General features: G+C 26.5%; 13 protein-coding genes and 2 long non-coding RNA genes across 35 annotated transcripts in view; 9 read left to right on the top strand and 6 right to left on the bottom strand.

Moving 5' to 3' along the window:
- Positions 1 to 6,457: 6,457 nt before the first annotated feature.
- On the bottom strand, positions 6,458 to 7,806 carry LOC123268870. Its single transcript, XM_044734294.1, has 2 exons — positions 7,594 to 7,806; positions 6,458 to 6,991 (listed from the first exon to the last, which is right to left on the bottom strand). Exons 1-2 carry the CDS (start codon positions 7,594 to 7,596, stop codon positions 6,473 to 6,475), a joined length of 522 nt encoding a protein of 173 aa, XP_044590229.1. The 5' UTR covers positions 7,597 to 7,806; the 3' UTR covers positions 6,458 to 6,472.
- Positions 7,807 to 9,032: 1,226 nt separating this feature from the next.
- On the top strand, positions 9,033 to 9,659 carry LOC123269582. Its single transcript, XR_006510456.1, has 3 exons — positions 9,033 to 9,082; positions 9,326 to 9,330; positions 9,584 to 9,659. It is a non-coding gene; the product is annotated as an uncharacterized LOC123269582 (long non-coding RNA).
- A 19,304-nt stretch (positions 9,660 to 28,963) lies between these two features.
- LOC123268461 (facilitated trehalose transporter Tret1-like) lies at positions 28,964 to 43,904 on the top strand. Of its 4 annotated transcripts, none has more exons than XM_044733524.1 (7): positions 28,964 to 29,068; positions 30,616 to 30,919; positions 36,008 to 36,137; positions 36,353 to 36,488; positions 39,220 to 39,929; positions 40,005 to 40,404; positions 43,450 to 43,904. In XM_044733524.1, exons 2-7 carry the CDS (start codon positions 30,900 to 30,902, stop codon positions 43,698 to 43,700), a joined length of 1,647 nt encoding a protein of 548 aa, XP_044589459.1. In that variant the 5' UTR covers positions 28,964 to 29,068; positions 30,616 to 30,899; the 3' UTR covers positions 43,701 to 43,904. The 4 variants fall into 4 exon arrangements, with proteins under 4 accessions (XP_044589459.1, XP_044589462.1, XP_044589461.1 ...); XM_044733527.1 differs by lacking the exon at positions 28,964 to 29,068 and adding an exon at positions 29,201 to 29,307; XM_044733526.1 differs by lacking the exon at positions 28,964 to 29,068 and adding an exon at positions 29,417 to 29,546.
- A 4,786-nt stretch (positions 43,905 to 48,690) lies between these two features.
- LOC123268372 (CLIP-associating protein 1-A) lies at positions 48,691 to 67,723 on the bottom strand. 6 transcript variants are annotated; one of them, XM_044733373.1, is made up of 21 exons: positions 67,579 to 67,723; positions 67,164 to 67,288; positions 66,628 to 67,065; positions 65,185 to 65,290; positions 64,898 to 65,069; positions 64,532 to 64,708; positions 64,386 to 64,462; positions 55,582 to 55,613; positions 55,390 to 55,474; positions 55,060 to 55,247; positions 54,576 to 54,812; positions 54,239 to 54,492; positions 53,967 to 54,151; positions 53,303 to 53,428; positions 52,902 to 53,012; positions 52,712 to 52,810; positions 52,225 to 52,625; positions 51,806 to 51,871; positions 51,313 to 51,644; positions 49,786 to 51,145; positions 48,691 to 49,632 (listed from the first exon to the last, which is right to left on the bottom strand). In XM_044733373.1, the coding sequence occupies exons 3-21, from the start codon at positions 66,814 to 66,816 to the stop codon at positions 49,426 to 49,428; spliced, it is 4,404 nt and encodes a 1,467-aa protein (XP_044589308.1). In that variant the 5' UTR covers positions 66,817 to 67,065; positions 67,164 to 67,288; positions 67,579 to 67,723; the 3' UTR covers positions 48,691 to 49,425. The 6 variants fall into 6 exon arrangements, with proteins under 6 accessions (XP_044589308.1, XP_044589310.1, XP_044589311.1 ...); XM_044733375.1 differs by having other exon boundaries at positions 67,175 to 67,288; XM_044733376.1 differs by having other exon boundaries at positions 55,060 to 55,217; positions 66,628 to 67,288.
- Positions 67,724 to 69,634: 1,911 nt separating this feature from the next.
- LOC123268373 (SET and MYND domain-containing protein 4-like) lies at positions 69,635 to 72,368 on the bottom strand. 2 transcript variants are annotated; one of them, XM_044733379.1, is made up of 5 exons: positions 71,023 to 72,368; positions 70,650 to 70,927; positions 70,285 to 70,446; positions 70,072 to 70,218; positions 69,635 to 69,992 (listed from the first exon to the last, which is right to left on the bottom strand). In XM_044733379.1, exons 1-5 carry the CDS (start codon positions 72,107 to 72,109, stop codon positions 69,732 to 69,734), a joined length of 1,935 nt encoding a protein of 644 aa, XP_044589314.1. In that variant the 5' UTR covers positions 72,110 to 72,368; the 3' UTR covers positions 69,635 to 69,731. The 2 variants fall into 2 exon arrangements, with proteins under 2 accessions (XP_044589314.1, XP_044589315.1); XM_044733380.1 differs by having other exon boundaries at positions 69,948 to 69,985.
- A 1,328-nt stretch (positions 72,369 to 73,696) lies between these two features.
- LOC123268621 lies at positions 73,697 to 76,512 on the top strand. Of its 6 annotated transcripts, none has more exons than XM_044733851.1 (6): positions 73,697 to 74,030; positions 75,189 to 75,366; positions 75,445 to 75,576; positions 75,655 to 75,836; positions 75,901 to 76,175; positions 76,271 to 76,512. In XM_044733851.1, the coding sequence occupies exons 2-6, from the start codon at positions 75,345 to 75,347 to the stop codon at positions 76,443 to 76,445; spliced, it is 786 nt and encodes a 261-aa protein (XP_044589786.1). In that variant the 5' UTR covers positions 73,697 to 74,030; positions 75,189 to 75,344; the 3' UTR covers positions 76,446 to 76,512. The 6 variants fall into 6 exon arrangements, with proteins under 6 accessions (XP_044589786.1, XP_044589787.1, XP_044589792.1 ...); XM_044733852.1 differs by having other exon boundaries at positions 73,973 to 74,030; positions 75,177 to 75,366; XM_044733857.1 differs by lacking the exon at positions 73,697 to 74,030 and having other exon boundaries at positions 75,076 to 75,366; positions 76,321 to 76,416.
- A 2,448-nt stretch (positions 76,513 to 78,960) lies between these two features.
- LOC123268876 (SH3 domain-binding protein 5-like) lies at positions 78,961 to 83,944 on the bottom strand. 2 transcript variants are annotated; one of them, XM_044734303.1, is made up of 11 exons: positions 83,711 to 83,944; positions 83,517 to 83,579; positions 82,905 to 83,033; positions 82,553 to 82,687; positions 82,314 to 82,471; positions 81,975 to 82,040; positions 81,554 to 81,704; positions 81,237 to 81,416; positions 80,451 to 81,162; positions 80,103 to 80,382; positions 78,961 to 80,009 (listed from the first exon to the last, which is right to left on the bottom strand). In XM_044734303.1, exons 1-11 carry the CDS (start codon positions 83,783 to 83,785, stop codon positions 79,880 to 79,882), a joined length of 2,079 nt encoding a protein of 692 aa, XP_044590238.1. In that variant the 5' UTR covers positions 83,786 to 83,944; the 3' UTR covers positions 78,961 to 79,879. The 2 variants fall into 2 exon arrangements, with proteins under 2 accessions (XP_044590238.1, XP_044590239.1); XM_044734304.1 differs by lacking the exon at positions 81,975 to 82,040.
- Positions 83,945 to 84,690: 746 nt separating this feature from the next.
- LOC123268877 lies at positions 84,691 to 86,655 on the top strand. Of its 2 annotated transcripts, XR_006510324.1 has the most exons (4): positions 84,691 to 84,868; positions 85,080 to 85,190; positions 85,257 to 85,931; positions 86,017 to 86,655. It is a non-coding gene; the product is annotated as an uncharacterized LOC123268877 (long non-coding RNA). The 2 variants fall into 2 exon arrangements; XR_006510323.1 differs by having other exon boundaries at positions 84,698 to 84,868; positions 85,257 to 86,655.
- Positions 86,656 to 87,049: 394 nt separating this feature from the next.
- LOC123269108 (nibrin) lies at positions 87,050 to 89,755 on the top strand. The gene has a single exon (XM_044734636.1). The coding sequence runs from the start codon at positions 87,565 to 87,567 to the stop codon at positions 89,644 to 89,646; it is 2,082 nt and encodes a 693-aa protein (XP_044590571.1). The 5' UTR covers positions 87,050 to 87,564; the 3' UTR covers positions 89,647 to 89,755.
- Positions 89,756 to 92,517: 2,762 nt separating this feature from the next.
- On the top strand, positions 92,518 to 104,243 carry LOC123268905 (PTB domain-containing engulfment adapter protein 1-like). Of its 2 annotated transcripts, none has more exons than XM_044734352.1 (8): positions 92,518 to 92,541; positions 100,967 to 101,057; positions 101,137 to 101,204; positions 101,750 to 101,932; positions 102,046 to 102,372; positions 102,948 to 103,365; positions 103,457 to 103,686; positions 103,775 to 104,243. In XM_044734352.1, the coding sequence occupies exons 2-8, from the start codon at positions 100,988 to 100,990 to the stop codon at positions 103,847 to 103,849; spliced, it is 1,371 nt and encodes a 456-aa protein (XP_044590287.1). In that variant the 5' UTR covers positions 92,518 to 92,541; positions 100,967 to 100,987; the 3' UTR covers positions 103,850 to 104,243. The 2 variants fall into 2 exon arrangements, with proteins under 2 accessions (XP_044590287.1, XP_044590285.1); XM_044734350.1 differs by lacking the exon at positions 92,518 to 92,541 and adding an exon at positions 95,910 to 96,185.
- A 1,131-nt stretch (positions 104,244 to 105,374) lies between these two features.
- Positions 105,375 to 113,478, bottom strand: LOC123269092. Of its 3 annotated transcripts, none has more exons than XM_044734618.1 (3): positions 113,403 to 113,478; positions 108,541 to 108,750; positions 105,375 to 106,160 (listed from the first exon to the last, which is right to left on the bottom strand). In XM_044734618.1, exons 1-3 carry the CDS (start codon positions 113,455 to 113,457, stop codon positions 105,991 to 105,993), a joined length of 435 nt encoding a protein of 144 aa, XP_044590553.1. In that variant the 5' UTR covers positions 113,458 to 113,478; the 3' UTR covers positions 105,375 to 105,990. The 3 variants fall into 3 exon arrangements, with proteins under 3 accessions (XP_044590553.1, XP_044590554.1, XP_044590555.1); XM_044734619.1 differs by lacking the exon at positions 113,403 to 113,478 and adding an exon at positions 109,142 to 109,175; XM_044734620.1 differs by lacking the exon at positions 113,403 to 113,478 and adding an exon at positions 109,010 to 109,037.
- Positions 113,479 to 119,543: 6,065 nt separating this feature from the next.
- LOC123268614 lies at positions 119,544 to 122,140 on the top strand. The gene is made up of 4 exons (XM_044733843.1): positions 119,544 to 119,644; positions 119,724 to 119,862; positions 120,096 to 121,225; positions 121,310 to 122,140. Exons 3-4 carry the CDS (start codon positions 120,511 to 120,513, stop codon positions 121,441 to 121,443), a joined length of 849 nt encoding a protein of 282 aa, XP_044589778.1. The 5' UTR covers positions 119,544 to 119,644; positions 119,724 to 119,862; positions 120,096 to 120,510; the 3' UTR covers positions 121,444 to 122,140.
- Positions 122,141 to 133,670: 11,530 nt separating this feature from the next.
- Positions 133,671 to 136,728, top strand: LOC123268569 (calcium channel flower). Of its 2 annotated transcripts, XM_044733778.1 has the most exons (6): positions 133,671 to 133,834; positions 133,958 to 134,078; positions 134,170 to 134,377; positions 135,068 to 135,175; positions 135,541 to 135,700; positions 136,334 to 136,467. In XM_044733778.1, exons 1-5 carry the CDS (start codon positions 133,832 to 133,834, stop codon positions 135,665 to 135,667), a joined length of 567 nt encoding a protein of 188 aa, XP_044589713.1. In that variant the 5' UTR covers positions 133,671 to 133,831; the 3' UTR covers positions 135,668 to 135,700; positions 136,334 to 136,467. The 2 variants fall into 2 exon arrangements, with proteins under 2 accessions (XP_044589713.1, XP_044589714.1); XM_044733779.1 differs by lacking the exon at positions 135,541 to 135,700 and having other exon boundaries at positions 136,334 to 136,728.
- A 3,734-nt stretch (positions 136,729 to 140,462) lies between these two features.
- LOC123268570 (succinate dehydrogenase cytochrome b560 subunit, mitochondrial-like) lies at positions 140,463 to 143,312 on the top strand. The gene is made up of 6 exons (XM_044733781.1): positions 140,463 to 140,597; positions 140,722 to 140,764; positions 140,853 to 140,909; positions 140,982 to 141,181; positions 142,846 to 142,988; positions 143,069 to 143,312. The coding sequence occupies exons 2-6, from the start codon at positions 140,745 to 140,747 to the stop codon at positions 143,174 to 143,176; spliced, it is 528 nt and encodes a 175-aa protein (XP_044589716.1). The 5' UTR covers positions 140,463 to 140,597; positions 140,722 to 140,744; the 3' UTR covers positions 143,177 to 143,312.
- A 26-nt stretch (positions 143,313 to 143,338) lies between these two features.
- LOC123268568 (replication factor C subunit 3) overlaps positions 143,339 to 144,179 on the bottom strand; it is a 4,011-nt gene continuing 3,170 nt past the window's right edge. The window contains exon 5 of the mRNA XM_044733777.1: positions 143,339 to 143,724. Within this exon, the coding sequence (XP_044589712.1) occupies positions 143,367 to 143,724 (358 nt within the window). The 3' untranslated portion in view covers positions 143,339 to 143,366. The remainder of the gene's footprint in view (positions 143,725 to 144,179) is intronic.

Below are 144,179 nucleotides of genomic sequence, written 5' to 3'. Positions count from 1 at the left end.
CATATTCCAACATTGCATGGCGAAACTGGACTAGTTTATAACGACTGTGATAAAGCAAATGCCTTAGCTAATGTATTTGAAAAGGTGCATAAATTAACTTTAGATCTCAGTGACGATCTCACCGAAAGAATTGTAAAGCATCATTACCGAGAAATAAGTGAATCATCGATAAATACCGCTGAGCTGACTCATATATCATCTACTGAAATATATAAGGCTATAAATAAAACAAAAAATAAAAAAGCCCCTGGTTTTGATGGCTTGCAAAACTTAATTTTGAAAAATCTTCCGAAAAAAGCTATTGTTCAATTAATTCATATATACAATGCATCAATAAATCAATCATATTTTCCAGACTCATGGAAGGAGGCCAAAATCCTAGCATTCCATAAACCTGGAAAAGACAAACAGTTTCCGCAGAACTATCGGCCAATTAGTTTCATAGCTACGCTGGGAAAAGTCTTCGAAATAATTATTAATAATCGTATTAAATCATACTTAACTAAAAACGACATCTTAATACCAGAACAATTCGGCTTTAGACCTAAACATTTTACTACACAACAATTAGTCAGACTAACTGACCATATCAGTACTGAATTTAATAAAAATAGAAGCACCGCTTTACTTTTGTTAGACATTGAAAAAGCTTTTGACACCGTCTGGAGAAAAGCACTAATCTATAAACTAAACATATTAAACGTACCTCTGTACATAATCAAATGGATAGATAGCTATCTAAAAAATCGAAGATTTTCTGTAGTAGTTGGAGATGGCCGTAGTTCTACGAGAAATATAGCCGCAGGAGTTCCTCAGGGCTCGATCTTAGGACCTATCCTATTTCTCATATGCATCAACGATATCCCTAAATATCAAAAATCAAATTTAGCTCTATTCGCGGATGATACCGCAATCTATACATCATCATTTAGTAAAGATATGACTCTTAAATATCTGCAAAATCACATATATCTACTTGAGAGTTATTATGCTAAATGGAAAATCAAAATCAACATAGATAAAACTCAAATCATCATATTCTCCCACAAACAAAAAGCTCGCAAGGTCAACTCAGCGGTATCATTGCTGTATCCACTTATTTGCCGAAACAATGCTCTAAGTCAACATAATAAATTAATTATATATAAAATGTGCATATTACCTATTATCTTATACGCATGTCCAGTCTGGAGTAACACATGCTATTCAAATTATCACAGACTGCAAATTATACAAAATAAAATACTGCGTATGATTACCACTTGCCAATTGAAATAGAACTAGAAAGGAAAGAGAGGCAAATAGATGGGAAGAACGAGGAAACAACGGAAAGTGGTGATCTAGAGAAGATAGCAGAGGAGGGTATGAGGTGGAGAAAAGAGAAAGCACAAGAATATATGGAAGTAGTATATGAGGAATGGAGGGAGATAAAAGAAAATAGGGAAGAGATAGAATGGAATGATATAAAAAGAATAATAAAGAATGCGGCAAAGAAAACGAGGATGAATATAAAAATTAAAAATGGAAAAAAAAAGGAAACACAAAAGAAAGAATGGTTCAATGAAAAATGCAAGGAGTTAAGAAATGAAGTATGGAAGAACCTAAAAATACTAATAAAAAAGGGTAATATAAGTGAAGAGAAAAGAAATTATAATATGGCAAAAAAAAAGCTGAGGGAAGAAATAAAAAAGGTAAGGGAAGAGTGGTGGGAAGAGAGAAAGAAGGAAATGGACAAAGCGAAAGACATGAGCAAGTGGTGGGAAATGATAAATAAATTTAGGAAAAAGAAAAAAAAGAAGTGCAAAGGAGAAAGAATAACAGGAAAAAAATGGATTGAGCATTTCAGTAGCCTACTAAATGGTAAAAAAAGAAGAGCTAACAAAGAAAGTACTGAGAGTGAAGAAAGAGAAGAAAGAAGCGAAGACAGTAGACTAGATGAAGAGTTCGGAAGATTGGAGTTCAGAAATGCAATCAGAAAACTAGGAAGAAATAAGGCACCAGGGGAGGATGGTATAACGGCAGAATTTGTAAAGAACTTACCTAGAGAAATACTGGAAGATACAAGAGAGGTGGTAAACAGGATGTGGACAGAAGGAAGGATACAAGAAGGATGGGAAACAGCAAGGATAGTACCAATACATAAAGCAGGAGATGAGGAGGAGGTGGGCAATTATAGAGGAATATCGCTGTTGGATATTGGGTACAAGATACTGACAGCAATGATGGCGGAGCGGATAATGAGTTGGGCGGACAAAGAGGAAAAAATAAAGGAAAGCCAAGCTGGATTCAGGAGGAAAAGAGGAGCAAGGGACCATATATTTGTGCTAAATGCCTTGATAAATAAGAAGATAAAAGAAAAGAAGAAATTATACGTATGCTTCATAGATCTAGAAAAGGCATTTGATACTGTGGATAGGGATATCCTACTGAGGAAATTATGGAAAATAGGGATAAGGGGGAGGATGTACAGGATGATAGAGGTAATATATGAAAACACGATAAACGAGGTACTGATAAACGGAGCAAAATCGAAAGGATTTGGAGCAGATCAAGGAGTGAGGCAAGGGTGCGCACTAAGTGCGGTACTTTTTAATATATTTATAGACGATATGGAGGATGAAATAGTAAAGAAAAAAATAGGAGGGACGGTAATCGGGAAAGAAAAAATATATATGGCAAAGTATGCAGACGATGGAGCAGCGGTATCGGATACACCGGAAGGATTAAGGGAAATGATAAAAGAGTTGGAAAAATATGCGGACAAAAATAAACTGAAAATAAATGCAAAGAAGACAAAGATAGTGATTTTCAAGAACGGAGGGAGGAATGAAAAAGAAAAATGGGAGTATAAAGGAGAAAAATTAGAAGTGGTAAAAAGCTTCAAGTATCTGGGGTATACATTCACAACCAGAAATAGCCAGGAAATGCATTTGAATAATATGAAGGATAAAGCGAATAGAATGGTAAATGCAACGTGGGGGCTAATAAGAAGAACGAAAAGAAACAATATAAAGGACAGGATGTATTTATACAACACGCTGGTGAGATCAGGGTGCATGTACGGAGTAGAGGTATGGGGAAGTGGAGAGGTAAAGAAGATAGAAGTGTTGCAAAATAAAATCAACAGAATGGCGCTAGGAGTGGCAAGGAACACACCAGGAGGCATAGTGAGAAGAGAAGCAGGAAGTGAAGTGATAGAAGTAATAACAAAGGAAAGGGTATGGAGATACATTATAGAAATAGCAGGAATGGAGGATACAAGGTGGCCAAAAATATGCCTAAGGGAAGAGATCAGAGGGATATTAAATGGGAACCCAACAAAATGGGGAAAAAAGATAGAAGAAAGTGCAAAGAAGATGAATTGTGAGAGTGTACTAGAAAAAATATACAAAGGAAAAGAAATAGAAGAAATAAGCGAAGAAATAAGAGCAGGAATAGAATGCTTAGCGAGAAAAATGTCAGACAAGGAAGAGGAAAGGATTAGAGCATCAAATTATAGCGAAATATACAAGAGAACGGTAGAAGAAAGAGCCGATGTAAAATACTGGGAAAATAAAAAAATAGGAAGAGAAAATAAGGAAATATGGGCAAGAGTAAGGTGTGGAAACCTGACTAAAGCTGGAAAGAAAGGGGAAAGAAATTGGATGTGTAGAAAATGCAAGGAAAAAGAAGAAACGCTAGTGCATGTACTAACATGTGCAAAAATAAGAGAAAAGATAAGTGAAGAATGTAAAGTGGAAATGGAGAGGTGGTGGGATGAAACTGAGAAGGAGGAACAGATATGGGAAAGAATTGTAGGGATATTCAAGGGAAAAATAGAGGCAAGGATATGTAAGGTAGTGAGGGAAATAGAAAATGTTTTAAAAGAAAGTGAAAGAGAGATGGGATAATGTAATAGAAAAAGGATAAGAAGGAGTGGAAAGAAATGAATGGAAATGAAAGAATGAGTGAGGAAGTATGGAAAGTATGAAATAAAGGAATGCACTGTACAATAAAGGTATCAGCGAAAATAGAGAATGTAAAAATTCTAAATGCAGAGAGTGCAATAAATAGTAGCTAGTACTTTTTTATTATATAGTAGGATATGGAGAAAACAACATTGTATAAGAAAATTCCTTGTAAAACACAGATTGTAACAGTGATACAAGTAAAAATAAATCTATCTACTGCGTATGATTAGTAATGCTCATTACGATAAGCGTATTAAAGACCTACACAATAATCTAAACTATTCTTTCTGACAAAAAAATTCTTCGCACTTGAAGCTAGACAGACTTCAACTTTACTTATGAGACTTGCAATGACATTAACTAAAACTTTCAATACTCATTTGGAATCTGTGCAAGTCAAAATAATACTCTAATTAAATTTCAAGTCTAGATCTAAAAATGCAATTCTATAAAGCGCCCAGCGAAGCGGGCGGGTAACAGCTAGTATATATATATATATATATATATATATATATATACTATATATATATATATATATATATTCACTTGAAATAATTTACTTCTTATTAGAAATCTTACGAATTAGAAACGAAAAAAATATCAAAACAGTTTGAAGAACGGGTTCTTCACAACCCAAGAGAATGATAACTAAAAAAAATTCCGTTTATTTGTAATTTATGGAAATGAATTAATATACTGACCTAGATAAATGAGATTTCTAATAAGTAAATTATATCAATTGAGAATATATCCTATAATTTAATTTTCAATACTCAATTGAAAAAATTTAACATTCTTAATTATTGTATAATAGTTCTTATTATGAGAATACTAGAGTCAACTACATTGAGTGGTAAATGTAATCATCTAGATGGTAAATTGTAAGAATTACCATTATTTAAATTATAAAAAGTACAATACAAAGATCGTTGACAATACCATAAAATTCTCTCTGTGTGTCTTTTGTTGTAATAAGAGATTGTTAAATGATCTTTTATTTTTTTAAATAGCTCTATACATACTTTGAAAAAATAAATTTGTTGTCATAACAAAAGTCATAACAGTTGTCATAATAAATGTCATTCCTAATAGTAATGTGAATATGTTGCTAAAAAAAATCATATTACTTGAAAAGAAATTTAATATCTGTTTAATCCCGCAGATCAATCTTTAAAATATCTGGTCACTCTTTTACTTTCTGGAAATAAAATTTTTATAACTAAAAAAAAAGTACAGTTTTCTTTTAATAAATTTATTGATTATTGAAATTATTGTTCATTCTCAAAATTTTTTAACGTGGCATTAGGTATGAGAAATAAGCTGAAATAAAAAAAAAGTTTTATCCAATTTCGAAAATTAAAAATAATTCAAATAATTTTTTTTCAAATTTTATGCGTAAGATACGAGTCAAGTATTACAACGTGAGACAACTCAAGGTAACATTGATAACTTTGTTTATAAATTTCTTGTTGATGAGAAGTTGTTAAATTCTTCACCAAGTCTACTCGAAAAAGTGTTTTATTTTTTTATTGTGACTGATAAATATTAATCGGTAGATAAAAACGTTTTTCGTTTTTTTTTTTTACTCAGAAAAACTCAAGTCTGTAAATATTTTGAAATAATATGGATGGTAAATATTTGAATAGCTTTTCATATCAAAAAGAAATTAATTATGCTTTTTTTTTAGGTATCATATGATGGATCCTACCAGTGCATAAAAAATCTTTTTTTCTCTAATTATCTTGAAAATTTTTGTCACATATAAAAAATCAATTGAAAAAATAATAAATAAAATAATTTTACTAATAGATAAAAAAAAATGATTCTAGAAAAGTTTTTATGTTCAATATTTTCTTAAAATTGACTCCAATAATTGATCAATTGATTAAAAAGAGCTGTGCACTCTTTTGATAGTGAAAACTTCATTTTCTGAAAGCAAAAGGGTGACAAGATATTTTAAAGGTTGATCAAGTAACATTATTATTTTTTGTAATAAATTTAAATTACATTTCGTTACATTTACAATATCATTTTAATCATTTTGTTGCCATAATAAATAGCAGCGTATTTCTGAATTTTGTTATACTAAAATTTTTTTTTAGTGTATATGTTTAAAATACATAAAAAATTGTTTATTTGTAATTTTTTTAATTTCATGTTAATCTATTTCTGTATTTTATTTTTAGTAAATATCAGGCAGTGAAATAATTAAAATATATTAAGCGACTGTTCCCTTTCAAAACATGTTAATTGACAATTCTCAGATTTTTCTAATTTTTTCGATAAGAAAAAAAATTAATACTCTAGGTTTATAAAAAAATTTGATTTGCCAATAGAAAATAAATCAACTAACAAATTTTAAATAAAAAAATACCTAATTCAGTTTTCAGAGTAAAAAATAATCCAACAAAACCGTAAAAAATGAAGTTTTAAAATTTTGCAGTTATTTTGTTTTCAAGTGAGACAACCTTAAGAGCTTGTTAATTTAAATTTCATATAAATTAATCTCAAAATATTTGATATTACTTATTATTTTTAATCTGAGGCATAGAAATTTTTGTAAAGACAAGTTCCAATTGTTCAGTAATAAACTTGACATATTTTTCTATTTTGGGCTTAGCCACTTGCAATAAAGGTATTATTGCCCATTTTATAACATGAAAGATAAGGATAGAAATAATTGATAATACAGGTGATGTTATTTTACTTAATAAGAATAATAATCCTCGTGAAGTTAAAATATCACAAATCAAATGAGCGAGGCTGATTACCAACTCAGTAAACAACGAAACGAATTGCTTCGTAGTTGGATTATTAACCACTACAAAAGCTAACTTCTCTGCTGATGTTAATATTACTTCCCATATTTTCAAAGGAAGTTGATGGAGCTCCAGTTTTTTTAACGACATTTCCAGTTCTTCCGATAATTGAAAATATTCGGGTTGGAAACCCGTCTCTGTATGCAAATACTGCATAAAATCGCGAAAATAATCTAATTCGGTGAGATCGCCATGTTCAACCATAGTAAATGAATTGTTGTCCTATAAAACAGAAATTAATCGCTATATTTATAGTACATCTGAATTTCGGATATTTTTGAAATTTTACATTGCATTTTAGGAGGCATCAAGTATGTAATTTTTGTAAAAAAGTCTGATTTCTTTATCGGTTAGTTTTTCAAATTTTTTAATTTGATTTTACGGAATCGGTAACATGATGTTAGGAAACAATTAATATTAATAACTAAATTTGTATTTGTTGTGGTTGGCTCCAAACTGTATATCAGCCACACCCATGAAAAATTTTAAATCAGATAATTAATTTTTTTCAAGAGTACTTAATGGTTCAATAACAAAATGATTATCAAATTGATAAATAATGAGAAAAAATTTCGTGTAAAATTTTGTAAAAACACTTTTTTTTTCTTTGGAAAAAATGAATATACAGTCATCACGTCATCACCATTATTATAGTAGTATATATACTACACAAAAATTGAATGATCCTTTATGTAAATTAAAATAAAATACAAATGCCAACAATGCATTTCAAGATGGTAAAATTCTATATTAAAATATAAGATTTGATTGAAATTAAGGTTTTTATCATTTTTATGCATTTAGGTATTATCTATTAAGCTTACCATAATCTCCAAATTTGTGTTTTCTTCTCTTTGGATAAATATATTTTACGATAAATTATTAGTGAAACTAATTGCGAAAAAATTTCTCTTCTATATTAACCTGCGCAGTTCCGTAGGTTTAGCGAGACTGCAATAATTCCGAACGGATCTCTATTCTCGCTGCCACTACCTGCGTTCAATAAGTATCCACTTTTTACAAAATACTATATGCTCTCGCCATATTATCCGGGGAAGTCCAGAACTACATTATAAATGTACATATATACATACTATTTATACGTATTATATATACGTATTAAGTTTGATTTTCTGAAGCACTATTGGTATGCTTGGGAGATTCGTGGTTTAATTTCTGGCCACCTGCTGTCCTAAAAATAGACTTCTCACTGTTAAATAATTTAAATAACTCATTTTTATCATTAGGTAATAGAACGGTCAGGATGGAGAAATTAATTTTTTCTATCATCATATCCAGAGTGTTTTTGTAATAATTAATCATAAAATATTTTTACTTGACCACATGCTTTTTTTTAACAACTGCTTCCGCGTTCTACCCAAATAAAAGTTGATGTAGTGGTAAAAGGCAGATAATGTCGACGACAAAAAGAAAAAATTAATTGTTTTAACAACTATAAAAGCATCTACTTAGTTATCAAAAAGCTTTACGATGAAATTGCTGAAATATTTATTGATGTTTATGGAATTTTTAAAAGACAACAAAGATTTTCAAAGTTGTTTATCCGCGATGATTTCCTTATGATTACTCCAAAACTGTCCTGATGTTTAAAAATTTTAATAAAAATTGGTTAGATGAAAAAAGTAAAAAAAAATTTTCATAATTATAACGGTCTTATTAGTTCACATAACTAAAAATAAGGCCATTCGGCATCCGCCAAGATGGAAAGTGGATTTCATATAATCCATAATTATGGCTTTAGTTATTGATACAATGTTGAAAATTATAAATAATAGATCATTTTAACTTTCCGTTTTTCAGAGACTTTTGACTTGAGAGAAAAATTATTTGAGTTATCGTGTCCACAAGCCACGTTATATAACGTGTTTGTTTGAAACTGATTTAGATAACATTCAACTTCTTAAATTTTTCTTATAATTATTGAAAAGTAAATTTATTATAGGTTAAATGAAAGAGAATTTCATAAGCTTTGAAATGAAATGCAGAAAGACGACCTATCATTTCTCAATGAAAGGTATTCCCTAGTAAAGTCACCAAACAGGTAATTTTTTACATTTTCGAAAATTTTAAATGACTGCCATATCTAAACTATTTGATGGATTTAGCTCATTTTTGAACTCATTCAAGCGAATTATCTGTAGAATAAGTCTACCAAGTTTTATGAAGATTCATTAAGAATTGTGGGAGTTATCGTGTCCACAAGCCGCGCATTATATTACATACACATATATAATCAATTAATCATATATAAACTTCCAAACCAATGTCATTTTTAAGCCTTACTCGACTATAGTATATTACACATCTAGGGCAGTAAAATAAGAAATGTCTCAGATTACATGTAATTGTTGTCTGAGGCGAAGCCGAGGTCAATAAACATATGATCTGAGGCTTTCTTATTTACTGCCTGTGGTGTGTATACTATTTTTCTCCTCGACGGAGGTAGAAAGCGGCATTTTCGTTTAGCGCAGCGGGAGGAAAATTGACGCTTTCCGCCTGGAGGTGAGAAAAATAATTAATATACACTGATAAAAGGATTTGTTTATAGTTAAAAATATTTGTTAATATTTAACAAATCATTTATTAGAGACCACTTTTTAGTCCTTAACAAATATTTCTTAGTATTTAAAAAGATTTATTAATATTTAATAAATGAATATCAGATTTATTAAATACAAACAAATCATTTTAAATACTAAGAAATATTTGTTTGATACTAAAAAATGGTCTCTAATAAATGATTTGTTAATTATTAACAAATATTTTTTTAATACAAATAAATCCTTCTATCAGTGTAGTAACGAAATTCTATGTGAATTTTGACACAAGGGCCAATGCAATAAATAGATTTTATGAAATCTACTTAAAAAGAGCGAAAAAATTTTTTAGAAGCTATTGGAGCTTTCAAGAACTTTAATAAAATATTTGGTATTTATTTTAATATAGTTTAAAATTTTAAACTTATTTATATAAAGAAATTCGGATGAAAAAAAAAGTCAAAATGTTAGTAAATCTTCTATATTAAAGGTATACATTGAAAAAAACATACAAATATTAATTAATTTTATATAATTTTCACAGTAATTCCTTTTAAATATGTGATATAAAATGATACTTATAAGTATTATAAGTTATAACTGTATTATATTTTTTTAGAACATGATTCTAAATTATTGTGATAATAAAAAAATACATATTCTCGTTATTCAAAAATAACACTAAAATAATGTTGTATGTATTACCAAATAACAGTTAATTTTCAATTCGAGGTTTTAAAAATTCACTTAATTGATTAAGGACAAATCTTGCGTATTCTTCAACTTTTGGCTTAATGTAATTCAAGAGCGGTACCATCGCCCAAGTGACAAAATGATAAATACATACAATAATCGTTGATATGACTGGTGATGCCACTTTACTTAGCAAAAATAATGCTGCTCGCAGAAAAAAGTTCTTCAAAAGATATTGAACCAGATAAATAACTACAGTAACAATAAGTGAAATCAGTTGATCAAGATCTTCCACACGTTGGAATTCAGCGACTATCTTCATAGCTGCATTTAATATTGCCATCCAAAGTTGTCGAGGAATTTTGAAAAACTCCATTTTTTCTAATGTTCTTCGTAATTCCTCGGGTGCACGAAAATGATCACCGCGAAATCCCGTTGTCTTTTTTAAATATATGAAAAAATCTATTAAATAATCAATGACGCGGGGTCCTTCACGAGAAACAAGATCTGATGATTGTTCCTATTAAAATAAATCATATTTTAGTTATCTAGGGTCTATTATAATACACTTCAGAAAATCTACTTATTTTGTCATTCAACTCTCTTTTAACATATAATTTTTAATGCAAAATATAAAGGATCAATTGTAATAATTTATTCACTAAAATTAATTAGAGTTCTAATAATTTTTCAAGTCGTTGACACCATATTATAATTTACATATTTAGAAATTAGAATTATATAAGATTGTTACAACTAATATACTATTTCGAACATCAATTATCAATAATAAATGAAACCGAAAAAAGCAGATATCTGACTATTATTTGATTATATTCGACACTGAAAAATAAATTTGCTGTCATAACAAAAGTCAGAAATATGCAGCGATTTATCATGACAACAAAATGATATTGTTAATGCAGCGAAATGTCAATTGTTACGGTAAGTAATGTGAATTTCTTACGCAACAAATGATGTTAATTGGTAAGAAATTTAATATCTGCTTGATCCCGAAGATCAGCCCTTAAAATATCGTATCTCCCTTTTGTTTTCAAAACATAAAATTTTTACATCCAAAAGAACGTATGGTTTTTTTTTTTTTTTTTTTTTTTTTATTATTAATTGTTCGATTATTGAAGTTGAATATAGTGAAATATTAAAGACGAAAGGCTTTTTTGAATTCTGATTTTTTCCTCCCATCTTGTGAAACAAAATTTCAAGTAATTTCATTCATTATTTTTCAAATTCACTTAGCTTAAACACATTCAAGACTAGTGCTTTTGAATTCTTTATGAAAGCGTGAACGAGACAATGAATCTTAATTTTAAACTATTGATATTCATTTACTCAATTTTGTTACATGAGTTTAACATCTTAAATTGCCTTGGCGTTGAAATTAAATAATAAATAAAATTTTTTCAGCAGATTTTTGTACGTGACTGATTTTTAAATTAATTGGAAAAATCAGATTTATTTTCACCTCGTTAGGATTCGTCAGAGGATACCTTAATAATACCTTAACGTAGGTAATTTCTTTTTAATATGAAATGCTATCCAAAACTGTTAGCCAAAAAAATGTACCTATATTATTTCAAAATATTTAGTCCTGAGTTTTCCTGCGCAAAAAAAGAAAAGCATGGAAGTTATAAATTTATCAAAGTCACCTTAAGTTATTTAACAGTGTAATAATTGACTCATGACTCGTTTATAACATTTCAAAACTAATAAAAAATTTACTTTGAATATTTTTAATCTTAAAAAATCTGAAGTTTGAACTTTTTCTACTTTCAGCAAAAGGGTGACAGGTAACAGACTGTTTTAAAAGTTGATCTGTGGGATCAAAGAAATATTAAATTTTCTAACATTATTTGGTATTGTAACAAATTTTTATTATTTACCATACTTGGTGCCATATCGATGCGTTAACCAATATCATTTTGTTGTGATAAGAAATTTTTATGTATTCCTGATTTTTATTATGACAGCAAAATTATTTTTTCAGTAAATAGATAAATTACTTGGGTAAAAAAGAATTATAGACACCTAATCTATACTAATATTATAAAGAGGAAAGATTTGATTGTTTGTTTGTTTGTTTGTTTGTTTGTTTGTTTGTTTGCATTGAATAGGCTCCGAAACTACTGAACTGATTTGAAAAATTCTTTCACTGTAGGAAAGCTACACTATTCCCGGGTGACATAGGCTATCTTATATTATGAATAATTTGAAAATTTTTGTTAAATACCCGTGCGAAGCCGGGGCGAACTGCTAGTTATAAATAATATTATATATAAATCAACTAATTTCCTTTGACAGAAAATTATTAGTACTTTAGATCTCTTAAATTTTTTTTTTCAAGTTCAAGAAGGAGTTTGAATTAATTTTTAATCATCTAAACATTTAGAAAATAAAAATTTTTTTTTTTCATTTTTTTTTTAAATATTTTTTTTTTGAGAATTTTAGAGTTTAAAATGGTATTTACATCTATCCTTATATTTTTGAACTTTTAAAAAAAAAATAAATATTTTCACTCAATTTTTGGGGTACCCCATTTTATCTCTTCTACCCTGTTTTCCTCCTCCCCTAATTATATATGCGGTTATATATATATAAGAATAAGCGAATGGAAATTTAGTATAGAGCGGATAGCTCAAATAGTAGAGTAGCCGACATGTCTTCGGAAGGTTCTGGGTTCGAATCCCAGTCCGAGCTATCTAATAATTTTTTCTCGCATATTCTATAAACTCACATTAAGATTATCCTCTCCACATTCTTTTCTCAATCCTTTCCTACCAATATCCTGTTACGTGAATGTGGAACGCTTCACGTAATAATTACCGTAACTCCTATTCTTTCCCGCTTCACAGCATTATTTATATTTGTAATAAATATATATACATATATGTATATATATACATATAGTCCAAGATCCCAGAGCGTTCTGACATAACTTATTTTCACATGGATGAAACCTTCACGAATTAGTAACGTCTAGTATACTTTAAATACCTGCCTACTTGTGGAGCTTGCCCTGTGACACCTGGGCAGGTACCAGGTGAGAAAGGTAACTAAAAATATGAGTTATCTAACTTAAATTTGTATGGCTGAATTTTATATATATTTTGTAGAATATTATTCTAAACTAGAATTATAAAGTGTCAAGAAGAAGACTTGGCAGAATTAATTGAGAAAGTGCAAGATGTAACGGATTCAACAATATACTATCATAAAAAATGTCAAATGGAATATTCCTATAAAATATCGTCAAAGAAAAATAAAACTCAAACATCTTGGCATGATCTTCGTAAACACCATCAAGCAGTTTTTGATGAAGTTTGTAATTTTATACAACAAAATGTAGTAGAAAAAGGTCGATGTTACTTTCTGACATTTCTCCACAGGAACTACATAGAGCTATTTAACGAAGAAGTAGAAAACTCTAAAGAAGTTATGGGGAATTTCACTCCTCATAACTTAGAAGATAAAATAAGCAAAGTATTTACAAAGGAGATTAAGTTCTTAATATGTCATAATAAGAAGGTACTTGCTCCGAAACATGTTTCTGTTATTGATGAAGAGTTAGTAGACAATTTGAGGGATCAGGACATTCTTAATAAAGCTGCTTTGATATTGAGGAAATCAGTACTACAAATTGAGAAAAAAAAATTGCCAAATAATTTATCTGTTCAGGATCTTAAAAACGGCGAAGTTTCAGTGCCAGAAGACTTATCCCAATTTTATTGTACTCTTATTGCAGGAAGTAACAGCAAAAGGAGAAACAATTTTAAGTGTGTTCGACTAGTTAAATCCTTGAGCCAGGATGCTGTCTATGCTATCTTGAATGGTAAATGTAAAACGTCAAAGCATATTAAGCTCGGAATGGCTTTAAAAAGCTTAACAAGCAGTCGTAATATAATCGACATCATCCACAGATATGGATTTAAATTTATTGTATTTATAATTTTATGTTTTTTAATTCTTTAAACTGTTTTTTGCAGAAGACGCTGCCAGCAACGACAACATCACTGATGACGACGAGGATGACTTGAATGGACAATATCATGATTGGATGAACGATGAAAATTCCAATGACTGTGTCGATAATTGCGATGATTAAAAGATAAACAAATATTTGCTGTAATTAATCATAGTTATATATTTTTTGGTAAAATAATTTTTTCTTAAAATTTTTCTAACTGGTATCTTTTTTACAATAAAATAAAGATAATTCCTTATAAAACAAAATGGCTCCTCATATATGCACTATCCCAAATACATGCAATAAATAAATTCACTTTAATAATAAGAGATCTTACTGAAATAAGGATGCAAAAATCTTGGATTGAAATTAATAAGTATTTTCAATACATTTCAATTTTTTACTCTGAGACGCATGCGCATAGTGCTCTCGCGCTCGCACTCCCGGCTGAATAACTTTGTGTTTAGGGGATGTTTGGTCACTCGAATTTGTCTGACTGATGAAATATAACTTTGTAGTAGTTACTTGAATAATATATTTAAAAGTCAGACATGAAAAAATAAGTAAAGTTCATTAATTTTTTGTCGAGCTTTAAAGCGTCTGACAAAAGCTCTGGTCCATGAAAAGTGTCTGACACTTTATAATTCTAGTTTAGAATAATATTCTACAAAATATATATAAAATTCAGCCATACAAATTTAAGTTAGATAACTCATATTTTTAGTTACCTTTCTCACCTGGTACCTGCCCAGGTGTCACAGGGCAAGCTCCACAAGTAGGCAGGTATTTAAAGTATACTAGACGTTACTAATTCGTGAAGGTTTCATCCATGTGAAAATAAGTTATGTCAGAACGCTCTGGGATCTTACTCTAATATATGTATATATATATATATATATATATATATATATATATATATATATATAACTATATATATATATATATATACATATATGTATATACAATTATATATAATTTTTTATCCGGGTAGTACTAAAAAAAATTGTGTACATAGTTTTTTACAAGTTCTACATGGGAAAGACTTTTTTCTAAATTCTTTGAGAATATCTTAAAAATGATCAAATATCTGCCAATTTCAACATCACAATAATTATGAGCCTTTATATAAATGTACATGACTGTTAATTGTCAATATAAATATTAAAAAAATTTACTTAGTAAATAGATTATCACCCATACTTAACAAGCAATTACTTAAAAGTTAAAATAAACTCTTACTAAAATTAGAATTATTGTAAATATAAGACACTAGCATAAAAGTAAAAGTTCTATTATAGTTACCATTGTTGTCAAATTGTTACTTTTTTTCGAAATGAGAAATAACTCCGATTAAATGATAATCAAACTTATATCAGCGTGCATAAAAGAATAAAGTGGAACTTCTTTGTATTTACTTCAACTTGAGTATATTCAATAATACTCCATGTCATCTACCCAGCAACATACTGAAATCTAAAACCGGAATATAGTATGAACTATGGAGACTTTACACTTCATACGGTGAACGTTTTATTTCTTTTAATAATTCAATATTTATAATAATTTGCCTTAATCCGGGGAAGTCCATTGAAATATAATCGATATAATAAACATTTAGGTTAACATCATCTGATAAAAACATGATACAGAAATCATTCGAAATTTGAGAGAATTATTGAATTTTTTTTTTACAAAACGATTATAAAAAAAATATTTTAAATAAATTTGCACTTTTAATTTTTTTTAAATTTCTTGATGTGAAATTTTTCTATTAAAATTTTTTCATAATAATTTAGCAATAAAAATCTAAAAAATTGACAAATTTCTGTTAATTTCAGTATCATGATAAAAACTACTTGTTTATACTAGCCTGTGAATTTGTAACATTTTGTCATCTTGTTTGATCAATAAATGTAATATTAATAAATGGAAGTAATGAATTTGATTTTTCAAACGTTATCTGACAAAACTTTCAATATATTTATCGATGCCAGCGAACTTCCCTAGTAAGAACTATTATGTTGTAAACATATATTAGCATATTATTGCGTATTATTTTGTTTTTTTATTTTTTTGTCTTTCGAGGAATAAAATTCTATAAATAAAATCACAAGGGTTAAAATAATAATCTTACGATATGTGGGAAAAAAACTTACTTTTTTTTTATTTAAAATAAAAACTTTTTATAGGGAATTGAAAAAATTCCTATTATTTGCAATTTTAATGTAGAGAGAAGTTTTGTACACTAGTATACTCAACTAAAAAAGTAATAAAGACAATCTGGTAAAAAATATTATGCGAATATTCTGTAAGATGTCTCACTTTATAAGAAAAATAAAAATTTTTTATGTAATTACAAAAAACAGCAAATTATTATACACATCAGAGAAAAGTTTTGTATAATCTGTTTTTTAAAATTAGGAAAAAATAAAGATCGAATAAGTTAGTTTGTGTAAAATATCATATACTTTTTTTCCTAAATTATCTGATTTGCAAAATTGCGCAAAATTATTTTGCGAACCAACTGATGGTAACTAGATATTGAATTGACGCTATTGCGCGATCAGTCTTTTGATAATCATAATTGTATATGTAACAATAAAATGTGTTTGGTAACAAAACGTTACCACTAAACTACTATTCTATTTTTTAAGATAGTATTAAGTTATTTTTACAAAATAACTTAAGTCAAATGATTTTTATGTCTATCAACTCACCCAAGAATTGGTCTTATTGATATTTTCAATTAATTCTCATAAAGCTTAAATGTTGTTTATATAGCGGTCATACATTTACCCACTACTGGACGTGCAGTGTCTTTTACATCGTTATATTTATACAATTTAAATTAAATATCGAGTCTGAGTAAAAAATTAATAATTTATGCATAAAAATTCATTTATTAAGTTTACTAATTTTTGTATGCATTTACTTCGTTAGCTTATTATTTATAACATTTATATACATTTATAACAATATAATGGTAAAATTGCAAGACGAAAAGACTAAAAAAAATACTAGATTTTATAAAAAAAAAAAAAAATTAAACTTTCTTAGTTTAAACTTACAATATTAACGATAAAATTATAAAATTTTATTGTAATTTTAAAAAAATTTTTCTAATATTAATTCACATTTGCGACAATTAAGTAAATAAATTAAGATTTTTAGTTACAACCGTCTTTTGTATATTTTTTTTTTTTATTAGTTTTAGTACTCTTCTGTATTTTACATAGCCGAGTTTATAAAATTACATGTCGTCCACTTATCATAATTACCAATTACAATTTATAAAAATAGAAAAATGTTTTAATACATTTTTTACCAGACATAGTATTAAAAAAGTACAATTATCGCCACGGAAAATTGCTTCCAAAACATTTTGGAAAATAACTGTTATTTTTTAACAATGTATCTTTCAAATTAAAATGATTTGGTTATTTTTTCTGGCTCTTGTGTCGTTATGTCTATTTTAAAATTATGTACTCATTTATAACTCATGTTTATATACTTGTATCGCCTTCGTTAATCATAGTAATTGTCCTTAGCGGAAAACTATGTATAATCTCATCTCTAAGACCGAGTTATTGGCTATATGGTTGTTGGGTTGTTTGTTAAGAAAATAAATAAATAAATTAATCATGGATTTATTTGTCTTCATCCAACCAATTTCCGATTTTTCTAGTGCACACTCTTCAAGTAAACTTTCATTGATATCAAGTGGAAGACATATGTAAGAAAACACAACAGATGAAGAGAGTGTTTATCCACTTGAAGAGAAAAAAATTCTACCTACAAAAAAAGCATTAACTTGATATTATTCTTATATTATATTATGTAACTAATATAATTGATTGAGAAGATGTAGTCACTCGTGGGATCGAACCGAATCCCTTGAATAATTAAGCTAGACTTTTTCTTCGTTTTTAATAGCATACATATTTTTTAATTAATTAATTTATTTTTTAATATAAATATATGTATCCTATAGAGACAACAAAAATCTTTTAAATTTATTTTAATAGTGCGAATTCATTAACAAATTATATCTAAAAATTAAAACTTTAAATGGTTTTATGTGAAAACTAGCCGTCTTTTTATTACATTCCTATAAGATTTGTTATTTATATTTAAATTTTTTGTATTTAGTTGGCAGTTGATTAAAATATTTGATCGAAATGTAGTAAAGGTTCTTGCAGTATTTTAACTTATTAATTTTGAGCATTTTTATTTTTTTATGTTTTCATATTTTTCTATTTATCTACTTTCATAGTTTCTAAATAAAATATTTATTTATTTCCATTGTAAAACCCAACAACTAAAATCTATTAACAGGGTCACATATACAGTAAATAATATAATTAACAAGATAGCATAAGGTGATACAAGTAATATTGCAATTCATAATAAAAATATTAGTGGGAATTTACCCTATTAAATGTAATTATCATGACGTAATAAGATAAGTATGGACGCAATAGAACTAGCGTTTATCAAGTGAATATATTTTTTACATTAATTGAATTATTGTTGATTTAAATTTGACATCTAATCATATATATGAAAAAAAAAAAAAAAAAAAACGAATAACATCTAGCGTAAAATTATAATCTATTTAGATCTAATCCGAGAGCTTGACACAATAAATGAACTATCATAGTTAATTCAGGTCAAAGCCTTTCCGATGACACAAAATTAAACTATAAAAATTTTATCATTTATCTGTAATAAAAGTTTCTTTATCCTCTTCATCATGCAGATAGTCGATTTAAGTAACAGGAAAACTTAGCAAAAAAATTTGTGTTTGAAAAATTAAGTTAGACTGATGCTAATCACTGTATTAAGTTGTTTAAACTTATCCATGGACATTATTCCTACTTACATTTTAACCAGGGCAGAAAAAAATGATTATTTATGTTATGTTGACTCTATTCATCTATAAACGAATCAAAAGATTAACTATTAAACACTTATCTATTGGTATTTTCTTTTAGTGTTCGTTTATTAGTATTAGGCAATTATTTTATATCAAATTGAAAATAATTTTTCAATAAGAAATTTAGTACTTTTTACGAATTGCAAATCGCAACTTTATACCTATTTCTAGTCATACAAAATCGAATAATTAACGTGATTAAATTTTTCAGAAATATAATAATAATTTAAACAAAAAAATTTTTTTTTAATTTTGATAACTCGATTGTAAAGTAGAATTATGAAAAATTACACAAAAGTCATCAAGAATGGGTAGTGCCATCATCCGTAATAATTAACAAAATTTTGTTTGATACTAATGAAAAAATGTCGAATCACTTCGACAACTTTATTGGTTTCTGAAAATTAATCTCACTTCATTTTATGTTTCTTATTTGGCTTGAATTAAAGAATTTTATTGTTAGCCCAACTAAGGTATTAGCTTTCTTAAAAAAATCTATTCGAAACGACGAAGAAAAAAGACTATTCGGCAGCTGAAATGAAAATAGATTTTCAGAATGATGATATTAAAATTTCAAAGAACCGTTAGAACTGTAGAAATAATTTTCAATTTGACAATCTGAATCGAAAGATAGTAAAACTTTTCAAAAATTCCGATATAAGAACAAATGCAATGGTAAGATTTCTATTCAATCGACTAAAAACAATAATATACGAAACTTTAATCCTCGACAAAAAAGCAATCGACAAAAAGAAAATCACTTCAAAAAAATTTAACAAAAAACTTTTATCAACTAATTTATGAATGATGCATTTTTTTCCGTAAAAAATTGTTTTGAAAGTTGTTCTTTAATAAAAACTGAAGTAACACAAACATTTACAAGAAATTTATTGCAATTGCAGTAAAAAAGTTTTGTGAAGTATGAAATTGCAAAATTGGGTCATCGCTATCGTTGACGAGTATTTAAAAAAGAAAAACAGTTTTTTTTTTTTTTTTTTTTTTTTTAATATTTTACAACATATAGATTTAATTAATTTGAAAGCTTAGCAATTATTTAACTCCATAATAAAATTGGATTTATCCACATTAGTTTTACAGCAGAGATATTTTGATACTCTTATTTAAAACGGAAAAGCTATACATTGGTAGATCTGTAATTTTAAAATTAAAATTTTTAGTTATTTGAGGTATCATCACTTCTATTACTTTGTACTTTATTAATTAAATTAAAAAAAAGTAATCCCTGATAAAAAAAAGTATTGAGACAAAGAAAAAAGTATTGAAGAGAATTGGTTTTCTAGTCAATCCAATACTTTTCAATACTTTTTTCTTTGTGTCAATACTTTTTTTTATTCAGGGATGTTTGTTTATCAATGAAGGACAATCTTTAACAAATATTACTGTTTTATTCATTCTTATTGTAGCTTTTTTTCTCTGCAGTTAAAAAAAAAAAAGTTAATGGAATCTATTTTATCTTTTAATTTTTATGAGTAGTGCATAATTTTTTTCTGTCATATAGTGTAGGTATAACATGTGTATATATATATATATATATATATATATGCGTATGTATATATATACGCCATAACTGGATCGGTATTTAATCATTATCTTCTGATCATATATAACTGTTATCACATACGATTACTTTCACTTCTATTTAACGAGATTATTTATAAGTATGATAGTAAATTAGAGGAGATGAAAAACTTTAAAAATTGACACCTCTGAAAAAATAATACATAGAAATTAATGTTGAGATTACTGAAAATACATTTTTTGACGAAGTTTCAGATACTGAAAAAAGTTTAATAAAAATTTATATATACATTCTCCAGACAAAAAAACGTTACACAATGAAGTTCTTCCTACCTTGATGATTGTAAAAGACGCTTGAAATTTTGGCATAAATTTAAAAGCTCGAGAATATACGAAAAGATTTTTGAAAATTAATAGAATATTATAATGTCAAAAAGTTTCTATTTTTAATCATTTTTCAATACCTAGAAAGATATTTTTATATAACTTAAGTAATTATCATTAATTAAATTACGTAAATAAAGAAACCGTGGTCAAGTAAAGATTACTTTTCATTTTCATAGAAAGAACTCAGGACTTATAGACTTATCTATTATTCATTATAAAACTTTTATATTACCGTCTTTCATAAGAAAATACTCGCTAATAACAACAAATAAGATAAGTGAATTCGACTAATCTCATTTACCGATAAAATAAAATGTAGTGAGGGACAAAAGAAGGGTACGTATATAAGCTAATAAGACTACATCAACGCTAAAAGAACACTATCAAACTTTTCTTATTTTCAAACATAAAAGACTTTTGCAACAATGTGAGCATCCTGACTTATTTGATTAAAATAATACGAGGATTAAAAATGTCAAAGATATTACTAATAAAAAGTAGTCTCTTTCTAACTCAAGACACTGATATAAAATCTATTCGATTCAAAAGAAATAATCTTTTCAAAAAACTTATTTTAAAGATAATTGGTTTCGTCTAGCTTTAAAATTTTTATCATCTTGAATCTCGTCTTATTGCATGACTGAGGGGCTATTTTCTTTGGTTGATACAATTATATAAATTCTTAATCTGAAAACAATTCTAAAAAGATAATTTCGTTTTCTCCTTATAAGAACTTTATAATTTTGGTTCAAAAAATATTATTTTTTCATTGAAGAAATTATTTTCTTGATTGAAGTAGTTTTTTTCAAGAGACGGTCTCAGACATTACTGGTTCATGAATTTCTCCTAAACAAAGAAAAATTTGTGAAAAAATGCTCTACTACTCGATAGATTATTTAATCTATTTTCTAGCAGAGCGTTTTTCGAAATTTTCATTCGTTTAAGAGAAAATATTTGCTGTTGCGAGTGCGACAAAAATAGTATAGTTTCTCTTGAAAAGTGGAAAGAGAGAAGATGAGACCGCTTTTTATTGCATGCATGTTAAAAAAATAGATAAATATTGACAAATCATAGTTTTTGGCATTGAAAATTGCAATAAACAGTATCTACGAGATGAAAATAGTAAAAATAATGTTAATAGATAAATACAAAGTTTATTAAGACAAATGTAAAAATCATAAGATAACTAAACAAATCTATTTGTCCTGTCTATTTGAAACATTATTATTTATAAGTTGCAAAATATCACGTGAATTTGACTTTCTGTTTACTGCGCGACCGTGACTCTGTGAGTCCCTACTCCGACACTCCTCTCAAACATATTTATCTCACAAGCGCGACTACTATGCCATGGAAGTGGGACACTAAGAATGATGCATTTAATTAGAAGATAAATTAGATTAAAGTGCTCGCGAACAATTCCATGCTTCCAAAGACATAAGCAACCTAAGAAGACAATTAAAGTCAAACTATGTGAGAAAAAATTTTTCATAATAAAATGGTTTTCTAGTAAAATGCGAATAGACGGCGATTTTTCCGTTTATTTGCAATTTTTCCAACTTTAAATATCCGGCAAAGTTGGTACTTGTTGTAATACAAAAATTTAAAAAATAATGATCACCACGTGATTAAATTTCAGCTTAGAAAAAAAGAAAAAAAACAGCGACGTTCTACGAACATTACATGGAATAAAATGATTTTTGAATTATGACTTACGACCTATTTCTATTGGCAACTATACGACGTCTGCAGCCACATCGAAATAATCGAAAACGCGATAGATGGTTTTAGCCTGGGTAATATATTTTACTAGTTTGTGTGTTCTGAAAATAATTTCCATTTCTTTGACATCTAAAAAAATTTTTTTTTGATTAATAATTGACAGTATTTATTGTAATACATAGATATCGGTAATAAAAATTTTTAATTACAGTAAGATAATCGTGAAAATATAGAATACTGAATTTTTTATTATGTAAATAAACATCGAAAATACTAAATAAAAATTAGGATGACGGTTGACCCTAAAGGCCATCCCTGCAACTTCCCGCTCATTTTGTTCTTAAGCGCTCAAAACTATACATTACATTTTTGAGCTCTTCGAGCACAAAAATATTATTTTTGTGTCAATTTGAGCTCAAAACTCTAATAGCAGTTTAATAAAACACAATTTTTTGAATTTTCAAACGGTAATAGCTTTTGAATGAAAAAACCGATTTTCACGCGGTTGGCGGCATTCGACGCAGTTTTTGAAGCTCCATGAAAAATTTTCAAGTTTAAATCGATCGAGCCAGGAATTTTGAAGTAATTCTGAAAAAACACTTTTTTCGGTTTTCTTTCGACAACGATTACTCACGAACGAATCAACTGATTTTGACCGGACTTGCGGTGATCGACGTGATTTTTTTTATCTTAAGAGCTGATTAGATTTTGGAATTGATCGATGAAGCCATTTAAAAGTAATTCCAAAAAAACCTCATTTCAAAAAAATTTTTTTTATAGTTTTTTTGAGATTTCTCAAAATCTACTGGTTCGAATCGGTCCAAATAGTATTCAAAATCTAAGTTTGGTCAAGCCCTTTCAAATGGCACCAACCGCGACTAAATCGGTCAAGCCATTCAAAAGTTATAAGAGGGTCACATACATACACAATAAAAAAATTTTCGTAAAATTTAACATAAAATTTTGTGTAGATGATTTTTTTACATAAAATTTATGTTAATTCTACACAAACTGTTTGTGTTGATCAATCCATCCATTTTTTAACACACTCAAGTGTTAATTCAAAGTAAAACTACACTTTTTTAATGTTACTGGCCAACCAACACAAAATTTATGTTAAAAAATACTCCCATTCGGTTGGTAGTATAAATAACACTTTTTAAATGTCAATTCAATATAAAGGCTGTGTTGATGTTTTCTATAGTAACACAAATAATATGTTGAATTTACACAAAGATATGTTAAATTATGACGCCGCTCCGCTTTATTTTGCGCGGGATCTCGGGAGTACGAGCATAGTCACGTATGCCACACAAGATATTTAGACATGTGAATGTGATAGTCTCAACGTCATTTTAATTTGGTGGATTTTGATTTGTGTCATTACGTGAAATACTTAAATACAAAGTGAAAAAAAAATTATTTTCCATTAATATATAATTAACGAGTTTATTAATAATTAATAATTAGAAATTAATACATCATTAATCCTATAATCATCTATTGCCACTGACTTGTAGTAAAAAAGCAATTATTGATTAAAATTAATTAATCACTATTTAAAAATTTTGAATTCTTTATTGAGTTCTTTAACTTTGTATTTGTGGGAAACAATTTATTTTTTATTCAGAAATTAAAATCTATTTAAATATATATTTAAATTATTAATAAAACTCACAAATTTGACAGCTGATCTGAGTAACACAAAGAAAATCAACACTTTATTTGTGTTATGGATAACATTTAAGTGTGTAGAAATCCGAGAATCAGCCGATGAAAGTCTTAACATATTTTTGTGTTACTTTTAACACAGAATTATGTTGATTTTATCAATACAAACAGTATGTGTAGAATTAACATAAATTTTGTGTAAAAAAATCATCTACACAAAATTTTATGTTAAATTTTACGAAAATTTTTTTACTGTGTACACACACACACACACACACACACACACACACATACCGACATCATCGCGAAAACAATCAGGGAAGCTTCCTAAGACCTCAAAACGTCAAGATCTGATGAGAACTCGATTTTCGAAAAACGGGGTAAAACCAATAACTTCCCAATTTTTGAAAATTTTCAATTTTCTTAGTGGGAAGTTAATAATATTTGACAGAGTGTCATGTAAAGTCTTCATGTTATAGGGTCTTATGAACAATATTTAAATAATTTTTGTTTACTGAGAATCAATATCCAGATTATATTAGAAGATATTATATTCTTATATTCGGCTATTATAATATATTTTTGTTTACTATCTCAATAGAATAGACAAGAACTTTCGAACTCGTGTTATACGTATCAGAAGAATTATATATATCTGACCATAAAATTAAGACTCCATTTTTAACTATTTTCATCATAAATACACCGTGAAAATGAATATTTTGAAAATAAAATATCTGAAAATTTTTGTTTCAATTTTTATCTGATCAAAAAAAGGTTGATCCCCGTTTTTTAACAATTATTTTCTATTTGAATGTTAAATTGATTTAATTCATAAGTATGTGGGTTCGAAAAATGTAAGGTATAAATTATAAGATTGATATAATATAATAATTTATAAGACAGAAATTACAGAAAAAAAAAAAATAATATCTTCAAGAAAATATAATTGAATTATTTTCATAAAGCATAATAGATAAAACAAATTAGCTGTTTATTTTCCGTTTATATTATTACGGCTTACTTAAAGGAAGAAAATCATTGAGAGAATAAAATTGTTTTGAATCAATTAAAAATTTTCTTATTTCAAGATAATTTCTGACTTTCTAAATATTTTTTTATTTAAAATATTGATTCTATAGATAAAAATTTCTTATTTTTATAAACACAATGATTATTTACAATTTTAAATCAGGTAAATAATATCAAGTACGTTTAAACCAATCATTAAAAATCTCATACAGAAAAAATCCAATTAAAGAATAACGATTAATACAAATAAAAAAAAGCAATTATTTAAAATACAATTGTTTTTTCTGTAATTAATTTATCTGCGATAGTAAAACTGTACTATTTTAATGATCAACTGTTGTGTTTTTATGGCAATGCAGTAAAAATATAATGCAAAGTTTCATCACTCATAACTCATACATACTCATACTATACTAACTATAGCTCGTCTGTCAAACTGCACGAAATTAGCATATAACCTTGGTGAGGTGAACTTGAAGCGTAAATTTTGCATTAGAAATTAGCTATTGGCTTTAAGCGACAATAGAATAGGTATATAAAAATATATTTTTATTTGGTTTAATTTGATTTTTTATTTAAATAAATAGAAGTAGGTGTGTACGATAATGAGGTGACTAGATTACTAATGAAATTAAAAACATCTGCTTTACTCTTGATATAATAGTAAAAATACAAACAAGGATCAATCAAGCAATTGAACTCGATAAATTTAAATCCTTTTTTTTTTGTACCCTCATGTGATGTTGTGTATTCTTTTTATATTATTACATAAGTTGTATTGTTATATGTTTTGTTTAATATTTTAATTACTTCAATAAAGTCTATTTAAAATAAAGTTCTTTTCCACGATATAAATCTTTATTATGAGATTGGATAGCTAAATTCTAAAATAAAAAAAAAATTACAAAATAATCTTTAAATCCACCAAATAATTTCAGTGACTTTTTTCTAAATTGAATTATAATTAATATGAACATAAAAAAAGCTTAGCTGATGCAAAAGAAAAATTCTTTAACCGTTTCATTTTAAAGTTTTATCGTCTTAAATCAAGCTAAAGAATTTTTGAACTAAGAAATTTTTTTTCAGTAAATTTTACTTTCAAAAATTATCATTTTGATTCAAAACATCTCATCTTCAAAAAAATCTCTTTTTTGAATAGGGTTAAAATATAGACATATGAATTATAAACCATTTATAGTAATTTATAATCATACGTATAAAATCATGTAAGAGTGATAAATCAACATATACTTATGAAGAAAAAAAAAAAAAAACGTAATTTTGACCAGTTTAAAGTTGCATACCCACACTGAAAAAATATATATGCTGGAAAAAATACATATATGTCGCACATATAAAATATATACGCCACATACTTTTTATTTGTCCCCGTATATGCGGCATATATTTTTTTTCAGTACGGGTATAAGATCATATACAGTAATTAATAGATTTAAATTGGCCATGTGATCAGTGATCACGCATGATCTTGTTTTATTATGCGTAATTATATACGTATTTTTTTTCTCGGGAGACTATTTTATTTTTTATAAAAAAAAAAAATTGTATAACGTCTTTAATCAGCATGAAAACACGTGATCTTACTTTCCTAGTAAACTTTTTTTTCTTCAACATTTAACTCACACGTTATTGTTTTCTTTACATGCATACTCACACATAGATACATTAATAGATAAGTAACATGTAACGTTAACGTAACAGCTTGGTGTTATATGTACATGAAAATACAATAGTCTACGATCATTTTACTATCGTGCAGTTATAATGCTTTACATATACATACACATGCTCATATATGTGAATAGTTCGTTATTGTATTTTCACGACAATCTTTTCAATGAGAATAACGTTACTAAACGTTCCTGGAATGATGCCGACCGGCTTCCTTCCGATCAATACACTCATGGACTATCACGCTACTATTTTAATTTACGTCAACTTAATTTAAAAACTTTTTCATTATTAACATGAACTTGGTATTATTTTTCGTTTATCAGTTTATCATATTAGATACTCTTACAATTTATTTTTAGCAAGACGAGGGTTTAAATAATTATATTTTTGTGGCTATATAAAAAGAAGTTTTTGTTTGCTGAAATAAACTTTATTCTGCAATATAAATAAAAATTAAAGAAACACCTGGAAATTGTGAAATGAAATTTGAGAATTAACAATTGTAAATATTTTCATTAAGGGTAGGGGTAAAGTATTGTTTTTTTTTTTTTTTTTTTTTTTCAAAATTTATCAGATAAATGAACAATATAAAGATTATTGTGTTAAAATTTGGAGTAAATCATAAAAATTTAACAGAGATAGAGTGTTTTTAGTCTTTGTCCCTCCCATACGGTTTGTAGCGCATGTGCGGCAGGAAATTGGTGGACACTTTCACTTGAAATCTACTGCACCGATATTTTTAAAACTCTGCTCAGTCTTTCTACTTTTTTTTTTTTATTTTAAGTAATTTTTCTAATAGCTGAATTGTTGACTTGTTAGTTAAAAATTGGTGTTTTGAATTCTGTGCTACTTAAAATCTAAAAATAAAAAAAAAATAAAAACTCGACAGTGTTATCTTGAATAACTTAACTAAAAACTAATAAATTTTTTTTTGATTTTTTCATTCCAAATGATCTATTAATGAGTTTTGTCCACCGCAAAGCACCTTTTTTCTGAGGCGCTTACTAAGTATTGCTTTGACCAGCTCATTTGTTCATATTTAAAAATGAATATTTCACATAATGCTCTTAACGCATGACTTTATTATGTCCTCTTTCAATAAATAAATAAATAAATATTGAGCATATTCTCTAAAAAAATTCATAAAAATATGTTGTTTTTGATCGAATAATCTTTTCCTCTCCTCTTTAATCTCTTTAATGAATTATCAATTCAATAAAAACCAATGAATGTTATTGCCAAGAAAACAATCTAACTTAATAGATTAATCGGCTTTTATTATTTGCTACAAGACTATAGTAACGGTAAATTGATATTCAATTTTATTAATATATCAATAATTTGCCAGTAAACAAAAAGACTCGTGATTAAATATCGACTGAGGGATGTTTCCTAACATCCAAAAAAAAATTGATTTTCATTTATGATAAACTTTGTAACAATTAATAACAATTAGAAGCGTAAAGAAACAACAATGATTTAAAAAAAAAAAACTTTTTAAATTAAAATAGCTTAAAAATGATGAAAAAAATTTTTTTTTTGCAGTTTTTTTAATTTTTATGTGTGTGAAATTAACAGCTAACTTTTGCAAATTTTAAAGTTGTATGAAACATCTAAAAAATTGGACTAAGAAAGTTCTTAAAAATTTCCAAGCGGATTTTTTTGTATTATTATTTTTACGAGTAAATTAATTATAAATTTTAAAAAAAAAATTGTTGTAAGGCTGCCATTTAACAACACTCCTCAATTTTGAAACAATAACATTAGATAATAGACATCGACTGTCACTTGATACTTTTATTAACTTAAAAAAATTTTCATTTTTATTTTTGATATTGATATTAATGATTATAATTTATATTTTTTACAGCTTTGTAGTTACTTAGTGATTAGTCATCCTGTTAACTTTAATAACGGTTAATATTTAAAGGCTATTTAATCGTTTAAATTGTATTGCACACGGTCTTCTACTTGACTTTTGCTGATGTAATTACTGCACAGTCTATATAATACAGAAATATAGTACAGAAGTAGTTTGCGTATATTACACTAGTTGAAGAGTGTATATCGAGTAAGACCATTCGGTGAGTGAGCTTCGAGCTATTTCTACACTTATTTATACTATGTATACATATAAACATGCACCTTTGCTTTTGCCTACAAATACTTGTTCGTGATTGATATATCTATGCTTCGTTATATTATTATTATAACGTTCTATGTTCAGAAAGTCAACGTCTATTGTCCGTTTCGTTTAGTTTTCTATCTATAATAATCTATCACATCGTACGCTCTTACACTGTTATTTTTTACATGTAATGATGTAAGTGACATGATACAAGTGGAGTTTAGTTGTGGAGTTATGCATCTGTCAGAGTGCGTATGTGTGAATAAAGTAATGTCATATGGTTTTTGATACGCTAGTTTGGTTCCTGTGGTGTGTGGTGGGTTGTGCTCAGTTTTCTTGGTCTGGGTCTTTACCAGTCCTCAGTCTTTACGTTTAGTTCTGAAGGCTTTGGCTTTGGCTTTAGATTCAATCGCATTTAGTCGTGAGTCAGTGAGGTTTGTTGTATGTTATATGTATCTTGTGATCTCGTTTGGAGCGACCTATTACTTTCTTTTTATTTTATGAATTCGTTTATGTACATATTTATATTTACTTTTTTTTTGCTTCAATTTACGTGTAAGAGCGGTTGAAATGTAGGTTAATTTTCATAGATTAGTTAACTATTCTTTAAAATGCCCATGTCGTGTTGTAGTTTTTATTATTCTAATTATTGAGGATATTTTCTTTAATAATCAAATTTGCAACTAGTGAAATGTTTTTTGTGAATTTTTTTTATTTATAAAAAATTTTGTTAGTGATAATTTGTAATTTTTACTTATTTTACATAGTTTAAATTATTTTAAATAATTTTTTTAATTCAACAATTTATGAAATGTCATCTGTGAATTTTTTTAGATTTATTATTTTTAATGTATTATTGATTATTATATAATTTTACTTATTTTATACAATTAAAATTTTTTTAATAATTTTACTTATTTTATACAATTAAAATTTTTTTAATAATTTTACTTATTTTATACAATTAAAATTTTTTTAATAATTTTCTTAATTTACAATTTGTGAAATGTTATTTGCAAATTTTTTTTTATTCATAATCTTTGATCTATTGTTAAATTTAATCAATATATAAATTCAACTATTATTTTATATCATTTAAAAAATTATATTCAACTTATTTTTTTTTAATTGAAAAAAATAAAATTTTTATTCGACTCCGAAATAAGCTGACATTTTACCATTTTTATAGATTTTTTTTCAATAATATGTTATTTGAGATAAAAAAAAATTTTTTTTTTAAAATGTCAGCTACAATTTAGAGCAGTATTTTAAGTATATTCCAATATTATTATTAAATTTTTTATAAACTATGTTAAATTTGTAATCGTTGATTTATTACCGATAATAATATACATGCATCTAAATTTTTTAATTATAATCTATCTACCTTCACTGAAATTATTTACTGTTTAATAAATCACATTACTTTGCACATACTCACTTTTTTTTTTATGCAGTGTTACGAAAACACCCAATAATTAATTTTTTTCTTTTTGCTTACAGAAATACTTAATAATTATGATAGCTACTGATTGGTTCCGTCGAAGAAATGACGTCAAACTAGTGCCTTAAAACATAAATATAAAAAATAATAAATAGGAAGTAATTAACTATAAAACCAGTGGATTGAATACATTTATTATAATTTATAATTTACAATTTCGAAGAATAATATTTTTTTTTCGAGTGATCTTGAGACGCTTCACACTGTACTGATCTTCCTTTAATTTAATTTTTTTTCAATATCAGTATTTTTGACTTGGCTGTGAAAATCTTTTGTTCCAACAATGGATCCATACTCATTAAGGTAAGATTAATGTTGAGAAAAATAACAATAATTATTGAGAACTTTTAGTGTTAAATTTGTATTTTAATAAGGCGTTTATTGCATAAGATTTTATACTAAGTAGTTATTATGTCATTCACGTGCCTATGTAGATAACATTGTATGCAATTCAAAATAAGGAATACCATTGATAAATTAAAAAAAAAAAAAACATATATGTAATTATATCAAAATATTTTTTTACTATTTTTCTATTTGGAGGTTATTTTTGCTTTATTTATATGGTACTGAAATTACTAGACACTTGACTATTTTGAGAATTGTTCTTAAAAAAACAAAATTTTATCAAAAATGTTTTTTTTTTTATTTCACAGTTAGAATTAAAAAAAAAATATTAATGCAATTTTTTGTTAATAATATTAATTTGTTTAAAAAATTAATAAATACTCCGAAATTTGCGGATTTCAGTACGATACTTAATTTTATTTTCAAAAACATTTATTGCGTACATAAGTTTGTACTTTTTAAAAATCTGAAAAAAAATCACAAGGTTATGTAAATTTAGAGTAACGCGAAAAATTGTATTTTTTCACGAGTTCCCTATGAAAGTATGCTAGTTTATCATATTTTGAGAGCCATTCCTATAAATCCTTGATTAAAAGAAATTTCTATGGATCGCTCAAGATTTTCAATGATAATAAAATTAAGTCATTTAATAATTAAAACAAATTTTTTAACAAATAAATTTTGAGAAGATAATTAATAAAAAAAATCAACCTGCATAATTTATAAAAAATTTTAATATACTTTTTCAAACATAATAAGGTAAAAGATCCAGTTATTGACACTGGCCTAGTTGTTTGACACTTGCAATTTTATTATAATTGAAAAAATGAAATGTTCTCAAAAAACCAATTATCTTAAAATTTATACTTCAAAAATTATATTTATTAATTTATTAGAGCTGATTTGTTTTTTTTTTAATTAAAATAAAATTGCAAGTGTCAATAACTAGGCCAGTGTCAATAACTTGATCTTTTACCTTATCCAAAAACTAATTAACTTGTTAAACAAAATCTAAAAACAAGCATATCTGCTGATTTCAGTGTTGTGATTTTATAATATTTCCAGAACCGTAAATAATCAAATTTTTGTTAATTTGTAATTACATTATTTTTTCTTGCAATTATATTATTTTTTACATTGTAAATTATACTTATTCTGAAAATTTTAAGTTTATGTTTTAGAAATGGCTCTAAATTTGTTTAAATGTCAAAGTAGTAAACTTAAAGTATTTTCAAGTGGCCTAAATTTAGAATAGCTTCTCAATTGAATAAAATAACTGGTAAAAATTCTAAAATAATCCAAAAATAAGAAATTATCATTGTCCTTTTCTGTCTTTTATTTGTTTCATGCTTTTTTTCTAATCTTTATAATATATGTCAACCTGAAAGAAAGAAATTGAGCATTATTCTTTGATATTCATGCTTACAGGTCACACAAGAATATCTAAGGTACCCTACTATGATGTTTAAAAAATCTATACATAATTATTAAGATATAAAATATTTGAATAAAAGAAAAATTTTGAACAAAAAAAAATTTAATCTTTAACGATTTTGAAAATTTCTAACTCCAAAAAATTTTTCAACTAAGCAAAAAAATAAAGTTGGTTTTTATTGCGCAATTCTAGTATAAATGTATCTTATATAGTATGGTGATAATTTATTACAAAAAATATGTAATTGATAACTTATTCAATTTATTTTACTCATATTTATTTATTAAACGCTTTGTGTAATTGGTATAAATTTATCCATATTAAATATCAGTGTAAGTCGATTCACTTGTTGTAATTTAATCTTACCTGATATTTAAACAATTTAAGAACTTAATGTAAATTTAATTACAGTTTAAGTATAATTATATTGTATTTACTGTTCAAATAATACATTTTAAAGAAATTGCCAAAAAATTAATCTAATTTTAGTACTTGCTGAATATTTTTGAAACCACTTTGAGTAAAAGATCAATTGATTTGAATTTAATTTAAGGAAAGTAACAAGACAATTGATGAATAAACATAAGATAAAGTTATTAATACTTCTTGATTGGATAGCATAAATAATTTTGTTTGTGTACGCTTTTGATTAAGAAAAAATTTACAAATGAAAATGAAATAAAATAGGTGACTCATCAGATCAGCGATAATATGATAAGAATTTAATTATATATTTTCGTAATATGTGTAATATAAGGAATTCATCATTACTTTTTTTTGTTGACACAATAATGCACAATTTTATTGTCATTCTATTGTATGTCATTTGACTCACATATAATTTTTTAAATCGTGAATCGATGATAAGTCACGATCTACATAAATAAAAATGTGAATGTAAATATCTATTACCATAAAGATAGAAAAACATATATATACATGTACTATCTATCTGTGTATTATTATCTGCAAATATAATGTGTTCACAAACATATTAGTATTGAAGTTCGAGGTTACATTGTTAACTATTATTTTGCCGAGGTCATTGTTGACCGTTATCGCTAAAAAATAACAGTATAAAAACTACTAGATAAAGATAAAATATTTTTATAAACATTTTTTTTTAAATAATTAGATATTTAATTCTAATACTGTTTATAGCGATTAACAATAATAAAAATTAAGTCTTATCGATTAATCAATTACCGAGTGAAAAATTGTAAAAAGTGTAATTAAAGAATTGAAGTTACTATAATTCATTATTTTTACTTGATTATAGAAAAAATTTTTCTTATCCAAATAAAAAAATAAATATGTAACACGATAAAAATTTTTTCACTTCTGCGAAATGTTATTCTTGATTTGACAGCTTGTTTAAGGATTAAATGGAGATGATGATACGCTGAGGACGTTTGTTGCAAAACGATTACGGTTATTTAATCTGACACATGATATGTTATAATTTATGCATGTATATACGTCTATATCCGCATATACAGATGCCTATAAAATACAATACTCCGGCGCATCTATTCTACACGTGAATTTTATTGTAAAATTTTTTTTGTCATCATGCAGCTCAAGCTAATACTTTTATTGTCATATTTTATTGAGTTTATTAATTTATTATAGTTATAACTAAGGTTACGCGGGAATTTATTAAACAAACTAATGTTAAATAAAATTTACTATTGATAGATGAATTAATTTTTTTATAAACGCTCTAAATATAAATTTGATATGAAAGCAGAAATATTTTTCGTTTATTATTAGTACAAGAATTTTTATTTATTAATTGGCCAAAATTGTTTAGTAATTAATAATCTAAAAATAGAGTATATAAAATATTTTTCTTACACTGTCAGTGAATTGATGACTCATCGAAACGACTCCGTCCCCATAGAGAACAGTGAGTTCACATCAGATTAGGCCAAAAAATGGACTGTATATTTATTTATCTATTTTTTTATTATTTGTTTTTATAGCACATTTTTGATAAAAATCATTAAAATAAATTTTTAAGTTCGTTTTAATGCTTGTAATGATAAAAAATTAAATTCTTACTGAAAATGGTTTATAAAATTTATCTAAATAAGTGTAGCGACTTTAAACAATATTTTTGTATTCTAAATGTGAATAGACGATTTGAAAAGAAAAAAAAATGTTCTTTTCATGTCAATTTTTAAAATTCTTAGAATTTTTACAGGATTTTCTTTGAGAGCATCACTGTGTGACTGTCCAAAAAGAAGTTAAAAAACAAAAATTTGAGCTCTAAATATATCAATATTAACAGTTCAATAATTACAATTTGAGTTTCGGCTGTGTAATATACAAAAAAAAAAAATACTTTTTGAAAAATGTATTTTTCTTCAATTCTAAAAACGAAATTTTCAGCCAAGCCGAAAGGAGACACTTGAAAAATAATTAATTAGGCATAAAATGTCTCATTTTTAGTAGCAATTAAATGATCTATAAGAAAATCTTTTTATCATTTTTCAACAAATTTACTTTAACATTAACTCAACTTCAACCTTTCACATAACATTTGAGATAATAATTATATGAAACTTGTTTTAAGAAAAATTTAATTTTCTTTAAAAATGTATATGAATTCTTTTCTAAATATTGATTAAAAAGTAAAATCATTGGAAATAAATCAATATTCAACTTATGATATGGTGGAAACAACTGAACTTGTGTAAATTTGTAATCAGATTTTTTTGTTGAAAATTAAATTTTTCTTTAACGATAAATGAGTTTTTTCACTTTACAAATTTGAAAGCTTTAACGAAATATCTCTAAAAATAAAAATAAAATGATAATTTTTTATCTATTCAATTGTTTTTTTTTTTTTATTATATTAAAATTTAATTTACTTTTTGAATAAAGATTTAGTTTTTTACGTTCACATAAAATTTAAGAAAAAAAAAAAACATTTTTTTAATTTAGTTTGAAGAGTTAAAAACTTTATGAAATATCAATTGATTCCAATTAAGCCCATAAGTATCTAAAATTAAAAATATTTTATTGTTTAAAAATATGTTTGATTAAAATTTTATTATTAATCAATATTTACCGAACGCAGTAATAAAATTATAAAGATTTTATGAAATAAAAAATGATTTATGTTTTTCTCTTCAATTTTAATTGAGAAGGTCGCACACATTGTTAAGATTAAAATCTATCTATTGATGTAAAGTTTTATTGATGAAAATATTTATTAGCAGTAATAATAATAATAATAAATTTTTACACAATTGGTATTAAATGACAAATGCATATTTTTTATTATTTTATTTGTATGTTGAGGACGCTTGAACATTTGTACTTTGGACCTAACTCAATGTATGGCAAGCTAATCACTCGCCATCAATATAGTAATAGTAATATATAACACATTAACATATGATTGTTAATAAAAATAATGAATGTCTATTGTAATTTATTTTGAAATAAATATTTAAATTAACAATACCAATGAGTGTTTTTTATATTCATTTAATATTTTCTGCAACAAATGTAATAAATTTGTTCAGCCTGTCATATGTCATAAATGATTAATTTAATTTGTAGAGAAATTTAATAGTTGTCATCTTTTTTTATCGCAGTGTTGAACGTGAGGCCTCGAAAAATATCGAAGAGAATGAAAGAGAGTGCTTCAAGGATGCTATTGTATCCTCTAGAAGTCTTAACAAAGGCTATGTCGAACGGACGCAACTCAAGAATGCAGTACCTGAGGTAAAAATTTTGTTTTTCAAATCAAAGATATCTTACTTTTTTTTTATAATTGTATCTAAGAAATCATTCAATGATCGGATAAGATAAATCTACTTCTGAGTATTTCTAATAAGGAAATCATTTTTATTCAGAGGAACAGATAAATCGATAAATAATATTGCATATTTCCATGTTTGTCGATTCTCTTTTAAATAAAAACAATCTCTTTTCCACAGATTGTTGCTTGTATTTTGACGACATCTTTTCACATTGTCGTGGGGCTTAGCATGGCTTATTCGGCTATTTTGATCCCTCATTTGGAAACCGGCGATTCTGGTCTTAAAGCTACCACAGTAGAAACATCATGGACAGGTAATTCAAATTAAAAAAAAAAAAATAAAGTCCACTTTATTTTTGACCATAAAAAATCCAAAAATAAATTTATTGAAGTAGTTTTGATGTTTAATTTTTCTTTGCACTTTACAAGAGAATATTTTCAGTCTGGAGATTGTAAATTCTGGGAATTTTACGAAGTAAAAAAAAATTTTTTTACTAGATATTGATTGAAATTCTCAGAATACACAAAAAATTTAGAAAAAGAAATTAAAAGTTTTTATTTAAAAAAAATTGAAAAAAAACTTTTAAAAAATATTATTTTCTTTTTATTGAACTTGAAAAAATACCCAAAATTACTAACTTTAAACTAGAATACTCCCACAGTAACTAAAAATTTTGACAATCGATGATCCCGTAGGCCAGATCCAGAACTTTCCACCGTTCTCAAGCTCCATATGACCCTTTGATCTTAAATGTGAATCATATTTGACGGCCGACAAGATTAAGACCTCTTGATTGATGCAAATATGAGTTAAATCGGTCAAGTCGCTAAAATATGATAAACTATTTACATACAACCATGCATACTTTTAAATCATCAGAATAACTTTCGAGAGTCTCAAAACGTCAATATTAAATTTAGATATGATATCTGCAAATGAATTTAAATAAAATAACGGCTCCCTTTTTGTAATTTTCCACTTTTTTATGAAAACATAATAAATCCTACCAAATTTACAGAATAATCATATATACATATTTATACTTGTAATATGTTTATATATTTTAGAATGTATCAAAAAGCCAAAAAATTTTATTTTTTCAAATGATGATAAAAAAAAAATTGTCCATTGATGTGAAATGAACTTGAATTTTAACTTCAGTCAAATCACGAGCAAATGCTCGCCAATTTGACGTCATTTTTTTTTATCAGTCAATGACATGAGCATTTTTTTTATGACAAAAATGCGTCTGAAATTTAAAAAGAAAATAATTAAATAAAAAAGCCACTTTCAGTGTATTTAAATTTATTGTACTAATCATAAATGGACGTGTCTATTTATATGCAAAAAAGTTCTGATAAATCTAGGCTGCGTGAATGTAAGGGCCTTTATATTCACGTAGTTTGAATTTATCAGGGTTTTTTTTACTTGTGAATAGTCACTTTTATCACAAATTTATAACTTTTCCTAGTTTTTATGATACTTTAAATAAAATTTTCTTAAAAATCGAAAAATTCAAAATCAAATCTAACTTGTACAACAAATTAAATGCGAAATAACTGTCAAAAATTCTTCGATTATTTTTTTGGTCAATTTTGAAAAATTTGTTTCAAAAAATGACTGTTGATAATTTTTTTGAGTTGATAAATTGCCATCTAATGACGAGCATATTTTTTGTCTCACATCACGACTTATACTTGATGATAATTAATAACTTATAATGAGTCATTGGTATTCACACATTGAACACTGAATAAAATTCATCACACAGAGTCATACATATCAAGGGTGAAATATACGTGTCCGTACTGATTTAAGTATAGATTAATTCTCTATTTCTTAGTTTTGTTTTTTTTTCTTATAGCTTTGAAAACTAGATTCATCATTTTTTTCTACAATAATTTTTCCAAAAAAGTAATTTCCTGATAGACAAATGTTTCAAAAAATTGCTCTTAGTTTACAAAAGCTGAATGAAGGATAAGAATTCACTCTGTAAATTTTATTTTTACCGGCGTAACCTTTGTAATCTTGTTTTAAAAACAAAAATCTAGACTTCTAGTAAAATATAATTTATATAAATAGATTTCTTAGAAAAACTCTTGGTTAAATATTAAGTTTTTAGTGTATAAATTCGAAACTTAAGTCTTCAAAACAACAGATGCTATTTAAACAGTCTTGCAGAATCATCATAAATTTAAATGATTAAGCAACACTGTGAATATTCGATCAGTTTTATAACCGAAGGTTTTAAGAATCGACAATGACCCGACCAGTATTTATGTACAATCGTAAGTCATTGTCCGAAAAAAAACATTAAACTTTAAAAAACTCAATTAATAGATACTGAAATTAACAGACAGCTAAAAATTATTATGAATTTTTTTAGCTAACAAATTATATAACGAAGTAAATTATCAAAAAATTTCCGTACATAAAAATTAAAAAACACTATAAATGGAGTTTTTTAAATATTTTCCCCTTAAAAGTTTATTTTTTTAACAAAATCAAAAAATTGTCAAATGCTTACTGAAATTTCAGGATTATAATTTTAATTCGATAATTTTGTAAAAATAGAGACCATTTTACTTTTAACTATAAAAAATCGAAAGATAAATATTAACAAACATTTTTCTAAATTGTTTGTTTTTTACACCGCATTTAAGATCAATATAATGAAAATAGTCAAAGATAAATTTTTCATTTAATATGGAGCTTAATGGGAAAAATTAAATTCTTACTAAAAATTGTTTTTATTTTATTTTATTTTTATTATTTTATATTTCAATTTGATAACAAACTCTGAGAAAAAAATTCAATTTTGGAATTTTTATTATATTTACAAAAATTTTTTTGTATATTCGAAAAATTGACAATTGAATTTTTTTTTTTAAATTCGATTTTTGATTAACTTTAAGAAAAAAATATGTGGATAGAAATTAAATTTAATCATGTTGATTTTATGACTAAAAATAAAGTAGTTTTCACTTATAAATAATCATCATTAGTTCTAAAATAATATCGAAATAATTTATTTTATTTTCCAGCTAGTATTATTGTGGTTGCTGTGCCGATAGGTTCTTTAATAGTCGGTTTCTTAATGGAAGCGTTTGGTCGAATTCGAACTCTTCAACTAGGTGCGATACCTTGTATAATTGGATGGATATTAATAGCAACAGCCCAAAACATCCCTATGATATTAGTAGGGCGTCTATTAACGGGATTAGCGATAGCAACATCAACATCGCCCTCAATAGTTTACATAACAGAAGTAGCAACACCAGATCTTCGTGGATCGTTGATGTCATTTGGACCAACATTGGCATCACTTGGAATGCTACTATCATATTTGAAAGGCGCTTACTTACCATGGAGACTAGTCGCGTGGTTGGCAACTATTTATGCAGTAGTGCCACTCTTTTTAGTACAATTTTTCGTTCCGGAATCCCCAGTTTGGTTAGTGTCTAAAGGCCGAATAGATGACGCTAAAAAATCGCTCGCAAGAATTTACAAATCCGAAGAAAAAGGATTTGGAAAAATGTCACCGGCTGAACAAGCATTTACCACAATTATGAAAGAAAATGAAATAAAATTGAGTGAACAAAGAAGAAGTAAACGAGGAAGCTTGTCGACAAAGCTCCGAGCTTTCTTGAAACCAACTGGATGGAAGCCTATGATTATTCTTATAATCTTTTTCTTGTTCCAACAATTTTCTGGTATTTACATCACTTTGTTTTACGCTGTCACATGGTTCCAGGTACATTGTCATTTTTTTTAATTTTATTTCAATGGTAAAATATAAGCTTAATTTATCGTTTTCTTTATCCTCTAGGAAGTAAAATCCGGTGTTAATGAATACACTGCATCTATTTTAGTTGGTCTCACACGTTTCTTATGCTCGATGGTCAATACATGGCTTTTGAGACGGTACAAAAGACGACCACTTTGCATAATTTCGGCGTTGGGAATGGCTGTTTGTATGTCAGTATCAGGATACTTTACCTTACAAATCAAGAACGGTAGTACGAGTGGAAACTGGGTACCTGTATTAGGTCTTCTACTTTATGTATGTACGTCGATGATTGGGATGTTAACTATTCCATGGACCATGACTGCTGAACTCTTTGGATCCGAAATTCGAGGTGTCGCACAATCTGTCAGCTATGCTATGGCTAATGTACTTATGTTTGCTGCGGTACAGAGTTATCGAGATTTATCTACATTGTTAGGAGGTTTGTAATAATATTTATATAAGTTAAAAATCTAGAAACAAAAATTAGTTTTTATAATAAGGTACCGGCCAATTTGATCAATAAGTTTTTATACTGATAATTATTTAAGTGTATATTTTCTTTAAAATATTAAAAAAATAGTAATTTTTCGAATAGACAAGTAAAAAATTAAAAATTTTAAAAACCTTACAATAAGGTCTTATTTTAATATAGTCTAATAATTTCAGTTTACTTTAACAAGTTAAATTAGCTTATATTTTATATACTTTGAGATGAACATGGTTATTGATTTAATTTCATTTATTTTAATTGTAAAAATTACCATTTTTTAGTTATAGTTAATAGAACATGTTTTCTTTTCATTCTAAGTATCTCTTAACTAACTACACCTTATTTCACGCAGAAATCTTATTTATTTAAGTGGCGCAAAAAACGGCTTTTTTAAATCTCTAACAAAAATATATTGATTTATCATGCTTTGAGAACTATCTCTAAAAATGAGCTCAATTAAAAAAATTTTTAAAGGTCTCTCAAAATGAAAAAAAGACCATTCGGCAGCAGAAATGGAAGTAGATTTCATTATAAATAGAATAAAATATAACGAGGATTGTATACAAAACTAGGGCTTTTAACTTCTATGCAATTGACAAAAATATATATCGACAGAAAAATACCAAAACCAGTGCAATAGCAAATTTCATAATGAGCATAGTGGAAAAGGACATAATTTTGAGACTACACATATGATATGGTACTCAAATTGAAGCTTATTTAAAGATCTTTTAGATGCAATTTACAGAGTTTCAATAAGTTATACCATTCAAAAGTTATTGGAGTAAGAAAGTGAAAAAATATGAGTTTTTATGATTTTCAAAATTTTGAAATCCTGTCATTTCTAAATTACTTGACCGATTAAGTTCATCTTCGAACTTGACTTCGGTATTTATCTGTAGAATAAGTATGTTGAGTTTGGTTGAGATCCGTTGTAAATTGGCGACGCTATCGTCGTGACAATCTGCGTTATATCCGATATATATAAACTTTTGAACCATATGCATTTTCTGACTCAGCTCGACGAGTATAGTCAGAATATAGCAAAATTTTTTAAAAGTTCCGTCATGAGGACCAATGCAATAGTTAGATTTCTATGAAATCTACTAAAAATGATTCCTAGAGACGTCAAAAATGAAACATTTTTGTTTTTAATCTTTTTTCTCTTCATTTACTATTTTATACGTTTAAATTTGTGTTCTAAAAAGAAATGTGCTCTACATGCTTTCGAATAACTTGAAAACATAAATATCAAAGAATTTCCTACTTTTTTCTTCCACATTAATACACTACAGAATAGAAATAAATCTTGATATACAAATAAAAGATATGAATAGATAGATAGATAGATAATAATTTTATTGGATTCTGGAGCCTAGGCTCCCTCAGAACCATCATCAAATATACATTTATAATTAGTGTATGATATACAGAGTTTTAGATACATAAAAATAAAATCAAAATAAATATAGTAATTAACAGTAATAACATGTTAATCATGCTTATAAATAATACTCGTGTTATACAAAGCTCAACAACCTTCAATAGCAGTAATAAACGTTCAATATAGCAGATCAATAATTTTGGAAATAATAATCATAGCACAGTCTACGGAATATTTCGAAACTTTCGGCTTTTGTAATTTCAGCTGGCAGCGCATTCCAGATACGTATACCACGAACAAGAAACGAGTTATCATACATACAACAATTAGATCTAGGTAGCCGCAGATAATCTTCCCTTACATCGCCTCTACGCAACGCAACCGGCAAAAATTCTAAGTGACATTTAAATAGCTGACGATAATTTAAATATATTTCTTTGTAAAAGAGGCACGCTATAAAGTAGTTTCTTCTGTCACTCAGCTTTAATCAACCCAGCCTCTTAAAGTACGGAGTAATGTGTTCAGCCCTCGCAATTTTATAGATATAGCGAACACAGCAATTCATTTTGCGCTGTAATCGCATTTGCGAGTCATTAGTAATATTGCAGTAAGCCGCACAACAATAGTCAAACACTGGGAATATTAACGTGGTGACAAGCTTTATACGCAGTTTTTCGTTGAAGATTTCATTATTAATCTTCAACTGCGCCAGAACCCGCATTGCCCTATTACAAACACTCATAACCTGATTTTCCCAGGTGAGAGTGCTATCAATTAAAACGCCAAGATACTTAATTGTCATATCGTAGTGAATAATGCAATCATTTACGCAAATGCAATCAGCATACTTACAATTATTACAGTTATCTTTAACTCTACTACCAAAAATCACAGCTTTTGTCTTCGATGCATTTAACTTAAGGAATACAGTTAATACTACCGAATTTTAATCTATAACTATTTATTCGGCATCGCGTAACCAATCAATTACTTGATAATCTTTTATTTTCTAATTTTTTGAAAATTTTCTGATTGCATTCAATTCAAAGAACTATCCTAAATTTAGGTCACTCGAAAATATCTACGGTATACAACTTTGAAAGTTAAAAGAATCTTAAGCATGCTATTGAAATCAAATCATCACAATAAGTCATTTCATGTTCATTTTACATGATTTAAAACGTTGAAAATGGTACAATACAATGAAAAGGTATCAAAAACCAAAAAATTTCAATTTTCGACTCCTAAAACTTTTTTTAATAAACTAATGTTTTGAAAAAGCTTTTAAAACATAATAAATTAACATATTTTCATAAGCGACAAAAAAAGGTCAATTTTTTGCACCAATCTTCGATCTATACTTTATTACCATACTTTCAACAATAAATTATTGATATATCCTTCATTTGAATTTAAAAATTTTAATACAATTCGTCTCTTTAAGTTACTTATAGAAAAATAATAATCTTATTATTATAATGAACTAAATTTATTTACAGCTCAGAAAATTTTGTAAATACTTATATTAATTTGATCTTAATTCTATGAATTATTTAAATTGGTTTTGATCTTAGCATTATAAACATTAATTTTATTAATTAATTTTCTAGGTTCACATGCTATCCAGTGGTTCTTCGCAGGTGTTTCTGTTGGTGCAGCAGTATTCGTTTGGCTTTTACTTCCTGAGACGCACGGTAAGAAATTGTCGGAAATAGAAGAATACTTCTACAATAATACTATTGCGGCTGGTGCTGACGCAAAAGCTCGTCGAAGAAGAGCTAAGAGACGCGCAGAACAAAAAGCTCAAGCTCAAGCTAGTGTGCCATTGAATCCAACTCCAAAGAATGCTGAACCGGTCTAGTGAAAAAATAACTTAATTTTATTGATAAGTATGATTTATACCACACATTTTTTAAAGCATTGAATACTTTTTTACATTTTCTTTATTCAAATCTATCATTCCATTTAGTAAATTTTTTATTGAATGATTGATTTGAACAAGTCAAATAAGAACTTTGTTAATTGAATATTTTGTTATAAAAAAAATCTAAGAAGGCGTTATTAAGGAAAGTTATACATATAAATATAATCCATACAGTGCTTCGAAAAGTGAACAATCTAATAAAAAAGTATTTAATAAACAAATGGATAAAAAAAAGTAACTAATATAAGAAACGTTAAGAATTTTTTGAGCTTTCTGTGGATCTTGCATCACTTGAAAAATATTTTTTCAATCGTACTTTTTAAATATATATTTTTTAGTATTTTTGTGCAAGTGGCCTTGATAAACTACACAAACTTTTTTTTTTATCATAATAATAGAAAAAAAATAAACAAATTATAGTTACTTAATAATTTAGTAAGTTAAGTTAGTAGATATTAAATAATAATATTAAATAAAAATGAAAGTTTTTTAAATTTATTATTTTTATTTATATTAGTACATTTTATGTGAGAATAGTAACGAAAAAAATTATGAAAACAAAATAAATATTTAAAGGCTGATAAGTTCAATAATAACATTTTTTAAAAAATGTAATTACACAATAACACAAACTAAAATATTTCTTTTATTACACTTTTACTGTACATGTGACTTTAATATTTTACTTTAAGTCTAATTATAAATTACAGTTGCCATTTTAAGAAAGTAAAAATTAATGATAATGACATATGTTTACATATAAATTATTAAATTTTAAACTTACCAAATAAATACTTAAAAATATAATTGTCAAATTTTTGATAAATACGTATTATTGTCTATTGTATTATATTATATTGTTTAATAAATTCATTTATGTTTGAAAATATTTCTTTTTTTAAATTTATTCCTTTCTAAATTTTCAACGATTGATTGATATCGAAGAAAATCAGTAGAAGTCATTCCAAAATGTTTCTAATTTTTTTCAGTTCTTTATGGCATATTTGCCATTATTATTGTCATTAATTTTAAGTCTAATCAAATTTTAAGTTCTCGTTTTCTGTAAGTGTATGTATCCATAGGCATAAAAAAACGATCGATATCCAAATTATTGGATTACCGGTTGATAAAAATAGATAATAATAATAATAATAAATTTTAATATTTTTGACAATGAGATGAACTTGAAGATGAATAAATGCTACGGTATTTTGTCAAAAGGATACGCAATTCGGAATGCAGAAAAATATTATTAGACAAATCTACACAATTTTTTTTTAATTTGTTCATTAACTGTTAACCCTATGACTGGTGTGAAAAAAAAGAAGGGTGGATGATCCTTGAAGCCATTTCTGAAACTTTCCGCATTTCCGAGTTCAAAACATTTTTCAATTAATTAATTTTCAAGTTCGAAAAGCTAAGAATTGTTTCAGATTGAAATTAAGGTTAAAGACCCCATTAGTGGTACCTCTAAGCCCTATTAATGACACTTTTTCTTTCAATGAAAAAATGTTCTACTTGGAAAAAAAATTAAAAATTTTTTTGATCTAAAGGTCTTAAAGATTAGAAATAATATATTCATAATAGAAATTAATGATTTCGTTAATTGAATAATTATCAAAATCAAAGAAAGTGTTAGTTATGGGATCCCCGCCACTAATGGGGTCTTTTACCCTATTTCAAGATTTTCTAACGGCAATATCTTTTGAACGCGTTACTAAATTATGATTCGCTTGATGAGTATGACAAAGTTTTTCAAAAACAAAATGTTCGAATGGTCGAATAATTTGAAATATATCTTAAAAAAAAAAATTTAAGATTTTTTTTATTAATTTTTGTTTTTTGAATATCCTTGAAACGGCTTAACCGATTGACTTAAACCTCAAAACACGGAGATCTGATAAAAATTTGGCTCCTTAAAACCGGACAGAAATCAAAATTTCTTACTTTTCCAAATTATTAATTTTTATTGCATGAAGTTAAATATTGTATATTATGGTGAGTGATGAAGAATTTACTAATAATATCATTTACTAATAATATAAAGCTGGTACCCGAATCACGAATAGATAGATGCAATATAGGACTTCATATGTAATTTAATTGTGTATTCTACGGATTCTTAACAAGTCCTCCTCCTCAAGTAAATATTCGAAACGGAGACTTAACCCCAGCCAAGGCCCGGAAAAGGAAGAATCCTTCTTTCAAATTCCTGTTCTATCATTAAATGGATTGTGGACTGAGAATTTATTAATGATTCTGTTAGCATGCTTTAGTCAGAATAGATTCCTAGGACCTTTAAAATTCGAGATCTGATGAAAAATTTATTCTCAAAAATCAAACTGAAAACAATAATGTCCTACCTTTTGTAAAATTTTCAATTTCTAAATGATGGTAAAGTTAAAAGTGATGCTTCCGGATTCTTCATAAATTAGATTTAAATAAATCTAAATTTATATAGAGTAAGCTATCTATCATTTTGTTAATGAATTAATTAATTAATCTGCATTTATTTTCTGCTGTTTTCACTCTGCAATATGTAAAACTTAGATTAATACTGCTCTTTTGTAAAGTTATTTGTATTAATGACCCTGTTATTGGCCGTTTGGCTGTTGGGTCTGTATTAAGTAAATAAATAAATAAATAAATAAATAAATTAGCAAATGATTAAAATAGTGATAAATAAATAGGATCATTTTCATTTCAATTTTATAATGAAAAAAATTTATTTTCTTCGATTACTGATGTCAAATCTATGAAAAAATGCGCCAAACTTTTGGAATATTTATGTCAAGTTTTATAATAAATAATTAATGGAATAATAATTCAATACTTTGAAGGCACATAATATTTTAAAACCTCTTCTATTTTATTATTTTCTCAATCTTTGCTTTCAATTTTTTTTATGAATCCTTAAAATACACTACATCTCAAAAGGTATATATATCCGGTGTGTCTAATTTAGTTTGGGAACGTTTCGATACCGAATAAAAATTATTCAGCCAAAATTTCAGCTTTTAATTTTAAGCGGTTTTCGAGTTATTCGAAAAAAATTATTTTTTTTGTCAATCATAAAATTGATAATAAATAAATAACAATTATTTCCCAATAATTACGAATAAAAGGCATGAAAATAACTCATTAAATGTGTTATCAATCTCAAATTGTCTTATTTTCAACAGGCTCCAGACATTAAAACTAGCTTTGCTCAAATAGTCAACACTTGTCCTCATCTGAAATTGTCTTGTTTCATCTCTTGTCAAACAAAATACTATTATAAAGCATTTGAGAACGAAAATAGATAAATACACAACTTGAAAAAGTTAAGGGAGCCAAAATAATGTTTTATTTATTATCTCAAATTGGCAATTACAATTTAACAATTATTTTACTATCATAATAATTAATATTGTTATCATTATTTTTAGTATTATTGATAGTACATTTTTTTTTTTTTTATAAAATTAATAATAATCAGCAGTTGATGAACAAAAAAACATTCAATCTCTATCCGCAGTAAGAAAGTTATTTTATTACATATAAATAAATCGCACCGTTGTCGTAGTTTTAAAATCTTAATTAATCTTTGTTATCGTTTATAGTCATAGTGGTTATTATTATAATTAATGCTATTACTATTATTATTATTATTTTTATTAATATTATTTGTTTAATTATTTCTTTTACCATAAAAAATATGAGAAACTAAAAAAAAAGTTTCAGTTTTAAATTGTTAAACAATATATCAATGTTCAGACACGGTTTTTTGTATTTTATTACTGCTTAAATTATAATAAATTTATTTACTTATCTTTTCACATTTTTAATATTTCTTCACTTTCATACGCTTTTACATCACGTCAATAAAAATCATTATGAGACTTAATCATTATTAATAATAATAAATATATGCAATAGGGATTTATATGTACGTTACGATAAAGCGATAGAAGATAAAGAATAAAAGTAAAAAATAAATCACTTTTAAATCGATAAAATTGATTTATTTTTAAACGAATCAAGCTAATAATTAAAATAAAACACTACAGAGCAAACATAATTATAAAATTGACATTTAAATAAATAATAAATATTTAATATGAGAAATGATTTATTTTAACAATTTGCATACTTTTAATGGCAAATAAAATTTTTTTTCGATTATATTTTCAGGCAAACAATAGAGTTAATATTACATATTTTATTGTTTATATTTGATAGTTATTATTTGAACATTAAGATTAATTATTGCATATAAAAAAAATTCGTTCTACGATTTAAGTATTAATAATGAATATTAAATTAGTGCTATTTATACTATTAATAAAATTATCAATATCATATTATTAGCAGTATTGGTTAAAAAAAATGATTTTTATCAATGGCACGATCTTATTATAACAAAGGCAATATATTCATACAGCTAATTTTTATGTTCTATTGTTAAATTAATAAATTAAAATAAAATAAGTTAACATTCATTTTTCAACTATATCAAAATATTTTAGTTTTGTATTAACCTGTTCTGTGGTATTGTTCATAAAAATGAAACTATAAATTTGATATACAAAAGAAGAAATAAAAATGTTTTATGAATCATCTTTATTAACGATTAAAATGTTTCTGACACTCAAAGGTTATAAAAAAAAAAAAAAAAATAATCGATAAATTTTTTTTCAACAATTATTCAATGTAATTTTTACATCTTAATTGTCAAAATAGTTCAGTTAGTAAATAAAATATTTTGGTCTTCAACTGATTGATGAATGGATATTACATGAAACTGAATATAATATTTTAATCAAAAATTACTGTACAAAATGTATTTTTAGAGTCATATGTTTACGATTTTTAATTAAATAACATTTTAATTCAATTAAAAACTAAATTAAAGTCTTTAATACTAAAGAAAGATTGAGACAGATCCTTAATTTTAAAAAGATGAATGTATTAAAGTCCTTACCAAAAATAATAAATATTAGTATGCAAAAACAAAAGGACTAATTTCTCGATGAGGAACCTTTGATTATTGTTACGTTGGTTAATGACTATTATAATCTATTAATTTAATAATGTTATCAAAGTATCTGCTTATGGTTTTTATAAAGTGTAAAATAAACCGAATGAATTGGTTTTTTATTGTAGATAAATATATAGAGCACGGAAGTGGAGTAACCTGCCATGCCGAATCGTGAGATAAATATATAGATTTAATAAATAATTTTAATGACAAATAATGCATATTCACCTGGAAAATACATCGACCATTGGCTAATATTGTTTTTTTTTTCTATTTACATCGTATTTTTTAAATAAAATTTCATCTTCATTTTCCCCAATCATTCGTGTCACCATTTGACTAATTTTCATATTGGTCTTCATTCAAGAGTAGCTAATCGATTAATCAATATTTACTAGTAATATTGAAATGAATTAAAAATTACAATTTTTAAAACTTTATTCTAATAATGTAATAAATGTTTTTCTTTTTTTTAATTCATATTTTATTAGATAAACTTTATGGATTTGTAGCACTTTTACCAATAAATCTTAACAATAATGATTCGTGTCTCTCTTGAAATCTTGCAAATCGTTTCAATATTGAAACTCTTAATGTCTCAGAATTACTATTACTATTACTATAAGAGTTTCTAAATGTTAGTTAATTTTTACTATTATTACTTCTCGGACTCGATGACGCCTGAACGGCTTCTTGTGCTTTTTGAATGTAGATATTTAATAATTTTAATTTACCACCGTAAAGATTTTTGCGGTACTTATTAAATGATTCTTCACCAATCGCTGCATGAATCGCTACCATACAGAATACTGCTGCTTTTCGTACAACACTTTCTGGATTCTCGTATGCCTTCAATTGAAAAAAATTAAATATTAATGCTTTAATAAATTAATTTTTTTATTTATAGTAAAAAAAAAAAATGATAAGTTATGGAATTGAATTAATTTTTCATCTGCTCTAATTATTTTTAAAAAAATTAAAAGAAAAGTTTATTCATATTACCTGCATGAGCGTTCCCATAACGTCATCAATTAGTGCTCCAAGCGCATCTTTACCTCGATGTTCGACAACATTTTGTATCATCTTAATAGCCGCGACATTTTTTGGGAACGGTTCCGTTTTTGCAGTAGTTAAAGCTAAATGAATTGTTTTGTGTGGTGGTAAAACAGCAGCAATCATCGCTGCACAGTCTTCAGCAGCTTTCAATAATTGAAGAGGTTTAGCACAATGAGCGCTGGAGTTACCTCGTCGTGGACTGCTGCTCGAACCTTCATAGGCATCCGATTTATGTTCATTTAATACTTTTAAAATTAATAAATCCGCGAAATCATCAAAATAGTTTGTCAAATCGCGACACTTAAGCATTTCAATTAAAGTTTTCAACACTTCTATTTCCAGACTTTTATCATCTAATGCTAAACAATCGAGCATTGTTTTAAGTAGTTTTTTAAATTGTGTTATCACATACTTTGCGCCATCACCATCACGAATGTAAATTTGAAAATCTCTTAAAACATTAGCTTTATCCAGCGTCTGTGTCTCGGAACTTTGGAGTAGTCTTAATGTTCGTTCAAAGACTTCCGGTCCACGTGGAAGTTCTGGTGATACACCAGCAACGTTGTGGGTTTCGTACCCATTATTACGCCGATCAGGTAATATTAAATCACCAGCTATTGTATCACTTGAACCGTTAACAGTAATTGACCCAACACTGCGGCCACGTTGAGTTGGCGATGAAACCGATGATGATCTTCCAGAGTTAGACAAAGTTAAACTTTCTATTTTTTCTTCAACATCTGCCATATTACTTATACCAGAATCTTTGCTAGAAGTTGCACCTTCCATACGTTCAAATCCATAATTTTGAATCTCAGCTGTTGTACGTCGTAGAGATTTATAAACTTCTTCGGGGTTCAAGTGATCGTCTGATTCTAAATCATGACGTATTACTGTTCGAGCTGGAGATTGAGGTACTCTTGGTAATTGACCGCTTGGTGATGCTGGATTTGAAGCTGGTGATCGTTTTAAATGATTTTGAATTAAAGGCATTGCGGTGTCCTGATACATTTTTGGAAGTTCGTTCAACAACATTGGGAACAGAGGTGGATTGAGATTATACAGAGCAATTATGGCCTCTGAAGCGTGACGACGAACTTCCTGAGACTTCATGTCACTTGTCCAATCTAATAAACGTACGAGTGCAGATTTACAGCTTGGAGTTAATGATGAAGGCTCTGCGTTGTCAGCTATGTGAGTTAAAAAGGTAAGAGTCGCTACTTTTACTCGAGAATTTGGAGTATGTGCGGGGTCAGTTAGAAAACGCATCACTACCGGCAACAATTGTTCGCTAGGAAAGTTTTCTCTGAAATATTAAAATTTTTTTATCAATAATTATTCGAATTTATCGTTAAAATTAAATTTTTATAATCTATCAAGTAAGGTAAAAGCCCCAATAAATGATCATGTACCAGTATATGATCATCTATTGGGGCATTTACTTTAATATAAAATGAAAGAAATTATACATACTTAACAACATCAAGTGATCGATTAATTTTTGTTTGAATTGACACAAGAAGATCCATTCCTAGTTTGTTCAGTAATCGCGTGCATAAAACATACAACCAATCCACTAAATCCTCACTATGAGTTATTATAAGTTCATTAAGTGTATCCAAAAATAAACTGAATACTTTGGTATGTGAATCCATAAACATTTTTGTAAAAATATCCGTTATTTGACGCAATTCTGTCGCAGTCAATGTATTTCCATTTATCAAAAATTGTTGCAAATCCATTAATCCTTCCTTACGTTCACCCCATTGCTTGCGTCCACACCATTCAATTATTTCTTTTATATCCTGAATTTAAAAAAAAATAAGAATCTATTTAATAAATAAATCTTACAATTTTATTATCAGGCATATTAGGTAAATTTATAGTATATTATTAAGTTAACGATCAACACAACAGACAAAAAAATGAAAAATAATAAAAATCAAAAACTTTTTTTATAACACACCTTCGGCCCTGATTGATCCCACGCTTCACGGTAAAGTCTCTGTTGTGAGCCGCTCCATGAAAAAGACTATGTTGGTTCACAATTATCAGTGAGATAAAAAAAAATAAAAACATATAACGATAAATACAAATAATTTAGCATTAATAACATAAATATATATATTTTTCAGATTAAGTAAATTACGAACGATAATGAAATTAAAAAATTTAGTCAAGTTACCTCTATAATTAATAAACAACAAAAAAAAAAATTATGTACATGATGCAACATTTGAGATTAATGACGTTAATTCATATTATAACTTTGAAAAAGTTTGAAGAAATAATGTTATTAATTATTTTAAAGATTGAATTGATTACTTTTTTTTTAATTAAAAATATTTTATATAAATAAGTTCAACAACTCAATCAATAACTTACATCACTAGGTCGTCGAAAGTTCTCCATACTACGTTCAGAACAAATACTACTAGTTTCACTGTCATCGCTTTGATCACCCTTATTTCTATTAGGTGTTTTTGGATGATGATCACGATCGAAAGTCAATGCATCAGCAAGAGCTGATTCCGCAGCTTGTGATTGCTGTAACATTTTTTGAGCCATCACAGGTGGTCGCGGTGACATATATAAATTACGTTCACGTAATTTAGAACTGACACTACGATCTAAGCCAAACCGCTGAGGACTAGGATCACGGCTTGTTTCTGTGCTACGCATTCCCTGACCAGAAAGTCGTCTTGGTCGAGCAATAAATGAGTCGCCTTCACGACTATAAGATGCGTAAGACATTCGTGATGCTGGTGAACATGATCTACTGCTTGCTGTAATTTTTAAATTATTATTTATAATTACAAGTATATATTTATGTTAACTTTTAATTTTTATCATAAAAGTATTTAATATTTACGTTGAGATTGTGAAACTCCTGAGACTCGTGTTTTCGTTCTTGCAGATCTTTCAGGACTTGTGAACAAATTTGTTTCAACTTGTTTTGCTACTGGTCGAACTAAAAAAATTTTTTTAATTGTTAATTAGTTTTCAAATTAATTAAAATAATAATAAGTTAAAAGGCTTTAAAAAAGCATTTCTTTGTTTACCTGTAGTAGCTTTAGTACGGTTAATATTAGCATACTTTAATCTTGATTGTGCACGCCGAGCAGCTTGAAGGTCTATTGCACTATTCGATCTAGGTCCTGGTGATACTCGACCTTTAAAAACATTAAATAGTAAATTATTTTAATAAAATAAATTTTCAAACACAAAATACACATTTTCCGTAAAATGAATAAATGAAAATACCGTCACCCTTTAATCATTTTAATCAATTAATTAATTAATAAATGAAAATGTGAAGTATTAATAATTTATGATGTGACTTAATAATTACATTCAACAAATAAGTTTACAAAATTAATAAATTATATTCAAGTGGTTAACGATTGAAAAATGAGTTAAAAAATGAAAAAAAAATTGTGAATGATAGAATATATTAAATTACAGTAATTGTCAGTTGGTCTTTGTAGAACTGGAATTCCAGACTGACGATAAGATCGTGGTAGAGATGGTGTCCGTTTAAGCGGTCCATATGGCGGACTTTGCGTCTGATGTAAATTTTCCGTACTGCCTTTTTTTTATATTTTTCATATAATAGTTTTATTCATTTTATTTTATTTTTTTTATTTATTTATTTATTTTTTTTTTTTTTTTTTTTTTTGGCACATGAAGAGCAGCATGAGAACAAGCAATTGATACGATTTAAAATAAATAGTATGTAGAGCAAAAAATAGTGACAATAAGACAAAAATAATTATATATATATATTTTTTTTTTAATAACAACGTACACACTAAAAAATTCAGCTTTTTGATTTCAAACATTTTTTTAATTAAAAAAATTTTTTGATAAAAATACTTAAGTTTTTTCAAAAATATATTAAAGTAAACATTTTTTTTACTAGCAATAAATACTTGGTTTGTATTTATATAATAGCAAATTAAATTTATCGAATAAAAAAATCTTGATAGTTAATCCAACTATAAATAATGAAGTTGAATTTTTTAGTCAAATAGTAAAATAAAAACAAATATTTTGATTATAAAAAATACTTATGAAAAATAGAAAAATAAAAAAAAGTTAGACTTATTTAATAATCTTAATTATACCTGCTGCACTCATAGTCGGTCGCGTGGATCTTGGTGGTATACTTGGTGTTCTTACCACAGCATTCAAACTATTTACACTACCGCTATTGCTTTGAGATAATAAATTCCGTTTGTGCGACGCATCCATAGTATTCAGTAGCATTTCTGCTTGATCAGGAAAATGATCTCGGAAGGCCCAGAATGCTCTAAAGAAAAATAAAACATTTTTACAGCAAATGTTAAACATAAATTAAAGTAAAACAAACTAGTAATTTAAAAATTTGATTACATACTTTCTTGCATGAGACCTGGCTTCAGCATCAGGATCGCCAATCCCTTTACCAATAGCATCTTGTAATATTTTAATATGCTTTTGTAATAATGACGTTGACCAGGACTGTAATATCAGATTAACATATTCGCAAGCAGCTCTTCGTATATCTTTACTTTTACTTGTAAAAAATGCGGTAAGTATTGGAATAAATCTCGCACTGTGTGTATGTTGGAATATAAACCGTAATGCTACTGCTCCGGATGATGAGACAACCTTGAAAAAAAAAAAAAAATGTTATCTTTAATCAAATATCAATAATTATTGTTATGTTTTAATAATAAGTTTATAATAATTACCTTGGCACTGTTTTGTATAAGATTCATTACCGGTCCAAGTAAACCTTCCACAAACTGAGCAATTTTATTTTTTAACTGTCGACTTAGATAAGCGAGCGTAATAGTCGCTTCTTTGACAACTTGAGATCTCAAATCAGTACAAGCACCCTCAAATGGGTTTTGTATACTTTTTAACAATTCCATAAAGTTCTCGTAGGATGCTCCACCAGCCATTACTAAGCCACGTATCTTTTTAAGCTAAAAAAAAAAAAAAAAAAAAAAAAAAAAAAAACTTACATTAATTATATAAAACTGAGTTAAATTATAATTTTTAACTTTTGACTCGATTATTAATTCAAAACATTCTGATTTTTAAAATTGCTCAATAATTCATGTGTTATGTTGTACATACACGTTCTATAAAACATTAAACGTGACATGAAATAATGATAAAAAATAAGTAAATAAGTTTAAAAAAAAAAAAAAAAAATTCATTTTGACTTACATGGTCGATTCTTTGGTTCCAATCTTTTTTGTCATCGCCAATAGTGTCACGTATTGTTTTAAAATGCTCCTCGAGATCTTTGGCTGAAAATAGATGTACCTGAGGCACGTCTTCGAATGCATTGGAAAATGATTCTTCGTCAACTGCTCCAGCGTTACCTGAATTTGTTCGGTCATTTAACTTAGATCCTTTTTATGGAGAAAATAAATTATGAACCAAAAAAAAATAAAAATAAAGCAATGTATAGTAACAATAAAATGTTTAATTATAGTAAACATAATTTGTAAAAAAATAATTGTTTAATTAAATGAACATGATTTTGTAATATACCTATTGATGGTATTTTAACACTCGGTCCAAACTGGCTTTTTTTTGGTAAAACACTTTTTATTTTTTTCGCTGGTGCAGATCTCACCTGAAATGTAAAATAAATATTAATATTTTAGTTAACTTATTCACATAGCTTATTATTGTATTACTATTTGACTTATAATTATTAACTAATTTGTCATTTTTATTTACCACTCTATCAAGCTCATCGGTATCTCTCCCAACTATAACAAAAAAGGAATGATAATTAGCAAAATAGGCAATCAGTTTTTTTTTCCTCTTCAACATGAAGAGTATTTTTTATTTTAAATAGCTTTATAAAATTAACCAGGCATGGACATAATTGTCATTAAATCACGAAAAAATAGATGTGTTTAAAGTCTTTCACTATTATAATTAAGAAATATTAATTAATCAATTGAAGTAAATTATTGTATGTAAGAGAAATAAAAGATTTAATTGAAAAATTGTGTTGGGAATTCAATTAAAAAGGAAATATTATTTCTTTTTGCAAACAGTAAAAACAATTTACTTCATGCTTAAGTGAATATTTTAATATATATGTTTGCTCTTTAAATCAAATTCATTGAATGTAGGAAGTAGTTGTAAAAAAAAAATAAAATGAAATCTTGAACAAATAATTATTTGAGGTATTTAAAATGGTTAAGTAAACGTAAAAAAATTGTATATTAATGGAACGATAAAGAGTTTGTATGCTAATGTTATGAAAGGACTGATTAATATTTATTTAGAAATAATTATACTTAACAAAAACATGAAAATCATGAATAATAGAATAATTTTTTAAATGTACCGTTTCTTTTTTTTAATTAGAATGATTCTATTGAACTACAAAACGAAATTAATTCTATGGATTTATATTTGCTTTTTGATAATATTTTTAGTGTCAAGTTTACAATTTCAAATTTCTTAACTTCCGGATATTAAAATTGAAAATGTTTTTGAACTCAAAAAATTGGTGATTTCGATATGATTTTCAAAAATTGAGTCTATATTAGATCTTGATATTATAAGGTTTATCCGACCGATCATTAAAAGTAATATCTATTTATAAAACATTTTTATTGCATAGCTTTTAATTAATTTTATTGATCAGTGGTAAAATTGACTAAATAATCGAAATTAATTGATTTAACTAAAAAATATCAACTTTCATGAGTTTTTGAAAAAGTAATTGTTTTTGTTCTTAATATAATGAATTTTTCAACCGAAAGATTTTTGTACTTTAAAAACTGCGTTGAATGTTGAAAGCTTGGATAAAATCGATAATTATTTTGAAAAATATCATCGAAATAAAGAATTAAAATAAGAAGTTCTTTTTATTTTGATCTTTTCATCTAAAAAACTTACCGATTACAATTCCAAGTTAAAAAAAAAAAATTGGTATTTATCAGATCAGAGAGTTCAAAAAATACATAGAAATTTATATGTATAATCTTTTAATTTTTTTTTTGGTTAATTTACAACAGGGTTTTTAACATAAAATGTATGAAATACTAAAAAATAAAGTGAAAATGCGTTCACAAATTATGGTACTGAAGTAAACAGACATTTGACAATTTTTTATTTTATCTAAAAAAAAAAATGAATTAGCTCTTAGAAAAAATTAAAAAAAAATTACATTTATAGATTTTTAAAATTGTCAAACTTTTTTTTGAATTTTATTTATAATAATTCATTTATTTAAAAATTTCTGAAAAATAATCAAATGTCTGTTAACTTTAAAATCATTAAAAATGATCATGTTTACGAAGTTTCATACACAATAATTAATACCACCGTTTATACTTCAATTTAAAAGAATACTTAATTTTTTTTTGTAAAAACAATACTATAGATAATAAAAAACAATACCCAAATCAGAATATAACCAGGGTGGTTTATGTACATCACATTTACATCCACGTGATCGTGCAGCCGGATGTTTAACAATATTATCCCATTGCAAAATCCAAGTACTACTAGAATCCCAAATTTTTTTATCAATGCTAGGATATTTTATGAGCCCACGCCGGCAACAATTTCTTGGCCAGTTTTTTTCATCACTCCACATATTCATATTCACGCGATTAATAGCATATAATTTTGATTAATGAAATAAAAAAAATTATTATATTATTCATTTATTATAAACTTAAACAATTTGCAAACTAAATTAACTCATCAATAAATCAACAAGACAATGATCATGAATCATTAATCAGAGTAAAAGTGTCGAGAGTTAAGAAAGTGTGAAAATCCCACAAGTAAATAACAAGAAAGTCTATTTCATTGTTTCATCCCACTTTTTTTTAGCAACTGTTATCATTATTATTTATATATTTTTTCGAGTTATATTTTCACTTCCTCTTTGAAAACGACACATTAATATGACCTCAATCGATTAATCAACTGATTAGTTACACTTAATAAGTTGTAATTAATCAAATAAAATAATAAAAAATAAATCAAACAAAAAATTTATATTTTCTTTGCAGCACATCACATTTAGTTATTCAAACAACAATATATTTTTCATAAAAGATAAATCACCAAAAACAACCATATTTATCATTTATCATATTTTGAATTGTCATTGTTATATTTTACAAAAAAGAGCTGATTAATAACGAAATATAAACTAAACGTTTATTTAAGAGACCACGAGTGAATACTCTTGAATAAGAAACTTGAACGTACTCTACTCGTGATTCACGTAAGTTTGTAGCTACTAGTAAGCCAAACAGTTAAACTATAATGCCTGTAGATTGTCCTAGTCGTGTTGTGAATGTTGTATAATGTATATAAAGTGCGAGGTGTGTACATATATAAATATGTAATAATCTCTATGTATTGAGAGGCAAAAAGAAGGGTCGACCTCCCCCTAAAGCATACTGGAATCTATTCAGCACTATTCTATTATTTTGCAAGGGCTCCAAAATTCAACTTATAGAAAATTTCTTGTTACTTTTAATTTGCTTCATTTTTATAAAAATTTTACTTCTTTTTATTTCCATATTTATTGTGTATAAGGAAAAAGCCCCAATATATGATCACTCCATGTATTTGTATACCTATATTTGCGAATATAGATATACAAATACATGGAGTGATCATATACTGGTACATGATCACATACTGGAGATTTTACCTTACATAGAAAAATTAAATAATTGTTTAAAAATGGGTACTATAAGGTAAAAGCCCCAATAGATGATCATGTACCAGTATATGATCACTCCATGTATTTGTATACCTATATTTCTGAATATAGATATACAAATACATGGAGTGATCATATACTGGTACGTGATCATCTATTGGGGCTTTTACCTTACTATTTTTGGCCAAAAAATAAAAATTTTTATTAAAAATAGAATTTAAAAAAAAAACAGTAGTCATTTTTTTAAAATGATAAATTTTTGTATGTTCATAAAATTTCGAAAGAATGATATTTAAAAATTTTTTCTTTTATTGTTTATTTAAATGTAGCATATAAAAAAAAAAAAAAAAAAAAAAAAAACAAACATCCGCAATTGTTGCACTTATTTAGATAAATTTTATCAACGATTTTCGTTTAATTCGTTTTTTTCAACACTAAAAGCTTTAAAACTTATTAAAAAAATGGTTTGGACTATTTTTATCTTAAATACGTCACAAAATCGAATAATTTGATCAGAAAGTATCCGGGAATGCCTATTTTTCAATTTTTTAGGAAAAAAAAATAGGGTGAAAATTTTCAAACAATTACCAAAAATAAATTTTCATATGAAAATAAAGAAAAAAATTAAGCAGGAAAAAGATTTAATAAAATTTTTTTGTCAAGGTAAAAAATAATAGATGCAGTTTATATAATAACGATAAACGATAATTTAAACCGGAAACTATGATAATAAATCAAGATGCAACACAGTATGGCCTTTAAGACGATTCAAAGAATTAATATTATTATTATTAATTTAATTTTAAATTTTTAAAATATAATGAATTATTAATTGTTTATTAATAAAAAAGTTTTTAAATCTTGAGTTTATAATAAAAATGAAAAATTTGTTTAAATGTATATGAGACAGCAGCTATTAATTTTCTAAGAAATAAACTTTCCGAAGACTTTAACTAAGCATATATGCGGTCGTTTATGAAGTGAATACCTATCAACTATTACAATGTTGAAGATAGGAATTCATTACTTATTACTACATAACAACAGCTATTTATCTAATGATTACCATTTAATTTTTTATCCAATAAAAATAAGTAATTTATAAATAAACAATGTATGTAACATAAGTTTCTTTAATGTTTTTTGTCAGCAAAAAATTTGGATGTTATAAAAAATAAAAAAAAAAAAATTTGTTTTTTTTTAATCGAGCAATCAACTTAACTTTTATTTCTACTAAAGTCGTGCTAATTTATCATACAGATGATAAAGAATTTTTATAAATTAGAGTTATTGGATATTAATTAAAAAAAAATTAATTTTCTAGTTTGAAATATTTAAATTTCATCAAGTAAAACATACTTGTATGAAGACCTTTCACTTTTCTCACTTGCAAACTCTCCAGTAATTTAAAGAGAAGGGAAATTTATGGTGTAAAAAAAAAAGAAATATGCAAGAATAGAAAAATAGGGTCTAAAACACTATGAGTAAGTGATTTAAGGACAATGACGATTGTGTCTTATGAGTCGTATGAATATGATGAACTCCATCCGAATGAATTTTAATAATTTCATAAATGATTTCATTTTCTGTCATGACTATTGTTAATTTTATCATTCTAATCATTTGTTTATAAGGATTTTCAAAAAATTGGATTTTTAAACTCATTTTTTTGTAATTTGAATATATTCAACTATATATACAGAAAATTTCATGCCGATTAGTCAAATATTCTCAGAATTATACGTATATTTGCAAATACCACTCCAAGTGTTAGCACGTAAGTGGGACTGAAGCCGAAAACTTAAAACGCGTTTGTTTTGAACTTGTGTTTTTAAAGTCAGTGCGCAAGATTTCTCGTAAAAAGTTCAATGGATCGAACTGAAATTTTCACACTAGCTCCATAAATATATATCCTTCTAATTGATAGAAGGATTAATTATTGCGATAGATATTTGCTATATTGTAAATACTTAGAGGAAAAAATTTTCATCGAAAAATAAACAGTTTTTTTTTTTAAGTCGCCATTTTTTAAACAATTAGTATTTTTCGTTACCCTTTAACTCTGTAATAGACAGTATCTTGCATTAATAAATTTTTTTTTGATAATCCAATCTAAAGATATCATTTATGCTCGTCATACAACACTTTTTTTTAGAAAATATTTCGAAAATCGGCTACAGCAACTTTAAAAATGATTATTTTTCAATAAAGAAAATTTTGAAATAAAGTTAAAAATTACTCCAGTATGTTTATAAATTTTTATATTAATTAATTGAAAAGTCTTCTCAGGAATAATTCTATAAGAAAAAAAAACTTTTTTTTTTCCTTTTTTTACATAAGTGCCTGAAACCCCTTAAATAAGTAAAATAAACCGCTGTAGCTCTTGAAACGACGAAGTGGTTTTACTGTTTAACGGGTATGTCGAATGAATTTTATGAATTTTAAATGAATAAATTTTAGTTAAATTCCAATAATATATCATCATTTTTAACTTAAAATCATGATTAGGAAATTAAATAAATGGCGCAATCAAAGAAAAATGAATTTTTCGATAAACGATCCGTTCAACTATTTGGTTTAATTTATTTAACTCCGTATTTGATCAGTTTGTTCGAAAAACAAAATTATATTAGTATTCTAGAATATATTAAAACTATAACATATTTTGTTATTAACAGTTTTTAAAATTAGTAAAAAATGTTAATTACTTATTTTTAAAAACTTGTTATCTGTATAAATAATTCTCGGTAAAAATTTTAATGATGTTACTAGTTTACATGTTAACGGAGTTTTATTTAAAAATAAATGATTCCCTAAAATACTATAAACATTTAGCATTTATAATTTATAACAAACCGATGAAACTAAATATTTATAAAAATGAACGGTTATATCATAACTACAGCTTGAAGAAGATAGGAAAAAAATTGAAGATGTCAAAGTAATATTGAATGGTTGATTACCGACCACAACCATTATTTTCTTTACGGTTGCTTAGAGCTCTAAAAATATATATGAAATCAACTGAGTCATCTTATGCGACTTACGACTGTAATTGACCAACATCTTTTCTTTTCTTTACTCATATTCTTTTTTATCTGTTTTTTTTTCTTTTTGTTTTTTACTTTGTTTTGTCATCATTATTTTACCAAGCCCCATGCTATGATCCAATCGAATAACAGTTACGTGATTTAAAAATGTTATGTTTTAACGCTCATTATTATTCATACCAAGAAAATTTTTAAAAGATTGCAAACATTTATCTTTATATAGAGCTACAAATTTATAGAACGAGAGTAAATAAATAAGTGAATTTGACATGAGCCATTTTGCATGATAAACACAAATCATAAAAAAAAACTTTTATTAAGGATAAATTGTCACACACATGTGCAATTTTATACCAGCTGTTCTCGATATAACGTTCGTTGGTTTGGAATTTTAAAAAATTTTATAGCGACAAAATTATTTTAATTTTTTTGCTGATAATTTTATATAAATTTTTATGATTCGTAAAAAATTTAAAAACAAAATCTGGGGTGCGATTGGTGTTTTTAAAATTTTACAATAAAAACAAAATAATTCAAATGTCAAATTGTGTTCTTTGTAGCTTTTATAATTTAACAATCATAGAATATCAATATTTATAAATAATTATAATAGAGTTTCCCAATGATTAAAAACTTCTTCACCTTGAATTAATAATGTGAGTGAACTTTATTATCAGATTTTATTTTATTTTTATATCTCCATACTCTTACTTCCGTATTTCGTATATTGTATAATTAATAAGAAATTATTAATATGAATGTATTGGTATATTGTAAAATATATTTATTATAATTTGTATTTTAGCATTATTGAGTTGCATCTAGACTTACTCAATTACAAAACTTGATACTTGATATTTGTACGATGAAATTAAATCTACTCGTTACAGTAGATCGAATTAAGACATATGAATGAATGGTTAGAATGTCATCAACAAGGTCACATTTTAATGAAAAAGTAGTAGAAAAGTTTTGAAAAAAATTATTGTAAAAAACGATAGATTGACGAAACGATATTTCAGATTATGTATCCAACTCTGCTTTTAAACTAATTAATTAAAAAGTTTTTAATTTTATATAAAACATTACTTATTTTTGTTTTTAAAATTTATTGAAGCTATTGAAATTAAAATATTTTGATTAACCTAAAAGATTAAATCAAATACAAAATTTGTTTGAAAACTAAATTCTTGCATAATTAATGGAAATTAAAAACTAATCCTACGAAAACTTTAATTCATCAATGTAAAAATTCTTATTTAAAAATTTTACACTAAGATAATTGTAAATTTCTTTGATTCAGAAAATTATTGTTTTTAATCCGATGATAGGAATTTCTATCATATGTCGGCGCTTTGAAGTCCAGCGAAACTTTTTGAATTATTCAAAAGAGGAAGCCTGTATTAGTGCATAAATGTTATAATTTCAAATTGAATTGTCTGATTGAAATTGGATTTGTAGTAATTGAAAGGGTTTTACTCAATTTAAACTACCAAAAAATTTCAAATGATTTGGTTTCAGAAAATTATTTCAAATGGCTTCGATACTATTTTATAAATTAATTTTTGAATTCAACCTGTTCTATACTCCAAAAAATTGCATCAGATTCCAGAAATACGATCGAATTTTGAAAATAATAACTTTTTAATTCCTTCTTTATATTTGAATAATTATGTGAAAAAAAGAAATTTTAGGTTATTATCTTGTACAGAAAATGTTAAAATTAAACAGGTTTTATTGTGTCTGAATAGTAGTAATTCCTCTGTTCTGTTGTGTTACAAAGCACTCACTACAATTATCAAACAGAAAATGTTTCTTATTTTCAACATATTATTGACTACCGTGCAGAATATTAAATAGTCATTCTCCTTTTTTTGGGTAAATTCATGATTTCTATCAGCTAAATATTACGATAGATAAACGCTCATGGATAGAAAAAATTAAAATTTTTTTAGTTTTCTCAAAAATTTCATATGCATAATTTCAATCTTGATTATTTAAATCTTGTTTTTTTAAAACTCATAAAACTTCAAAAATGATCAACAGTAATATTTTAGAACTCTGAACTGTAGAATAACAGAAAATTTAAAAACTGGATCATTAAGTTAACAATTTTTCAGATTTTTTTTCAAAAGTTTGAGTCTAATAATGGATAATAAAATTATCGTTTATTTATAAAAAGTATCTTAATATATCCTTAGAAAGCAAAGCTTGATTTCAATTTGTCTACAAAAATTTCAGACTGTTGATTTTGATAAAATTTAAGCATTCAACTTGAGAAAAAAAAAATCGGTGCGTCAAATATTCATCTTTTTAATCAGAATGTTTCATTTATTCCAGCAGTCAATAGATAAATGACTTGAAAATATTTAGTTAATGAAGAAAAAAAGAACTACAATCTTGACAATAAATCAGTTAATTTATTCTAAGTACGCGATTTGTCAAGCTACTTTTTTAATGAGTTTATTTTCTAATTTTTTTGCTGAATTATTCTTGTTTGAAGAATGAGATAAGTTTATAAATTTTAATTAACATAAAGTAAATATTGAAGTTTCTATAATTTTACCTAGACATCTCAGATGATAACTATTTACCAATCTGATTTATTAAGTCAAAGCAACTTTTTTAGATTTAAAAATTTTTTATGTAGATAAAAAAATATGAAAATCACGTTTTAATCTAAATCACGATTTTTAGGCGAGAGTAGAGCATACCTACGCGCCTCGCGTTTTATTTAATAAAAAAATAAATTATTTATATATATATATATGATTATAACTCACCATCCATTGCGTTAGCATGTGGAAAAAGATCGCCTTCAGCTCTAATTTGGTCAAACTTTTCAACCAGTAATTGCCACCTGAAAGTTATAAAATAGTAGTTAAATTCATTTATATTATCATCAAAAATATCAAATTAACGAACTTACTTTGCGGAAGGTAAGTTATGATTACGTTGTAAATCATTACGAAATCTTTCACCAACGTGTCTATAAATATTGACAACAGTATTAACAGCTGTCTCGCGAACTTTCTCATTAGGGTCTGATAGAAGTTTTACAATACTCGGTATCACTGAAGATAATGACAACGAGTCCGCACCGTGTCTGTAATTAAATCAAATACATTAGTAATTTAAATATATTACATTTGTTTCAAGATAAAAAAATCAAAACTATCATATTTAAATGTATAAAAAGAATTATTGCTATTCATTTATGCCAGAGCACAAGCCACATGGCAATTTTTATAGTAGTTCAAATTATGATTCAAAATATAAATTAAATTTAACTTACTCTGCCAAAATTGTTGTTAATAATAATAATGATTCTTCTCTTAATTTAGCATTTTTATGGATAAAGGTTGGATGAATTCGATCCAATAATGATTGTGGTATCATACTTCCTTTTTCAAGAATTTTTAAAAGTACCAATCTTGCCTTTTCTCGTGTTAGATCTTTACTATCACCTGAAAAGAAATTATAAATAATTAATTATTGGGTTTTAAAGTAATAATTGTTTTAAAAAAAAAATTTTTATTGATACTAATGTAAATAATGTAAAATAATTAATACGATTCATACCTAATCTATCAATTGTAGGTTGAATAATCGATGAAATATATGGCTTAAAATCATGTCCCATCCGATCTGCAATTTGTGTGAGTATTTCCAATCCATTTTGGACAATCTGAAACATTAAAAAGTACGTATTTTATTTATAATGTCAACATTTTTCATTTATGATTATTTTTTAAAACCATTATCCTTTTACGTTTATTTTATGGATTTAAATCTATATTTCTTGTTATTAATGCCATATAGTCAGGAGATTTTAATTATCGATAAGAATAAAAAAAGATATTTCTTGAATACTTTCGTAATAAGAACGATTGTTGTATATTTAATAAACGTAATATAATATTTGAAGTCATTATTTGTATTTAAATGTTACTTGAACAGAGATTTTATTATTATTTTAAAAAAGAAAGAGTAAAGGAAGATACAGCAAGTGAAGCCTATTTTAGATATCTCGGGGTAAACGGTCGGGAATGCGTACGTTTACTTATTATTTTCTTTTACTTTAGTTTGGCCCTTATAAATAAGCTTCACAGCCTATGTTTAAAACTCTAACATAATTATTCAAATATCTTGTAGAAATAAAATTGTCAGATCTGTTAAAACATGTAACACAAATAAGGAATGACTAATAGTTATCACCATTGAATGAAAATAAGGAAAAAAAAAAACATGGCAAATAAGATACAAAATAAGACGAAACAAAAAAAACAATGATTGGTAACTGTATTACAAGGCCAATACAATTATTTATATAACCTTGACATCGATCCATCCAACTAAAAATGCAAATCAAAAAATTACGATTTTTAAATGACTAATTTATTTCAAGTATAATAATTTAAAAACATTGCTGTCTTTAAATTCTCAACAGTGTATTTACTTTGAATATAAAAAGAACAATAAAAAAAAACATAAATATTAAGTTTTCAGACTAATGAACAGAGTAACTTTGGTAAAATTTTAATACCATATTTTAGGTAATTTTTTTCATTGAAAATAAAATACTGAAAAACATTTTTTTTTTCATTCAACAAAAAATAAATTAAATTACTCATCAAAATTACTTTAAATTTGTGTAATATTTATGTTTTTATTTAAAAAAATAATCAATTTGGATCAATAAAAGAAAAAATAAAAAAACATGTTCATTTAAACGGAATTAAAAACAACTTTTTGTTTCTACAGCAAAAATGGTGTGAAAGTTTTTTGTCCTTATTAGTACAACAAACGTAACTGTTACATATAAGGAATCACACGTTACTGTATGTCAATAAAAAGTGTATCAATTATCACATTTACTTTACAATACTGTTAAATCGTAAATACTAATTATGAGTAAAATGATGCATAAATTAAAAAATAATATATACAAATGTACAGTATATGAGTCATGGTTTGCTATAAATTAGTCATAAATTTGACAGAATAAAAATAAAATTTTAATACCTTAGCATTTCCATTATTCAACCAAGGAATAACATTATCGATAAATAATCCAATATCTTGACACTCAATGCTGTTATTTAAATCACCAAGATACGTTAATAAATTATTACCAATTATCATTTTAGTTTTAATATCGCTGGTTGATAGTAAAGGCATAAAGCCATCCATATCTCTAGGATTCAACGTCATCGTCACCGCCGAAAAAAAATACTTCTTTATTTTACCACACAATTATAACCACAAGATAATTTATAAATTCACTTGATTTATAAATTAATAATTTAAAACTTTATGATAACTCAATTATTGAGATCATTATTATTCACTGTAATGATAACTTGTTTTCATTTTCTTCAAACGTATAAATAAATTATTTTTGATACCGAATCCATTGGCTTCGATTCGATTAATTGAGCAATGACATTGTTATATGGGTCACTAGTAAGAATATAAAAAAATTATTATTAGTAATTATCATTAGGGATAATCTATCATTTAAAAAAAAATTTCATCTGCTGTTGAGTATAACTTATTACTTATGATTTACAATAAGGTTAACAAATCCACATTTCAATATCCAGTCATTTCATGGTTTTTGGCAATCACTCAATAATAAAATTTTGTTTTTGGACTTTTTAATATCAACTTGAAAGCACTTTCACTGAAAATAAAAAAATATTATCAATTATGTCTATTTATTAATTTACTTGGCTGGTTAAATTCAATTAATTAAGGTTAACAACATAGTTATTTATTTTTATTTGTACGAAAAATTTGTCGCAAACTGTACACTCTGTAGACGGAGAAAAATGAGAATAAATGAAATAAAAAAAGACGAGATATATTTAAATTTGACAACTTGATTTTTTTTATTTAATTAATAAATTAAATGATTTTAAGGTGACTTTCACTTTTGAAGGATAGTTTAATAATAATTTATTAATTTATTACGTTTAATAATACCAATGTGGGAGTTTTCGTGAATTACAAGTAAAGAAACTTGCGGCACCCAACGCCATTTTGAACAACTTTGTTACTATTCTACTGTATGGTTATTTCTATTGGCCTTTCTTTGGATCCATAAGAAATAGTCTGATTTTTGTGTCAAGTATACATGGTAGATGGCGTAAAACGCTGTTGCCGTCCCCACCATCGGTTGCCATGGTGACGCTAAATTGTATGTTTATACCCAAGTAATGTAATTTGCAATTGTTTGCTTAAAAATTTTATTAAAAGAAGAAAAAATTTGAAAAATATATTCTTTATGTTGAAAAAAATTTTTAGAAATGCTGGTAATGATTTTTTTTTTCATCGAAGTTATTAGCGAACTATCAATTTCAGATACAAGATAATTAATAATAATATTAACGTTTATGACTAGATGTGTTATCATAACAATTATCAAACGAAAAACTATTACGATTTTTTATTTTGGGTGTAAGGTAAAAGCCCCAGTACCTGCTCACTCCATGTATTTGTATATCTATATTCACAAATGCAGATATCCAAATACATGGAGTGAACGGGTACTGGTTCCTGAGTTCATACCTTATATACGTATATAATTTTTATTCTTTCAGTTAGTAAAATTACATCAAAGAGTTTTTATATTTTATTTTTTTTTTGAGTTTACACTCTTGAACCAACTAAAATTTACTTAAACCGAGAAAGATTTCTTGGTTTACGAATTTTTCTAATCAAATCGAGACGATTAAGTTCTTCAAAAGTATTTTTTTAATTCGAGTTAACTTTTTTTTAGTGTAGCAAAAAAACAACTGCCCACTCAATTTTTTTTTATTAAGAAAAAAAAACGGAGTGCTTGATTCATCCAAAGTTGTATGTCGTACAAAAAAAGTCAATTTATGTAAATTGAATCTATCATCGTAACTAGTTTTATAATATTCCAACACAAAAGAATGATGAGTTTATAAAATTTTTCATAATGATTTGAGAATATCGATGAATATTTTTCAGAATCTTACTAAACTTCTATTATCTCAGTTAATTTTAATTATGCAATAAATATAAAATTTTAACATTGTTCTTTTTTTATTACTTGAATAAACATCAATATTTGAATGATATACATGTAATAATCGTGATAATAAGTCCAACAATCGCAATAACAAACGTAAAAAACAATCAAATAAAACGATTTATATACACAGAAAAAAAAATTATCTTGAATCAAGAAAATAATTATGAAAAATTTCATCTTCTTGATTTGAGTAGAAAAATTCTTAAGCTAAGAAAATTTTCTTGGTTTAAGTAAATTTTACTTGATTCAAGAATTTTTGTCCTGATTCAATACAATGAAAGTCTTCAAAATTATTCTCTTGGTTCAAGAATTTTTCTCTTAATTTAAGTTAATTTTTTTTTCAGTGTATACTTGCATGAATTCTCTTTTTTACACGTTTTTTGTTTTCTTATGGGTTTATGTATTCCAAAAAGATTGATACTTAGATATAATGAAGACTTGGAAAATTTTATTAACGCTTATTAGTAGATATCATTAACATTAATGTACATATATTACCAATATATTCTTTAGAGATGAATAAACTAAAACCCCGTAATTCTTTGAAGATAAACATTAGATTTTAAAGTATCCAAAAATTACAAGAAAAAAAAATTTCTTTAGCTAATTTGATATTAAGTTGCAAGACACTGGAAAGCTCAAAATTATCAGTGCAAGATCTAATGACAATATTTTTATAACGTTAAATAATTCTCAGTTGTATTAAATAGACATTATTTAATTTAATTTATTGACTAAATTACAAAAAATCTTACCGATAAATCATTGCACTTATTTTTTGCTTAATATTAACTTCTATCTGCTTGAAAATTAGTTAGATTTTAAAATAAATACTTAAACTGTTCAGATTTAATAAAAATTTATTGATTTCGTAATCCTGATTAAGAAATCTGATTTGAAATGATTTATGATTTCTGAATCAGGGAAGTATAAAATAAAAATTTCAGTATTTTTAGTTGAAAATGAAAGTAATTAAAAAAAATAAAGGTAAAATCAATGTGAAATACAATATTTTCGTAGATAAATTAGAAAAATCTTTTGATTATCTCTTCTGATCATCACTTAATTAGACATTAACTGATTGCCAACGATTGCCTCGAAGGCTATAGACTTTTTCCCAAAGTGAAAAAATTTTAATTGCTTCAGTACAACAGTAAAGATCAACATATTCTTCTAAAACTTTTAACATATTGTTCAAATCGTTTATAACTGCTTCACTGTCTTCAATAATGTCATCATTCTCAAACATGAACATTTTAAAATATTTATTAAAATTTTTCAGTGCCTTGTGAATTCGAACGTTTGCTTGTGACCCTAATCCTTTAAACTGTAATTTAAAGAATCGTGATTTTATTTTAATATAAAAAATTATATATACATACAAATAAAATATTAACTATCCTTACCATGTAAGATTCAGGTCCATAAGCATTAAAAGAAACATCAGTACAAGCTTCACATTTGCAAACAAAAAAAAATCTTCGTTGTAAATAAGTTTGTCTTGAACGTTTATCTCCTACATGAACGTAATGCATCCCGTAATTGTCAAAAATCTAAATTCACAAAAAATTTATGTTAATAATTAAAACGTACGGTAGAATTAGTTTGAGCAAACTTACTTGTTGATTTTTTTTTAAAACACGCGTCGAAATCGCAGCAATTTTGTTTCCAAAGCCACCCAAAAAAATTGAAGGAACACAACTATGGTTGAATAAGCTAAAAAAAGGCATAAGTGCGCTTCCATGTTCATGAGGAAAGAGGCTCGAACTTTCTTCACTTCTCTGTAAAGTAAAAGAAATATTGAGATTTAACCAATGAAGAGAACGAATTAAAACAACATATGTAATGAATTTCTGAGTAAATAAATTTTACTGATGCAAAAATATAGTAAGAATCGTTGAAATTTTCTGAAATTTGTTATTTTTTAAATTGAAATTATATATTCACTCAGATGTAAAAATTTGTAAACATAAAATTCACATACCATATGAGCATTATTTGGAATAATTTGCTGATGTCTCATAATCAATCCACCAACAAAAGTAAACCATTGATGGTCTCTCAAATTTCCTAGATCACCTGGTAATATTTTACCAAAAATTTCAGTTTTTTTTGCAAGTACAAACGTTATGTAAGCAGCCTTGAAAGATCTTTCAAATAGATCATCATTAGGTCTATTTTCAGAATTTGTTTCCAGTGTATAAACACTAGCATATTTTTTATCATCTAAAATCTTTCCAGTAAATCCTCGAGTTCTTGGATCTGAAAATAAAGAAAGGAAAAAAAATATATATATATTTTAGTTTCACTATAATATACTTATAAAAAATAAAAAAAAATACATATATAATAGTTACCAGTTAACGAATCAATTATTTTAAGTTGATTCTTCAATACTTTGAAATCTTCTGTTTCCTTGTAGGCTGATACAAGCAATCTCAAACTCATCAATCCAAGATTCTCCATACCTACCTCAATCAAAGGACCAACTACTTGGCATTCAATATCATGATGATTAATCCAAGCTGCTTTTCGACAATTTTCTGAACAATAAATTGCGTAGACACACTTGTCACAAGGAATTCCTGACCAAGTTTGTTTCATACAGTAAATGCAGTGACTGTAAAAATTTTCAGGAAATAAATTAGAGACATATCCTTGTTGGACTGCCAGAACTTCGCCAGGTTCAATATCTCGCGTAGCAACAACATGTCTTCCAAATTCTTCAGAATACACAAGTTTGATAGCAGATGATGCACCCGGAATTTCTTCATTATCGTTCGGCACTTGAGGCAAATTTCTGTTGCCATCTAATTTTATGAATTCATTGTTTTTTGATACTGATTCATCAGAATTTTGTGTAGTTTTCGCAACAGTTTTCATAGTCTTAGCGTTCAGATCGACTTTTTCTAACTGCTTTGAAACTTGTTCCAGTTCCCGAAAATTTCCTCTCTCTAGGGTTGAATTTGGTGAGTCCAATATCTCACGACAGCGAACTTTCCGTGCATCAAGTTTAATTTTCAATTTTTCTGGACAACCAACCAGTAGAGCATGTTCAATATCATCAATACAGTCACGGTAAAGCCTCGCTTTGAACAAAGCCAATGATCTGTTGGCATACGCCAGTGATAAAATGTATGAATTAACCGGTGCATATGCTACACTCTTTGTATATAATTTAATAATTGAATCAAGATCCATTGTCTTATCACTTTTTTTTTGCGAAATGTAAAGTTTGGTAGCTTTTTCGTTGTATTGAGTAGCATCAGATTTATTTTTCTCTTTTCCATTTATTTCAAACTTGATGTCATTTTCTTTAAAAATATTCATTGTAAATTTAACTCTGTCTTCGTCGGTTTTTAAAAGTGAATATTCTTGTTCAAATTCCTTGTACTGATTTTTAGCTCTCAATTTTTTATATAAATTATTAAGCAAAACTTCCATTATAATAATAGAATTTATTAAAACTCTTACGGTCACTGTAGATTCGGTATTAAGTACCAGATATCGTTATTACTTAAACTTGCACTCTAACTGCGCACACTGTGAAATATGATTTATATTATGGTTATAGTTATTCTTCGGAATTGTTTTGTTTTTTCTCATATTTCATGCCAACAGAAATAAGTTGAACGAATACACAAACCCATTGATAGAGAAAAAGAGGGTAAAATTTAATCAGTAGGATTGAGTGATGGCAAAGGTTTTTTTATTTTTAATTTTTTTTTTTTTTTTTTTTTTCAATAAAAAAAAGCTAAATCAAATTGAGAACAAGTAACTCTTGTGATTTTTTTATGACATTAAAGTTAGCAGTCACTAGAAAATTTTTTAATTTTTATTAACAAACAAATTTGTTCAAAAAAATTACTTTTAAAAAATTGCATTTTTTATTTTTTAAAATTTCTACATGTCAATTTTTTTTCTAATTTTTTTTGCCATAATTTATTTAAAAAAAACCCGTGTAAAAAAAAAAGTTCCGGAAACATTCCTCAGAAAAGTTCCGATTATGAGACGATCCGGAACTTTTGCGGAACTCTTTAGAAACAGTATTAAAAAATTTACTTACAAACTTTTGAGATTAAAAATTTTAAATTCTTGAAATTTTTAAGGAACTTCGTCGGAACTTTTCCGGAACTTTTGCGGATCTTTTCCGAAACCCCTTAGAAACAGTATTGAAAAAGTTCCGGAACTCTTTAGAAACAGTATTAAAAAAATTTACTTACAAACTTTTAAGTAATCAAAAATTTGAAATTCTTAAAATTTTTTAGGAACTTCTCCGGAACTTTTGCGGAACTTTTTCAGAATTCTTTGAAAACAACATTAAAAAAGTTTACTTACAAATTTTTGAGTTACCAAAAATTTAAAATTCTTAAAATTTTTAAGTAACTTCTTCGGAACTTTTCCGGAAAGATTCCTGAAAAGTTCCGAAAAGATTGCAAAAAAGTTCCGGAGAAATTTCTAAAAAATTTTAAGAATTTAAAATGTTTGGTTACTCAAAATTTTGTAAGTAAATTTTTTTAATATTGTTCCTGAAGAGTTTCGGAAAAGTCCCTCAAATGTTCCGAAAAAGTTTCTTAATATTTTAAAAATTTAAAATTTTTGGTTACTCAAAAATTTGTAAGTAAACTTTTTTAATGTTGTTACCAAAGAGTTCCGAAAAAGTTCCGCAAAAGTTCCGGAGAAGTTCCTAAAAAATTTTAAGAATTTCAAATTTTTGGTTACTTGGAAGATTGTAAGTAAATTTTTTTAATACTATTTCTAAAGAGTTCCGGAAAAGTTCCGCAAAAGTTCCGCAAAAGTTCCGAAAAAGATCTGAAGAAGTTCCTTAAAAATTTTAAGAATTTAAAATTTTTGGGTACTCAAAAATTTGTGAGTAAAATGTTTTAATGTTGTTTCCAAAGAGCTCCGAAAAAGTTCCGCAAAAGTTCCGGAGAAATTCCTAAAAACTTTTAAGAATTTCAAATTTTTGGTTACTCAAAAGTTTGTAAGTAAATTTTTTTAATACTGCACAGTAAAAAAATTTTCGTAAAATTTAACATAAAATTTTGTGTAGATGTTTTTTTTACATAAAATTTATGTTAATTCTACACAAACGGTTTGTATTGATCAATCCATCCATTTTTTAACACACTCAAGTGTTAATTCAAAGTAAAACTACACTTTTTTAATGTTACTGGCCAACCAACACAAAATTTATGTTAAAGAATTCTTCATATATAGTCACGTATGCCACACAAGATAGACATTTAAATGTGATAGCCTCAACGTCATTTTAATTTGGTGGATTTTGATTTGTATCATTACGTAAAGTACTTAAATGCAGCTAATAAATATACAATTGTAGTGTATAGCAATTAAAAACTAAGTAAATAAAGAGTAATTTATATTAAAACATCCGATAACAGAATTGTAACCTTAAAATTCATTACAAGGTTAATGTCCTTTCTAGTGTGAATTTAGAAGACAGAATAAATTTTAAATTATGAGGAAATAAATAAAATAAGAAAAATTATAAATTTTATGATTATGAATCTAGCAGACATGTTGATTTTTTTTGACAAATTATTTACAAGTTAAAAAATACTTAAAAAAAATTACACGAATAATTCTTCAAATTTTCTACAAGTGAAATTTTTTTATTTTTTGTAATAATTTTTTCATTAAAAAAAATTGTAAAAATTTTCAGATGTCGGCTAACTTAATTTTCATTTATTTTTTTGAATTAGACAAAAAAATAAATAATTGAAATTAATAAATTATTAGAAAATAAACTTACAGTTTTTTTAATTTCCTACATGTGCATTTTTCCTTTAATTTATTATTTTCAATTGCTCATGTATTTTTTTTAATCACAAAATATATATATATTTAAATTATTAGTAAAACTCACATATTTGACAGCTGATCTGAGTAACAAAGAAAAAGTTACAATCAACACTTTATTTGTGTTATGGATAACATTTAAGTGTGTAGAAATCCGAGAATCAGCCAATGAAAGTTTTAACATATTTTTGTGTTACTTTTAACACAGAATTATGTTGATTTCATCAATATAAACAGTATGTGTAGAATTAACATAAATTTTGTGTAAAAAAATCATCTACACAAAATTTTATGTTAAATTTTACGAAAATTTTTTTACTGTGTGTTTCTAAAGAGTTCCGGAGAAGTTCCGGGACGGGACTTTCCGGGAAATTCTCAAAATTATTAAATATCTTCTAAATTTATTTTCATGATTTTTTTTGATAATACTAAAAGTAGCCGACGTTTTTAATTTTTTGATTTTGTCAATTAAAATAGAACTAAAAAATATTTTTTAAAAATTGCATTTACAGTTTTTTAAGTTTTTTTCTAATGAAGTTTTTTTCATCCTTTATAATTTTTCTTATTTATACTGCATAATTTTTATATTTCTCATGAACTATAAATTAAAATCGCACGACTCAATTTTAACCAATAATGGATCCGCACTCTTAACAACCAATAAGGATCCCGCATTTTTTAATCTAAGCAACTTCATTAGGTAGAGATCAACCGAATTTTTGTACTACAATCACTGTCCTTGGTTTGAAATTTGTATCTAGGACATACAGGTGTTTCGATTATTGTCTTGTAGCTGATCATCAATAATGAAGGTACACAATAAATTTATTTATTTATACGTATTCAAGTAAAATTGATGAATACAATTGTTCTTTATTGTAAGTATATTTAATAATTATATCCATACGTTTGTAAATTATTTTAAAGTGCTTTTTTGTTTATAAATACGATTGAAGGTTATAAAATTGAAGATATGGAATCTCCGGAATTTTTTTGTAACAAATGTGTACTCCCGATGGATGGTAGTGGTCCAACATTCTCATTTACTCAGTGTGGACATATTTATTGTCATAAATGCATCGCTAGAGGTGAGTTGTAAAAAAAAAATTTTAAACATTGATGAAAAAATATCAAATTTTGGACGCCAATAAATGTTTACTTTGCAGTCGGAAACCATTGTCCAACCTGTAATACCACTGGGATCCAATCAATGCCATTAGTGGCACCTTTACCACCATCTATTTCCAATTTGTTTGTTCCTTTATCTCAACTTAATGAACAATTGGAATCGCTTTCGAAATTGCAGAGCGAGCAATGTGCGATTACAAACAAGAGCTTTGAAAAATCGGTAATTTATATTTATTATTTTTATAATCTGGGTATAATTTAAAACAACAATACCTATATTACAGTATACAAAATTCGAATTATTGAAAAAAGGTTATTGGGAAAATCGCAAACGTGTTGAACGAGAGAAGAAAGAACTACAAATATTGCAAGAAAAATATGATAATTTGAAAGCAAGGGAAATGTATGCTTCTCACCAAAGTACTTCGGCTAACAACGCACAAGTTTTTAATTTTTCAAATGTTGATAATTCATATCAGCATCAAATCAATTCTAGTTCTGCTACAATATCTACACGTAATTTACCTCAACAACCCATGCCACGTCACCGTAACCATCGGTTAGTTAATTTAAACCATTTATTCAATTTATTTTTATTACGTTATTTTTTGCTAATTATTAAATTATTTGTTATGTATCAAATAATCTCACTAGAGATCACAATGACTCAAAATATCTTTATCCTGGATACAATACTACTCCAGATTCAGGACATAGCATAATAACGTCAGCGTATCGAGGATCAACTACTGATACATCAGATATTCCGGAGAATATTTTTCGTAATCCAAGGATAACTAAAGCACCAAGATCCAAAAAATCGACTTAAAATTGATTATTAAAATAATTTAAATTGATTAATATTTATTTTTTCATTCAGTTACTTTTTATATTAATAATTCCATTGTTTTAAGAATTTTATTAGTTTATTATAATTTGTAAACCAAAGATCATCATTTAAAACTGATACAAGTTTTCTAGTTAAAAATTAAAAAATTATTCATTATTATTTATATACAAAATATATAATATTTAAATTATAATTCAATGTAAATATAATTTTAATATTATTATAATTAAATTTAAAATGTGAAATACTTAAATTATAATTTATTATACAGAAATTTATTTAGTGTTGAAAAATTTCTAAATAAAAATTGTAAAATTTATAAATTTTAAGTTTTTTATCTTCACACAACTATTTATTGAATGAAACTATAAATTGTTATATTTTCATTAATCATTAATGTTTAAAATAAGTTTATGGCATGATAATTTGATGATATGAGTAAATAAATTTATGTCAGTATACTTATTGTCATCAAAATATGTATAAGATAGCATTTTTCATTAACTTCTAAGTTATTTCCAACAGTTCTTTAGATAATCGTTATTACAGAGTTGTAAATGGTGAGGTGATAAGTGTGCATTAATAGCTGATTTATTTTTTTTTTTCGCTATAAATATTAGTCAACAAATTCATAGCGAAAGATCTATAACTGATGTGAGTTATGTTCTTCAAATCATAGTTTGCATTCAATTAAATTATCTGTTGAATCTATATAAAGTCTCAAAAAGTTGATTCCACAAACGTATTTCAAATATGATACGCGTGGTTATAATTAGTTTAATAATTTGCATTTAATAGTTTTATAATTTCTGCTTAATAATTTTCGTATCTGCCTTTATCAATATATGTTTACAACTCACATTTTTTCACTTAATTTTTGACTAGTACGTTTTTATATTAATATCCTTTTAAGTAAACGTCTAAGATGTTTTGCTTCTTTTTACTTTTCGGCCATTGAAAAATATCGGGGACCTTTTTCTTCCTTTTAATTTTTCTGCCATTAAGGGAAAGAGGCGCTGAAAATACTGCTGTCTGCTGCCGTTTTTTTAACACTAACTTCCATTGAAGTTGTTGTCGTACCTGTGGTTATATTATATACGGGCCGAAACCCAGGGATCGCTAAAAACAATCAGGGCTCGCGGCGATTTGAACTTCGAACCCAAATCTGTTCGGCTACTGTGAATATGATTTACACTTATCAGTCACAATGACCGTTAATTAATTAAATTATTCTTAAATTTACAGAAATTTATTGGTGTTGAAAAATTTGTAAATGAATATAAGTAAATAAAACATTTTTATAAGTATATAATTTTACCTGATAATACATGATTAGAATTAGTGTATAAGAAGATAAAGTTCTTTTTTCTATTATTTTCAGTATTATCGTAATTGATAATTTAATTTGTAAGTCAAGAATTCCAAACTAAAAATAAACATTAAATAAATTAATTTATAGATAAATTTATTTTTATTAAAAAAATTAAGAAAAAAAAATTAATGGAAATTTTTAATAAGTTTATTTTAATAAGTATAAACTTAAGTACTCTTCTTTGAGCCTGTAAAAATTTGTACAAAAGTGTTTACGTTAATACCATTCTGTAAACAATTTAAGAATAACTTAATGGAGTAATTCTCATATTTTATGTAGATGTCTCAAAAATTTTAAATCAAAACTTCAGTAGCCTGAAGTTTAAGACAACCTTAATTTAAGAAAGCAATTCCAACTTCTCATGGTAGGTAATTGGATTGGTGTTAAATGTCTACTAGGTGCTAAAATGATCATATCACATGAATTGACAAGACACGTAGGATCCTTGATGACTTCAATAAATCAACAGATTACCCACTTCTTTGAATTTGGTACTGCAATAAGGTAGGTGAGATTTCACAGATCTTCTTCTGAAGGTAGTAAAACGTTTTTAGGTTGTCATGAAGATATGCAGTCGCTCAAAATAACTTCAGGTGTATAGCAAATTTTGGAAAGCAAACAAAGAGATCCTGCAAATAAGTCTTACACGCTGTATCTGATCTTCCTCATCAATTAAAAAAAAAATAAGTATTCACTTGATGTTAATCATAATCTATTAAATTTGGTAATTATCCATTCAAAATTTGTAAGACTTGAGAACTTATTTTCTTCTCGATTCTTACAGCATTTAGGAGCTAAATGATGTGATTTTAAAATACATTCACACTCTTGAATTACTAAAAAAAAATTCACAATAATGCTCAAAACTCAATTTATTACTTAAATCAAAATATTTATACGAAATGTAAAAAAAATGACTTATATTTTATGACGCATAAAATTTATTTTCATAAAAACTCAAAGTAAATTGGCATATTGAAAAATAATAATAAATTATTGACATTTTGTTTTGTAATAAAAAATTATCTTAAAATTACGCTGCAAGAAGATCACCCGTTTGATAAATAAATAAAATATTTAAAAGAAAGAAAAAAAACTTTTTTTGCGATAAATTGATAAATATACTGCTTATATACATTTAATTACAATCATATATCATACAATATAATACAAGTATCAATTACTCATGATGAGGTGCATTAAATGAGCACTGAATACGATTTTCATAGAACTAATAAACGATATCGATTCGCTTATTTCAATTTAACATATTCAATATGATTATAAATTATTTTTAAATATAATTGAACTATAGTGATAATTTATTATTTCTGATTTTCTACTTCTCTAAAATTATGCTACATTCAAATTTTTATCAGTTATTCATAATAATTTATAATATTAATTGAATATTATTAGCATTTTCTCTATATTTTAAATTACTTAAAATAACGTCATAATTTATAATAAATAATATTTTTTAATAGTATGTTTATAAGGTACTCTAAGTTACGAATCACAAATTTAACGACTTTTTGTTAATTAAAATAATGTTCATTGCAATTTTTTGTTTGTTTAAATTAGAATTTATTTTTTCTATCGATTATTAAGTTAATTATTTGAATAATTCTTTTCCTATCCTATATACATATGTAATAATGACGGTAGAATATTTTAAATTCTAAAAGCAATTATATTTTTTTTTGTTCAAATAAATAAATAAATAACTTAAAATTTAATAATATTGCTTGGTTTCAAATCTGTAGATAAATAGTTGGCTTCCTTAGAGAAAAAAGTTTCATTAAGTTAATCCCTGACCGGCAGAAGTTTTCTGGCAAGATAAATAAAAAAAATAAACTTTAAATAGTTTTCAACTATATATGAAAAAATGTTAAAATAATAAAGAAAATTCAATGAAAATTAAGTATACAAATCATAAGTAAATAATAATAATAACAATAAAAATATCAACGCGTTATACTTAATTTTGATAGAATGATAGAATACGGTTTTTTATAGTAAAATACTTCGTTTGCTCTTGTTATTGCTGTAATTGTTGTAAGAGAGGACAAACTTCAACTAAGGGCGTACCCAATACTTCTTGACATACTTGATTTATATCAGGTTCCATCATTAGTGACGAAATTTGATCTTCTGATAACATTTCCACACTAAAAAAATAAAAAAAAATGAAGAAATTACTCTGATAATTATAATAATACTAATCTTAATTTAATAAGAATCATTATAAAAAAAAAAATTACCTAGCTAAACTTTCACTATCCGATGTTTCTTCATCGGGATTTAAATAATTCATAGTTTTTTCCAATGGACTAGGAACTTTGCCTTTTAAGACAGCAATCTTACTATCATGTTTTTGTACCAATTTATCATCATTATCAATTAATTTTGGTTCACTCGATCGTCTTTCAGTTAAGCTTGATATATTAAGCATCATCATTCCATGATTTAATAACTCTTTCATCCGTTCACCAGTACCAGTATTCCACAACATATCCAACGATTGTCTCCTTGCGGAATTACCTAAAAATAAAATTTGAAATATTAAAAAATTATATTTAATACGGTTAAAATTTTAATTAAAATTTTACCTGACGTGCAAGAACTTTCTCCATAAACAGCAGAATTTTTGGTAATCCAATTAGTTAAGCTGCTATCTAATTTTCCTCTAGATTTAGTTGACGGACTTCGAGTTATTTCTGATTTTTTATGCTCTCCAATAGTCATTTCATTGTTTTGTACCGTTGCTGGTAATGATTGTTGATGACTTAAACATTTTTTATTACGAGCATCTTTAGTGTCACTAGAACCACTAGTAACTATCATTGATTCTGGACTTAATTCACTAGGTAACGGTTTGTATGGAATTTGATCATCTTCATCTGAATACATCTCATTATTATAATAAATATCATCCGGTGAGTTATTTAAGCTTATTTCTGTCCATTTCTCATTATTTTCTGTATGATCAATATTTTTATTATTTTGCTGATGATTTGGATTTTTAATATCATGGTTCAATTTATTTGATGATGACTTTGACCGTTTTAATTGATTGGAACCAATTTGTGCTAAATTAGACGATGATGAAGATGACGATGATGCTGCTGCTGATGGCGATAGCGTTGTTATAACTTCTGATAAACGTGGAGTTGATACACTGGTTTTTTGTGGTAATTGAGTGTTTTTTATTGTTGATAATGATGCTATGCTTTGAGGCCTTTTACGTTTTATGTATTTTCTTGGTTCCGTTGATGAAACATTTACATTATTTAATCCTAAGTACTCTGTCGTGTTTTGAACCTTGAATGAAAATGTTTTATTTTAATTTTAAATGACTTGATATCAAATAAAAATTAAATTAAAATGACTATTACTTTAGTAGAAATTGAAGATGTTGGACTTATTTTATCAGGAAGACGTAAATATTCATCGCTCGTATAATCTGTACTATCTGGAGATCCTGTTATGCTTGATTCTGTAGAAGATTCTGAATTTTTTTTATTATTATTTTTTAGATTATTTTCTTTCGGATCTCCACTATCGTATTGTCTTGTCTGTTAATTAAAAAAAAATTTTAATTAATACTGTAATGAATTTGTGAATAAATATGCAATACAAATTATAACTTTAAAAAATGTTATGAGAGATCTTAATGATACTTGATGGATTATAATAAATCTTTAATACTTACTCGATGAATTTCATCGCTTATTTTTTCAAGATTACGTAACGCTTCGGCATATGTCATCTTTGCTTCTCCGACTGATCGTTCTAATTCACTCACACGCAATTTTTGTTTTTCTAATGCTTGATGAAACTGGGCTTTCATTTCATAGTACGGTCTAGAAATTTAAAAATGAAGTAGTCAAAATATCGATTAATCTTACTATTCATTGGAAAATCTACTGAAATTCATTGTTTAAATTATAACTCAAAAATTAAGTAGTACTAATTTAATTTAGTGAGGATATAATGAATATAAACATGCGGTAAAAATATATCAACGTGAAAAAAAAAAAAAAAAAAAAATAACACTAAAAAAAGGTGAAAATGATAGGCTGAAAATTATACTTTTTCCGTCATATTTTAATATAACTTACTATTCTACTTACAATAATAGCAAGTTGTGTCGGTAGGCGATACTATTTATGAGAAGCAAGCTGCGTCGTGCACCCAAACTGTCAAGATGAATATAAAAACGAAAAAAAAAAACAAAGAAATAAATAAAATATACTCTACAAAACATAAAAAAATAATACAGCATTGATTTTTATAATAAATTATATAAAAGTTACTGATTATAAATCATCAAATCTAAAACGCACAATATTTGTTTTTCATTTTAAAAAGAGAATAAAAAATTGATAATTTTCAAATCCACATGCAAGCATTCAAAAAACATTTAAAATAAATAATATTAAAAAATTTATGATTTTATTGAATTAACTAACCTTGATTTAGTAATGGATCTTTTTAAATCTGATTGTAGTCGTTGGACTGTGTGTTCCGCGTTATGATAAAGTGCAGTCATATGTCGATGTTCAGACTCGGAAATAGCTCGTTCGTGTTCAGATTCATTAACTCTTTCAGTTGCGTGATTTAACATTTCCTAAAAAAATAATTAATATGAAATTAAATAGTAATTAATGTTTTTTAATTAACCATTGTTAATGAGATTATGATTATTTACCTGCCAAGCATGATCAAAACATCTTCCTTCCATCCTAAGGCCTTCCTCTGCTAGATAAACCATTTCTTTAGCAGCCGCATGCTGCCCATTAGCTCTTTCAAATCTGATAGCTGCTTTTTGTGCATCTCGAAGTGCCTAAAGAAATAAAATCATTTAATAATTATTTAATCTAACAATGAATTATTGAAGCTTATTAATTAAATATTATTGAATGCCAATTAATCATTAGAAATTAATATATGTAAAAGAGTAATGTTGCTTTGTTCATGATTAATTCAAAATCAGTGCAAATTGAAATTCAAATTGTAATAGATAATGAATTGTCTATTAAAAATCATTTATTCAAACTGACTTCTTTAGCTTTAAATCGAGCGTCATAGTAAGGTCGTGATTTCTCAATACAGGTACCAAGCTTTTTAGCTAAAGTATCAATTGTCATTGTTGATTCACATAATAATTCTCTAAATGTTGCTCTTGCTTCCTGTAAACATAAAGAGAAATTATATTTTTATGAAATGAAAATGGATAATCAGTTTAGAAAATTTTAAAGTTAATATTTATGATGCGGAAATTAACAGACGTTCAACAATTTTTGTTATAATTTTTTATACCGGCTTTCATTATTAAGAAAATAACACAAAACATATCATACTATCGGTATCATTAATATTTAATAGGAATAAAAAGTAATCTAGGCTGCTCTTTTAAATACATAATGTTTTGAAAAAAAAAAAAAACAAATTATCATAAAAAAATGTTTTTGAAAAAATTACTTTCACTTTTTTTTTAATATTGAAATGTGAAATTACAAAAAAAAATTTTTGTATGTTTGTTAAACGAATCCTAAAAGTTGTCAGTGTTTACTGATTTCAGTATCATAAAAACTCAAGTAATTGAAAGATAAATTTAATACAAAACTAATACTAATTCAATACTGTCGTTTGAATAATTAAAAAATACTTACATCTAAATCAACCTCGAGTTTATTAATGTTATCAGTAGCAGTATTTAATCTTTCAAGTTCAATCTGAAATAAAAAAATATTTATTATAATCGATACAAGTATATTCAAAATTTTGTCATACAGATTGTAATCAATAAAATAATTTAAATAAATGACATTATCCAATATTCGTAAAATAATGGTTTTTTTATTACTTGCACTCGGGGATCTACTGCATCATCAACTTTGTCATCGTCGTTGGCACTTTCTGTCGGATTATGTTCACTCATAATTCATTTACTGTGATTTTTATTTATTCAATTTTTATTATTTGTAGTTGTATTAATTCAAATTATATTTATTGAACTAGTATTATTTACAATATATTCATAGCCACCTGTATCATTGAGTTTAGACGTCAGGTGGCCATGTTGGAATATGCATTCTCGCTCTCTTTCGTCTTTTCTCTCTCTCTTTCTCTTCCTCTTACTGATAATTTTTTTGATCTATAAATTAATTGAGTTAAAACTTGGGGTTTTCTTCAGCTAATAATTGATTAGGAAAATATAATAAAGAAGAAATACAAATTTATTTTTGGTTTTCAAAAAAGTTATCACAAAAAAATTTTTTGAAAAAAAAAATAAATAAATAAAATAAACAATAAAATTATTTAATCGCAAAAAAAATTTTGGATTATGGAAAAATTAACGGAGAATTATCAAGAATAAATATTTTGAAGAAATTAAAATTGTTGGAAAAAATTTTAATTTTTAAGAATTTTAGACCGCAATTAAGTTAGCGTGGAAATTCAATAAAATATATCATTGTAAATATCAAAAAATTGCTCCTTAAATGCTCTTTCAGAATCCATAATTGCTCCAGTGATTAGATAATTATTTAATTAAATATTTGCAATCAAAATTACAAAAATGGTTTTCCCTATATCTCAGCAAATTATTATTTTTTTTTTATATTTTATTAACCCAATATTGCTCCCGATTAGTTCTTTTGACATTAGTCAATTTTATTCGACAATAGCTTTTATTTATGTGTAATTAATTGAAATTACTAATTACCATTTGAATAGCCACCATAAGACTATGATGACGTCATATCATAAGAGCCGCTTCATAAGAATCACACTTGACGAGCCATCGTTCACATGAGTATATACTAAACAAAACCGCCGTATAGTACGGACTGTAACCTTGCAGCTCATTGTAGAACTTTCGGTTTAAATTTTATTTATATTTATTTTATTTTTTTGAGGTTAAATCTACATTTGAACTTATTTGGTGTCAAGATTTTCTTTTTTAATGATTGATTTAAGAAAAAATTTGCTAGAGCCTTCTTAGAAGAATATCTTTAATTAAGTAAATAATATTCGACTGTATTCGATCAAAAATTTTTTATAATTTGCAGTTCGTCGTTTTTTTTTGTGATGTTTTTTTCGATTTCATAACATAGATTCGAAAAATTGCTAATAAGTTTCTTATGAAGAAAATTACAATTAATTAAAAAAAAAAATTCACGAACTAATTATTAATTTATTTCAAGCATCAAATTTATAATGGATGTTTGCAGGATGAGTTATCAGCTTGGAGGACTTTGAAGCATGCTTGTGCTGATTTTTTTTTTTGATGAAGGAATTAAGTAGTAGATTTATGTAAGGCAGGATTACAAAAGATTTTATTGGTAAGTATAATATTATATTTTTTATATGTAGTAATTTTATCAACTAATGAAAAAATTAATCTAAAGATTGGAAATCGTCGCAATTAAAGGAGCACTAATAGGAGATCTCGGAAACCATCGCAACAGTCCTAGATCCACCAAAAAACGTCGAGATTCAGGTGGTCGAGCTGGAAAAATTGGTCAAAAATATGTGCAAAAATAAAAACTGTTAAATCATCAACTTCCTAATCTCAACATTCGAGTGGCCAGTTATTGCAAAATGCTGATGGTCCAATTTTTATATTCAAAACCTAAGAAGGCGAGAGTAGAGTTGTATCTTCAAGTCAACATAATGGAGCCAACTATGAATAAATATTGGCTTCATTAAGTAAACCGAATGATCTACGTTAAATTATTTATTTTTTTTTGCTCGATTTCTAATGACATTAAGCTGGATTGCTAATGACATTACGCCAAGATATGACAAGTAGTACGAAATTAATGGATCAAAACATGCAACTTTATGAAAATGTATTAGAAGAATAATTTACTCGTCAGGACTTGGGTGTTTTTCAGTGTCTCACTTGCACTGCAGCGACATTCATTATCTTAAATGTTGTAGCGTGAGAAAAAAATCTCATAGCCCATGTCCTGAAAGGTTTATCAACAAGATTTTCTAGATGCATCTAGACATGTTGGAATCTTAGGAGCTCAAGGAGTTGGAAAATCGACTTTTCTATCACTTTTTTCTTTAAATTATGGGTAATTTATCAATAATGGAATGATAAATATTAAAGAATTAATTTTAATTTAAATAACAGATCACATTAATGCAAATGAATTTCAGATCAGAACTATTAACTATAAAAATGTCATCTCATCTTACAAATGGATAAAATTTTAGCAGTTAATTAGATTTTAATGTAACAAAAAATCCTGTTCTTATTTAGATACGCCGCCAATTCTTTCAAGTTCTACAATGACATCAACTTCTTTATTTTTTTTGACTTCTTAATTTTTTTTTTTTAATTGATGTATGCATATACCTATAGAAATTAACGTTATTTTTTAGAAATTTACTGTACAAGACACTTTTAATGATCATGTATCAAGCTTTATTTTGAAAACTATTCATAAAAATATTCTTTTCTAATTTAGATAACATGAAAGCCGCATTTAACTTAAACAATGTTTAAAAAATCTGCAAAAGTAATTCATTGAAGAAAGAAGAAAAGAAATCTATCAAAGTTGAGTAATCAGCGAGCGTTTTACAAAAAATTGCTTACTAAATAGTATATTTGGTACTATTAAATAAATACACTTCTCACAAAAATTAAGGGAGCAAGAAAAAAATCCAAATTTTTAGGGGATTTTCAACAGGCTGTAACTTCTAGAAAAATGATCGTACAGCAAATAAAAAAAAAGCAAATTGTAGTTCTGAGTGTGTAGTTTTCGGATCTGAGTTTGTAAATTTTTTTTCGAGTAATCTTAAGAAAACCACCGACAAAAAAAAATTTCTAAATTTTTTTGGTTTTTTTTTTAATCTACTGACTTGGAAAAAATTTTTTCGAAAATTTTATCGAAATGAAAAACAAATTTTTTCTTCATTTTTTTCTTGAATCTGTATTAATGACTTCGTAAACTTGCAAAAAAAAAAAATCGAAAATTTTTCAAAATTTATGAAAAATATATTCAATTTTTTCTTCATTTTTTTCTTGAATCTGTATAAGTGACTTCGTAAACTTGCAAAAAAAAATCGAAAATTTTTCAAGAATTTTTTAATATATTTTTCATAAATTTTGAAAAATTTTCGATTTTTTTTTATCAAAAATTTTTTGTCAAAAAAATTCCCGAAAATCACCTTTTTTTTCGACCGTCACAGTGGTGTTCCCCCTTAATTCATTGTCATAAAATTTTTATGGTTTTTGTCAAAAGTTATTAAAATTGTATACGGTTTTGACTTAAATATTGTGGTTTTCATATTACTATTTTAAAAACAAACTTTTTGAATGCACAATAAAAGGATAAACTATATGTTCAAAAAAATAAAAATTTAGATTCTTTCAGAATTTTAGAATAAAATTTGATGTTATAACATATAACAGATATATCTGTCAAAAAAAAAGTCGATAATTAAGAAAATATTCTTATTGACAAGTTTCAAGTTGGCACATGCGCACGTATTTATTTATCCACCCATGAGTTCATGAGTTTATTTGTTATTTTTGTATAACCTTCAAATAGTTCATGTGTGTTAAACATGCAAGATGTAAACATGTAAAAAGCAAAAAAAAAACATCAAAACTTACTGATTGGAAACTGATTGCACAAAACATACTGATTGCATAAAAAAGAAAATATTTTAGTTTATTATTGTGAGTAAATAATTGAAAAAATGTGGTTATTAATTGATAGCAGTGAAAATATAAAAGAATTAAAAACCGGTGATACCATAATATTCGGACGTAGCAGTACAGATATTGTATTGTCAAATGATGCTTCAATAAGTCGTAATCATGCTAGGTTGGAAGTATCTACCATAAATGGCATTGAAAAAGTTATTATTAAAGATTCAAATTCAAAATATGGTACTTATTTATTAAAAAATAATGAGGACGGCAAACCGCTTAAAATTACCAATGAAGGCTATGAAATAAAAAATGATGATAGAATACGTTTTGGTTTACGCAATCATATTTTTTCATTAATTTTTAAACCAAAGATAAAATATCACGTATTGATTTCACGTGTTCATGAAAATGATAAAAACAATCTGCAAAAAATATTTGACATAATTGGCGGGAAAATGTTGAACTCATGGAGTGACAGTTGTACGCATTTGACAACAACTAAAACAGGTATTACAGAAAAAGTTGCTTGCGCATTAGCATCAGGGATTCCGATTGTCAATATTAATTATTGGAATGATGTATTGAAAGCTCAGGAACAAAAATCAACTGTCCCTGATCCTACTAAATACATGCCGCCGCTGGATAATTCATTTTTAGATGACAAACAAGCATCTCTGTCACCTAATTCATTGCGCAAGAAGATTTTTGATGGTCTTGTTTTTTATCATTTTGAAAAAAAACAGTGTGACTTGTATTCGACTATGATCAGATTGGCCGGTGGGCGATCTCTCGAGTTTAATAAAACATGTAAAATAAAAGATTGTGTTAAGGATAATGTCATCATTGTTTTGCCACCAGATGACATTAAAACTCAGTCATGGTCATTAGAAAATTTTCAGAAAATTTCCATGGAGTTGACGCTCTATAAATTACGAGCGATTCCATCAACAGAAATAGCATTGGCTATTTTTTATTGTTCAATTGAAAAGTTTTGCAATCCCAGATTTAAATATAAAAAATTATTGAAATCAACAAAGATGTCAGCAGAGGATCAGACTAAATCTCCGATTATTGCAGAAGACTCTCAGGGCGTGGATACTTCACCGAATATTTTAAAAAGTCAAAGAATCATTCCTGAAACTGTTCCACTAGATTCTTCAGTAACTGAAAATCCAGTTGGTAAATCACAAAAACGGAAATCGGAAGATAACATTGGTGCCAGTAAAAAAATTCAAAAAAAAACTGAAGAACATACAAATTTATTAGAATTATCTTCACGAAAAATAAAAAATACCGAACTAGATAGTAAGAAGAAAAATGATAAAGTTAATGACGAAATTCAAGGTGAAAATCAAATTCAAGCTTCGATTAAAGAAGAAATTATTTTTTCTGATAATGATGAAATGGTTGAGTTAGCACAAGTCCAAAAGTCTGTTCCTAAAAATAAAGCCAACGATTTACGTACACAAAGTAAGAAAAATCTAATGAATAATGATAATGATCGAATTCAAGAGTCGACGATAAATAAAAACTTAACAGTTAATGGTAAAATGAATGAAAAAACAGATGATTCCACAGCAAAATTACGTGAAAATCTGGTTGAGACTTCAGCCAAAAAGAAACGTAAAGATTGTGCTGATGATATTCCAGTAAATGATGATAAGAAAAATAGCAGCTCTGCATCAAAAAAAATTAAATTAATCCATAATCGTGAAGATAATAATAAATCAGCATGGAATATTTTATTACGTCCTTCGCAAACTGAAAATAATTCACGTAACACCAGTAAGAAGATTGTTAATGATAAAAAAAATATTTTGGATGCAGAAGAAGTTCCAGATAGCGACGATGATTCTGTACAAAACATCAAAACACCTTTAAAGAATTTTGATGACAAAAATACTAAACAAAAAGAAACACGTGGAAGTTGGACCAATGAACAAAAAAACGGTAAAGAAAAGAGAAATGATGTTAGCATGAAATCTAGTTTGGTGGAATTCATTTTCATCAAGTTAAGAGATACTCCAAGTAAGCCAAAAGTGAATTCCTGTAGAAGAAATCAATATCGCATACCAAAAACAAGATTAAGGCGTGAAGATATGTACATGTGGGAGCAAGCAAAATAATTACTCAAGTACTATCAAGATTATGCAGATTTTAATATAATTATTTAACATTATTAATGTGGATTGTAACACAGGGTTGAATTATTAAAAATTTTTGTTTACCTTTTAATTATTTGTCTTTTTTTTTATACTTCTAAATAATTGTCATGAATCTTTTTTTATTAAAATTTTACAGATTGTCGTTATTTATCGATAATACTTTATTTTACTTTTAATACATGAATAATATAAAAAAATACAAGCATTCATTTTAGTATTCTTGAGCGGCCGTAAAGAAGGTAAGTATTTTAATATTATCCGTTTTATTATTTTAATCTTTTAAAACTCTAGAGTATTATATTATATTTATTGAAATACCCCAGGCCCCAGGGTAATAAATCAAAAGGCAAAAGCAATACATGTTTTATAAAATTTTATCACACACAGCATATAATAGATTTAATATGTTCAAACTGACTGATATTAAAACACTTGAGTATAACATCTAATAATTTTATACATTGCTGGATTTTTGTAAGTTTGCTAGCAAGAGAATTGGAAGGAAGTCCAGATGTTTAATTTTAGCGAATAAATCATCGATAACTTGCCAACAATTTTTCCTAGTTAAGTTAAAAAATATTTTGTAACTTAGATTATTTCAATAACATTGAAATAAATATATTATATATTGATATTATTTTTAATATAACTTCTTTTTTTAAGTAACTAACACAAATTAAAGTTGAAAAAACACGTATAATTCCGTGAAAAGCTTCTGGTAGTATTTTCTAAATGATACTGAAATCAGCAGACACCTGTCTATTTTTTAAAATTTCATAACAATTAAATCATTAAATGATTGAATTATGGAAAAAATTCCACATGTAGAAATTAAAAAAAAAATTATCAGTACGAATTAAAAAAAATATACTTATTTACCAAGATTAATTTGTTATAAAAATTAAAAAAATTTTCAGATGTTTGCTAATTTTAGTATCATTTTTTAATCATTTAATATTTTAGACTATTTTTTTTTTATTTAATTAATACTTATACTTATACTTATTCAATTTTTAGTTCAATTAGTTATCATAATACAAACATAGTTACACTATTTATAACTCAAAAACGGCTGAAGCTATCGGGATGGGACTGCTACCATTCGACGTAGAATTTTTCGTAGATGGTTATAGGCTACTTATTTATTGGATTTTATCAACCCTTCCTCATTTTTCTTACGATTTAGTTTTATGTACATTTTTCCCCCTGATAAAAATAAAAGACTCATTTTTCATTCATTTGTTTTTAATACGATTTTCTTTTGTTTTTATTAGATAGCCTTTATAATATTTGATTGATTTAACGTCATTTAAAAAAAAAGTTTAAGAAAGAATCTAATTATGTCTGGTGAACTAAGTGTTGAAAATTTATATTTATATGCTGATCGTGTGTTTGGTGATGATAATTGGTTCCATAAAATTAAATAGTTAGATTTATACGAAATCTACTAAAAATTTTGTCGTTTATAAACTAGGACTTTTTGAAACATGAAATTTAGACCATGTCTATTGAGTTTCAATAACGTTTACTAAAAATTTCCTTATAACAAACGTCTTTTTAGCAGTGGGGAAAAAGTCATTGTAAAGTTTCCAAAACTTAACATTACATGTAGTAATTCAGTCAACGGACTAAGAATTTTACATAAATGTTATTTTTTGGTGATTACATAATTTCTAAATTGTTCTTATTGCGGGATCACGGGAATGTAACAGATTAAAATGAATGCATTTTCCAAACACTAAATATGTGAAAAATAAATTTGGCTACTTATTTAAATAGAATTCGTAAAAAACATGTTAAATTTATTTTCTATAAAAATTTGATGTTACTGAGAAAAATTTCAATAACAGAAAAATTCTTCGCACTTGAAGCTAAACAGATTTCAACTTTACTTATAAGACTTGCAATGACTTGAAGTCTAGATCTAAAAATGCAATTCTATAAAGCGCTCAGCGAAGCGGGCGGGTATCAGCTAGTTTATTTATAAAATTGGATCTATAAGTCTTAATATTATTCTAATTAATGTAAACATTCATTGAGAACTTGAAAAGTTGAATTCATTGAAATAGTTTACTTGATTTTTCTCAATTTGATAAAAAAAACAGTCCCCTGGCAAACAGTCCCCCGTCATGTTATATTGAAAAAACAAAAATTAATACAGATTTAAGACGTCCTTACAGAGAATTACCCATTTCTCTTGATCATGACCAAGTTCACCCTTCACTCCGGTCTTAGATTAGTTTTGCCCGCGGAGTTTTCTTAGACAGATGCATTTACTGCTCCAGTCTGTATTGTAATTTGAAATCATAGTTCTCCTGGTGAGCGACCTCTGGCGTTAAGTTTAGTCGTTACTAAAATTTTATTCTATTGTATTTATTTTATTTTATTTTATTAAAAAATCAACAACAGTGCTGTTGAGCTGTTAAAAGCTGAAATCCGTTGAATATTTTAAACAGAGATGGAGCGCAGAGTTTAGTTAGCAAAATTATAAGCTAACGAAAAATTCGCAATTACTAATACTACATTTAAAACTCGCTTTACATACTCCACTTTTTGCATTTGATCATAGAATATATACTGTGTGTCGGCTCAGGTCAGCCGGTATACAGATTCGTTTCTTGTCAGGTGGTTCTCGTTCGGAGTTAGTAAATTTCGTTCGTTATTTTTTATTTTTTTTTATTTTTTTTTTTTTCATTTAAAATTTTTCCTCAAAATCGTAAAATCCGTGTCAGTTTTATAATTTTTAATTTAATTTTGATAATTAGGTGACTTTAAAAAATTTTGTGATTTAAAAGTGATTAATATTATAATATATAAATTGTTTCGAAAAAAATTGGAGTCAGGAAATTTTTATCTGTAAGTAATTTAAAATATTTTTTTTCTCCATTTTATTTTGAGGAATTAAGTCAGATAAATAATTTAATGTTTTGATAAAAATACTCACACATACACACATCTAATATATAAAATTCTCGTTCTTATATATAGAATTGTATAGACAATAAGAAATGCTCCCAGACGAACTTTCTAATTCGGAATTTCTCTTTGTAATATATCACTGAAATCTGAGTCGGAATCAATTCTTTGTCAGTATGTTTTAGTTCCTAACTTAACATTTTTAATAATAAACAATAAACTAAATATGTGTACATACGCGTACATGTGACCAAGAAAATTATAAATATTTATACATTTCACAATGCTGTAAAATTATCATCCTCGAATCAAACAGATAAAATGTAATATATAATATAAAATTAACAAGTAATTTAATAAATCAAAGTTTTAGTTAAATATTTCATAATTTGTCTGCAAATAACAGATTAAACATTGACAAATAACTAGTGAATAACAGAAAATTTTATCATGCAGAAAAATTTTTTATAATGATATAATAGGCGAATGTGACCTTCGGCTAATAATTGTTTTTATTATTCAATGAGTATTCATTTCCGTGCAATTATTCTGCAGTCAGACACGTTTTCGAAATTAAAAAAAAAAATAAAAAAAAAAAAAATAAACATTTCATGCAACTATTGTCTATTGTGTGAACTATCAGACGATCGGAGTTGATATGAATCAATGATGATATATGAAGTTAAATAATTTTTAACATAATAATTCACTGACTTTGGACATTTTCCTTTTACTTTCACTTTAAAAAATTTTTTTCATTAAATTTTATTAAGTTATAAAATCTTAAAAAAATTAAAAACAACGAGAGCCAAAGCTATTGGGTTTTATTTTTGCTATATAATGAAGAACTTGCAAACGTCTGCTGAGTTTCAACTCAGATCTTGTTGATAATGAATTCCATACATTTATCACTATTCTGAATCAAATTCGTTAACGTAATTTTTATTTCAATGATTCAGTTTCAAATAAAATAGAAAAATAATTTCATAAAATTGCATGAACTATAACTGAATTTTATGACATTCTGTAAATTTTCCACAGAAATAAAAACAATAGTTTTACAAAATTTCATGAAAATGTCTTTGCTGGGTTAAAGAATTAAATATTTTATTTATTGTTACAAAATAAAATTTTAAATATTAAAAAGTATTAAATTAATGAATGTGATTATTGATGAGTAATAATATTTGATTGAATTATCTAATTGCACATGGATATAGAATTTAATATATTTATTTATATTAAAATTATCTGATAAAAGTGAATATCAACAAATTTATCGACGATGACGCAAAAGAGTAGATTTAAAAAATACATATTCATTTTTAAGAAGAAGAAAGAAAAGAATAATAAAACATAAGCCAGATCTTTAACGGAAACCAAATAACTCAATCATAATCATAATATTTACATCGAATAACATTGAGAAATTTGGGAAATTTCTTTTATTTTAATTTGTAATGATTGAAAAACATTATCTACTGGGAATATTTATTTACAGACTAAACTTTATTAAATATTATAACTACAGAACATTACAACAAAAATATAAATTTTAATCTGTTTATGTTATCACAGTGGGCGTACTTTATCATTTATTCGCCTTCTGATTATTACGTAGGCGTATTTGGTACCAGTTTATGCATCATTATTCTTAATATTAGAACATGTCAATCTTGTATTAATGTCATTAAAATTTTTCAGTAACACATATCAGTGATTAAAAAAGGCACTCATCAAATTACATATTTGATTCTAATAAAGAAAAAATTTTTTACAGGCGTTTAATCAAAAATCATAATCTTTCTTTTATTTTAGTAATGTCTTTTAATATATTATTTAAACAAATTTCTTATTTTTCTAAAAAACTAAAGTGTTGGAATTCCAGAATCAATCGAAATAATTTTTGTTACAGATAATAAAGGTAATTATTTAAAATAAAGATATTTATCAGATTAAAAACAGAAATTCATGATTAATCAAAAGAATTCTAAGTTCTTTTGCGGCAAAAATAAAATAGACAAAAATTATTTTTACCATCTTGACGAATTTGTTAACACTCAACCATATTATTTTTTATTCTTTGAAATTCATTCTCAATTTTTGGTTGTAATATAGGTAAAACTAAGTTTTTTTTTCAAATAAATAACATACTTTAATCTATATCATAATAAATTAACTATTGATGAAAAAAACCTGAAAACTAAAGATACGTTCAACTTTAACCTTGAATAATTTTTTAAAGTGAATTTTTTTTTAATCATAGGAGAATTTTCTTTACAGTATTTAGAGTTATAAAAAAATATATGTATCGCATTTTCCGCTACATTCTTAATAATATTTTTGATACTTTAGCTGAAATCATCTCTCCCAAAAACTGTTGTAAATTTTATGTGATTGATATTAATGTTACGAATTATTGTATTGTAAAAAATTGAAAATATAAAAATCTATTAAACAATGAATATAGTAAGTAAAATAAAATAAATACATACAGAACAATACTTCGTAAAAAATTTTATTCAAGAATAATATTTTTAGTAAAAAAGTAAAACGGGTACATGAAAAATACGCGTGATAATTTATATTTACAATGTAAATAAAAAATATCAAATAGTACAACACAAGAATATTATACTTTCCCTACTTTCGCTGAGTGTTAATTTAACCGGAAGTTAAAAATTCTGTACCTTAATATAATAAAAAAATCCGTTAAAAAAACTTGACTGTAAGTAGAAAGAAGAATAATTAATATTCTGTCAAAATGATTTAGGTACTAGAGTTTTTTTGTAAAAACGAAAAAAAATGTTTAAATAAAAATTATAAATTATACTAAGAAAAAAATCAAAGTTAAGTGGAACTGATGTCAATGATTTTTTTCTAGATAAAATAGACAATATACAGAATAGATCAAATGTTAGTGTTTGTAATAGTACACGCTCTGATCTCGTCCGTGACTGGTACTACCATTCTCTGTTTCGTTCTTTCATTCTCCTCTCTCTTTCAATCTTTACTTTATAAATTGTCCTTTATACACGTTCATCATCAATAAAAAAAAGAATCTATTTATAGTCCATTTTACCTGTCGCAAAAAAATATCAAATTTATATTTAGAGTACCTTATTAACTTAAGACAATATTTAAGTAATTGTTATTTAAAGTAGTTTTTTAATTTTAATATGAACGATGAACAGGTAAAGTTAACTCTTGGTCTCTTGTCTGTCTTGCTAAATAGAATTGTTGCTTATATCCTTTCCCCTACTCACTGACAGTAAAAACCCACTTCCCGAGACCACGACTGCTTTAAAACACTTTCTCAGTGTCTCGGTGGTCCCTGTGTGTGAATGTCAGAGTAACGCGTGGAAAAATAATTGTTAAATTTATTATTAATTTATTCTTACAAGTATTTGTTATTATTTTGATTTATTATTGTGCTTGTGATCTGATTTTTATTACAAGCACATCTAATATTCGTTAGTATATTTTCGAGTTAAATATTTTCAAGTTGATAATTTGTTAAGATATTCGTAGTGCCTCGGGCGGGTGTAAAGTTTATAAAACTATTTATTTATCTATTGTAATCGGTAAGTTTCATACAAAAAGTTATTTTTTATTTTTTTAATAATTGAATAATTAAAAAATAAATTTTTTGTAAACATAATAATACATTTTTTTTTAAGTTCACGAAAAATAAAATAATAAAACAAAATTTTATTTTCAAAACTGTTTTTTTTTCTTTTTTGAAACCAAAAATTCTTTTATTTAAGTCATTAAAAAATGATGTTCAAATAATTTTTTTAAAAATTATTTTATTGTCTTTGAATTTTCGGAAAAAGAATTTGGAGTTGTTTGAAAAAAATTAAATCATAAAATTTAAAAAATGATTGAAATTTATGAATTTAAATAACTTGAAAAGTTCTTATTTTTATAAAATTATTTAATATAAAAGGCTTGGAAAGAAATACCTTAATTTTATTTTTCACTTAGTAGAAAAAATGTATGTAATTGTACAGAAAGACTTTTTGAAAATTTCCAAGGGCCTTTTTTCTATGATTATTTTTGTAGTGATTAAAGTTAATCAGAAAAGTTTAAAAAAAATTGTCTGACGTCAGCTGTTCATACTCATATTTTTTTGTACGATTTTAAATGTCAATACTATAATTAAACTTTTGAAAATATATTTTGCATGTTGAACTTATCCAGAGAATAATAATTAAATAATTTTATTTTTATGAAAATTTACCATTTTTAAAAATGTCATTTATTTAAAATTGTGTGTTCTTTAATTATATAAAAATGGGCAGCAAAGGTTATACAGTTATAAATGAAAAATCATTTGATAGTTCTTAAACTTTAAAATTTAACATAATATATCATTAGAATCAATGTCGTGGCGAAAACTTCATACTAATTTTTAAAATGAAAAAAATGTAAATTAAAAAAGCTCAAAAAATTATTACTTTTGACATTTAAAATAAAAGTAATTTAAAAATAATTTTTTTTGTCTGATTGAACCTGTTCAAAAGTAGAGATTATCAAACAATAAAATTCAAAGAAGATATGTAAGTGCTTATATTAATAAACCTCAAATTGAATAGTCGTGTCGATTGTAATTTGTCATTTAAAGTGAAGTTAATACAAAAGCTTCAACGATTACAAGTGCTGACTGGTTTAAACTAGGGGGCTCAAGTGTCTTCATCATCTTCATCATAACCATATTTATGTAATGTTCAAAACTACTCCAATTGTGTATCAGAAACTCTTTTTTGGTAATTATATGAAATTAAAACTTGTCAATGAAAGAAAACATTAACAGAAAAGTAATTAATGAAAGTAAGATACAAAATCTTTGAGATAAAATAATGATCAATTTTTAATAATAACTTTGAGGTTATCTCCAGCTCCAATTTTTGAGCTCAAATTTATTTAAAAATAAAACAAACAGTGGTTAAGATCATTTTTTAAGAACGAAAGTAATAAAGATAAATTTAGAGTGACTAGATAAATATTTCAAGGCAAGAACTTATAATTTATATATGTAGTCAAGAGAGAAAGTTCGGGCTCTGACCTGATCCGCCATTTTCTAATCGACCGCATCCGTTTGGAAAAATGCCGATTCCTTTCTCAACATCTTTCTCCAATATCAATTATAACTTTTTTTAGCTCCTGTAAATAATATAATGTAGCTGCACTGTTTGATTTAAAACATGAAATTTTTATGCTTAAAAGACTTATTCTTTTTTGTATAAATGCTCTTTATAATAATTAAAAAGTATTAAAATACTGTTAATGACATTGAACTGGTATGAAATATTGAGAATATAGAAAACTGGTTTTATCTTAAATAATTATTTATTTATAAAATATAGATCAAATATTTAATATAACTAAGATGAGATTTATAAAGATTATAGAAAACATTTTAATTGCAAATAAGAAATGAGTATAATCTATGAATTCATTGAGTGGTTATAGTTATGAAGGCTGAGAAAAGTTGATGTAGTGAGATACTACTAGTTTATTTTACCTTGAATATTGTTACATCGGTATTAACACGAAGAATTTAAAATAGTATTCTTGTTGAAGATAAATGCATAAAATTACCAGTAATTACTATATGTTCGTTAGATTTTTTTGTTCTTCGGAGATAAAGTCGGAGGTAAGGATTAGAGTTCGATTTCGATCGTTAATATTAAGCGAATTAATGATATTTTTTAATTGAAATGTATTTTTAAAATAAAATTACAACGCAATAAATTGAGCTACACGATTAAAGATATTTCTTTTTTACTTGTCCTTAAGCATCCATTCTAATATGAGTCATTACCCAGTTTCTTATTTAGTAACTGTTGTATTTAATTTAGCTGATGCTAATTAATTTGTTTTGTTTACAAAATTATCATTATGAAACGCAAATTATTGTATTTATTGTTTATTGTATAATTGCAGGTATTAAATTTTTTATAAAATTTATTTATGTTTAAAATTGTTGCAAAAAAGAGGTTTACGACGTGGAACTTTTATTTTAGTAATGTGTGTAGGCGGTTTCAAAAGGACGTGATGAAAATAAATATTTGTGATGTAATCAGATGAAAACTATTTTTTATTTATTATGTATAAAGTAAAATTCTCTCCATCGTAGTGCACTCAAAAAATAACACTGTATTTATTTGAGTAAACATGTTTACAAGGCCATATTTTTAACTTCCAGCTAAGAAAATTAAAAATTTTCGAAAATCGGGAAGTTATTGGTTTTACTCCGTTTTTCAAAATCGAGTTTTCATCATATCTCGGCGCTTTAAGGTCCTAGGAAGCTTCTCTGACGATTTTTAAGATGGAGTCTGTATGTATGTCTGTATATATACGTAGACCGCATCAAAATCGGCTAAATCGTACGAGAGATATTTAATTTAAAAAAATTCCAAAAAAGTGTTTTTTTTAACATCATTCCAAAATTTTGCGTTGAATCGTTTGGTAGGTAATAAATAATCTTTTGGTGCTTCAAAAACTGCTTCGAATGCGGCGAGCCCTATCAAAAACGATTGATTCGATCGAAAAATATCGCAATTTAGAATTTTCTAAAAAGTATGTATTTACAACTACTAAATTTTCGAGCTCGAAACTTAGGAACAAACAATTTACTGAGAGTTTTGGACATGTACATAGCGGGAAGTTGTAGGGATGGCCTGCAGGGTCAACCGTTTTCCATTTTTTTTTTTTTTTTTTTTTTTTTTTTTTATTAATTAGCTAATAATAACAAGTTATAATACATATCGATTTATCATTAAGTATATCCGATGATTTTTCACTGAGTTATCGCTGATGAAAAAAAGAGTTATTTTTTAGATGACTTTAATAATATATTGAAAAAATTTATTTGAATGATAATAAAAATAATCATTTTATTTTCCACTTGACGTTTTTTAGTGTAATTTTTTATTAATTGATTAAAATTTGAAATATGATAATTACTCTAATATTTATAATAATTCACTAAATTAAAAAAAATAGAAATTAAACAATAAGACAGTAGATGATTGTTATTAATTAATATTTTTATATATTTTATATTTATTTTTATCGTGATAAATTTACCGAAAAGAAACAATTCTATAAAGTAATAAATACTAAAATTAAAAGTTATTTTTTTTTATTATTACTTTTAATTCTCGTAAAAAACTTTGTAAGTTTAATTCTCATAAAAAGGTAGACATGTATAAGAATTACAAAATTGTCGAGCTGAGAATGGAAGTACAAAAAAGTTTCTTGAATAAAAAGATTTATGAATAGTATAAATGGTATATAATGCATACATGTAATTTTATTTGTGCATTACCTGTTGAATAGTCTCTGTATTCTTGTTAACGGCGTATCTTTCGCACGACACGACCAACCCACATGGCCGACCTCTTTGTTTTGTTTCTTTTTCCTCCGCATATTAAATAACTCAACTGATTTATTTTATATACGATATAATTAGTTACAATTAAGGATTAATAATAAATAATAATAAATGTGCATATATATTACAAAATAACAATGTTTAAGTGTCAATATTTTAATATTAATAGAAAAATTTTCGATATTCTATTAATTTTTTTATCATTATTTTCATTTATTGCTCTAGTTTTTTTTTTAAGATAATATTATACATATTTTTTTATAGTCGAAACGATGTCGATAGTAATAGGATTGACTCATAAGTAGACTTAGATTTGTGCTTTAATGAATTGACCTAGAATAATATCAATTTAAATGGCTCATTTTATAATAACAATATTACAACTGAGTAATGATTAAAGCTCTCTTTGAATTGGTGAAAATATTTATTTTGTAGTTTAATAGATTAAATATTTATTCAAATTGTTAAAAAATGATTCAATTCAGTAAAAATATTTTCTTCGTAATTTTTATTCTGATAAAAAAAAACTATTCCAATTCAAGAGAAAATATCTTGATTTAAAAAACGTATTTTGAAAACAGCCCTTTGTCACACTTAAAGAATTCTTTAATCCAAGAAATTAACTCTTGAATTAATAGAACTTTTAAATTAAGATTTGAACTAAAAATCTGGAGTTCTCAAAAAAAAAAAAAGGAATTATTTTTAATTAAAAAATTTGATGATATGGACTTGAAATAATAGATTAAAAATAAGTCCCAATACTTTTTGGTAGAAGATACGAAGATCTTAATCCAATGAATAGGAACCAAAAGAATATTATTTTCAAAACCAAACAGTCGATTTTCTTTAGAATAATTTTCTTAATTAAAGATTATTTCTCTTGAAACAAATTAGTTTTTCTATCAATATCTAAAAACTTGTCCATGAATATTTAATGAATTGAAAATTTCTATTTCGTTTCAGGGGATTGACAAGTAACTAAATATGAGAAATTCCACGCTATTAAAATGGGCACAAACAACAAACAACAAAAATCAGTCGAGTAAAAATGGAGGTAAGTTTATTTTTTCACAGTTTTAATTGAAAAACTAAAAAAAGAAGCTAATTAATTAATTTACATGGCTTTTAATTAGGAACCAATAGAAATTGGATCCATCCACCTGATGCACTTCAGAAAGGTCATATAGCATACCTAGTCAAGGTAATTAATTAAAACTTCACTTTAATGACGTCTGTATTTTTTATTATATCTAAAAGTAAAATATACAGTTAATAAAATAATATTTGCTGACAAATATACAATTGTTAAAAAGTAAAAAAAAACACCAATAATTTACGAAAGATGTTTTGTCCCATTTCTCACAATTGTAAAAACATTTGTGAAAGTCATCAGTGTGTTATATGAATATAAAAATAACAATGGATATAACACATAATATTTACATGAAAAAAAAAATTCTAAATAAGTGTGAGATCTTTATGACCCCGTATTTAATTAATAGATATACTATTTTTATTAAAAATTTTTTTTTCACTTATAACTATGTGTTAGTTTGTTGAAATTAAAAAATCATTTAAAATTTTTGATGAAATGTTTATTCAATTAATTTTTTTCATGTTAATAATACTGACTACAATCTATTTGATACCCACAAAAAATTTTGAGTATCTAATTTGAAATTATGATTATTTTAATGTTCAATTATTTGCTATATTTTTAAATAAAACACAGTTATTTTATTACAGTATTTAGGAAGTACTGAAGTAGATCAACCTAAAGGAATAGAAGTAGTGAAAGAAGCAATATGTAAGCTAAAATTTAATCAACAACTACGGAAAAGTGAAGGCACTAAAACACCAAAAGTTGAGTTAACAATTAGTATTGACGGTGTTGCGATCCAAGAACCAAAAACAAAAACAACACCAAAGGTAAGTCATTTTACTAAATACTAAATCATTTTATTTTTAAATGCGCAACCTTGGAGTTGGGTAATTAAAGATTTTCGAAATATTTTTAATCATATATTTTATTTTATTTTTAGCATATTTTGCATCAATATCCACTTCACAGAATATCTTACTGCGCAGATGATAAAGGCGAGAAAAAATTTTTTAGTTTTATTGCGAAAGAAGAAGACGCCGAGCGGCATACATGTTTTGTCTTCGTAAGCGACAAATTAGCTGAAGAGATAACGTTGACAATTGGTCAAGCGTTTGGATTAGCTTACAGAAGATTTCTCGAAACATCCGGGAAAGATCTTGAGACACAAAGACGATGCATGGTGCTTCAACAAAAAATACGACGATTAGAACATGAAAATAATACATATCGACAAAGATTGCAAGATATATGTGCAATAAAAGGCTCGGTAAGTTTATTTATGATTTAACTATAGTTAATTATGATTTAACTAAGTCTTCTCAACTGTTCAATTTTATTTCAATATTAATGAATGTAAATAATCTTTGGACTAGGAAATAAGTGATTTACACTGTATTTAAAAAATTAACTGTTTACAATGATAAAAAAACATATTGTCAAAGATTAAATTCTTGGTATTAATAATAACAGATATATAGCATTATAATTTTCTAATTTTATTTTCAAAAATAGATTTTTTCTTTGAAACTTTCAAGATTTTAAACTGCAAAATTTCAAAATGATATACTTTTGACGAGAATTTAATATTTTACAAAAAAAGTCTAATCGCAAATTTACGCTAGTGAATTAAAGATTAAAGTTATATTAATTAATTTTACTATTAAAGCAAAAATATACACTTATTATGATGTTTTGGTTTGTTACGGTTTTATTCTTTTAAAGCCGTGAAAGAATATATATTTTTTTTTAATTCAGTAAGCATTAAAGTGTTATTCTTTTATGGCTTTATTTCAGCAAATGAATGAAAATATAATTTTAAAAAATAAAATTTCAATGTTTTAGGCGGATGTTCAATCTTATTTGGCACATCACAATCTCCCGGATATTCTGCACGTACCATCAAACTCAGATGCAGCCCCTGAAGGACCGCGACTGAATGGCACTAGTCACGTGAAAACTAAAAACGATGCAAATGGTAATGACTCTCGATCACCACCACCAGTACCACCGAGAAACTTTGATAAGGCTTTTGATGATGATTTTATAACTAACAATGAATCATCTCCTTCGATTCAATCTCCAGCTGTTGGGACTAAACTTGAAGGTTTATTGATGGATGAATTTGAAGAAGATTTTAATCCACGAGCTTATGAAACGACTGCTAATGGTTTTGGAAATCATCAAAATAACAATTTGTCAAATGGACAATCTGCTAGTCTCTTTGTATCATCTAATGGAAATGGCACGACTCCACCACTTCGTATGTATTTTATAAAATATTCATTTCTTAAACGTAGTATAAGTAAATTTTGTGTTATTTTTTAATAAAATGATCAAAAATTAATTAACAGTTGCTCCTCCACCAAAAGTAAAAGATTCAAGGCGCCAAAACGGCATCAAAGAAGATTTATTTGGAAGTGTTCCATTTAACCCGCCACTGCCGCTTTCCAGCACTTCTAACGATTTTAATAATGATCCATTTGAAATGGGAGAGTTTGCAGCGTTCTCAGTTTCTAATCCGAGTCAACAAGAACTAGAAAATGCTATTGGGTTATTAGACAAAAGATTGCTTGAGATGAAGGTACGTTAATTATAAATTACTTATTTATTTTCACTTTTAACGCTTAAAATTCATCTTTTATCAAAATATTAACTCTAAAAATTATTAGGATGGATTTAGTCGAGGATTATCAATGGGAACTGATGATTTTTCATTGGAAAGTTTAGATCCACTCCGAAACTAATTTTAGATATTCAGATAAATATTAATTTAAGATATCTATGACAAAATTAATTTTTATGTTTAAAATAATAAATCAAATGAATTAATATTATGAACAAACGATTGAAAATTTTAATAATCAATCGTTTTTATGAACCAAAATTAGTTAATTAACTTTTTGTTTTTATAATGTTGAAAATATCTTTGTTAATAATCATTGCGTAAGAGTAATAATTATAAGTAATAATTATTTCTTTTAATAAATATTTCAATATAAAATATCATTATTCAAAAAATCATGATGGTTACATATAATCATAATGTTTATTTTAATATGAAAGAAATAAGATTATATAGATAAAAAATTGCACTATTTTGTAGGTTTTATTTTATTTTTATTTTTTTTTTTTTTTTTTCATAGCTTGATATTTTATTTTTTCTTTAATTGTTGACAATAATTTAATAATATTAATTTTTTTCTGACTATGTATAAAACGATAGTGATACATAAAAATGTAAATACTTATAAAATTTACTTATAATTATAATTGATAATCATCAATTAATTAACTAATTGTATTTGTTGCTTTAATATTTAATTACATCATTGAAAAAACATGAATAAAATATATTTGAATATTTTATCTTCTTTTTTTTTTAATCTTTTATGATATTAGTTATCAATTAGAAAATTTAACATATTTAAGGTTTTCGTATTATAAATTTAGATATTATATGTACCTTCAATTTTTATACAAATTTGTGCCGTCAGTGTGAAATCTAAAATTATTAAATCCTAAGTAGTTTTTAAGAAATTGTGAAAGGTAAAAATTACATAAGAAATGTCATTTCTAATTCATTGAAAAAAATTAGTAAAAGAACTAGATTCAATGAAAGAGTATATTATAATTTTTTAACTTCTTCATTTTAAACTTTTAATTAAATTTTATGAACATATTTAATTTCTGATAATATGTAATTTAGTTTATTTCTTTAATTTAATGAAATTTTATTAGTTTTCAAAATTCTTAAACGAATTAATAACTTTTTAATTAAACAAAAAATATTCAAGTTCTTTTATATCTAGTCGTAAATTGTTATCAAAATTTTAAAAAGAACTTTAGATTTTTAAGCTAATTAAAAAAATTTTTCAAATTGAAGACTCAATTGATTGTCATAAATTTAATATAGAAATTCGAGTTGAATATCCTGCCTTGATAAATAATATTTTCAGTCTTTGTACGAGAACTTAACGCTGACTTACAGAGAATTCGATTGTCTGATTGTTCATACACATAATTTTATTCGGCAATGAAATGTAGACTCTTTGTGACCATACATTTAATGATATAAATATTATTGTTCCAAGTATTGTGTCTTTTAATTTAAAAGATAATTTTTTTCAATAATTATTGAAATATTCAAATAATAGATATAATAACATGCTTACATAAGTGCATTTTTAATTGTAGAAGCATTACAATTCAGTCAATAAAATAATTACAAGGTAATTCATACAGTTGATAGTGAAAAAAAACAAAAATAAATAAAAAAAAATTTTTTTATTAATAAATACAAAATAACATTTATTCATTTTAGTTTGGCAAGAATAAATTCGGTTTTTAATATTTCCAATTCTAATGGTAGAGTGATTATATTTATGTTTGAGCAAAAACAATTGCACACATCAAACGCGAATTCAAATTTATTTCACAGCTGTTTTATTATTTTTTTTAAGTATAAAAATTTCAGTTTCTGTCGTTTAGTTCGTCTTCTTAAAAGTAATTTTTATTATATTACTGTTATTTTCAATAGAATAAAGTATATAAATACGAACATTAGTCGATTATTTACACATTTGGCCTTCTTTTGTTTTTTTTAATTTTATAAACATATAAAAGTTATTAGATATACACATTTTATTTATACAGCATTTATGTTAATTGTATAAAAATGGCTTGAAAGTGACTAATCAACTTTTCCAGTTAAAAAAATGCCCAACTTTTAATGCATTATCTTATTTATGATATGCATTTAACTTTGCTTAACTAAAAAAATATAAAAATTTTGTAATTAAATTAATACAATTTCAAAGATACATACAAAAAATTATATTATTTTCATTAAACCGTAACATATTAATTATATCAGTCTTTTTATATTCTACGCGATCGGTGGATCATCATCATCATCTTCATCTCTTGTTACCAAAACATTACCGTAAGTATTTTGTCGGCATGGTAATAATCGATATCGTCTTGCACAGCAAAAACCTACGCCACCAACAATTATTAGAATTGTTGGTATTAATAATCCGATGGCGACTGAATTACCTGAAAATTAAAAATGAATTATTATTTACACAGTGTTAATTATTATTAAATAAGACCATTTGCTGTGTGACGTCATTGTGCATATTCCATTCAAATTTGTTCGCGCCAATCCACTCACAGAATGTTTTTATAAACACGCCTGATCAGCTGTTGTGATTGTTATTTAAAAAAACAACTGTTTAAATTATTTCGAAGCAAAAACATAAACTTTATAACTTTTTAATATGTCATTAAAAAACAGTGGTTGTTGGTGTATTGTACCAACATGTAAAAATACCGGTAAATCTAATCCAAATAAAATTTTTATAAATGTTCCATCAAATAAATTAAAACAAAAAATGTGTTTGGATGCAAATACCGAAATCTTAACTGAACAATCTTATTACGCTTAGATTTGAAGGAAATTTTGGCAATTGTTTACAATCGCGATTCTACCTATATGTTTGGTTATAAAAAATCAAAAATTCAATTTAATCCAATTTTTTTGGTTAAATCTTATCAAGGATAGAATAATTAAAAAAAAAAAAATTTGGAAAGATAATTAAAAAAAGAACGAAGATTTCATGGTAGAAAGAAAAAATAAGGTAAGTTTTTTTTTTCAAATCAGGTATTCTATTTTTGGTAAAATTTAAGAAAAAGACAAGCGATAGTAGAAAAAAAAATGAACCATTGAAATTTTAAGTAAAAAATTTGTAATATTAAAATTTGTTAATTAAATTTATTTTAATAAATTTTGATTGTCACGATAATTTTCATGGTATCATCAAATATTATTATTATTATTAAGTGATCTAAAGGATACACTGAGAAAAAAATTTTTTATCCAGAAAAAAATTTCTTGGCTTAAGAATCGTTTAAAATAAATTTTGGTTTTTTTTAGCGGCAGGATGGCCGAGCGGGTTAAGTCATTATATCGTTAATTCGTTCGTACATCATGCCGTGAGGCGAGGGTTCGAGCCCCGACGGTTATTCGAATAGTTCCAAAACCAACCGTCGGGGGTCGCTCCGGTAGCCGACTTGTACTGGCATGGGTTTTCTCTGTGGTTTCCCCATCGCCACTATTCCAACAGTCATTCGAAAGAGGTGAGGAATAGGGTAAATACAGTACAGGAAGCACAAGTCGGTCCACAGCCGCAAGAGATACACAGAGATTATAAAAAGTTGAAAGAGCGCAGGTTGCGATATCTATGTGCGAAATTTGAAAGGCAGAAACTTTGAACGCAGTGAAAAATTTGAAAGAAATTTGAACGCAGTGAAATAGAGAGAGGCAGTACAATTGTGATGAAAAAATTGTAAAATCAATCTATCTAAATTTTGGTTTTTTGACAAAAAATATCAATATTTATCATGAGAATAAAATATTGGCATTAATTTTCATAAATTAACAAACGAATAGGTTCACTTAAATGAAGAAGGGTTTACATTTTTTCTCTCTCTCGCCCTCTATTGGACAAACGAAAGTATCTCTGTCATACTTGTACAACTTATGGAATCTTAAAACGCATTTTATGCATAAATAAATGAAAATTTTCTAAAAAAGCGCTTCGCTCTTCGATAGATAATTTAATCATCTATCGAAGAGCGAAGCGTTTTTTTTCGAAATTTTATCACATACATGAGAAAAACACGTTTGAAAATCAACTATAAACCGCTCTTAAGTAAATCCTAAAATATAGCCGTTCTGCAGTAATAGGTACGCAGTAACTGGATCAGTTGCAGTAATGGACACGCAGTAATAGGAGCAAGCTACTTTAAGACCTGCAGTAATACATGCATTTAGACTTCTTTTTAAATGCTTATTATTTAACGAAAATATTTGTTTCTCTCATTGTTGATTTTATTTTGGGTTAATAATGAGTCAAACTTTTGTTTAAAAAAAAAAGTTATTATTATCTTGAGAAAATTTTATAAAAATGCTTTCGAAGTGAGACTTACGAAAAAAACTACAGTAATACCCACACTTACCCTAGTCACATTTTATAATAAAAATATTTTAATGTATTCAAAGTAATATTCAATAGTTCTCTCAGAATAATATGTAAAAACTTTGTAAAAGACGAAAGTCATACAAATAAAACTATTATTATTATTATTATTATTATTATTGTAGTTCTCTCAGAATATTTATATGCATATTTGTGAAAAATTTCATTTAAGAAAATTCAAGTTTTTTAAATTTTAAATTTTCAAATCTTATATTTTCGGTTTCCACGACGAAAATACAGTTTCCCAACTTTTCGCGGATTCTGTATGTAAATACTAACCAGAAATTGATTTTTTTGTTAATGTCATGACTCAAATTATAAAAAGATTAAAATAAAATATTTTTAATTACCGATAATAATAAAAGATGGTGGTAATAAAAAAATTTTCATAATACCTGATGATTTATTATGTTGCTGATCCGCTGGATCAATAGATGCAGCAGCAGTTGTCGATATTTTTAAACACTCGCCATCAGATTCGACAAAATTTTGTGCACAGTAGCAACGAAACGTTTTGTTTGTGTTGAACACACATTCTTGGTTAACGCCACAACCAACTGGTAAATGATTACCGTCACATGGTTTTCCTAATTTAGTAACATTATCTGGAAAAAAAATCCGAAAAATATATTAAATAATCTATTTTCAGAATTATCTCAAGGTTTAGTTTTATGAATTATGATTCAAGTTTGGACTTCAGTTAACATATAATGAGTCATCTTTTCGAGCAATTGTAGAGAGCATTTTTACAATGTTGTTTTTTATATTTTAATTATTTTAGTCGAAGTTTTGAAAGTAAATTTCAAATAATTAAGATGATACAGATTATTTAGAGAAAATTGACAACAGACTATTGTATCTAACCAGAGTGAGTCATCAATTCTTGAAGTTATTTTGAACTGATAAGAATAAGCCAGTCATAATAATGAATAAACCTTACAATTAAATATACTCAGGGAACGACAACATTGTATATATATTTATAAAATTACTTACGCACTTTAATAATAAACATTAATATTCTACTATATGCTGAATCTATGGGTTCATTACAAAGTTCAAAAGGTTAAATAAATGCTTATCAAGTATTCCTTATTGTTATTTATCGAGAAAAATTTTCTTAGCATATATATTTTCTGGAAATATAATTTTTTCTTTTACTTCTTGCCTTGAAAAACCTTGAATTTTTTTTTACTTCCAATATTCCAAGATAACAAAGAATTATTCCAACTTTTTATTAATAAAAATACTAAAAATCGCCAATAAAATTTAATTTGATCTATGTTTGTATCTGTACTAATGTGTAAATCTGTAAAATTTTTATCTTTATTTCATTATAATTAATTAACTACACTTCTAATTAAGGTAGTACCTCCGCGACAATCCAGATAAAAAATTTTGACTCACTATCCATGTTATACGTATCGACAGAGCTAAGGTTGTAGGTTAAGATTTTTTAACGTTACTGTACTCGTCGCTACTATATTCTCTATACATATACACACACACTACCGTTTCAGTGACTAGCGGCTGTTTTTCGTACCCCCTCTCCTAAAAATAATCCTCTAAAAATGAAACTTATTTTATTTATCTCGAAAACTACACGGTAAATAATTTTCATTTTTTTTTTTAATTGTTCGAAATATCATATTCTTCAATCTACTAGTTTTTCCATACAGTCGTGAAATTCCTTCGATGGAAAAAATTAAAAATGAAAAAAAAAGGTACGGTAAATCGTCTTCAAATTTTAACAGCATATGTATTAGGTATTTAATGACTTATATTCAAAGTTTCGAGGATTTCTTAAAATATTACTTTCATAACCGTACTACCTTAAGATAAAATTTTTTATAACTCACAGAAAATATTCATAGTTTAAAAATAGGCTAACTTTTAAAATTTTCGAATCATAATAACTATACATAGACAAAATATTAATAAATAGATTAAAGAAAATTTTTTAATAAAACAAAGTAGTCAATGATATTTTTTTTTTTTCAAAAAAATAAATGTAAAATTTATATACTGGCAATAATAATTTTATTTTTATCCCAGATTGAAAATCTGGCTCCTAGGTTCTGTTTGTACGTACAACTTTTAAAGGTTTTTTTTACTAGTTTATAAAAAATAAACTCATGAGAGATTAATAAAGTTTTGAACAACAAAAATTAAATAATAATAATTAGTTCTGATAACTAATCTGCTGAACAACCCATTAAAAGTTATTCACTTGAGTCATTTTCATTTGTCATGCCTGGCAAAAAAAATTCAAACTGAAAGATTCTTTAGTCCTACCAATAATATTCGAAAAAAGTCCGATTTTGCACGACTTATCATTCGAAGTATTAGAGAATGCTTTACGATCGAAAAATTTTTTAATCATCAATTGACTGAATAATTGAATATTCAGCAGGTAATAGAAAAAATAAGAATTACTAATTTTTGAATTCCGCTTAATTTAACATTGCTAGTACAGTTTGCGTATGTCTAAAATTAAATAAATTTCATTATGTTTGGAAAGGAAGCAATAATTATTTATTGCACGAAGTAAACAGGTTTTGCTAGTTGTCAATATAAATATTAATAACAGTACAAAAGCGTTTATATGAACGGGAAAAAACACGAATAATAAAAAAAAGATATCAAATAATTAAATAAAATCATAGTTATCGGTGTAAGTAATATAATGAGAAACGGAAGTAGATGATTGGACGATTGAGCTTGTGTAAGCTTGGAATATGGTTAGAGTTGAGTGTATGACTGAGGTTGAGGGGATGTTAGATGATAGTAATGTCAGTATATAACATAAATAGGGGTCGAGACTCGGTAGAGTGAATAAACGGACAAAGCAATTTTGTACAACGATAAACGACCACGAATCACGTTGTTACAAATGACGACGCGTTAATGCTAGTAACGCTCTGAATTGATTTTACTTGTCTATTAGTTATTTATTTTTATTTACAGTCGCTCTTTATATTTATTTTCGTCTGACATCGCTTTATTTTTTAAAATAATTTTTCATTACTCTTATTTTAATAATTAACGTGTCACTCCTTACTTTTATTGTAATTTTTTTTGTTTACAGTATTTTTTTAAAAATACAACAACGATACGCTCTCTATTAAAAGATTTATCTTTTTTTTTTCTTTTAATCATCCTAGAAATAAAAAAAAAAACACTTATCATTAGAATAAAACTTAACAATTTCCTATGACATTGGAATAATGACATTTAAACTTTGAATGCTACTTTTTATCAAAAGTCAACACAGTTTTTTTTTGCTAAAAGAAATATTTTAATTAATAATAAGGCACGATTACGATTCGTACGGCGCTACGATTTGAAGGCGGATTCTTATAGATCTCGACGAAAGAAAACGAAATGAAAGAATGAAATTTTTCGATATCTCGTTTAGTTTCCGAGACATCGAGACTTAAAAATCGAAAAAATTTTATTTCACTTTTTTTAGCATATTTTCATAGATTTTTGAGAAGAAATGGAAAAAAAAGACCATTCGGCAGCCGAAATGGAAGTAGATTTCATCATGAATAGAAAAAAATATAACGAAGATTGTATACAGAACTAGGGCTTTTAACTTATATGCAATCGACAAAAATATATATCGACGGACAAATACTAAAACCAGTGCAATAGCAAATTTCATAATTGGCATAGGGGAATGGGGCATAATTTTGAGACTACACATATGACATGGTACTCACATTAAAGCTTATTTAAAGAGCTTTCGGATGCAATTTACAGAATTGCAATAAGTTCTCCCATTCAAAAGTTATTCGAGTTCGAAAGTGAAGAAATATGAATTTTTATGATTTTCAAAATTTTGAAATCCTGGTATTTCTAAATTACTTGACCGATTAAGCTCATCTTCGAACTTGACTTTGGTATTTATCTGTAGAATAAGTATGTTGAGTTTGGTAGAGATCCGTTGTAAATTGGCGACGCTATCGTCCTGACAAGCCGCGTTATATCCCATATATATATAAATATATATATATATATATATATATATATATATATATATATATATATATATATATAAATACATACATATATAAACTTTTGAACCATATGCATTTTCTGAATTCGCTTGACGAGCTGAGTCGAAATATAGCAAAATTTTTCAAAAGTTCCGTCATAAGGACCAATGCAATAGTTAGATTTCTATGAAATCTACTAAAAATGAATAAAATTTCTCGATATCTTGAACAGTTTACGAGATATCAACACTTCAAGATTCAACAAAATAAAAAATTTATTAAAAAAATTTTTATTTTTCAATTTTATAAGTTTAAAGAAAAAAATTTTCGAAATAAAAAAAAAATAATAATAATTATTATTATTATAATAATAATAATGTCTCCTTGAATAATAAGAGCAATTTTAAGCGCACTGTCTATTAAAAATTTAAATATCGCGCTTCATCTAAATTCATCAAAAAACCCATCACAAACGCGGGTAATCGTGTTGCGCCCTTTTAACATGGTTTAAATGTGTGTTTTATTCGTAACTAGGCCATCACAAACGCGGGAAATCGTGATGCACCTTTTTAACATGGTTTGAATGTATATTTTATTCGAAAATAGACCATCACAAACGTGGTTAATCGTGTTGCGCCCTTTTAACATGGTTTGAATGTGTGTTTTATTCGTAATTAGGCCATCACAAACGCGGGTAATCGTGTTGCGCCCTTTTAACATGGTTTGAATGTGTGTTTTATTCGTAATTAGGCCATCACAAACGCGGGTAATCGTGTTGCGCCCTTTTAAAATGGTTTGAATGTGTATTTTATTCGTAATTAGGCCATCACAAACGCGGGTAATCGTGTTGCGCCCTTTTAAAATGGTTTGAATGTGTATTTTATTCGTAAATAGGCCATCACAAACGCGGGTAATCGTGTTACGCCCTTTTAACATGGTTTGAATGTGTGTTTTACTTGTCAATAGGCTAACACAATTGCGAAAAAAAATTTTTTTATCAAAAAATCTATGAAAATATGTTAAAAAGTGAAAAAAAATTTTTTCGGTTTTTAAGCCTCGATATCTCGGAAACTAAGCGAGATATCGAAAAATTTTATTCTTTCATTTCGTTTTCTTTCGGTGAGATCTATAAGAATCTGCCTTCAAATCGTGGCGCCGTACGAATCGTAATCTCCCCAATAATAATTAAAAATATTGTAATTTATGAATAAAACATGCAAATAAAAATAATAATCTTGAAATTAGAAAATACTTACGAGTATAAACTCCAATTACAAAAATAAGAACAACTAACCAGGAAACTTTTAACATTTTTTATTTTCGTTTTAGTAATAAATTTTACGGTAAAAATTTTATCAAAGCCAAAATTTTAAAAAACTATCACATAACCTTTAAACGTATTATTATATCATAATAATAACTTTTAAGGCATTTGACGCAACTTGCTGTTGATATTTTACTTATTAATTAAATTTATTTTTTCAGGTTAATATAAACTAGACTATTAACTTTTAATGAATTTATAAACAAGTTTATATTTGTTAAAAAATATATGCTTCGCATATAATATTGATATATTTTATTTAGAATTGGTCAGTTAAATAATTTATTATATTGTAACTTTTAGTTAAGGTTGACGAAGTGATTGAAATATTATTAGTTTTAAGTATTAAATTAATTAATCAATTAAAAAAATTAGTTTGTATGATGTATGATATAAGATGGTCGCAACACTTGCGTTGTCTCGTGTGTGATGTATGTCGACGACTCACAACTCATCGCAACAAGTTTTTACAAATAAATGCTACGGCGGGTAACGCAAGCGCATTTAATCATTTGTTACAATAAAGTGAATATTTGCAATTATCGAACTCGTTCAACAAACTGTTTTGGTTCTGGATGTATTTTTTATTTGTTATTATAAAATCCTGGTGGTAGAACTGGAAAATATCTAGGGACTTTTTAAAGTTTTTAGAGCAAAGGGAGGTTTTTTTAAGAAAAATGATTTTAAAAAAAATCCTTCCTTATATTAAAATTTTTTTGTTGAAATTATAAAAAAAACTAAACAAGAAAAAGCAAACTTTTTTTATCGACTATAATTGAATTTTGTGTAGAAATTTTTTATTTAAAAAAATCAAATAACAAAATCATTATCAATTATCAAAATAATTATAAAGTATACTTTCACGCGTTCGAGTTGAAGGCATGCAAAAATTGTCGATTTTTTAATTTTCCAAATAAAATCATTTTATTTTTAAAAAATTTAAAGAAATTAGCTTTTATAAACTTTTAATTCAATTAATCATCATCTTGTTTATGTTACGTAATTAATTATGTTTCAGTTCACTAAGAATCGAAACTAACCGTAACGCTCTTACTTGAAGGGTAATGATTCTGATATTCTCATCAATAATATAATTCCTGAAGATGAATTTTGTTGAACTTGTACAAAAAATAGAATTTTTGCTCCAAATTTATCTAAATACATTAAGATTTTCGAAAAAAAACTGAGAAAAGTTTAATTATTAGAATCATATTGAGAACAATAATTTTTTAAAAGGTTTTCACCACAAAAATTTCAAGCACAAATGGTAATAATGTAAAATTTTGAAGTTCATAAATTAATTATACTCCAAAAAATTTTGATTCTCGTAAATTGATATTTAGATAAATAGAATATTTTAAAACAGTTTGCTAAAAAATAAATTTAACAAAATTCGAGATGCTATTTTCTGGAAAGCTGTTATAAAGGAGGTGAAAAAGGAGAGCACAACCAGGTAGAAGGGGCAAAATGGGATACTCCAAGAATTAAATGAAAAAATTGTTTCTTCCAAAAAGTTTTTAAAATATTTAAAGATTGATTTTAATACCGTTCTGAACTGAAGTAACTTTATATGTATTATTTCTTGAATCATAAAATTTTTTTTGGGTTAAAAAATTTTTTGTAGCTCAAGAAAGTTTTTACTTTGTCTTAAATAACTTCTATGGTCATAAATATTTCTTTGAAGCAAGGATAATATTTATTCCAACTAGAAGTTTCGTATTTTTCATGCAAAATGATATTTCGAATCAAGGGAATTGATTCTGCGATAGAGAATTTCTTCTTTTTGTGTAAAATGAATATCAGTAAAAATATTTCAAATTGAAGATAGTTTAGTTGTTTTACTGACAATTCTGAGAATAATTACAATTTTTTTACCATTACAACTTCCTTTTAACATCTTCAACAAGATTTTTAGTAATTTTTGAAAATTTCGTTTCTTTTTGGAAAGACTTCGCATCAAATATTCAAACGTTTTTCTGCAATTCAAGTATAAAATACAATGAGAAAAGACCATTCGGCAGCCGAAATGGAAGTTGATTTCTCGAAAAAGAAAATTTGTTTTTTATAAAATAATATTAATAACAATATATAACAATTCATTTGATTTAAATCAAAATCAATAATCAATTTATAAAACTATTGAGAACTAATCATATTCAAGAAATTTTCTTGTAAAGTAAATAGTTTCTCGATTACTTATTAAAGGATTTTAAAGATTGTGAGATTTTATTTATACATTTCCAAATTTTAAGTGACTGATTAGGAACGACAGTTTCCAAATCAATTAGAATTTTGGAATCAGATGAAATTTTAACTGTAAAAGGCAATATTTAGAACTAATTTGTGACAGATTTACTAACCACCTACCCGAATACATTACACGAAAGACTGATCAATATCATGAAAAATAAATAATAGTTTAAAAAAACTAAAAACACGCTTTTTATAGAAAACCAAACTAAAAAATAGAAAATAAATTTTAATAAATTTAAATTAAGAATAGTGTTAAAATTTTCAATAAATATAAATTAATAATAGTGTAAATAAAAAAATGTATTTTATTTTAAAAAAAGCGTGGGGTGCTTTTTAAGATATCAAAATGATAATCACTCTACTCATATCTGTCAATAAAATATTTATAACTATTGACACCATGCACCCCACGCTTTTTTAAAAATAAAATACATTTTTTTATTTACACTATTATTAATTTATATTTATTGAAAATTTTAACACTATTCTTAATTTAAATTTATTAAAATTTATTTTCTATTTTTAGTTTGGTTTTCTATAAAAAGCGTGTTTTTAGTTTTTTAAACTATTATTTATTTTTACTTTTTAGTTTGGTTTATTTATAAAAGCGTGATTTTTAGTTTTTAAACTATTATTTGTTGATTATCAAAAATATTCAGGCGCGCAAATTACCCACGGAGAGTTACATACTGACAAACTGACATACAAGTGAAGCTAATATAAAGCGTGTAAAACCTACGGAGGAAAACACCTGGTTTCGAAATATAACTTCGGGATGGTCATCAGAGGATTCCGGGTTGATGTACGGGTTTATCTGTGCCATTCCCGATGAAAACCTACGGAGGAAAACACCTGGTTTCGAGATATAACTTCGGGATGGTCATCAGAGGATTCCGGGTTGATGTACGGGTTTATCTGTGCCATTCCCGATGAAAACCTACGGAGGAAAACACCTGGTTTCGAGATATAACTTCGGGATGGTCATCAGAGGATTCCGGGTTGATGTACGGGTTTATCTGTGCCATTCCCGATGAAAACCTACGGAGGAAAACACCTGGTTTCGAGATATAACTTCGGGATGGTCATCAGAGGATTCCGGGTTGATGTACGGGTTTATCTGTGCCATTCCCGATGAAAACCTACGGAAGAAAACACCTGGTTTCGAGATATAACTTCGGGATGGTCATCAGAGGATTCCGGGTTGATGTACGGGTTTATCTGTGCCATTCCCGATGAAAACCTACGGAGGAAAACACCTGGTTTCGAGATATAACTTCGGGATGGTCATCAGAGGATTCCGGGTTGATGTACGGGTTTATCTGTGCCATTCCCGATGAAAACCTACGGAGGAAAACACCTGGTTTCGAAATATAACTTCGGGATGGTCATCAGAGGATTCCGGGTTGATGTACGGGTTTATCTGTGCCATTCCCGATGAAAACCTACGGAGGAAAACACCTGGTTTCGAGATATAACTTCGGGATGGTCATCAGAGGATGACTAGGAAGGTCATCACCTGGGTTCTAGGTTGATAATCAAAATTTAAATAATATCATTATGGTAGTCTCTTTATGCGAAGGAGAGTTACATACTGACAAACTGACAAACTGACAAACTGACAAACTGACAAACTGACAAACTGACAAACTGACATACAAGTGAAGCTAATAAAAAGCGTGTAATTATTAAATCTACATCAAGTTTATACTATAATACAGTCAATAATTCTAAAACGGCTGCAACAGTAAAATTGTTTCTTTGAACGAACTCCAAAATGAATAATATTAAGGCTATTATCACTTCTAAGGAGTGATAGAAAATTGAAGCTTAATAAAGTAGCTTTACGATGCAATTTACCGAATTTTAATATCTTGTCTATCTCAGTAATTACACCAAGTTGAAGTGGTAAAAACATCAATTTTTACGATTTTTAAAATTTCAAAATCCTGTCATATCTAAACTACTTGCCTGACTAAGCTCATCTTCAAAATTAACCTTAGTCTTTTTCAGTAGATAAAGCATGTAAAGTTTGAGAAGAATCGGTTAGAAATTGTAAACGTTATCGTGGTGACAAGCCGTGTTATATTGTATATATATATATATATATATATATATATATATATATATATATATATATATATATCTTATCTTAATATATATAAATCTCCTGTCACGATGTTTGTCCGCGATGGACTCCTAAACTACTTAACCGATTTTAAATTAAATTGGCACACCGTGAGCAGTCTGGTCCAACTTAAGAAATAGGATAGCTTAGATCTTTAATTATAGTCGCCATTTTATTTTATTGCAAATTATTTGTCTATAATTAATTGACAGTCACAATTATCTGTTAACTCCAAAAGTTTCTAACAGATGTCGATACTTTTCGACTGGTGTTATGCTTCCATCTAGTGGATGTTATTTTTATTTATTGAAAACTTTACTTACTGTAGTTCTTTCGTCCGGGAGTATTAAAATACTCGGTTTCAGCGCGGGAAAGGAATCATTTTAAATAAAAGAATTCTATTTAGACGTTATTTAATTTTGATCAAAATTATTTAGTTGGTTTCAATTTATTATTCAAGTTGACAAAATATTAAAAAGCTTCAAAATATAAAATTGAGGTTTACAATTACGTGATCTTAGCAATCTAAGCTCTCGGTGAGAAGTGTCGTTACATAGTTTTTCCGAAGAGCTTCAAACTCCGTTCTTCTCCCACCGTAACTTCCATACATACATCCACTCTAAAGAATACATAAGCACACATATTTTCTACTACATATAAATGATCCTTATACACTAAAATGTATTTTCTCTATATCTATATATATTTATTTCAGCCTATCGGCCTGAAAGTTGGACTTCACTAATATACACTTTTAGCAGTACAGTCATTATGTTTATTTAACTATTTTTATTAATTTAACAGACCCTTTTAAAATCTATTTATAATAAAAATGAACTTATAATTAACTTGAAATTAAATTACAATAAAATTATAATAAACTATAACATGAAAATATATATATTATATTATTTATAATATGTTGGATTAATGTTTGAGTTTGACTAATTAATAACTTGAATTAAATATTATTTCTATCATTTTACAATCGGATTTTCTAATAAAATTATAAGTCAGTTTAATTATTATCATGTATAAAAGAATAGACATTATCGTTTAATTATAAATTAAATAATAATTAAATAATGATTTAATAATAAATTAATAGTAAATTAATTAAATAATAATTATTAATTATAAATTAAATACAAGATAATAATTATTAATTATTTTAACTTAATTTTGCTTAACTACAATATTATATAAAGTTAGATTTTAACAGTAAATGTTATTTAACAATCTTATTTTTGTTTAGTTACATATGGTCTTGTATTATTCTTTGTTACTTTAGAACAAGGGTCTATTGAATTTCACATGAGTCTTTTACGACTTTTCCTCATAGGGTTTTAAGTTCCATGTGGCGAGAAATAGTCCTTGAATTATTCAAGTACTTTTTATGGGTTCTGAGAATTCGGTTACAATGTCCTTTTGTACCGAAATATGTTTTTTTATTTTATTTTATTTTCTTTTGTAAATAAAACAGAGTTAACTAAAAGATGTTTATTACAACTGGTAAGAGTAAAAGCATTAAATAAATGATTTGAATATTTACTTCGAATATAAAATTTAACTAATTTTAATCATTTAATATTTATTAATTTGAATATTTTATTTGAATTCGCGCTCTCATAATAGATAGCGCTCTAATAACGGGTAGCGTCACCTTCTGGATGCACTAGGTGCATCACACTGGATTGAGTAAGTAATCAATATATGGCACTGCTATGGTAAACCGACAAACGTGTCAGATAAGCTGCAATTCAATATCGTGATTACCACGTGTTATTGAGGCTAAAGTATAAATTAAATTTATTTTGTAGTAAACGAAATACCGTGAAATTCAATTATTTCTACTTTTTTAATTTTTGGTGTTAGCATAGCCAACCACGTGTTACTTAGACCGAAGTGTAAATCAAATTCAAATTATAGTGACGATAATACAGTGAAATTATTCCTGCTTTTTACTTATTTGTGCTTCATTATTCAAAATTCTATAATTATAAAATATATACATGTAAGTATTATCACATAATTATAATAATTAATTAATATATTAATGAGAAAATTGTACAAAGCTCCCCACACTTTTTCAATAATTTTACAAATATTTTTTTTTTCATCGTTTTTTTTTTTATTTAACCTCTATTAAAAATTATTTTGCACTTATTATTTCAATGTGCTATAATAACATGTTTTTCAGTTTTTTTTTTTTTTCTAATATTTAAACGATTAAATTAATATTTTCAGTAAAATGCCATCGAAAAAATCTAACCTCAACAACGCAAGCACCAGAGAGGCACGACGCAAACGTGTTGAAAGAGCTGATCAGTTGCCAGAACAAGTCGATACAAGAAATACAGCTCAAAGAATTAGGACAGCAGAAGGTCGTGCACAAGAATCTCAAAAACAGTGTAGCGAACGTCTGCAACAGAATATTACGAGAACAAGAGCGGCACGAGAACGAAACATAGCTACAGTACGAGCACAAGAACGACAAAGGCAACGGATCAGCCGCTCATTGATACGTACATCATTCGTTCGTCTTGCTTTTGAATATGCACCAGATATTAACTACTCTGCGCATTCAAAAATTAATATCGGTGGAATGGATAAAGTATGTCAATATTGTTAGGCGTTGAAATTTCGAAATGAAGCTGCCGGTATGTGCTGCGCAGCAGGAAAAGTCGTGCTGCCACCTCTACCCGCTCCGCCAGAACCTTTATTATCCCTTCTTGCTGGGAATTCAGATGATTCAAAATTATTTTTGCGTAAGATACGCAAATTTAATTCTTGCTTCCAAATGACGTCATTTGGGGCAGCTAAAATTTGCGATCTTGCATCCGATGGACGTAATTTTGAAACTACATTCAAAATACAAGGCCAGATGTACCACAAAATTGGATCATTGATGCCAATGCCTGATGATAATCCAAAATTTCTTCAAATTTATTTTATGGGCGATTGTGAAGAGCGCGTAACTACTCGGTGCCAGTATAATTTCATTAAACAAGCAGAGGAAAGAGCAATTGTGATATTACTGGAAAATTTTTTAGACGATCAGAATCAACTACTTCAATTAATCAAAAGAGTTTCGCCACGATTGCAAAATGACAACTATCAAATCGTCATAAAAGCCGATAAAGTACCAATAGGTGAACATGCTGGTAGATTCAACGCTCCAATTGTTGATGAGGTTGCTGTTATCATGGTTGGTGATCCAGTTGACAAAAGATCTATAAAAATTACACGGCGAGACAACACTATCAGTACGATTTCAGATCTACACCGTTCATATGATGCACTACAATATCCATTGATATTTTGGCAAGGACAGGATGAATATCACCTTAACATCAAACAGTGTGATTCTAATACCGGTAAATTTGACAATTACCTATTTATTTTCTTACTGTATGTATGAATGTTAATTTCGTATTGTATTATATTTTTTATTTTTTTAGGTGATTATGGAAATAAAAAAGTGAGCTCAATGAACTACTACGCACACCGAATAATGATTAGACTAAATCAGGACAACTATATCCTTCGATATCGTCAGCTATTCCATCAATACATTGTTTGCCAAAAATGTTGATGTTGATGAAATTAACTTCCAGATACAACAGTTGTTATCAGGCGATCTGATATCTTTTAAATCAATCGATACTGTTGTTGATGAAAATGAAAGTGTAAATTTTCCAACTGAATTTTTGAATTCACTAGATATACCTGGAATGCCACCCCACAATCTTCAATTAAAGATTGGTTCCCCGATTATTCTCCTACGTAATTTGAATCCACCTCAATTATGCAACGGTACACGTTTGATCATCAAAAAGATCACCGGAAACATTCTTGAAGCAACCATTTTAACTGGGAAGTTTAAAGGAAAAGTGGTCCTGTTGCCACGTATTCCAATGATACCGACAGATTCTACCATACCTTTCAAACGGCTACAGTTTCCAATTCGTTTAGCTTTTGCCATGTCAATAAATAAGTCTCAAGGCCAAACAATGTCCATTTGTGGTTTAGATTTGGAAAATCCGTGTTTTTCTCATGGGCAACTATATGTTGCATGTTCACGTGTTGGGAAACCGTCGAATCTATTTGTGTTAGCTAAAGACAGGTTAACCAAAAATATTGTGCACCGATTAGTGCTAAATTAAATTGAAATTGAAAGTATTTATAATTTAAAATAATAAATATTACTGTTAAAGATTTAAGACTATCTGCCTTACCTACCTCATTCATAAGTTTAAATGTCATATGTTATTCACTAACAACTTTGTAATATGCTCATTCTTTACAAAATTAAATAGAAATAACAAATTTAAAAATTAATTCTTTTGTATTTATTTCTGCTTAATATAAACTGTAAGAAAATTTTAATCAATCGTGTTCAATGTCCTTCCCCTTCAAATCCCAATCCCGTGAATTTGTGTACCAACTTCAACATTTCCGTCTTGGTTCGTAAATAATTTCCTTGTACTAAAGGGTTATAGTCGTAGAAAATCTGTCATGGAGGTCACCATATTATTTTACAAATACCATCTATGTAAAAAGCATGGTGGTCCCTGTTATGTCCAAGGGCGTTTTTAGAGCGGTAGCGTAAACGGTGGAGGTTTGGACTAACAGTTTGAAGAATACGCAACGGAGGTTTTAATTCCGTTGTTTTAATTGTTTATGTGGGACGTTTCGATGTACGAATTTACCACGCCTTCGTTTGAGACTGTACACGGATTTTAATTAGGAGTAGATGTACTTACTACTTGCTGGATTATTTCTTAGGATCGGATCCGTGATTCCGGGGCTGGTCGTAGTGCCTTTTCCTTGATTGGACCCTCTGTTGGTATTTGCAGCGAATGGATGTGGATGGATTTGGGCAGCTTATTCTAAGGGCTTCTTATTTTTATGAAATGAATTTATTTAAAACAGATTTCACTTCTTTTTAAGATTTATTTTAATTAACACCAAAACTTTTACACTTTCACAAATTTTATTTAATCGAAATTATTATAATGAATTTTATTTGAATTTGAGCTAACGTCCTCCAGTCCCCCGTAGGGTAAAGTGCGCAAATTTAGCTTTAAAAGATCTTAAGTTACTTATTGACCAAACTCTCGCCTAAGTGCAGGGCAAATTAGAACTTTGCGATCCGGTTCTCTAGGTTTTCTTATTGATCAAAATCTCGCCTAAGTGCAGGGCAAATTAAGACTTTGAGATTTTTACTCTCTAAATTTTATCTACTGAACGAGCTCTCGCCTAAGTGCAGGGCAAATTAGAACTTTGAGAATCCCGACTCGTAGACAATATTAACAACTAATACGTGGCCTGCCGGTTAAACCGCTTCCAAACTTCCTCTAAGTGCAGTGCAAATTAAAGCAAAGGACTCTACAAGGCACGGGCCTGTCAAGTTAAACGCGGAAGTCGAATTAACTAAAAAAAGACGTGGATTTGGCTGTTGATCGCCTTTTTAAAAGCTCGCGGTGCTGAGATTGCAGAAGTCCCCGCTAGTCAACCAGCAGTCACGTAGCTTACATTTTATTTATATACGTGACTGAATAAAGTAGTCAGTACTTGTCTCGGATAGCTTAACTGGTAGAGCCCTTGGTGCGTAACCGAGAGATCTGGGTTCGATTCCCAGTCTGGGCTGTCTGATTATTTTTTCAATTACGGAAAAAATTCCCACTGAGTAGGTCCCCCCCCCCTTTCCCCTATCCGTTCTTTCCCAACTCCCTTAAAATTTGCTTAAATATAATACGTATGTATTATAAAATGATTTAAATAAATAAAAAAATGCGGGTGGACATAACATCCCCGTGACTGATGTTCTCCTACCGTTCCTCTTAAATTGTATACTACAATGTAATATAACAATAACTTTAGCCACAGCAACGCGTAGCCGGGTCTGTTAGTATATATATATATATATATATATATATATATATATATATATATATATATATATATATATATATATATATATATATATATAGCAGATTCCCACCTATATATTGACTCATCACGATATCTCTGGAAACATAAGGCGTAGACATTTGAAATTTTGTAGGAATATTTCTTTCGCCGAGTAGAGGTCAGCTAAGAACGGATTTTACGAAATTCCACCCACAAGGGGGGTTGCGGGGGCGTTGACAATGGAAAATTCCCATTTTTAAAATATAGCTCCTATCGACTCCAAATTTAGTAGGAATCTCCTATATGTGATGTAGAAATGATCTACGAGCGGATTTTATGACAATCTACTCCCAATATGGATTGCGGGGGTGGGCGTTAACAATGAAAATTAAAAGTTTCCAAACTATAGCTCCTACAGACTCAAAATTTTGTAGCAATTTTCTGTAAGTGATGTAAAAATAATTTATAAACGAATTTTAGGATATCTCAACCCACAGGGGGTTGCGGGGGTGGGTCTTAACAATGAAAATTTTAAATTTTTTAGCTGTAGCTCCTAAAGGCTCAAAATTTGATAAGTATCTGCTATATGCGAGGTAGGAATGATCTAAGAGTGGATTTTATGACAATCTACTCCCAATGTGGATTGCGGGGGTGGACGTCAACAATGAAAATTAAAAATTTTCGACTTTTAGCTCCTACAGACTCCTAATTTTGTATGAATTTTGTGTAAGTGATGTAAAAATAATTTATGAACGAATTTTACGATATCCCACTCCACAGAGGAGTGCGGGGGTGGGTCTTAACAATGAAAATTTTAAATTTTCAAGCTATAGCTCCTACAGATTCCAAATTTTATAGGAAATTTCTGTACGTGATGTAAAAATAATTTATGAACGAATTTTACGATATCCTACCCCAAAGAGGATTGCGGGGGCGTTAACAATAAAAAATTCCCGTTTTCAAACTATAGCTCCAATAGACTCCAAACTGGGTAGGAATTTTCTGTAAGAGATGTAGAAATAATATAGGAACGAATTTTACGATATCCTTCCCCACAGGGGGGTGCGGGGGTGGGTTTTAAGAATTAAAATTTTTAATTTTCGAGCTGTAGCTCCTATAAGCTCCAAATTTGAAAAGAATCTGCTATATGCGATAAACTGAAACTAAGGAAACGACCCAAAGTCGAAGAAAGTATTTACTAGCGTTATAGATTGAAATATAGATTAACTATCAAGTTGGAATACTAAAATAAAATAATAAATTATAAAATTAGTGTAAGAAAAGTAGATTTAAGCGAAAGATGTATCAGAATTTGTTAGACAAGCTGTACATCTGGTGCCAATAAATAATAAATAAAATTCTCTTATGAGTATTAAAATCAATAATAAAATTTAATGAATCATAAATAATTATGAATTATTTTTTTTTCTCCATTCAAATTTTAATCGTTCTTGATTGGCCAATCTTTTTAATTTTTGTTCGGTTAAAGAGAATAAATTGTCGCGGAATTCCTTAAAAAACAAGAAGGTGTCATAAAGATCCCTGATGAATGATCCCTATTGAAAATAAAAAGAAATTATTATTGTTAATTATTAAGCAAAATTAATTATTAACTCTAATACTAATCAAGGAAATTTAATGTTTTATATTTCGTGCTTGATCATATGCAATTCTATACGAATCACGAAGTGATTCTTTAAAAGCCATTGCCTCATGAATGCGACCATCTCTCAAAAAAATTTTCACAATAGTAGTGCATCCAACGACATAAATCCCATCAATCTGGTCGACAAAATCTATCCCTGATTAAGAAATATGATTTGGAATGATTCGAAAAATTTTAATAATTTCATATTGTATGATATCGCAAAATTATGATTCACAATTATTCAAAATGATTCAAAATTCTTAGTTCTGAATCATTTTGAATCATAATTATATTATTCAAAATTATTCAAAGTTTTTAGTAGTATATGATTTTAAATCATAATTATATTATTTGAAATTATTTAAAATGATTCAAAATTCTTAGCTGTCCATAATTTTGAACCATAACTTTATGACTTAAAATAACTCGAAATGATTTAGAATTGCTCATTTTGAATACTTAAAAATTGCTCATTTTAAATACTTAAAAATTGTAAAATTATGATTTAAATTAATTCAAAATAACTTGAAATTTAATTTCTATTAATTTTAAATTATTTTTTCGACATTATTATTAGAAATAATTTATTGCTTTTATAATCGACATGATCAAGTTTACGTAAAGGTAACAGTAGCTGCAGTAGAAAAATTTGATATTTTTGAACATATATTTGTTATAAAAGAGTGGGAAAATAAATTTACAATTATAGATATAAAAAAAATAGTATCAAAAATGGTATTTATTAGAGTAGAAAATTTATCTTTGATTTCTATGACTGACTATGTATGTCTACAACCCAATAGTTTTGAGGTTCAATAAAAAATAAGATTATACCTATGTAACAATGACAATTCAATCTTTTGTATCCCTATAACGACACCTTCATTACCATTCTATTTATCAAACTAATAACAATTAAATGATTATGATCACTCTGGGATCGAAAATATTAAAAGAAATTTATAAAATTTGAAATTACCCAAACGAGCTTTCAATGTTATTCAGTATTATTTAAGATGATTTGGAAGTTGGAATCATTTCAAATAATATTAAATCATCTGGAAAACCAGAAATTATAATATTATTTCATCATTCAATATTATTCAAAATGATTCGAACGTTTAAATTATGCTAAATAATTTTATATCATCTGAAGAACCAGAAATTTCTATATTATTTTATCATTCAATATTATTCAAAATGATTTGGAAGTTGAAATCATTTCAAATAATTTTAAATCATCTGAAGAACCAGAATTTTCAATATTATTTTATCATTCAATATTATTCAAAATGATTTGGAAGTTGAAATCATTTCAAATAATTTTAAATCATCTAGAAAACCAGAAATTATAATATTATTTTATCATTCAATATTATTCAAAATGATTTGGAAGTTGAAATCATTTCAAATCATTTTAAATCATAAAATAATATTACATTTTTTTATTATTTGATATGATATAAAATGATTCGTTGTAAAATTTATGCTTGAAAGTCAAATCATCCTGACAATTTGGGATGATTTGAAATGATGAAACCCGCGTCTTTTCGAATCATTCCAAATGAGATTTCTTAATCAGGGATTTAAGAACAAAAAAAAATTCTTAATGATTTTTGTGAAATTAATTGATCTTATAGTCAAAGAAAAATTTAATTCTCAATGAAAAAAGTATTCAGAAAGACATAAGTTGTTTTAGAGCAAGAAAAAATTTTCTACAGTCAAGAAAATATTCTTCACTAAAGAAAGTGTTACATAAGTAACTAAAATATTCGATAACTAAAATAATTAAAGCTATCCAATATATTTTCTTGAGTCAAAAAAAAATTGATCAATGATGTATGGATTTGTATCAAACATGATAAACAAATAATGACTATTATTGACTTACCAATTATTTGTTTTTTAATTTCATGAGACCAATCGTGAGGTCCAAATGTTTTATCTCCATTTACTATTAATTGTTCTAAATCCAAATTATTTAAATCCATTTCAAAAAAAAAATTGGAAAAATTTTTTTTTTTAATTTGTTATTTTATATTTGGTTATTTTATTGTTTTATTTATTGAACTTTAAATTTTATTTTTATTTACATTAGTTAATTATTTTGTAAATATACTTATCTATATATATATATATATATAGGAGATCCCATTTTTGAACTCACTCATCACGAAATCTCAGAAACTATTAGGTCGATTATTGACTTGAAATTTGGTAAGAATATTCCTTTTGCCGAGTAGAGGTCAGCTAAGAACGGATTTTACGAAATTCCACCCACAAGGGGTCTTGCGGGGGAGTTAACAATAGAAAATTCCCATTTTTTTTATTAATTTATGTGTGTAGTCATTTGTTTTTTGTTTCCGTCAATAAAACAAAAGACGATCGTTTTTTCGTCATTCTTTTTTTTTTCTAGCTTATAAAGAAGTCGGAAATAGTATATTACACACCTAGGGAAGTAAAGTAAGAAATGTCTCAGATCACATGTAATTGTTGGCCGAGGCGAAGCCGAGGTCAACAAACATGTGATCTGAGGCTTTCTTATTTACTTCCCGTGGAGTGTATACTATTTTTTTGTCCGACGAAGGCGGAAAGCGGCAACTTTGTTTAGCGCAGCGGGACGAAAGTTGCCACTTTCCGCCCGGAGGGCAAAAAAATGTATAACAACAACTCTACGCTTTCAATGCTTCTCCATCCACACCATCCCACGCATCCACCCACGCATACACCCACACATCCACCCACGCATCCATCCATGCACTCCTACGCATCCATCCATGCACTCACCCACATCTATATATATATGAGATTTCCACGTATATAGTCACTCATCACGATATCTCTGGAACCATAAGACCTAGAGACTTGAAATTTGGTACACAGAAAGAATGGTTCACTTGAACCAAGAAAATATTTTTCTTGCTAATTATTTTCTTGGGCGAAAAAAAAATTGTTTTTTGACACAAGAAATTTCACTTATCCCAACAAAATTAATTCTCTTGCTTCAAGAAATACGTATCTTGATTCAAGACAATTTATTTGAATCAAGAAAATTTTCTTGTTTTGAGAAAATTTTTCTCTTGCTCCAAAAAATTAAGTTCTTGACAGAAGTAAATTTTCTTGTCTTGAGAAAATTTTTCTCTTGCTCCAAAAAATTAAATATCTCGATAATAAATTTTCATTAATATTTTTATTGACAAACATATCAAATGGGAAGATCAAATAATATTGAACCATTTTATTTCATTCAATGTGTATAATTGCGTGCTAAAATAATCTAAAATGGGTATCAAATATTCAAGAGAAAAATTTTCTCAAGGTGAGAAAATTTTTTTCTCAGCTGAAGTAGGTGGCGCTGCTTCCCTAAAGTATCTAAAAATCTTGATCCAATATAAAAATTTATTGTATCAAGTATTTATGATAATTTGAATTAAGAAAAATTACTTCCACCAAGAATAGAATTTCAAGAAAAATTTTTACTTCGGCCAAGACAACTTCGGTCTTCCTTCGGGCACCCGAAAATTTACTTGAGCCAAGAATTTTATTCTCCAGTCAAGAAATCTTTTTTTCTGTGTAGAAATATTCTCTTTACCGAGTAGAAGTCAGCTAAGAACGGATTTAACGAAATTCCACCCACAAAGGGGGTTGCGGGGGCGTTAACAATCAAAAATTCCCATTTTTAAACTATAGCTCCTATCGACTCCAAATTTAGTAAGAATCTTCTGTAAGAGATTTAGAAATAATCTATGAACGAACTTTACGATATTACACTCCACAGAGGGTTGCGGGGGTGGGTATTAACAATAAAAATTTGTAATTTTCAAGCTATAGCTCCTACAGATTCCAAATTTTATAGGAAATTTCTGTACGTGATGTAAAAATAATTTATGAACGAATTTTACGATATCCTACCCCAAAGAGGATTGCGGGGGCGTTAACAATAAAAAATTCCCGTTTTCAAACTATAGCTCCAATAGACTCCAAACTGGGTAAGAATTTTCTGTAAGAGATGTAGAAATAATATAGGAACGAATTTTACGATAGCTCATCCCACAGGGGTTTGCGGGGGTGGGTATTTACAATTAAAATTTTTAATTTCAAAGCTATAGCTCCTATAGACTTCAAATTTGATAGGAGTCTTCTATATGTGATATAGAAATGATCTAAGAACGGATTTTACAACGAATCACCTCCAATAAGGATCGCGGGGTGGGTGTTGACAATAAAAAATGTTCATTTTCAAAATATAGCTTCTGAAAACTCTAAATTTGGTAGAAATCTGTTATTTCTCCTGTAGAGATCATCTCAAAATGGATTTCAATAAAGTTTACTTCCGATAGGAATTGCGGGGGTGGGTGTTAAAATCTAAAATTTTAATTTCCAAACCCCATACAAAAAATGAAGATCGGCCCGATACTGGGCCAAGACTGGTAACCGATCTTTAAGTATCGGCCGAGTATCGTAAAATATCGTTGGGCCAAGACTGGGCGAGTATCGGATGGTAACACCCAGCCGATATAGGCGACTGAGCATCGGCCGAACATAGTAATCAAGCATTGGCCGAGCATCGGCCAAGCATAGGCAAAAAATAAAATTTTAGGTAAAATAATAAAAAAAAATTTTTTTTTCGTTGTTTATTTTTGAATTATTATTATTCTGAGGTGATGGACTACTGGTTGATAGAAATTAATTCGGAAAAAATTCGGGTGTGGAGGGGTTTGAACCTGATCCGTCTGCGTGGAAGTCTCGAGCGGTGTCACGGGCGCTGCTAACTGATCTGAGTGTAGTGTTCTTAGTTTAATCATTTCAATGTTCAACGATCAATTTTTCTCAGTATAATTGAGTTAACTTGCACAATTTCTGAATTTTAATAATAAAAAATAACTTCCCAGTTTTTTAAAACTTCATTTTTTAAGCAAGAAGTTCAAAATTAATTAAAAATAATTGATTTATTAGTAAATAAATCTATATATTTATATTTTTATATTTTTATTTATATTCATAAATCTATTTATAAGTAAATAAATCATTTATTAAAAATCATTAGCTTCTTGCTGAAATATTTTTTTTTTTAATACTAAAAGAAATAGTTTTAACTGATTAGGTAATGTACAAATTTATCGAAAAAGTCTTCCAAAAAAATATTCATTAATTTATTAAATTAGTTTTAGTGAAAACCAATGTTGATTTAATCCTAATCGAGCTTGTTGAATAATAAAAATATCAAAAACTAAAAAATGATCAATATAATATTTATAAAAAAAAAAAAAAACATTGTTAATAATTTAAATTGGTGTTTTCTCCTAAGAAAATCTCTTAAGATATTTTTTAAAAATTGATTTACTAATTTTTAATGCATATTAGTTTATAATTTGGTCAAACGTTAAATTGAAAAAAATTGAAAACAATAATACAACATAGTAATGACTAATACGTATTAATTGTTTTCAAGTGTAATAAAGAATTAGCCAGAGCATCGGCCAAGCAATGGCTGATAATCAAATCACATACCATTATATTATAATAAATATCGTGCGGTAGCCGATGGCTAACCTAGACTAGGCCAGTACAAATCGCCAATGCTTGGCCGAACATTAAAGCCGATGGTTTACCGAGGCTAGGCTGATACAAAACGCCGATACTTGGCCGAGCATTAGTAGCCGTGCCTTGGCCAATGAACGGAAATTGTTGAGCATCGGCAACTTTGTATGGGACTGTAACTTCGACAGACTTCAAATTTGGTGGGAGTCTTCATGTATCATGTCAAGTTCAGCTAAGAATGAATTTTATCAAATTCCAATCCCAAAGGGACTGCGGAGGCGTTAACAATGAAAATCTTTCTTTTCAAAACAATAGTTTCTATGGACTCGAAGTTTTGTTGGAATATTTTATTTTTAATGTAAAAATCATCTCGAATAGGATCTTACGAAATTTCTCTCTCACATAAGAGTGCGGGAGTGATAGTTGTCAAAAAATTCATATTCTTCAAATATATTTCCTAGAGATATAAAATTTGATAGAATCTTAAGAGAAACAGGTAATTACAGGGATGGCCTCCAAAGTCAATGGATTAAAATATTTTCCTTTTTTAATAATTATATTTTCTTACCACAATCGTCTCTTTGGCAGCGGCGAAAAAGTCATTGTAAGGTTTCTAAAATTTAACTTTACATGTAGCTATATAGTCAACGGACTAAGTATTTTGCATACATTTTATTTTTGCTGATCACATAACCAATGAATTGTTCTTATTACGGGATCGCGGGAATGTAATAGATTAAAATGAAAACATTTTCTAAACACTTGAAATGTGGAAAAGAAATTTGGCTATTCATTTTAAGAGATTTCGTAAAATCAAAAATTAAAATCGTAAATCCAAAAATGATTATTCATTTTTGGAGAAAGCCACGGGAATGTTATAGTGATTGCACATTGAAAGTTACAATGGATATTCGCTAGAATTATGACATGGATAAAAGGTACAGGCCAATCCGATAGAATTTTGAATCTGTGCAAGTCAGAACAATACTCCAATTGAATTTCAAGTCTAGATCTCAAAATACAATTCTATAAAGTGCCCAGCGGAGCGGGCGAGTAACAGCTTAGTATATATATAAAATTTTGAACGAGCTGACTCAGAAAATAGCGAAATTTTTTTAAAATTGCGCCATGAGGACGAATGCAATAGTTATTAGATTTTTTATGAAATCTACTAAAAAAAAATTACTTAAAATAATTTTTAAAACTTGTGGACTCAGTCATTAGACTGAAAGTAAGTTCTTCCAGCTCAATTGTCGATAAGAATTTTATTTTTTCCCAGCTTATTTCATTTTACCCGCAAAAAATGAAATTTCTTTTTTTAACAGCAGTTGAAAATGTGTTCTATTTTCATTGAATAAAATAAAAAAAAAGATAGTATATATTTAGGTTGCCAAAAACTGAACATTTCCTTATGTACTCAATTTTGCCCCCTTTCCCCCTTCCCAATATCTTCGAGAAAAATGATCATTTCGATATAAAAAGAAAGAAAAAATAATTTGTAAAGTGGTTGACCTAGAAGGCCATCCCGACAACTGTTCGCTTTTTTCGAACTCGAAAAGCTGGAAAATTTTTATATTAGTTGATTTTTGAGATATTTGAGCTCATAAAATTTAAGAACTGGGACAAATCAACATATTTTTGATTTTTATTTTTTTAATATTTTTCAAATGGCTTGACCAACTAACTTTAAAATCTAATCAGATCTGAGTCATAACGAACCTTTTTGAATGGCAGGTCACTCACCTTAATCGGTTGATTCGTTCTCAAGATATCGTACGTCAAAAAAAAAATAAACTAAGCTTGCTCACGAAACTTTCTTTAACAAAAGATTAAAAATTAGAAACTGATAGCTTTAAAATATTTTAGTTTTAATCTTCATACGATCATTTTTCATTAATCTGTGATCAATAAATATCAAAAAAATAGTTAAAGAGTTCGAAAATTTATGTTCTCCTTTAAATTATTGGATATATTTATAAATAGTATTAAGCATGTTTCAACATTTAATTACAGATACTATGAAAGTATCGTTAGACGATAATTAAAAGATTAAAACTTTTTCAACACAATATCAGGAGCAAAAAACTAAGAAGAAATCTTGTAAATAACCATTATCATTTTTTCTTCATAATGTTCTTTATATTAATTAAAGAACTTGATTATTTTGGTTTGAGTTCTGTTTGTTTAAATTAAAAAAAAATATAAATTATATATCTTCTGAATCACTAGTTAAAATTTCATGTTATAGTTGAAAAATTTTAATTGCTGTTTTATTTTAAATAAAAAATTTCTTTTTTTTTTTTATAATAAATAGTCGCACATTATATACTTAGAAAATTTCAATATAAACTAAAAAAATTAGCGACTAATAATTTATAAACGGATTTTCTAGTACACATCATTAAAAAACATGTCACGAACGTTAGCGGACCTTGAATAGATTTGTCCTTTAAAGTTAAAAAAGAAGTCATTAAAAAACTTGGACTTAATCGGAAAAACAAAACTTTTAACTAGTTAGTTTTACATTTTTTGAAAAGATAAATCAGTTCAGAGTGATTAAAAGGTTAGATAAAAACTATTATACTTTTTTAATCCGTATTTCTAGAAGGTAAAATTAATTTTTATGTACTTACTATATTTATACCTAATTTTGTGAATCGAGTTCCCGAACACGCCTTAGTTTTGACTTCAAACGTACTCTAGCGGTGGAAATGAGAAGCTGATGGGTCGATTATCTCTTCATACCTCGACCATTTTTTAGAGTAAAGAGGATAGAATTCATTCCCCTTACCTCTTTGATTTTAGTTTAGTACTGTCAGGGAATTGAAGAATAAGTGTCAGCTAATAACCATCCGATAATATTCGGATTATCGCAATAATGGTATTTATAAAATATGCTAATTAATATTTATCGTAATACTTAATTAATCTAAATCTATAGTGTAAGTTTTTTCAATATATATTACAACGATAAAGCCAAATTAATAAAGGATTTTTTCAACAGTCATTCGGAGAAAAAATAGCCTCCATAATGGAGAGACCTGGTCAAGATCCTGTGTCCAAGGACGATGTTCCTTGGTGGATGAAGTATGCCGGTCGAAGTTTGGGCACAGTTGGAAGTCTTAGTAAGTTTCTATTTTCGTCAACACATATGCTTTATTTTTATTAAATATTTTTTTTAATGAATATTTGAATAATGATAATTATCTGTTTCAGTTGCAATATTTTTAGGAGCATGGAATTGTATTGGTATTGTACTTGGATCTGTGATGTGTTTTATTAGTGGTATTCTGCAAATGATAGCTGGATTTTTAGTCGTTACTATTGAAGCACCTTGTTGTTGTATGTTTATCGATTTCGTACAAAACTTGAGTGATTGGGTCGAAAAAAGACCTTATTGGAACCGAGCTGCTGGTTATTGTATGTAAGTATATCAAGGTTTTCTTTAATAAAATATAATGATACTGAAATCACCAGATACGATATTTTTTTTTGTTTCATCAAAAAAATCAATTATTATTAGGGAAATATTCTTAAAAAATTGCATTCATATTTTTTTTTTTAATTTTCACAAGTGGAACTGTTTTTGTAATAATTTATGTGTTCAAAAATTTATGAAAATTGTCAGATTTCTCATACTTCAGTATTATTTGTTTAAAAATGATCAACCTATTTTAGCATAAAAAATTGAAAAATAAACTTCCGACTATTTTTGTTTTTATATTATTTTTTTACGGTGTATTAAAGATAAAAATCATGATAATAGTTCAAAATAAATTTTCTGATTAGTTTTGAAGTTGTTAATGTTGAAAAATTACCGATTTTTAATATTTTACAAATAAAATAACTAATTTGAAAGAAAATTTTTTTTAATTTCCATTTTTCGAGTTTTTATAATTTCTACTAAATTTTTTTTAAGTCAAAAAATTTACAAATTTTTTAATTGTTCTAATTATGATTAACTTGACGGAAAAAATGAGTGAATGTCCAAAAGAAATTTAATCATGTTTATTTTTTGCCTAAAATTATTATGATTTTTGTCTTTCACTTCCTATTATCGAATACATCTCATTTTGTCTTTCTAATATAATTAAAATTTTCGTTTGTTTCACAGAATAGCGTTGCCTTCAATTTTCTTATGTCCATCATTGAGTAGTATATTTGGTTGCGGTTTAATATTTACAACTGGAATAATTTATGGTCTAATGTCACTTGGCAAAAAGTAAGTATTTATAAAATAAATTCTAGACACTAATAATTGGGATTAAATATGGTTTTATGTGTTGACACTAATACAAATTTACAAGTTTGAGGGTGAACATGTACTGTGTTTCATATTTTCACTGCTTATTTACCTTGTATTGTTTATTATTCTTTATTTATAAACAACAACGTTTAAAGTCACAAATTTATATTTTGAAGTATTCACTCGAGTTTTTGTTGACAAATAATTACTACTTATTTTCAATGAAATAGTTTAGTTTAACTTTGTGATTTTACATACATGCATACATACATATAGTCGAGTAAAGAGATAAACAAAAGTAAGTGTAAGGATAATTAACATACTGACACGATAAATAACAGAGGGTCAAGACCAGACCCAACAGGGATGGCATCACCATCAGGTATGGCTTCTCCTCAAGCTAATGTACCATCAACGGATCATCATACTACTTTGATGGAGGATCCAGATGTCTGGAGGCCAACATAAGCTTCCATTAAATTCTCCTATTCTGCTAATCAGGCAATAATCAATCTAATTATTATTGAGTTTTTTATGCATGCTTTCTGTGTACTATATTCTCTCATTTACTTCCTGGGGATATATTGCTTGTAAATGATGTGTGTAATTTATATTTTAACTCATGATAAATGTAAGATATTATTATCAATTTGTAAATAGAATAGTTTATAATTATGTTAATTATATTGAATCTTATGATCCGTAGTCAGACGCGTTATCCGTTACGCTGTAGGACATATACTAGTTTATAATTATGTATTTATATGAATAATTTGATTAGATTAGAACTACTTTCCTGCACACAAGTTGTATTATTATTAATGATAAATTGTATTAAATTTTTAGTTAATTTAAATTGAAGGCAGTAATAATAGTTATTTTTAATTAGAAAATAAAATTTACTCTTTATTATACTTAATTTACTTTCATGGTTATAGTAATTACCCAAATTAAAAGTTTTAATTTTTAATACTACTAAAACATGTCTACTTCTTCATTAGGAATGAACTTTTTAAAATTAGTTATTTATTTAGTATCTTATCGAGCATGTTCTTTTATTTCTAGAGCTAAATCCCTTTCTTTTTTTTTTTTTCGTTATATGATATATTTATATTTTTTTCTTTTATTTTTTAGGGCTCCCATTGATGAAATGAGAACAGCAGCCACAAATACTCAAGCACCACTATCTAGTATGAAGTCAAATTTAGTAGAAAATGCTGAACCAATGGCATTTTCATTGAAATCTGACAGTAATGTTTGATGATTAAAAACTAAAAAAAAAGTTGAAGTTAGTGTAAGCATCAGATGAATGCATTGTGTACATGGTTACAAGAGATTGAATGGGAAGAACATAATTTACCAGTTAATATTTATTTAGTTCATTTATTTTTTATCTAATAATATTAAATAAATTGTTAATGCAGACGAACGATAAAATTTTTTTCGTGACAATTTGAATTATCACTCTAGTCGTCCGTACGTGTCACTACATGCTTTTTTGGTAAAAAATCATTAATATGTTTTATTTGTTTTTGTTTAAAATTTTTGTTTTTCACGTATTGTATTAAAAAATTTGTTTTCCACGCGTACTTGAAATGTTTTTTATATTTGTTATTTATTGAAAAAATTTGTTGTTAAATAATAACAATTTGAAAAATATTTCTTAATTATCTGATCATTTTTATTTTTTTAAACGTTTTATTGACTATTCACATATCTTCCAACAGTAATCATGCCAAAAATTGACTGGTGTTATAAATTAAAACAAATTGAAAAATTTCAAAAACATCTTGACCACATGTGTATTTAATATTTTAATTTTTTATTTAATATTGCTTGATTTTTCAAATTTTTTGAAAGTATGAGTGAGCGTGCCAAACTTTTTTGTATGAAAAATAGTCTGATTTGTTAAAATCGAAGTTTAATAATGAAATTAAAATTTTAATATTTTTTTTTGAAAAATTTTAAAGAAAAAAATTTTTAACAGCATTTGTATCTTCCTCTGCATTCCGTTAATTCATTAAGTTTTCTATTTATTAAGAACAAAAGACTAGAATGTTTTTAAAGTTTTTCTTAACTTATATTTTATGTATTAAAATATAATGTAATTTATTATTTAGATATTTTGAAATTGTTTGTGATCGTTAATTTTTTTGTTACTTTAATTATGATTCCGTAATTAATTTTTAAAAATTAATATTAAATGAATAATTGAATCAGGTTAAATAAGAATAAATACGCTTGGATATTATCATTCTAGTAAAAAAATCTCATTGTCAGTCAAAGTAAATAGACTGATAAGAAAATTCGAAATATTGAATAATATTATTTACTTATACAATTAGGAGCGTTAATAAATTTAAGTCATTGAAGGTTTAATGATAAGAAGCTAGCATTATTTTATTTTTTAGAATATTTAATTTGATAATTTACGTTGTGTAATTTCTATTATTAAAAGTGAAATATTACCGAATATAAGTTTGATTATAATTAGCATATTTATTATAGTAAATTCATACAAATAAGGGCAAAACATGTTAGAATAATGTTTGATAATACTTAATTTTAACTGTCATGAAATTTTTACATTCACAACATATTAATCCCTAAAAATAATTAAAATATTAAAATTTGAAGTTTATTCTTATACGTAATGATAAATTTTTTTTTTAGTATAATTTTGAAAAGTAAAAGCAAAAAATTTCTATGAATTTTTCATAAAAATATGATATAATTTCAAAAAAATAAAATTGTTGTCTGAAAAAAACTTTATTAAAAGAAAAAAAAAACTGTATGTGGACAAAATTAATAACTAAAATATGATTTAAGTCTAATGTACACTGAAATTTGGATACCAATGTGATTCATTGTTTTATTTCTTCGGCAGTTTTTATCTAAATTCTAAAAGAATGAATGGTATTACATATCGGAAAAATATAAATGATTGAGAAATAATATTGTAATTATTATACTTATATTTTTTGTTTTACTATTAATCAGTATCATTATAAAATGAAATAGTAAAGGCCTCATTATTCGCGGTGTAAATTTAATCCAAAAAATAAATCGAGTGGAAATGATTTTGATGGGTGCAATGTCTAAAATAAAATTGTAAATTAAATTAATAATAATTAAAAGTAGTTAAATGTGTAATTGTCATAAATATCATATTCACTGTTGTATTAAATCTCTTTTTTTATATAGAAGTATTTGCATCAGTCATTTTTATATATTATTATTCTTAGTTGCAAAATAGTTTGACATTTTTATTAAATCATAGAATCATATATAATCTGTAATGACAAATGTTTAAGATGGTATTGAATAGTCATATGACTATATATTAGGGTGAGCCAAAATGTAACTTCCGTGAAGAACCTTTTAAAATTGGAATTTTGAGTTCTGCTTTTAAAAGCAGCTGTGTTTAGGCCTTTCCTAAGATATTTTGGGGTGAGACGATAAATTTGATTTTCATAGAATTTTTTAACAGGAGCTTAGTTTGGGCACTTCCGCTGAAAATTCAAAATTTGGCCGGAAGTGCCCAAACTAAGCTCCTTTTAAAAAATTCTATGAAAATCAAATTTATCGTCTCACCCCAAAATATCTTAGGAAAGGCCTAAACACAGCTGCTTTTAAAAGCAGAACTCAAAATTCCAATTTTAAAAGGTTCTTCACGGAAGTTACATTTTGGCATACCCTACAATATATAAATGAATAGAGTAAATACTTTAAATGAGTTTAAATAAAAAAATGTAGTATATAATACAAATAATCGAATACTTCATATTAAACGAATAATATTGACGTCTTATCGATTTATTAGAATGAAAAACTATTACATAGTTAATTGTCTGCTATTATTAGTAATGTACTACTTCAATGTTGAATGCTATTATTGTTATTAAAGACGTTGTAATAATGACGAGTAAAATAGTTAAATAAATATATAAATGAATAAATGTGTATAATTAAAATTTATGATATTTGTTTTTAATGTAATCCTTAATTCAATAAAATTTATAATAATTCTTTGGAAGTGATCTCACTATTTTTGATTGTAATATCAACATGATTAACTTTTTTTACATTCACTTACAAAAAATTTTTGTAAAAATCATAAAACTTTGAAAAGTTGAGATTCAAAAAGTCTTTCTTTTAAATTGATTATTTCACACGTATAGAATACAAAAGAATAAGAGAATTTGCTAAACTTATTGCCCGTATAAAAAAAAATATTCCAAAAATGTCTAAAGAATGTCCTAAGTGTGTGCGTCAAAACGTGACACAATAAGGGACATTTGTAGGACATCTTATAAATAATCGGAAATTTTCAAACAGTTTATTTTAGGCACTTTTTCATGAATTTTAAGTATTTATAAATTATTTTTTTAAACATTTTAGGAAAACTTTTTAGACACTTCAAACAATTTAGTAAAAATTATGTCCTTAGAATCTTTTGTGGAACATTTTGAATAATTTGAGAACATATTTTGGATAATTTTTGGACATTTTTAGAACAATTTTAAAATAGATTTGATTTGTTTTTACACAGCTGAATTATTTATCCGAAAATTAATATTTAAAACATGTTTTAGACATTTTTAGGACAAATTTGTAATATTTTTTGGACATTTTTAGAATATTTTCGGAACACTTTTTTCGACAAATTTAAAACATTTTTTAAACAATTTTAGAACACTTTTTGGATAATTTTAGAATAATTTACGAACACTGTAAGGACAATTTTAGACGATTTTTAAACAATTCTAGAAAACATGATTTATTATTACACAGATGTTTTATTTGCCCCAAATTTTATATTTGGAATCTTCGTTGTACATTTTTAAATGTCTAAAATTGTCCTTTCAATAAAAAATTTTTGAAAAAATCTATTTTTTTATTTTTTATGATTTCGATTTTTAAACGATTACAAAAAGAAATTCCAATTTTCAAGAAATTAGAAAATTTTTTTTGGTGTTTTTTTTTTTACTTTTCAAAATTTCCAACTTGTAAACGTTATGGTCAATAAAGTTCTTGCAGAAGCGAAAACGTTTGAAATTAAATTTAAAAAAATTTTATATTACTACATCTCTTGAACAAATTAACTGATTTTGTTCGGACTTGCAATATTCGATGCAGTTTTTAAGTGCAAATGTGATATAATTTAAAAAATCGTTAAAGAGTTTTTCCACCAATAAGATTTAATTGCTCTAAGTAGTGTTGTTCATTGATCGCAGTTTTCTCAAGTTCACATAATGGATCGCTCTATCTTTAGCTCTCTCTCGCTATACTATGAATGAAGTTTTTTACTGTTACATGGAACTTCAGCCTAATTCTTATCATTGGGCTTGTATATTTTTCGCTTATTTCAAATTGCTGTAATAGCATATTTTTGTTGGTAAGTTTTTCTCACTTTGTAAACAAAGTAGACATTAAAAAATTGATGGCGTGAATTACTATATATTGAAAAATACTTTTGGATTACATATATACGAACATTTACGAATTATTCTCATTTTCAGGGTACAGGAGCTTAGTGTAAAAAATGGCGTTTAATTATACGAGGTAATAAATTATTTATTCAAAAATATGCTTTCTTTAATGATAATTTTTAATTTAAATTTTAGCAATAATTTATTTATTTATTTTTCAGATTATTATGTCGAAATAATTTAGAGATCAGTCATATCAGAGGATTGTTCAAATCTAGGTAAAATTTTGTTATTACATAACCTTGTTTACTTTTGAAATAAACTTAAAGAAAAAATTTTGTATATTTTAGTTCATTAAATATTTCTTCAACTGTATCTAAGTCAGCGGCTGCTACAGCATGTGAAACTTATTCTGAAAAAAATCATCGTTTGAAACGACCATTGTCACCCCATTTAACTATTTACAAACCTCAATTGACTTCTATGCTTTCGCTCTCTCATCGAGCTTCTGGATTGATGTTAGCTTATTATGCAACAGCGTCTGGACTAAGTAAGTTATCTGGAAATTCTTACACTTGCTTTTTCTGAGTACTAAGCACTTGTTTATGTAGTACTAACAAGAAAACAAGTACCCAATACTTGTCTCCATTTTACTCTCTACGTTTTAAGTATTTTTTTTTCCTGGTACATATTATAATCAGGAGATAATACAGAAGATACTTATAAATTTATTTTTGAATGCCTAAAAATTGAATCGTGATGAGAAAAAATTCGAAAGTAATACGAAGAAATTTTTAAAGCTGTGGTTTGTATATTCTTTCAATGTAGTGGTTTATATATTTCTTTACAATCGTTTGATAGTATCATGAAATAAGTTACTTATTAAATTGAAATATTTAAAGTATTTCTCAGTTTTAGAAATTATTATGTTAGTTTAGTTATTTATTACAAATATAAAATACATAGAATCCAAATATTTTGATACTGAACTTAACGTAAACATCTGACAAGTTTAAAGAATTTTTTCAACAAATAAATTCTGATGAAAAAAATAAAAAAAAATTTCATACGTTAAAATTATAAAAAAGTATGAATGTAATTTTTCAAAATATTTTCTTAGGACTCATTTATTTAATTAAAAAAAATGGTTAGGTGTCTGTTTATTTTAATATCATAAAGTATTTATCAAATGCTGGATATCAAAAATGTAAGAATAAAAAATCTAATTATAAATATAATTAAAATAATTAAAATCTAATTATAATCACCGATTAGCTAATATTTTATTTTGTTTTTTAGTAAAGGATCATTTAAAATCTCTAAAATGTCGATATTTAATTTCTAATATAAGCCCAATCTTTTTATGGTAAAAATTCACATTTCGATTTGTTTGAAGAATAAAAATTTATATTTAATTCATGAATAGTACATTTTTTATGATATATTAGTTATAAATAAGGACGATCTATTAACCCTAGACTGGTCAACGTATGAGGGTGACGCCGCGCTCAATTATATTTTTTTTAATACGTCTTAAATATTTACTAAAATTATTTAAAAAAATTTGACTTTGTTCCTTGAACATTTTAGAATATATTAATTTTTTCAAACATCTTCAAAAACGTTAAATTGCTGAAAAAAAATTCGCGGGGCTTTCCTCATCGCTTGACCAGAGTCGTAAGTAGTTTTTTGTCCGCGGTGTTGCCGAAAACACCTCTAGTCTCTGCCTGTCAAACGTGTATGAACTGGTAACACTACGCTCTAAAAGCATTGCGGCAAATCCCTCATCACCTGACCAAAGTCGTTAGGTCCCGTTTATTGACCAGTCTAGGGTTAAAAGACGCTCAAAAGGATGTAGTCTTGATTTTCGAAATGAATAAATTAATTGTTTTTTAATACTTACAATGAAAATTACTTGAATTTTTTTTTTATGTTGGTTATGCAACCTTATTAAAATTAAAATGAATTTAATTGGTTTACCATAGAAAGATACTCAAATCTTCATCCTAATTAATCTCATCAATTATAATTTTTCCTGATAGATTCAATAATGTTTATTAATAGACAACTTAAATATGATACAATTGTTATAAGTACACTTTGATTATATCAGTTGACAGTTTATCACTCTATATTCTATTTTGGAACTATACAATTTTGATTTAATTATTATTGAGAACACGAGTTTGTACTGTATAATTTTTATTTCCACAGCGGAACTTTTCCATCCTGGTGGCATGAGTTGTCTAATTGACTCAGTGAATGCTATAGGTTTACCATCCCCAATACTGTTCCTTGGAAAATTTGCTCTTGCATTACCAGCTACGTACCATTATTTTAATGGAATACGCCACTTGGTAAGTTGTAATTAATATTTATTTTTTATAAATATATAACAGTATTAAATATTAAATTTTAATAATTAATTTTTTGAAAGAACTGGGATTTAGGATTATTTTTGACAATCAAGCACGTTTATGGTACTGGATGGGCAGTTGTTGGTATTTCCATTGCTTCAGCGTTCCTGTTAGCTGCAATATTTTAATTTTATTAATAATTAAATAAAAAATATTCGTAAAACTAATTAAAAATTGTTGAGTAATTAATAATTAATTTAAAATGATTATGTATATAATAATCTGAATATAGAAGTTACCAAGTTATATTTATTTTAAATTAAATTACCTGAAAAAGTAATTACCATTACTATTATAGGAAAATAAAAAATAAAAACTTTATTCAAAATCATCCATAGCCACATCCATAAATTTTTTATAAATAGTCATGAATCTTGCAACAAATGCTTCAAGATGAAAAATAGCTTTTGATCCTCGATGCATCCTATGTTCAAATTCGGCAGCTACCAACACGATTTCGGCTTTCAATTGTAAGTCACAATTTTTTATACATTCTTGTAGAAGCCCTTTGAATATTAAATCACAAGGAATGGCATGTGTAAGTAATTCATAAAGTCTACCACGAATATCTAATAATTTTCTTGGTGTTTGTTCTGATACCATCATTGCTGCAGTTTTTCTAATAAAACTTTGCCAGTCTGGTTCTGTAATTTGTTGATCTGCTGTAAATGGGTATCTAAACATGATTTATTTTAATTAATACAAATTTATAAGATTAGTGGTAAAGAAAAAAACATTATAATAAAAATTCGAGAGCAACGGGGCTGCAAATCATACATTAGAATAATTATAAAAATAGCACTCGAATTAATGTTTGTTTCTCTTTGTAATCCGTTTAAAATCAAATTAAAAATTAATTATGAATCTTAAAATATTTGAATCAATAAATTTGCAATCCTGGCAAATAATAAAAAAGTTTGGAAAATCCTAAAGTGAACGCCTAACAATCTCATTTTTCACAATAAAGTTGATTAAAATAAAAGATAAAAAGCAAAATAATAAAAAACAGAGAACTTTGCTATGGTTTAGTGGCGCCATAACTCTAAGGTGAGGAAAAAAAATATTATAATAAAATGTATAGATAGATATACAAAAAAATCCACAGTCATATATTAGTTTTTTATAAATAAT

This window comes from Cotesia glomerata, linkage group LG7, assembly GCF_020080835.1.
Source record: "Cotesia glomerata isolate CgM1 linkage group LG7, MPM_Cglom_v2.3, whole genome shotgun sequence".
Lineage (NCBI taxonomy): Eukaryota > Metazoa > Arthropoda > Insecta > Hymenoptera > Braconidae > Cotesia > Cotesia glomerata.
This window is presented reverse-complemented; position numbering and strand designations above follow the sequence as displayed.

What these genes read in the sequence shown, in the direction of transcription:
- LOC123268570 (XM_044733781.1), top strand. Translation starts at nt 140,745, where the DNA reads ATGGCGTTTAATTATACGAG. An exon ending in ATGGCGTTTAATTATACGAG is followed by an intron (nt 140,765 to 140,852) that starts GTAATAAATTAT and finishes TTTATTTTTCAG; the next exon opens with ATTATTATGTCGAAATAATT. An exon ending in TTAATGGAATACGCCACTTG is followed by an intron (nt 142,989 to 143,068) that starts GTAAGTTGTAAT and finishes ATTTTTTGAAAG; the next exon opens with AACTGGGATTTAGGATTATT.
- LOC123268569 (XM_044733779.1), top strand. An exon ending in GGGCACAGTTGGAAGTCTTA is followed by an intron (nt 134,079 to 134,169) that starts GTAAGTTTCTAT and finishes TATCTGTTTCAG; the next exon opens with TTGCAATATTTTTAGGAGCA. An exon ending in CTAATGTCACTTGGCAAAAA is followed by an intron (nt 135,176 to 136,333) that starts GTAAGTATTTAT and finishes TTTATTTTTTAG; the next exon opens with GGCTCCCATTGATGAAATGA.
- LOC123268621 (XM_044733851.1), top strand. Translation starts at nt 75,345, where the DNA reads ATGAATACAATTGTTCTTTATT. An exon ending in GAATACAATTGTTCTTTATT is followed by an intron (nt 75,367 to 75,444) that starts GTAAGTATATTT and finishes ATACGATTGAAG; the next exon opens with GTTATAAAATTGAAGATATG. An exon ending in ACAAGAGCTTTGAAAAATCG is followed by an intron (nt 75,837 to 75,900) that starts GTAATTTATATT and finishes CCTATATTACAG; the next exon opens with TATACAAAATTCGAATTATT.
- LOC123269092 (XM_044734618.1), bottom strand. Translation starts at nt 113,457, where the DNA reads ATGTTAAAAGTTTCCTGGTTAGTTGTTCTTATTTTTGTAATTGGAGTT. An exon ending in TGTAATTGGAGTTTATACTC is followed by an intron (nt 108,751 to 113,402) that starts GTAAGTATTTTC and finishes TTTTTTTTCCAG; the next exon opens with ATAATGTTACTAAATTAGGA. An exon ending in GCAACATAATAAATCATCAG is followed by an intron (nt 106,161 to 108,540) that starts GTATTATGAAAA and finishes TTTAATTTTCAG; the next exon opens with GTAATTCAGTCGCCATCGGA.
- LOC123268876 (XM_044734303.1), bottom strand. Translation starts at nt 83,785, where the DNA reads ATGAGTGAACATAATCCGACAGAAAGTGCCAACGACGATGACAAAGTT. An exon ending in AGATCCATTACTAAATCAAG is followed by an intron (nt 82,041 to 82,313) that starts GTTAGTTAATTC and finishes TCATCTTGACAG; the next exon opens with TTTGGGTGCACGACGCAGCT. An exon ending in AGAAAGTTCTTGCACGTCAG is followed by an intron (nt 80,383 to 80,450) that starts GTAAAATTTTAA and finishes TTTTATTTTTAG; the next exon opens with GTAATTCCGCAAGGAGACAA.
- LOC123268905 (XM_044734352.1), top strand. Translation starts at nt 100,988, where the DNA reads ATGAGAAATTCCACGCTATTAAAATGGGCACAAACAACAAACAACAAA. An exon ending in TCAGTCGAGTAAAAATGGAG is followed by an intron (nt 101,058 to 101,136) that starts GTAAGTTTATTT and finishes GCTTTTAATTAG; the next exon opens with GAACCAATAGAAATTGGATC. An exon ending in TGGCACGACTCCACCACTTC is followed by an intron (nt 103,366 to 103,456) that starts GTATGTATTTTA and finishes ATTAATTAACAG; the next exon opens with TTGCTCCTCCACCAAAAGTA.
- LOC123268461 (XM_044733524.1), top strand. Translation starts at nt 30,900, where the DNA reads ATGGATCCATACTCATTAAG. An exon ending in AGTAGAAACATCATGGACAG is followed by an intron (nt 36,489 to 39,219) that starts GTAATTCAAATT and finishes TTTATTTTCCAG; the next exon opens with CTAGTATTATTGTGGTTGCT. An exon ending in TTTATCTACATTGTTAGGAG is followed by an intron (nt 40,405 to 43,449) that starts GTTTGTAATAAT and finishes TTAATTTTCTAG; the next exon opens with GTTCACATGCTATCCAGTGG.
- LOC123268614 (XM_044733843.1), top strand. Translation starts at nt 120,511, where the DNA reads ATGTGCTGCGCAGCAGGAAAAGTCGTGCTGCCACCTCTACCCGCTCCG. An exon ending in ACAGTGTGATTCTAATACCG is followed by an intron (nt 121,226 to 121,309) that starts GTAAATTTGACA and finishes TTATTTTTTTAG; the next exon opens with GTGATTATGGAAATAAAAAA.
- LOC123269108 (XM_044734636.1), top strand. Translation starts at nt 87,565, where the DNA reads ATGTGGTTATTAATTGATAGCAGTGAAAATATAAAAGAATTAAAAACC.
- LOC123268373 (XM_044733379.1), bottom strand. Translation starts at nt 72,109, where the DNA reads ATGGAAGTTTTGCTTAATAATTTATATAAAAAATTGAGAGCTAAAAAT. An exon ending in TTTTAAAAAAAAATCAACAA is followed by an intron (nt 70,219 to 70,284) that starts GTAAGTTTGCTC and finishes TTGTGAATTTAG; the next exon opens with ATTTTTGACAATTACGGGAT. An exon ending in ATGGACCTGAATCTTACATG is followed by an intron (nt 69,993 to 70,071) that starts GTAAGGATAGTT and finishes TTTAAATTACAG; the next exon opens with TTTAAAGGATTAGGGTCACA.
- LOC123268372 (XM_044733373.1), bottom strand. Translation starts at nt 66,816, where the DNA reads ATGACGTTGAATCCTAGAGATATGGATGGCTTTATGCCTTTACTATCA. An exon ending in ACCTACAATTGATAGATTAG is followed by an intron (nt 65,070 to 65,184) that starts GTATGAATCGTA and finishes ATTTCTTTTCAG; the next exon opens with GTGATAGTAAAGATCTAACA. An exon ending in TGTTAAAATACCATCAATAG is followed by an intron (nt 55,248 to 55,389) that starts GTATATTACAAA and finishes CTCCATAAAAAG; the next exon opens with GATCTAAGTTAAATGACCGA.